Raw genomic sequence first — 112613 nt, 5'->3', positions numbered from 1 at the left:
TAAAGTTATAAAAGTTATAGTCTTAGATATTATACTTTATATATATATTAAGAACTAGCTAAAATCACGCCTTTATCTAATTAGAATCTTTACAAAGGGCTCTCTGAAAGTCGTACACACATGAAAAACGTGTCTTGAGCTTAGGGCGGCATTATACAAAGTTGTATAGCCACTACTTGCCAACAAGCTCTGCGTGACACGTCTTGCGAAGGAGGTCAGCCATATCTCGTATGTCATTAATCCAGAGTGGGAATCCTCACGAATTTAGGTTAAGGATATATTATATAAGCATTTCTTCTTTAGTCAGGGTCAAAATATGTCGAGTATTACGCTCTTTAGCCTTTAAGGTGCAGCCCTTTATATAATTGCAAAAGATAGTTTAAGGGACGTTATATATCTTTGTAGCACGTCAGATTAATATTTCTTAGTTAGTATAGATAGCCTAGATAGTAAGGAGAATTCTAACTTCCTAAGATTAAGAATTTATTATATTATTATGTTGTAGTAATATATAATAGTTTAAAGGTTATGATTTAGAAGAAAAGTACGTAAGATAATTATATATGCAGGATAATTATGAACTACATTATATATATATTTATTATTTTTAATAAAGTCTTAAGCTTCTTTATATATATAAATTACTTCTTAAGCTATCCTTAGCATTATTATTTCTTTCTTTTATAAAAAGAAGAAGGTTTTAGTTTCTAAAGAGTAAATTTTTAGTCTTTATAATTTATAAAGGAAAGGGACTAAAAAAAAGCACCTTCTTTTAACTCTTTCTTCTTTTCTTCTTTAGAAAACTCTTTCTTTTTTTTTCTTTTTCTTTCCTTTTTTCTTATTCTTAAATAATAAACTAATTCCTTAGGACATAAAATAAAATCGCTAAATTTATTATTAAGTCAAATATACCTTCTTTAATTTTTTCAGAATTAAACTTACCCTTCTTAGATTTCGCAGCTTATTAAGACTCTTACACTATTAAGTATAACCGGATTATAACCATATACAAAATTAAAGATACAGAATAATATACTTATTACAAAGGAGAGGATAAGAAGTATAGTACTATTCTTATTAATAAAAGACATAAGGACGAGTTAGTGAAGATGAAACGTGAAGCTAAGGACAATCTACTAAGGGATATTAAAAAAATAATTAAAGATAAAGAACTTGTAAGTGACCACAAAATTTTGTGCAGTATATAGAACTAACGAATAAGGTTAGATACTATGTTGGCGTTTTGAAAAATAAAGACGGGTTCTACTACACAGTAGAACGAATAGATTAACGAATATGTTCTAAGACTTATTAAAAGATAATCAGCCCTATTCTCTTATAACAAGCTTATTAAATCGTTCTAATATAAGAAGCATTAGCTTACCAGATAAAGAGAGCTCAGAGTAAGAGAAGTCAGATTATAACTCTATCCTACTAGAACTAATCGAAGCGCTTTTCTGATACAGTTTTTGTGACAGATACTTCAAAAGTAGATATAGTTACAACAAGCATAAGCGTGAGAACTAGTATAGTTCTGATCTTCCTAAGATCTTTCGTTGTAGTTTTTATGACAGACATTTCAAGAGCAGTCTTTACCGTAATAATCATGAAAAGCGACACAAACCTAGGCTTCTTAAGCATATTTATACTGAGATAAGTTGTAATAGAAGATTCGAAAATAAAGATAGACTAAAGAGACACGTTCAATCTATAAGCTAAGCTTTGACACAAACTCAGAAGATATTCTAACAAATTCTTTATACTTATTTAAGGCAGAAACGATCTCTCTGTAACAGATGTAAGAAAATATTTTGTAAGACAGACTATCTTTAATAATAAGCTCTTTTTGATACCCTTTATATTTAATGCTTACTCTTAGGCATTTACGTTCCAAATGTTTATATATTAATCTGTAGTAAGAGAATTAACACATTAATAATCTTATATAGCTTGCTTTTTTATATATAATAGAAAGTTACTATACTACTTCTATATTCCTTAGAAACGCTTTAGATTCCTTTATAAAGGAGATATAATTACAAGTATACTCTAGTTGATTTGGATTATTCCTAGGATATCTGTCTCCTAAGGATATATAGGATTATGTGAGATTTAAATTGTCCCTAGGGTATATCTCCTTAGGGTATATATAGTCACGTACGATTTGGATTATCCCTAGAGTATATCTCCCTAGGATATATATATTTATGTGTAATTTAGATTTACCCTAGGGTGTCTGTTTCCCTAAGGTATATATAATTATGTGTGTACTCTAGCTGATTTAGATTTACCTTAGGGTATCTGTCTCCCTAAGGTATATATAATTATGTGTATACTCTAGCTGATTTGAATTGTCCCTAGGGTGTCCGTCTCCCTAGAGTATATATAGTCACATGCGTATTCTAGCTGATTTGGATTTATCCTGTTCGTCTCTCTAGGGTATATATAATTACATGTGTACTCTAGCTGATTTAGATTATCCTAAAGATATATATCTTTTAGACGATACTTTTTTAGCCGCTTTCTTTAATACTTAACTTACTATATATTAAAAAGTGATAGACTATTATTATCTTGCAGAATAAAGTATGTTACCTATTATAACATTTATGTAAGCAAGATAAAACGCTAGTTACAATAGAATTTGTTAAAGAAAGAGAAAGTATATTAATGTCTAGGATAGATTAATAGAAACAAATATACAAAACTATAAATCTGTAACTCCTAACGCTATTTAATAAGAGATGCCTAATTTCAGATTAATCTTATATATAAAGGCAAAATCTGATCCCTAACTCGCTTGTCTCTATATTTCTTAACTAATATAAAGTTCTTTATTCTATATAGATATTACTCAGAAGTATTAAAGATAATTCTAGGCAATATATTAACAGGTTCAGTTTCTGTCACCTTTTACAGAGATTCTGTTATTATCTAGCCCTATATTATATAGTTATTAAGTAAAAGAGTAATTACAAGTTTATTAAAGAAATATCTCTGTATAATTAGTAATTCGCTCTTATATTACTAATATTATATACTTAAACATTTTAGATATAATTCTTTTCTTAAACTGATTTAAATTATAACGGGGTTAAGTAAATTCATTATAAGAAAACGAATTAAATAAGACATAGTTAGGGTATATAAGATATTAAAAGTAAATCCTGAAGCTGTCAAACTTTTTAATATTATTAATATCTAGAATAAGTCTCTTTTTCTATTTATTAATTTAAAATTATAATTTAAGAGTTTTTAAGATATTATTAAGCGAAAAGGACCTAAATAGATATTAATGCTAAATACTAGGGCTGTTATACTGCCTATTTATATCTTCTTTTTCATTAAAAAAGACGTATATTAATCAGGTTTGCAAAGGCTACAAGATCAAATTAATAAACTAAAGGAAATAGGTATTCCAGATGACCTCACCTGTAATCGTGTCTTTGTAAGTAAAATCTTTATTTTATAACCAATCTTTGATATCAGTTGTCTATGCCGTCTCAAGAATCTGTATCGCATTACTAATACAGATGACGGCAGCCCTTCTGAGTTTGAAAGTTGCTTAAAATGTCAGAAGCAGATAGAGAAGAGAGCTAGTCAAGTACGTCAGCTCTAGCTTTAGGTTATAAAGAGCAGCAAATCGCTTTAGATTATTTATAAGATCGCGGTCTCGGAATGCTGCGTAAGAGAGGGGCGACGTATTCGTGCGAGATATCACAATAGAGATGACATAGCCTTTAAGCGATATATTAGTAATATAAACTAGGATAATTATTTGCATATCCATTATATCTATATGTTTTGTTAGCTTTGTATCAAAAAAAAAGTATTAAAAAATTAATATATTTGATTCTATACTAAAGATTTATCGTCCTACTTATATCTGTTAGAGCCAGATATATAATTATACTTGTCCTTTTGACTACTTATAGCCGCCGTCTTTGCATAAAACTTGCGAAGTAAAGCTAATGCCTTATAATCCTAGTCTAATTTGAAAAACATTACGCTACTTTAAGCTCTGAGCAGGAAATTAACTTAGTCATAACCTAAACACCTCTTTTACACAAATTAGAGCTATTTGTAATGTTAGAGACCTGATAAAGTTAGTACTAAGCTATTACTAACTGTTAAGCGCTTTGTCTACTAAGGGGCTAAGAGAGACAGAAGGTATAGAGATCTTATGCTACTAATTAATAATTTATCTAGACTCCTTAATCTCTTAATAGTAGTAGCAAACGTAAGATTATAGTAAAGTAAAGCATCTCTCGCCTAAAATCTGCCTTATTATGCTATAATTTAAGTATATAGTCCAGCTATATTACTATTTAAAAGTAGTAATAATAAGTCTCTTAATAAGGGCTACATCCTATATATAATACTGTCCGCTAAATAATATCGCTATTAGAATTATGTATAAAGCTATATATTACTAATATAAGTCTATGCTTACTTAATAATATTTAAGGTATAAATTATATTATAAGAATAGAAAGACAACGCTTATAAATTTAAATATAATAAAGAGCCTTTTATAGAATATAACAGAAATAGTAAGCTATTAATATATATTATATTAGGGTTAGCTAGTACTAGCTATATTTAATATATTAATCTATGCGCCTTAATGCCTACTTCTTTATATTCTTTATATATATAATACTTATATATTTAATTAAATTACTTTCTCTTTATACTTAACTAAGGCTATGCTATAGTACTAGGTCAAAAGTCTTTATATACACGAATTTTATTACCCCCTCTAACTGTTCCTTACTCTATATATTTTACTATTACATACTAAACTATAATCAGAATTTTATAAAAAATAGCTCAAAATAATTATTAATGTCTAGCAATTATAATTATACTAATTTCCTAATTAGGTCTCTTGATTTAGTATCTAGTATGCTATCCTTTTGCCTATAGTATAGTATTTACCTAGTTATCTATTAACTTGATTAGGGAGTTAATTTTATCCTGCGGAATAGCCTCCTATACTTCTATAATTACTTGAGCTAATTCATTATACGCTGCTTGCGAATCCCCTAAATCCTTAAGATGTGGATACTACTAATTAATTCACTGCTTTATCCAAGCCTAGATGTGTTTAATTAGGTTCAAATCTAGAGAATAGGGTGCCTAATTAAATACTGATATACCTTAATCTTTAAACTATTTCGTAACTTTTTTAGCTATATAAATTAGGGCATTATTTTGTATAAATATTATATTAGATTATTAGCATCTCTTAATAGTTTGGTTAAGTACATTAATATAGGAATTAGCTAAGTATCTATTACGTTACACTTGCTTATCATAAGTCATAATAATTAAATCAGAACGTCCTCTAATTCAAATAGCACCCTATATCATGATACTTATATTATAGCCCTTTTTGTAGGTTTATACGAATTAAGAATCTCATTTCTGTGCAGCTGTACGCCAGGCCTATTCATGTTGACCTCCTTTGCCTCATTTAACGCTTGATTCATCCGAGAATATTATTCTAGCCCACTCTTTAACGCTCTAGTCTTTACGATTTAATACTCATTGATATCGAAGATTAACCACTTCTGGTCTTAATTCTGGTCTTTTTTTGCATTGCCATTTGCGGAGATGATAAGGAAGTAGAATTCGCTTGATAATACTGTCGGAGAGTTGAATCTGTAGATCTTAACGCATTTGTGCATAAGTTGATTTGGGATAGGAACGAGCATATTGTATAATGGCTCTTTTATCTCTTTCGGACGTTATAGAGGGTCTGCCCGCACGCGAGATCGATTTGTGGAGGTTGCGTTGTTCAGATAGTTCGTAGGTATATTGGACGGTTGAGGGCGCGAAATTGAGTATGCGACCAATTTCAGCGAATCTCACTCCACATTTGGCTGCGCCTACTATCTCTGCGCGCTCAATAGGCGTTAACTCATGATGAAGAGGCCTATTACCACTGATTTCGCGTAGTGGCCTTCGTGGGGGCATAATTCGTTGATAGAATGGGTGGGTTGTGGGTGCAAAATGCGAAAAAACGCGAAAAACGCGAAATCAACGGAGACTTTTGACCGGGTACTGTATATTTATAAAGACGCAGAATAATTATAACTCGCTAATTATAAATATAAGATAATTAATAGTTCTTAAATTTATTTAAGAGTGATCTGCTATATTTTATAGACCTTAAGAAATATACTAAAGTCCCTTATTTTTTCTAAGAAACATTATATATATAAAGTTTTAAATCCTTAAATAGCGACTATATTACAAAGGCTAGTACTCAGACTCCTTTTACCTCTAAATCTAAATCTAACAACATAATAGATTTGTTAAAGAATTTGTCGTTAGAAGATTTAAAGATTAGCCTTAAATCTTTCTATAAAATCAGGATTAATACTAAATAGCTAAACTCCACATTTCGACTACTTTTATTAAGTGGTTTCGATTTCAGCAAAAGCGCACCACCTTACCTTCTGCTTAATGTCGTAGTGAAATGCTAAATAGCCTGAAGTAAAGAACAGAGCAAAGCAGGTGTTTGTCTATGTCTGGCGATCAAGAATTTGGGACAATTATAGTATCGCGAACTGATTTAAGAGCTTGAGAGACAGTCGCAAGTCATAGCAAGTCTGATTACAATCTATCTCTCTAGCTTTCTTTACAGGCTTTAACACGTCGATATTAGTGGTGATAAAGGCAGGAGTAGCCTAGCCATTTTTAGCGATTTCACTATTAACGAAATAATGAGAATAGTTGTTCTTCGTTTTCTGTTTCCACCTGATAAGATCAAGTATATATCCCTTGATTAGCAAGATGTTTAGAAGCTATCAGCACATAGAATCTAATTCTTACTATTACCTTTATCTAAAGACGACCTTTTTCCAAATCTAGATACGATTTTGAAAAATCTGAGCAAAACTAATATCTAAGTAACTTTCTGACTATATACTTTAATTTTTAGATTTAGGATCTAGATAAATAGTAATTTTATTAAGTAAGGATTTTTTTTGGTTAAGAGATTACTTGAATAAGAGACGGAATTTAAGTAGTTATAATTAATACTATATAGCTAAGGCGAGAAGACTAACTTAGGATAGACCTAGTAGAGGTTATATAAAACACTAGTACAATAAGGAAGATCTTAGCATAATAGTGCTCTAGTACGCTAGATCATTAGAAACCTAGCTAGATCTCTAGATACTCCTACATTATTCAACATTAATCTAACTAATACAAAGTCACTCTGCATATCTCTCAGAAAAGGACCCTAAAAAAGGACCTCTAAAAAGGACCCCTAAAAAGGACCCCTAAAAAGGACCTCTAAAAAGGACCCCTAGAAAGGACCCCTGAAAAGGACCCCTAGAAAGGACCCCTGAAAAGGATCCTAGAAAGGACCCCTAGAAAGGACCCCCCTAAAAACCACCCTCCTAGAAAACACCCCCTTCCTCCCCTTACCCCTGAAAAACACCTCCCCTCTTTCTAGTTAGGAGGATTAAATCTCACGAATTAAATGATGTCAAGATGTAAGCTACAACCCTAGTTTACAGTATACTTTTAATCAGTTATTTATAGCTAAGATTTTTGCTATTATATATATTAATTTGATTATTTATTAGGGCCTATTTATAGTCCCTCTTACTTAGAATTAAAATTATTATGTAGTTATCTTGTGTTGCTCAGAGGAAAAGAATTACCTGACTGTAACAGCTAATTAGATACATTAGTTCCTGCTAATAACAAAACAAAGCCTTTTGTTATATAATAGCTTATTATATAATAAATTATATTACTACAACTCGTTTTATAACAGTATATAGCATGATAACCAGCAGCATAATAACTTATTATATAATAATCTGTATTACTACAACTTGTTCTATAATAGTATATATTATTACAACTCATTCTATAATAGTATAAAGCATAATAACTAGCAACAAAATAGCTTATTGCATAATAATCTGTATTACTATAACTTGTTCTATAACAGTATACATTACTATAACTTATTTTATAACAGCATATATAATTTATAAAACTCTTAGGATGTCTGAGGTCCTTAGAGAGAATCTATTAGTAGCCTGTTTCTCCTAGTAGGTTTCTCCTAATAGCTTGTTTCTCATAGGACCAGCTTAAATCTTATATCAGCCTTAGTTTATAACATTATAAAGCAGTAACTTTATACCTGTATACTCCATAATTACTGTGTGGATGCCTGCAACGTTGTTGCCCAGTATACAATCGATATGTCTTCATTCCATGCCCGACTTTATAGTCTGCAGCAAACATGTGCACAATCCGACTTCGTTCTCAGTCGTATTTACGAGTTTAATCATAATGTCGCTCGTGTCCAGCACGTTACCGCGAGCAGGGACTCACACGTGATTGTGGTCTTACCCTTGATTCTAACCAGGTCGTCCACAACTTTGTTGTTGATCACGAGCGTAGTAACATCTTCATTCGTCCTCCACATCACGTTCTCACCCGTGCTCTGAGTCTTGTTTGCGTCCAACACTAGGACTAAGCACTCGCTTGCGCTGCCACTCACGATCTTGACCATAATGTTGTTCCGTGGTAAGTTTATGCGGATGTACATCCTCCTGTCTCGCCTTGTAACCTTGCTGTAGACTATGTATGAGACCGTGTACTAAGGCAGGACTTTGATTATGCAGTTGTGTATAGTGATAAGCGCGAACCCGTTATTATTCTTATTTATATTACTAATTATATTCACGTTTATCTAGGTATATTAGTACAACTATATAGTAATACTAATGTTTTTTTTATTTATAGTTTAGCTACAGAGGATGTTATAGATCTTAAAGTAGGTCAAGACTATGACTGTCTCCCTATATAGTAGGTTTGAGCTCCTTATAAACTTACGCCTTATATGTAATCCGACTTTTGATTAGTTATTAATAAAAAATAATTAACAGAAGTAGGTAATAGCGTTAACCCTAAAAGCGTTATAAGAAATGTAGGTCTTACAAAAATATTATATAGTTTTTTAATTAGATTTTATTAACTTTTATTATAAGGAAATAGCGCTCTTTATTATAGAAAGTTATACTAATCTTATTAACTATAAAATAAATAAGCTTTTACAAAAGGTCTTTCTTTACTTATAGAAAAGTCAAGGCAAATTTAAACCTAATACTAAGATATTATAAATATTAAAATATCTTATATTCTTACTTTATATTAATCTAACCCTGATCTAGCAAAGAGAAAGCAGTTATAAACAGTGACTATATAGTTCTTAAAGTGTATAATACCTTAAAGGACCTTCTTATATTACAGGTAAGGACAAAGTATAGGCTCGTTTAAAGGCAAAAATCAAAGATGTTAACGCTTAACATATTCTTGTGCTTTCTGAGGCTGGCTAAAGCAGAAAGTTCGTGATTTATAAGGTAACCTAGCGTTCCTAAGACAAAAAAGGCACTAGATACTTATACAGATCATCAGGAATTAACTTAAAGGTGGCTCTATATCTACCTGCTGCACTTTCTCTATTATCTCTTTTAAGATTCCCTAATTATAATAGGATTTTGATTTCTTTTGATGTAATACTTTTTATACTTAATAAAAAGTAACTATAGCTTTAATTATATAGATATAGTAGTTAAGACTAGCTTTCTTTATAAAATTAAAGAGTTTATTATATAATATTTAAGTAATATATCTTTGTTCTTCTAAATTATATTTTATTATCTTTAATATCTAGTTATTTTTGTCTAGATTAAGTAATAAAAGATTAAGCTATTTATTAATATCTTAAGTCTTAATTTTTTTAAAAAATTACTTTTAAGATTCTTAAAAAACTAATTTTTAGAGCTTAGTTTTTTAATAATATAAATTAGCTTTAGCTTTTTAATATATTTTATATAGCTTTATTTTCTTTAAATTCTAAATTATATCAAATTTAGTATAAATATTCTTTAAGAGACTATCTTATAGCTACTAAACTCTTATAATATCTAGATAAGTCTTAAGCGTATTAAAATTAGAGATACTAAACTTAATTAGGGTATATAAATTAACATAATAGCTTATATAACTTACAGCTTTAATAAATATATTAGTAGAAAAACGCTTAAGAAAAGCGGCTTAAACGTTATATTATACTTATTTATTTAGATAAGCCTAAAAAAATCTAGTATCTTTATAGTTTATAACTTGCTATAGTATAGCTAGAGTAGCTACCTCTAAAGAGAAACTTAGTACTTATTTATCTAAATTAGTCTTTTAAAGAAATAAGATAAAGGATATATTATTTACTTTATTACTAATATCTTATTAGATATTATATAAGCCTAAAATCTGTATAAATTCTATTACTAAACTTAATTACTAAAGATAATAAAGATATATATAATAATAAAGAGCCTTGCTTAAAGATATTTAAATACTATTAGTAATAAGAATAACTTAATAAATAAAAATATATATAATAATAAAGAGCCTTGCTTAAAGATATTTAAATACTATTAGTAATAAGAATAACTTAATAAAAAATAAGTATTTAAAGAATAAAGCTTTTTTATTATAATTATAAACTTTAGTAAAGAAGACAAACCCTAGCTTAAAAGATATCTTTAACTAATTTAATATTAGATTTAAAGACATTATTATTTAGTACTAAAATAATTATAAGTAGAATAGAGTCAAATATAAGATTATTAACTTCAAAGAAAACAAAGATTTTATTATATATTTACTTAATATTAATAGGTCTATAAAAGAGAAAGAGAGTCTAGCTTACTGTTTAAGCTTCCTCTAGTATCCTTTAGTATACTTAACATTAATTTCTATAGCCAAAAGATTCTGAATCTTATTAAGATTAAGAAGTAAGAACAGTATAACATTATTATAACAGAGTATCTTAGCTTATTTGCTATTCTAGTTACAATCTATAATATTATCTTCTTCTTCTTTTTTTTCCTTATCTTCTTCTTCTTTTTCTTCTTTATCTTTGTTGTCTTTATTAATATAATAATCTTTGTCCTTTTTTTTATTCTTTAATATATATACTAATGCGTCTAGCTAAGTTATAATATATATAAAGATAAGTATTAGGAAGGGTATTTATAGCCGCTAATAGCTATCTAAGAAAGTAGTAATATCTATAACCTAGTAGTAATAAAGAATCAAGAAAACGTTATTAATATTTATTACTAGTTTCTTCTGTATTATAAGATTAAGATTATATAATTATTAAAGGTCTTTATTAATATATTATAGCTTGTTAGCCTAGATTCTTTCCTTAAAATAGCAGAATACGTACGTTATTAATATCTGTAGCTATCTTTATATATAAGCTTTAGCTAATACATTACTAGTAAAGTATATACTAAACCCTCTAATATTTATAGAGTATACTTTTCTTCTGTACTTTATATTAGTTTAATATTTATTTTTAAAATATTATAATATTCTCTTTAAAGTAATGCTAAAGAAAGACTAAGGGATCTTTATTTATTAATTTATAAAACCTAGAACTAATTAGTTTACTAACAAAGGTAATATTATTAATTAAGAGAAACTTACTTTTTCTATTATTTTTTTATTCTTTTAATATTATTCTTAGTAGAGATGATATAATACTTTTTAATAATCCTTTTCTTAGCTAACTACTGCTAGTGCTAACAGTAGTACTTAGCTATTAGTAAAGAAGAATCTTAATCTTTCTGTACGCTTATTCTGTAGACTTATTAGTCTATATAATACCTTAGAGATTAAAGAGGGCAAGAACAGAGTAGAGGTATAATAAAGAGGTAAATAGATTAGATGAAGAGCCGTGCGTAAAGCTGTATAAAGCGGCTTTAAGCGGTGATCAAGGGAACCTGTGGTAGAGGGTGAATACAATAAGCAGAGGCCATCACGTCTTTATAGTTAAGAGGAACTCTATGACTACTAGCGACGCCGCTGACAAGGTGCGAACACAGCGTATCGAAGGGAGCGGTTTCTGGCGGTCAGAAAACGAGGAGCCCAGAAAAGGGAAAGGTGGGGAAGGGGGGTGTTTTTCAAGGTGCGAAGTTGGTAAAATTAGACTGGGTGACAAAAAATGTGGTAGCACGTCACATGACCCGCGGTGCAACAGACGCCGAAAGCAGCGTCAAAGACTGCCTAAAACAGCGCCCTATGTCCCGGAATCTAGAGTTGTGAGGTAGTACTGTAGCTCCTCCTTAGTAGATCCCTCTACCTTGAGTGTCCTTCTTTGCGAACCTTATGGGTTTATCATGGAAGGCGGTGCTCCAGCAATGTTTGCTCCCTCCGAACCGATCTTCTAGTTATTGTGATTAGAAGCGTGTATTTTGAATCGCCCTAATGATTTTAACCCTGAGTTTCTGTACCTCGTCGCTCCGCGTTGAAGGTAGACAGAGCTGCATGCCATGTACTGCTCAAGCTACATCTCTTAGCATAATAACATACTGTGAGCCCATTGTGATCTCCTTCAGGGTCGCAGCCAGCCTGGAGTAGAAAGAGGAGCTTTTCCAGTAGCGATTCCTCTACATCTGTGTTTGGCAACTGCTTAACACCACGAACCTCATCCTGGTTTCTGCTTGTCAAAACCAAATCATTGTCGCTGCCGTCCCAGCCATCATCATCGTCATCGCCGTCATCGTCATCGCCGTCATCGTCATCGGCCCAGTAACCACAAACAGCTAAATGGAGAGCGCCCCGTCCCCACTTATCTTTTGCCGTGGGATTGGCACCATGCTCCAAAAGGATTTGGAGAAACGTTAGACATATGCCACGACTTGAGGCTGCATTAAGGAAAGGCGTCTCGCCGTCGGAGTTCAAGGCTTCGATAGAAAAGCCGATCTTGACAAAGTATGCGACCAATTGCGGCAGTTCGGAGACGAAGGCATTGCGTCCGGGATATAGGGTATGCCAAACTAACCGGTGGAATATACCATCGTAAACGGGTGATAATGGATCAGGGTCATCGCAATCGTCAACAGAAGCGCCCGCTTCAAGCGCTATGTCTGAGATGCGGCGAAAAAAATCAAATTCGCCAGGGGGTCTCCCCACCCTTGAACCAGACAACCATTCCAAAGCGGTCCCCCAAATTGACCAAAGAATTCCGAGTATGCCTCTGCAGGAAAAGTCATTTCACGGGCTTGCATAGTCACGAATGAAAACTTGCCGAAAGCAGTCTCCGGTTGTTGCCCCTTCCCGTAATAAGAGTTGCGTCATCTCTACAGATTGATTTGCGAACTATCATGGGTAAGTAAAGATAGCTTTATAATAAGGGCTAACTCACAGGCAGTAATGAGGTCCCATTTGGAATTCGATCGTTTGGCGAAGCTTGCTTAGACGAAAATAGTTCCTGCACCTTTCGTATATCATTATGTTCAAGAGCTGTTACGATCGGATGATTCCGCGGTATGATGTTGAATGAAGTAATACTGCGAGCAATAGTTGGACTACCTAGACTGTCAAAGGCTCGTAGCAATGTTGCTGAGACACCCTTTTTGCAAATTGCATCATTAGGAGTGAAGGTAAATGATGCTGTAGTAGTGGTTGAAGTACCTTGCGAAGCAAAGACCATCAGCTTGATTAACAAGCGCCCTACAGGTATGTCCTGTAGTGAACAAGTTTTGCTCGAGATCTGCAGAGAACGCAGTTTTTGAGCAATGTTGGTTGAAAACGAGGTCGCCTTCTGTGTCATTATCGCTCCCAGAAACCTGTTTTGGGTAAGAGGTGTCCAACTTGGTTCGTCCGTCTTCGACTTCAACCGCTTCCGAGTACCTAGAGCTGAGGCTTCATAGCTTGCGGCAAGGGAATTTCTGAACTCGCTAGCGACCCATTCAGTGATATCTTCACTGATTCCTGAAGACTGATTGTTTGACATCTTAGAGAGTTCCGCAAAGAAGGACTCTTCAATGAGAACAAGAGGCTTAGTAAGATTCTCTGAACCAATGTCTTCGAAAGCTGATTCGGGCCTGGAAATTGCTTGAGCCGAGTCCTCACTTATAAATGGTTCTGCTAAGAGGCTTTTCCAGTTATAAAGGTCTCCTGAAAGGCTTCTTTGATCTAACTGCTTAGGTGTCAGGGTTGGAGCATCTCTCACTATGAAGTCGTTCAAGTTGTAGTCCGTAGGTGTTGAGTCATTGTGACTAAATCCCTCTGAAATAAAGCGAAGATCGAAACCAAAGTCGATTACATCGTTGAATTCGAAATCTAGATCCCCGCTCGCACAGTCAGGCTCGTGTAACGGCACATCTATATCTGGTAATGCAAATGAATCACCGGTTGCATGTTCTGAGGAAGATTTAGATAGAACACTTTGAGGTTTCTGATGCTGTGAAGTATATATCTTAATGTGCGTCGGAGTCACTGAGAATAGGGATTAGATTCAAATAGTCTTCGTGACTCAACAACTCACTTTCTGGAGAATTCAATGGTCCTTTTATTCTTTTCGAAGCACGTTCTATCCGCTCTTGCTCAACATCGTGACCTCTCCACTGGAATCGAGAATCCTCGCCATTCTCTTGTCGTTTTCTTTTTATATATATCATCGTCTTCAAATCATTTTCAGGAATGTATTTCTTGACACCCCATTTCTCAAAACGGCGCTTAAGCTGCACCTCACTATCTGCTGTCAGTCTCCTTCAGTAAAGTTTTCAGATTGTATTCCGATTGTAACATGGCCCTCATACGTGATATCGAAACCGTGGCTTTTTGTCATGATACCAACAATGTCTTTTCGCGATATACCGTCTTCTATGAACAGCTGCTCTAGCTTCGGACGCCAAATGTCCCATTCGTTGTCAGGTATTCGTCGTGCACGCTTAGAATGCGACGAAGTGCTTATGACGGCTGGTGAGATTTGGGAAGCCATTTAATCCAAGCATTTACCGTTAGATGGGATGAGTCGAATGTTGATACTTATGTATGGCTGAAGCAGAAGGCAATGAGGTAAACTGGCTGAATCGCCGAGTCTATGTTTTTGGGTGAAGAAGGCAAACGTAAGAAACGCAATCCGTGTAAGTAAAGACGAGATTTTTCAACGCCCATATCTGTTGCTAGCACCATGAATTCATTATATAGAAAATTTGCAGTGGTACAACTCAGCCGCCTTCTTCCAACCACGTTAAGACAATAATACGATTTAGTTTCCGCGACCACAAATGTTATTGGTTGATGGAGCATATTTTGGGCAGCGTTGCCTTCGGGAGGATACCAATATGGAATAGTGGTGTCCAAAGAGCACTTTCTAAACTATTTTGGTCAAAGCGTACCTATCCCAAACAGGACTAAGTACATCAAAATGTACAATTCAACTCAGGTCAATTGAGAAAACGAAAAGTACTTACCACGGTTCGCAACAGAAGAGCAGACATAATGGCCTGTCTACCATGCGACTATAAAAAGGCCCCTTTCAGACCGCTTCTTCGTTCTCTTCTATTCCTTCTCTAGGCCTTAATATTAGACAACCTTAACCATGTTGGTACATCCAGCACAGAGGGTCATACAGGGAATGAGCTAACATAAGATTAGAGACGTAGCACAAAATGGCAGAACAACAAGGCCATCAGCATCCTGAATCTAATAAGCAACACAGAAGAACATCTTATATGGACAAGAAGGTGACGAATGTGACAAGCACACAAGTCAGCCTCCCTCTCATGCAAATCCATTAGTCACATCATTAAAATAATATTTACTAGCCAAATCAAATGCAACTAACATCACTTACCGAAGAGAACCTCTCGGCTTTGAGAGGAGAGCAAAAGCAACAATCCTCTGCTCCTAGAGGCCCGCCAACATCAATCGAGCGTTGGCTTGGAGAGACGAAACGAGAGCAGCCGTGGCAAGGGCTTAGAGTTGGTCCTTCCAGGTTTCCTCCTGTTTCCAAAAATGACAAATATATGGCGAAAGGGGAGAAGACTGGCAGTAGCAACAATGACGTGGCGGGATCCAATGGATCAATCGGTTAGAGCTCAGAGAATTGGCCAACTAGATAGATGACAATAAAAGGGTGACTGGTGAAACTGAATCAGGATTACATAGGCATTTCCGGTATACCCTTGGCATAGATTATGCCTGAGCGCAAGGATAAAAGCTCGCCACTGGTTTGCGTTCGTAGGTTGAGATGTTGACAACTTGCTTTTGATGTTAACAAGTCTCCTGAACTCACCTTGCCTGCTTCTCCTTTTCATTGACATAATCTTCCACCGTCTTTCCCTGCTTCTCTCCCCCTCCTCAGCCCTTTCTTCTATTACCCCTTTTCCTTCCCCTCTCAGATCCTGTGTCATAACCTGACTGTAAGTACACCCAAAACGCTGCCCGAACATCCTTTGACATGGCTCCACTGCTGCTACATACGACGACGCTGTAGTTCGGTGGACGACCAGCTCATATAAGTCAGTGTGTGATGATCAAATGATGTCTTGGATATAGGTCTTCTAGGTATTATGTTGGGAGAAGGCAGAGAGGAACGTGAATTGTCGTTTTGATATAGGTGTCGAATTGAGGGAATGATCTTTTTTTTGCCGACTAGTAGCCCATTCAGTAACAAAAAGAAATCTGCCTTTGGGGAGCGGCAGCCGAATAAGAGTGTACTTGGTGGTGGTTGCTGTTATCTCTGTTTGTGGCATCTATATTCAGATTCTTTGACGAGAGATCTGCACGGTGCAATACCAGTCCGAAGGTCCCGCTTCGAGGAGAAGTTTGGGTCTTCACTTGAAAGGTAGGTTGGACGTATGGGGTATAAAAGAGGAGAGGAGGGAGGTCGCCTTGTTTTAGGGGGTTGGAAAGGTGGCTGGGAAGAAGATCCAGCGTAGAACCTCCCCCTCCATAATTGAACAGGGTGGCGCTGATCGGCCATGTCGGAGACCTTCGGCGAGAGGCCATCCAGAGGCAGGTTCGTGCAGTGGTAACCCACGAATCACCTGAGAAGAGTGAGTAGTGTTAGAAAAGGGAGGGTCAAGGTGAGTGCGGAGCAGATTTTACTTTTCTTCTCGCGCCAAGACGGGTTGTGGTAGAAGGTTCGAAAATAAAGATGGACTGAAGAGACATGTTCAATCTGTAAGCTAAGCTTTGACACAAACTCGGAAGATGTTCTAACAAATTCTCTATACCCATTTGAGGCAGAAACGATCTCCCTGTGACAGATGCGGGAAGATATTTTATAGGACGGACCATCTTCAGCAGTGAGCTCTCTTTGATAACCCAATATTCAAAGCTTACTCTTTAGGCATTTACGTTCTAAACGTCCGTGCGTTGACCTGCGGTAAGAGAATTGACGCGTTGACAATCTTGTATAGTTTTGTCAGAGCCGCCTGAGGTTAGGCAGGCTGCGGGGACTCGTCAGGATAAAAGGGTGCTTAAGGCATGCTTATAGCACGTGTATGAGATGGGTGCGAGTGAGCAATGGTAGCTACCAGTACATGGCACAATCAGACCGCTAGTGGCACAATCCCCAATCTCGTCTAAGATTTTGCTCAGTCGGAGTTCCAGGCGATAATGGGACCTACGAGATTTTCATCTATGGAGGTCACATAGCTTCGGCTAGTGGAGAAACCCAAGCCTCAGACACAACTGCACAGCAGCAGCGCAATATAGAGCTCGATGAGGTGTATGTTCTGTCACTACCGGCTTCGTGTGGATGAAGGCGGACTATCCTGCGGCAGACCCTCGAATCAGCCATGCTTGCAACGTTGCTCAGAGGCAGATGATTATCACGGGGGGCCTAAATCCAGCTTCTAGGAATATGACTGATCTTTATAGCTGTGAGGATGTCTGGAATCATGGCATTGGCGTTTTTGATTTGACCGCAATGCAATGGAAAGACAATTACGACGCAAATGCCGAACCCTACATCACGCCAAATGTTGTCAAGAGCTGGTATGCTACAAATGGACCATATTCCTCAACCTGGAGCGATTCTGCGGTAGAGGGATTCTTCACTCAATCATCTCCAAGCAGCCTAGAAACCGATGCCAACTCGGATCCTGGCTCACCAAAAGATGGCTCAGCCTCTCACAAGCCCGATGCTAGCGTTATAGCCGGGGGCGTTGTTGGGGGAATGGCCGGTCTCGCCTTGGTAGCGACTTTATTCTGGCTGTATAGGCGTTATCAATCACATCTTCGAAACGCGCACTCTACCTTAACGGAGGGCGAATATGTTAAATCAAAAGCAGAGTTGGGGGACAATCCTTTATCCACGAGGAATACACATATCGCTGAAAGACTTAACTGAGTTGGAGGAGCCCAGAGTGAGATCGTCGGATGCCCCGAGAATTGTTTCCAGACATGAGATGCCATAGTATTTTGATAGACGTATTGTTTACGAGCTCATCTACAATTCCATTTACAACACGTTCGACGAAGTTCTCAAGTGCGTTTCTCCAACACTTTCTCCATTATTCACCGCGACCACCACGATCAAGCTAGATGATATCCTAAAAACAAGACATCGAGCTAAGCTCCTCTCCAGCTGTTAACTACAAATTTTTCCCTACAGCCTTTGCCGTCCGATTCTCCTCCGCCGTCACCGTCGACCCCCGATACAGCCACGAATCGCCAACCCTACCTGCACCAGCTTCCCCGGGGCCCCTTGCCATCTAAATACTCATCCATCCGCTCCTGCGCCGTCCCTGCCCTGTTCTTCATTCCCGCCCCTCCATATTTGACAACGCTACCAACTGAATGGTGACTTTAAGTGTGACAACATCTCCTTTTGGGCGACCTGCCTCCCTGATCTATGCACTATCAATGGACTCTCCGGCCCGAGGCTATCCGAGCAAGACGGCAATTTCACTTCAACGTCAGATTCGTTATATCCATCTCCAAGACTTCACCCGCCTCTTCCAGAGCGTTGGAGCCAGCATAATTGTAATAGATTGGGCAATACGATTTCGTGATTTCTATCGGCATCGGTTATGGTTAGCCATATGGTAGCGTAGGGCCAGAGACAGAGCGAGTTGGCATACGGATTACTGTATGATCTTCCAGGGGTGAATGGCAAGTAAGAGGAGAACTCAGGGGCTTGCAGAAGGAGGAAAAGGAGGACGATTTGGTGAACGGTTCTTTATGAGTCAGCATGCCATTTGGCTGCCTAACAAGAGAGAATATGCACCTCCCACGGGAGTCGTCAGAGTCTCATTTCAGGTCTCGAAATTTAGCTGATGAAACTTTCAACTTCCCAATGAGTATGTCCACCAATTGCAAATTTCTAGAAGGAAGACGTCAGGGCAAGGCGAAGTGTTGGTAGGTTGTCATTACTACGAGACCATTATTTTTCTGTATTTGGAAAGTGAATGCTTGAGCCGGCAAAGTGTGAAACCTGCGACATATTGCGATACTCCTCTGTGACGGCGCCCTAGGCGTGACTTCACTGCCACTCTTCTGCCGGGGCATGACAGATACCTTGACGGTTATGTCAGCGCTAAATCATCTCGGGTTGCGGAGAGGGCACAATATACACTCTCAGCTTTCGCAAATCAACTTCTTCCGATAGCAGCCTTATCTGATGCGTTTTTGGAAGGGCGATATGATCGTTTATGTCTACTTACAGGGGACGACCTAGTGTTTGAGACTCCGAACTCGGTTGGTTCTGTCGAGCACTGAGATTTTCCCAGCCTCGGAGTTGAAAGTTCAAGGTCGTCACTAGGTCACGGGTCCGGGGAAGGTCTTCTCAAGTTGAGAAGGTGTCTTGCTCGAGTTGAATGAATGGAGTGAGAGCTAGCTGGAGAGAGCACAGAGGGGAAGAGTTGGTGTTTCATACTGGAGAGGAGAATAAACTGAACGGGAACTCCTTTCGTCGACCATGAAGTGATTCTTTTCTTTTTATGTGAATGTTCCAGAAGAGAAAGGCCGAAACCATGACGATTCCTGATACGATGCTGCGTTGATGACAATTTTGCTGGACGCTGAAGCATTCAAGTATGGACTCTAAGGGTAATATAACGAGGACGAAGCACCATGGCGAGAAGCAGATACATTTTACTCTGTGGACTTATATGACTCCAGCAGCTGCACCACTTTCTTACGCCCATACCTTGCTGCCCAGTCCTGCGGCGTCTGACCATTATTATCCTTCGAGAACGTATCAACGTCCTCCCGATCCACTAGTAGCTTGACCACCTCTAACTCCCCATACTCTGCTGCTAATGATAGCGGTGATCGACCATCCCTATCCCTAGAGTCCACCTCAACATCCTCTCGCTCTATTAATAGCTTGACTATAGCCGTATTACCCCATTTTGCTGCCCATGATAATGATGATTGACCACCCACATCCCTAGAGTCCACCTCAACATCCTCCCGTTCTATTAACAGCTTGACCACCGTCTCTTGCCCCGCTTGTGCTGTATAAGATAATGGTGATCGACCATCCTCATCCCTAGAGTCCACCTCAACATCCTCTCGTTCTATTGACAACTTGACCACCGCCTCATATCCCCCTTCTGCTGCATATGATAATGGTGATCGACCATACTTATTCCTAGAGTTCACCTCAACATTCTTATGTCTCATTAACAATTTAACTACTGCTTCTCGTCCCTCCTCTGCTGCCCACACCAAGGGTGTATCACCGTGTAAATCTTCTGAATTCACATCAATACCCTTCTGTTTGACTAACAATGTAACAATTGTTTCGTGTCCTTGTCCAGCCGCCCATGATAACGGCGTCCGGCCTTCTTTGTCCCTTGAATTTATGTCGAAGGTGCCTTCTGAAGCAATAATTGCTACTACCACACTGAAAAGACCATGTGCTGCTGCGATGTGCAGAAGAGTTGAATCTTCATAATGCCTAGGGCAGTAATACAACGAGATCAACTTCCGATCGTATCGGGTCCAGCAATCTAAGATCTCAGACGTCGGCCATTGGAACAACACTAGAAGGTCGTTTTGGCATATTCCTTCGGCCTCGACTTTCTCCGCGTGCAGCAGCCATTCCCTTGTAGCATATCTGATGAAAGGTAACTGGTGTTCAACGTTCTGCCTCTCCTCCTCCTTCCCGTATTCGTAGTCAATAACTTCTTCCATCTTGAGGTATCTGACGCAGGACCTCGATAGTCGAAAATGTGCACTACCAGTTACACTGTACTTCGAAGAGCTGTCAAGCTTTTGCAAGCCACTTTGCATTAGATAATCCTTGACTGATTGATGGATGAATTGCGGAACCCGCCGCTGTTGATGTTCCTTAACTTCGACAAGACCCCTAGAAAGATGTTTTACCTTCATTTCCATCTGCTCACTTGTCTCAGCGTAGTCTGTAGAACGTTCGTACAATTCGCGCAGTGAAGTGTAAGGAGAGTCTGCATCCACCGCCATCGCAAAGCGGAGCTCGTCGAGTGAAAGAGGTGTGAAGGCGAAGCAAATCCACTGCATTAGCTGCAACGACTGTGGTAGGTCTTTGTTATCTATACCCTTGAGAATCTCTTCATAGAGACTTTCTAGCTCTGGCGGAATTTCTTGAAGCTTCTTCCGAATGAATTTGAAATTTTTCCCCTGACTATGTGTTGTAAGAACGATGGAGACAACAAGAACGACCCATTGAAAAATGCCCGAGGCTTTCTGGACTATCTGCGTTTCGAGCTCCTCTGCTTGAACTGGGTCAGAAAATCCAGTCTTAATTTCGTGCCGGACATAACGACGTATATCTTGATTGTTTTCGTCTTCAACGCAAATCGTGAGACCGTAGTCCTTTATAGGGTAATGCCGGCAAGAAAAGCATAGCTTTAGACTTGTTTTCGCTTCAGCGGGAACCTTGGAAATCAGGTGCTGGAAGTGAAATATTAGGTCTCTGGCAACCTCTTGACCACATTCATCGAGCGCGTCAACATAGATCCGTATCGAGTAAGGCTTTGACAATCGCGGGATAGCATCTTCTAAGAATTCTCGAAGCTCGGTCTCATGCCATTCCCATCTTTCGCCTGGCCTGCCTTCCGTCTCGCATCTCTTCTTCCATATTGAAGTGAAGTCAAACAGTAACTCGGGCATCTGACCCAGGATTTGATGTAGAAGTGACCGGAATAGGCCAATAGCGGTCTTTTGTATGGGAGCGCCACGACCGTGGAAGAAGAAGGATGCAACTACAAGCTTTTCCCGAGATGCTTGCGACTTACCCTCTCGAAGCGCATATTTTAGCAGTGTTGATTTTCCGGCTCCTGGCTTACCCTTGATCCATAGCAATGCTTGGTCCTGGCGAAGCCAATCTGTGAAGTACTCATGCTTTAACAGCCACTCACATGTTTGGGAAGCTTCCTCTTTGATCTCATTTCCTCGAAGATTCATTTCTGGAAAGGCTAAAGACTGGAGGCAGTCTTGAATGTAAGTCAGCATCAGAGCATGAACCTATTAATGGACTCAAAGTTCTGACCTTGCTGCTCCTTCGTCATTTCTGTCCGTCCTGCTGTAGAAATTAAAAAGTCAGCTTCGTACCTCACAGTTCAAAGTAATTTGAGGCTTGCTGAGACTTATGGGGCTGATACGTACCTAGAACCTTCTCCTCGCTGTGCTCTACCCACTTTCGAATGTAGACAAGAATATCTTGGTAGTTCTCGTCTTGCCGAGAATCGAATCTTTGTAGTTCACGGTGTGGCTTTTCGAACCCAATTCTTTCTGACCCATCTATAGCCGCAGAACTCTCGTCTACTACCTGGCGCTCCAAGTATCACTTTCTGCTCACAGAGCTCAAATCCAAGGCGACGATACTCACATGCGTAATCGGGAAGCCGAAAAGGGACTCTTTCACAGTTTCGAAGACGCATACAGTGTTTTGAGCCACACATCCTTCAATTAGAAGTCGCATGAAGCTCTTGTGCAGCTCTTGGTTGATGCATGACTTACTATCAATGAGTTCCAGCAGGCTCGTGCTTGAACCTTTCCAATGACCGAAGAGGGACATGACCTTTCCAATAACAGTAAGCCGAGCACCTTTGTGTGGGGTACCTAGGAAAATGAAGCCTTGAGTATTTTTGGTAACGGTACGGTAGAAGCCGTCAGCGCGGCTTCCGCTTGCAGTGACTAGAGCCTGCTCCTGTCAGTAGTTTGCAGTCGCAAACATCAAATCCTATTCACCTGCTTGATCACAAGACCTCCAAAGCTGTGACCTATAAAAATGATAGGCCTGCTCTTCTCCTACATAGCGTAAGTGTTTCTTAAAGAAAGCGGTAATTACCTATCCGGGCTAATCATTCCCTACCTCATCCGTCTGACGGACCCTCTGAAGGGCCCGTAACAAGTCATCGCCATAATGTGACAACGACTTACTGAGCGCATTCGTCTCCCACCCAGTGTTGTGATTGAAAGCCATGACACGAGCGTTGGGAATGTCTTCTGGCAAAAAATCGCGAAGCCACGCAAACCTAGCTGAAGGATCCGGCGAGTTGCCATCTTGGGCAAGTTTGCGTGACATCCAGGTCGTTTTTGGATTCGATGCGAGACCATGGACTGCAACAATACTAATTACCGGAACAGATTTAGCCTAACAAAGTTAAGATAACGCGGAGGGCACACACTCCACTACGATAGGTGCTTGTGAAGCTGCGTCACTGATGTCTTTCCCAGAGAAAATCTCTAGCGATCTATGGGTGCGATAGCCGGTTCTTGTTTGATGCAAGATTGCCTGCACAGGTGATAGAGCAAGACATACCACAAAGAACAGAATGGCAAACATTGAAAGCAAAATGTCGTATTGCGGAAGAGCTCGAAGGTACAATAAAGTCGTCCAGGATAAAAGGACAGAAAGTGTCACACTCCAGACACGATGGAAAAGGCTGTTCGATACAACTATCGCCCATCCCAAATAAGCGGCCGGGAGCAACAGGATGAGTACAACAGCGGCCATAACGAAGGCAATAATTCTGGAGCTAGAATGACAGGAACTGTTCCCAGCCGAGAGGGTTTGAAGGTGAAGGTACGAAGGCCGCACTTTTGCCTTCGGGAATCAGGCTGGGTCAACAAGGTCTGTCCAATGTTGGGCCTCTGCAACATTAATGCCGATTGCATAGCCCCCACTTTGAATAAGGCTGATAGGTGCTACACGCGGAATTCTCAAGGAGTGATCAATATTTCAAGCAAGTCATTCTTGCGTAGCATCGCTTTTCCGACCACAAACAAGCTGAAGGTAATGCCGTGTAGTCATGACCACCAACGCTAAACATTGCAATGGAGCAGATTCCCTTTGCTTTCAAAGACCAGCTTTGCGATAAGCTCTGCATCAGCTCCGATCAGCGCTCTCTCTACAGAACCCCAACATCTTCGCGAAACAGCTGCACAAAGAAGTTCCATCTTCCCGGCGAGCCACGAATTACCCTGGAAGACGCTTGCATTGAAAATTATCTGGAATCAGAGCTCGTAACAAGAGACCTGGACAAGCTGGCTCCGCACCTTTGGCTGGTCGCCAAACAAGACAGCTCTCATGTCTCTTCTCTGACCCATCAGATTGTCAGAGGCCGCGAAATCATCGTCACAGAGAAGCCAGAACTGCATCTTGTGTGGATCTATGATCGAGTTTTTATCAAACCTATTCCCAAATATCTTTTGTCGCATGCATTCTGGGCGTTCTACCTTATCAATGCGAACTCACCAATATCCAAACCATTAAGAGAAGATATTGCAAGAGCAGCTCTTGGCTTCTTGAGGTCGTACCTCCACCTTATACGGCACAAGTCAGATTTTACTCTTGCTAAAGACGATAGGCTTCGCCTGCTACCAAAGAACATCTCCTACTCCAATTTCGTCAGCTTCATTATGGCTTTCGACACGGTGGAGGATACCCGTGTCTCGCCACGCTACCAGTTTGGGGAATTACGGTTGACGCGGTTAAATTTCTGGTCGAAGATATTCCTTCATCGTTTCACATTCCAAAAAGTTCATGGGCAATACGGTGCTCATTTTGCTCAATTCTATGGTCCAATACTCTTCGTCTTCGGTGTTTGTAGTGTAGCACTCAGCGCTATACAGGTCATACTAACGGGTCAGTCGCTGACGCAATTTGAACAGTTCTCAATCACCTTTTCTCAGGCCTCGCGCGGGTTCTCCATATTCACCTTGATCTTTGTAGCCCTTGTGGCGCTGTTTCTTATCTCCATACTGTGTATCATGTGTCTTCGCGAAACCGTCTTCGCCATTAGAGATCTCCACCACAGGAGAATGTCTGGATCTGCAGGGCATGTCTTGAGACGAGGATCCTCAGCTAAATCGATGGCGTGACTACGACAGATGGCCTTCATATGGTGGCTTGCAGCAGAATGATCGATTGCAAGGGCTCACTCTGTAGGGTGTGTAAATACGTTGAATTTCAAGATGGAATAAATGCTGACTTCAGTATGGCGCCCTTTTCGAGCACATACGATGGCTTTTGAAGTGAAGTGACAAAAACAAGCCATAGACTTTCATGTCATACTATTGAAACAAACCTTGTATTCCGGCATAGGTATTAGTAGAGCTGATAAGTAGGCAGAGAATTTGACCTTGTAATTAGCATATGTACAGTACTCTCCAACATTGATGATAAATATGCCGAGTACAGTTCTTCTTTGAGAAGCTCAACCCATATTTAGTCCACAAGATCTACATTTGGTTACACCTCAATATGGATATACTGCCAAACAGAGGTTAGATCTGGCAATGCAGCCAAAAATAACACCAAGGGTTCATGATCTATCAACTCCTATCCGACAATAATGGCAATTGATGAGGACGACGTCCCCTCGGAAAGATTCATTGATCAACCACCGAGCTGCATCGAGTTCTGTCCAGCGGACGCTTCAATCTTCGTTGTTGGCACTTACAAATTAGAGGTCCGCGAGGAACGTAGTAGTCCTGAAGGGACAGCATCACAACCGAGATCAGGCCGAGTCGAGCTGTATCAGATCAGAGAAAGCGCACAGTCTACAGGCTTTGGCGTCACGCAATGCATCAAAAAATACGATTTTCCTGATTCTGCGGTACTGGATCTACATTTCCGTCCCCAAGATCCCACTTTCTTTGCAGTCTGTACAAGCACTTCTCTGATGGTATTCTTTCGCTTAGAGATCGTTGAGTCTGAAGAATCTCCTAGACCGTCGGTCCGGCACCTTGGTTCTTGCCAGATAGGTGAAGACGATACCGTCCTTGCTACTGCTTTTACATGGGAGCCACGCCCTGATACATGTCTGCTTTCATTCGCTGTCGCCTTCTCATCTGGTGATGTCAAACTATTCGGGCTCAGCGAGCGTGACTTTCAGATTTCATCTGAGGTCAGCATAGACCAGGCACACAGTCTAGAAGCATGGACGCTTGCATTTGCAGGTCCTTCGTCCCGTACGAAGAACGAGAAAATGCTTCTCACAGGAGGCGATGACAGCATCTTAGCTTTTCACTCTATCGAATCCGGAACAGACTCTGACTGCGTTACAGCTGTACAACTCTTCCAGGATCGCAAATCACATACTGCTGGCGTAACCGCTATACTTCCCATTTTTGAGACAAACTACGTGCATCTAGGTAGCGGAGTCTTCGTCACCGGCAGCTACGATGAGCGCATTCGAGTCTTCACCCTTGAAGAAAGTCCACCGTACAGAAGAAACATGATAGCAGAGCTTTCTCTGGGTGGCGGCGTTTGGCGACTTAGGACACTGTTACAGCTCCCCTGCGAGGAGGTTGGAGGAGATCATGTATGCTCTGTTCTGTTATTGGCATCCTGCATGCATGCTGGCGTTCGTATTGTCCGCATCACACGAAGACTATCAAGGAATCCAAACCAGGAGGCGTGTACCTGGGAGATTGATGTTGTTGGTGCATATACTGAAGGCCATGAAAGCATGGTTTATGGAGCCGACTCTGCCAGTGTACGGAGGCTGACTGACCATGAAGCTGAGTATCCTGGCGATACCGATCCATTGCTGCGATCGGGCAATCAAGATAACGATGACGATCCTCCCCGAGACTTTGTAATTGTAAGCACGAGTTTCTACGACAGGAAGATCTGCGTCTGGAGCTTCCATTACGAGGGCGCAGCAGTCGTGAAGGTGAACACTGGGCTTGATTCTGTCGATTCTCACTTGAACATCGACTGAGAGACCAGGTTCCGTATTAATAGTGGCAGCGACAACGATGATGCCAATTGAGAGAAGTACACATTTTGGACGATGTAACAAAGAAGAGAGTCGGATGAGACCATCCAATCTATTCAGAACTCTACATCGTGTTACTCATCCCACAAGCAAGAGTGGCTCCAAGTCCTAACATCCAGGCAGCAGGAGGACTATGAATGTCCTCCCGACAGGATTCAAGACCGAAAGCTCTATCAGATGCACAACGGGCCAGCCCGAGATCTCTGTCAACACGAAAGCGAGGACAATGAAACGGACCCATAGAGGTAGCACACCTTCAACATTTTAAGGATGCCACAGTACACCAACACCCAAACAGTGAAGGAAGCCTATCTTGCCTAAATGTTGGCGGCTCATTGCTGAACAGCGCCAGAAACCCAAACCCACTCGAAACCCGTTCCTGCCGCCTGATATCGAAAGTCTAGATCACGGAATCTAGGAACTGTTCCTCAAGGTGTTCAGCTTCTGCTCTCAACCATCTCTGATCTACTCAGGTCTCGAGCACGGTTGCGCATCCTCTTGGTCCGTTGCTGCTCAACCTCTTCTATTGCAGACCTGCGGCTCGCAAAAGCAGGGACAACAGCGTTTGATCATCATCATCATCACGGCCCAACCTCTTCTCATGAACACACAGTCTCGCCTTGCAAAGTGGTGGGATTGACGACTCTGCTGCGAGAGAAGTGTACATCGTGAGCCAGCACTCAAATCCTTAGCTCACTAATTCGAATCATATATGGATGAGCACGCTTACACATGGTTACCGTAGTCCGTATTTGGCTTACTGGACCGAAGGTAATGGAGAGGGGAAGGGTACGGATAGAAGAGCAAGGATGAACATGAAGTTCGGAGGTTACGTGATTGCAAAGAGAAGCCTGGAGGAACAGCATCAATGTTAGTATGAGTCTATCGCCGAGGAGAAACTTGAGATTAGTCTAGTTCTATTTTCTTGATTATGACTGGATCGTGCTGTGCCTTGCCATGCGAGAGGGTTGATTTGATGCCACTTATTCACACGATGATTTGGGTCAACCCAACCCCGGGCGGGCCTGAATGCTCATGGAATGGCTGGCAAAGGTCTAATGAAGCGCTTTCTGTCCATCTCGTTCCTCCATGATCGTGCTCACAGGAGCCACGCTTCCACCCTAGCAGCTGTTTGGAAATATCTCTTGCATTTTCTCTCCTCTTCGTTCTCCATACAATCCCACCCTCTTATCACCCTCCCCCCCTCAAAAAGAAAATTTAAACAATCATCTCCAACTCCCTAGCATACCCGACCATATTCTGGATCGTCTCCTTCTGCGCGCCCACATCGCCTCCGATCTCACCAACAACACCCTCCTCGCCACCAGCAACAGCAGCAGCACCCAGCTCATCCACCTTGGGGAAGTATATCCTCCCATCCTCGACGCTCCAGCCGTTCTCCCGCGCGAAATCGACGACGGCGCCTTCCGAGTCGAGGAAGAAGAGGTTCTTGGCCGAGGAGATGGGGAGGGAGGGGTAGGAGGACTGCGCGCACGAGCCGATCCCGCGGCGGATCGTGTGCAGGAAATCCTGTAATGTAGGAAAAGAGTTAGCATGACATGGGCGTAAGCAGGTGGGAATAGAAAAAATCAGTAGCGGGTATGGAAAGAGCCCATTAAGCAGCGGCGCGGGCATGTAGAAGAATCCCTTCCGTACCTGCGAGAACAGCGCAAACTCGTCGCCTGGCACCCCCTCCCCCATCGTGTCCTTCCACACCTGATCATAGCTCCCCTCCATCAGACTCCGCTCCAGCTCCACCGGATACCTGATGTACGGATCGTTCTCCACTATGCTCGCGTTCCCGCTCCCGGTGCCGCTCCCGCCCTCGCCCTCCGCCGCCACCAGGCCCTCGAGCACCGTATGGAACGCGGCGTAATCGCCCTGGCTCAGCAGCAACAGCAGATACAACCCCGTAATCTTACTCCGGTCCGGGCTCGGGCTGTAGTCCGGAGCCGAGTAGTCGTAGAAGGGTTGCAGTTGCGACCAGTAGCGCACGAAGGCGGAGGGGTCTTTGAGGTGGATGGATATCAGGGCGCCGGTTTCGAGTATGGAGCGCGCGGTTTGCAGGGTCGAGGTCGCGGTTTGCGCGCTGGGGATCAGGGCGTTGGAGTGCAGGAGGGCGATCTTGGCGGTTGAGAGCTCTCTTTGCGCGCTTGAGGGGTTGGTTTGCAGGGCGTGCTGGAGGGTGTGGAGGAGGGTGGGGAGGTCGGGAGTTGAGGAGGAGTGCGGCGGCATTGCGGAGGGCATGCTTTACAGGTCGTGGAGCGGTAGAGGTAGGAGGTTGTGGAGTCGTTGAGAGAGGTGGACCAAAGAAATGGACTGATCAATTTCCGTGGTAGAGCAGTCGCTGTTGGTGGGTATTCCGAGATATTGAGGCAATCGGAAAATGCTTTGCGGCGTCTCGAGGAGCTAACGCCAAAGAGCCGCGTCGATGGTCTTCGCCTTCGCCTTCGGGTAATTGTAACCGTGTTGGTTGTGTCAAAAGACGCCCATCAGAAAGCCATCCAAGACAAGATTCTACATGCCAGGGCGGGATTTCTCGGGTTCGGTCCGACCCTTCAGCCACAGCCACAGCAGAAAATCCAAGCAACATACAATACGGCGCCGTTGGAAGTATTAATTAATTTATGCTGCCACCGTCTTTGTTTCGACTAGACATACTGTGTCATACATGAATCTTTTCTCTAATCTAACTGCCTTGTACTGTACTAGTCTCAACTTGTTCCCTCCTCCTTGACTCAGCAAACAATGCTGTTATCGCATGGTGTTTGTGCGGCGCTTGCCTTGAATGGCCCATACGCTCCACCGGTCTCCATTTGAGTGGTGAAACTGCCAGCTGTACCCAAGCTTGGTATTCGTCCCAGCAGGAATTCCATCTGTCTGTATGCAGCGCCAGGAGCGTACTGTGGTACCATGTGACCCGCTATCGTGATACTTACAAACGTCAATTTCTTCTCGGTATGATACTTTCCCATGACACCAGATCCTGCCAAGCTTGACAGACTGAGTTCCGGATGCAGATTGGGCACAATGAAATCGTCTTCGGGAGGACTGCTGAAACCTTGAGACCCACCAAAAGTCATATTCTGAATGGCTAGGAGTGAGCCGTTGTAGATCAGGATGTAGTCCAGCACGCCGTGTCCGATTATTGTGCGCTCAGCCCTATCGATGACGCTGGGGAGTACATTCAGGGCAGGCGGGGGGGACTCGTCCCTGCCATCAACGAAGACATCAAGGCTTGTACATTCGGCCCACCCTTGGATAGGTGCATTGATTGCAGCCTGAACGTCTGACCGGTTGAAGTAGACTTCCGCCCCAGCAGGGACATAGCCAAAACTGCCTGGAAAACCCAACACATCCCATAGCAACGGGCATGTGGTTGCCACCTGGTAAAGGTCGAAGCAAGGATTGACTTCCGTCGCAGCATGGTAGACATCACTCCAGATGTCGCAGCCTTCCACGTTCCCATCAATGTTGGGGGGCGTTGGCAACGGTCCCTTGGGCGGAAACACCAAATTTTCCTCGAAGAAGGATGTGTAATTGCAGCTATCTGCACGTTGATGAATGTCGGCGTTGAATGTTTCGTTCAAGGAGAGAAGAGGCCCCCAATAGTCCACAAAAGGCACAGCAGGTATCTGCTCCTGTACGGCGTCACTGCTGAGACTAGGATTGTAGATCATGATGCTCGAGAGATTGTAGTACTCTTCATCATCAGCATTGAACATAGCATCAGCGATGTACGAGACATAGTATCCCGCATAAGACTCGCCAGTGATGTACACAGTGAAGCCTTGAAGAGCGAAGGTGTCCACCACGTTTCTCCAGAAACCCAGAAATTGCGCGGCGACATCAGCCTCGGACGTGGCTGTTGGTGAACCTTGGGAGAAGCCGGTCCCGACAGGCCTGACTCTCTAGTCAGCATCTCGCTTCCGGACAGGGTCAGGTGACGCATACTGCTCAACCCATATCATGTTTGTCAAATTGACCCAGCTGTAAGGATTGGGCACTGGCTTGAACGTCCCGTACTGCCAGATCACGGGCCCGTTCTCTTGAAAGAAACCCTCCAACGAGCTGCAGCCAGGGCCACCATTGAGCCAGATAGTGATCTCCTTGTCTGCGGCAGGGTTTTGCGAGGGAAAGAACCAGAAGTAGAGCTCAGGTGAATTGGTGGTGTTCGAGATTGGTAGAAGACCGGCATATGATTCCTGATCAGTTCAGTGATGACATGAGTATATTGAGAGGCGGTGCGCACTCCAATGTCGAAGTCGACTTCCGGAAGACCAGTGCCATTCACAGAATATCCTAACTCTCAATCAGTCCTTGCTCATTTGGTAGAAGGGCACTGGTGACACATACCGGAAGTCCGCTCTGTCATGAACCGTGACGATTGTCTCTTCTCCGCTTTGGACTCTGCGACTGGGATTTCCATTGGCGCAGATCGAATCCTCCTCTCTGGCAGCTTCTTGCCCACATGTTGGGGACTTCTTGCGATCACGACGATGCTAACAGCCAGCAACGGCAGTAAAGTCAAGATCCTCATTTCAGTGTCGAAGAGGAAGTCTACCGAGTATTAAACTAAGGAAATTCTGGATTTCTAGATTGTAGAACGAGCAACACGGGAAGCTGAAGGGAGATTGTTCAAAAAACACAAACGATCTCCAGATAGCTGTGCGGTCAGCGCCTACCTGACGTGCTGGGACTGATCGTCTCCGCATTCTGCGCAGCACACCCCCTGCCGTCACAAGTTTGATCTGTTTTTGGCCTTCATCCAGAAAGATGGCTGCAGACAGTGGCAAAAGTGGCACAGCATTCGAGAGAGGAGCAGTCAAAGCATCGTAGCTTGCTCGGGTTCTGGAGATCCTACCTTGGTACGAAGCGGGTTTTCGACAGAGGCTGTCAACTTGAAGGACAAGCTTCCTCCTAGCGAGGATGGCAGCATAATTGCACACAATGCCCCACACATGATGCGCGTACCGACAAACAAGCAGGGATTCTGATATGGAGGAAATTAGTTTGAGACGTGGGGGAGGTTGTGTAACATGGGATGGAAACTTTCAAAGACAAGGATTGCCGGCTCAAGCATTCTACCATGCTAGATAAGCTTCGCTAACGGGTCTTTGACCACATGTGGAAGGTCAAAGAAGATCGTCGCAATGACAATCAAGGGGATGGAAGGTCACTGCAGAGCTATTCTCGGATGTCACTCGGGATCTGGAAGGAGTCGAAAAACGCAGTACTGTGGCGGTAGAGACCACTTCGAAGACGAATGGCACAGAGTATGGTTTCGCAATTTCTCGAAAGTTGATCAGCACTGTGAGGCTTCGCCCAACCAGTGACTCAGCTGATATTAAGTGTATCCTTCGTGCCTTTATTATGGCCAGCGTGGTTTGGATTACTTTCAACGCCTGTAGGCTAGAACCTTCACACTGATGAGTAAGTATCATCGCTGCCGCCTCCGCTGTTGCCGCCAACATCAATCAACTGCACCAGCTTCGGAAATATGGGCGTGCCATAGCCTGTACCCATGTCAGCATCAAAGAGTATCACTCTCTTGACAAAAGCTTACCGGTGACTGGATCCCAACCTTCAACAGCCGCCCACGTCGCATTCGGCACTCGTGGTGCCGGTAGGCCAGAGTAAATGCTGAATCCTCTGCACCCTCTCGAGCCACCATCAACGATATCCGTCAGACCCTTGTATCCTTTCTGGTAGATCCACGGGTTCAGGAACCCAAGTTGTGGTTTGCCTTTGGAAAGGAGAATGCTGTTCAGGTCTGCCACAATAGCCGCAAAGGTAGGCGCAGAAGCCCTGCTTAACGTTAGTCTGCATTCGCAGTAACACCGAGGACTATCTTACGAGGTACCAAGAAATTTCTTCAAGACGCCCTTATCGTAGACACTGTAATTGACCGCTTGCGCGGCAACATCTGGGAAACCCCTGCCATCAGGGTTGTACAGGCCAGCCCAGGTATCTCCGAGTCTATCAAGGTAAGCGCCCACAGCATCTTCCTGATAGGCTGGTCGAGGGAAGCGGTCAGAAAATCCCCCCGAAGAAAATGAGACAGCCTCTTCTGGCTCGACGTGTTGAGTACCGCCAACCGAGGTGACAAAGGGACAGGCCGCAGGGAAAATGGGTAGAAACCGTGTTGTGTTCTTTCCATCGTTCGTTTGACAAGCGCTACCAACACCAGTATCACCAGAGGCGAATATGACCGATGTGCCCCGACTCCCGAGTTGAGCAAACAAGGAACACACCGAGCGCGAATATTCTTCAGGCACACTCTGCTCATCCTCACCATATGATGTTGTCAGTACCTTTGGGAGCTTGTCGTCGTCGAGGGAGAGAAGATATTGCAGCTGGTCAAGGTAGGGCTCGTTCTGGTTGGAGGCGGCGTCAGGCTGGTCGAGATCTGGCACCAGCAAACCCAGACCGCCAGTCGTATAGTAGGTCACTGGCGTGTTGTAAGACAATGCGATACCGTACTGCATATCCAAATTTGCTTCACCAGTGTCAATGCTATTTGGTACATTTTGCGTGTTGAGACCGCCATTGATTGAGACCACGTCAAAGGAAGCGTTTCTTGCGTAGGTCGCGTATTCATTGACAAATCTCTCCAGCTCCGCATACTGGGCATATTGGTCTAGAAAACCTGAAATGCCAAGTGAATTGCCAACGTTGGGATCCGCCAGAAAGCCATCGAGCTGATACAGTCCACGAAGACAATCCGGGGTAACTGTGTAATTACAGAAGGTCGCGTTGTAACCAGAAGGATGATATTCGGACTCTGCCTTAAATGAGTCCATTACCATGCTCACCTGAGGACGAAGTTGGCCAAAGCGCGTTGTTGGCTGGATCATCTGCACATAGCCATGGAGAGCCAGTGGGATAGAGTACTGTAGTGTTCGGATTCGTTGGATACCGGCATCCTTGTTCTGAAAGTAGTAGAAATGTGTATTGAGCATGCTTTCAGCTTTGCCGACTGCAACTTTAAAATTGATCCAGTCACCGTCGTCCTCAATGTCGGCCTCAGGAACGCCTTCTGAGCGAAGCCAGCCCAGAATAGCTTCAGAGACTTCTTTGCTGGGTCGAAGAAATGCCTTCATCTGATCGCGCTTCATATGCTGACCATAACTTGGGTGATCAGGGGTTGACATGTCAATGACCAGTTGCTCAAACTCGGCCTGTCTCGGTTGATGGACAGCGATGCGGAGTTTGAGAGGTGTAGAAGCTGCAGGAGCAGCTCCCTAGATTATGAATGAATCAATACTTTTATGGGAGAGCGCAAGCGAACGCCTACCTGGATCCAACCATCCGGAATTCCTCGAAGCTGTTCGAGAACCTCAGCTTCAGAGTGAGGAAGGGCGAACAGAGGCATCATGAGAGCTAAAAGGCCCACAGCAATCGCAAAGAAGTGCATGTTGGCTGAGCTGTTCTAAGCGCTGCTGGTGGTTAGGAATGAAAGGAAGAGAGCCCCAGAACGGCAACAACTGGGTAGAGAGTGAACGACCGCAGAGGTATGCAGTCTCCAGGTCTTTTGTGTCTATACCTGGGAAACGAGCAACAAAAGATAGAAGTGAATCCAAATTTGATTGTCGGTGTGTTCTGCCACTATTTCGTATTTTGTCACCGCGTAGTGCACAATGAATCAGACGGGGAGAGCAATTAAGATACCGAGGAATGTCAATCATTTTATTCAATACTCAGGAGCTGTAACGAAGGGGTTCCTGGCCGCATACCTCGTCCAATAGCATCTCATGCGCTCTACCTGTTCCTGGTCGTCCGCGGCATACTGGTCCACCTCAATGGTAGCACTGAAAGATTGTCCTTGCTTGCTGTCAAGCGAAAGTGGAGGTCGTGCATAAAGATTTGGTTTATGCACACCTGGCATCATGGCTCTTACCACACTCTATAAACCCCGGCAGTGCATGCGTAGTGATTTGCTCACCTCAGATCTAGGCTTCATCCTGTCTACCACGCTCGAAAGATATGACTGACTCGGACATCTTTGTCCTGTTGGCTCCATTCAAGTATGCGAGGAACGTCTATTTGGGACCCTACGTTTGCTTTTCAACAAGGACGCGGCTAGTCACATCTTGGTTGAACATGGCGAGTGCCTGCAGGACTAGCTTCGCAAACCTAGAATTATTACGTAGCCACAGGACATGGATCAGCAATAAGGATGGCCATGGGACGGGACAGAAGCAAGGATAAACCCGGAAAATAATTTTGAACCTCGGCAACAAATGCTTTTGAAACTCATTCAGTACCACTTCACGACCATGAGGTGTTTGGCGGCTAGCAGATAGATCGCCTGGAAATGTTGCGAACGTATCTTCGGTGATTGAGGGTGTCAAATTCGTAGTGTGGCTATACAATCAGCCTGCATGGTCATATCTAAAGTCAGCCTAATCTTCTCGGGAATTTAGGCATCACCCTTCCAAATGTCAAGAGGATGATATTTTCCAAATCCGTCAACTTGCTAGGAGAGGCGGTGCTGCCTGAGCTACGCCCCCTTCGAAATCTATCGCCGCATATAAACATCTGAACCTTGCTCTAGGGAGTCTTCCAAACTATCTCCTCGCGGGATTGCTTCTTGTGGTCTTGGATCTTCTGCGCCCCATTGCACCGCATTGTCTGGGATAGGCACATTGTTGTGCTGTCCTGGGGCACCTCCACCCGCTGCCATTCCGGATGGTTGCTGCTGTCGTACATGTGCTCGGAATCGAACGACTTCGTCAAGTATCATCTTCCTCATCTCCCCTACATCTTCGACCACTTCGAAATGGAAGTCGAAGGTGGTAGGACAGGCAGGCTCGTCCGAGGCATCATGCCAAATATGCAGGTAGCGATGCTCTAGTGCCTCCTCAACGGAGATACGGGATGAGGGATCGAATGCCAGCATTTTATCCAACAGATCCAGGGCATCAGGGTTGGCTTGCGGGAAGAGCTTTTGGAACTGGACTTTAGCCATGAAAGGTAGGTTCCGAACATACTCCTGGGCACGAGGTGAGCCGATGCGTGATAGGGTCTCCTCGTTGGGCGTGCCAAGGTAGTGAAGAATCTGGTTTAGCTGGTCGACGTAGTCTCGACCTTTGAAGAAAGGACGGCCGCCGAGAAGCTCCGCCAAAATACATCCCACGGACCAGACGTCAACTAGGAATACTAAGTCAACCAGCTCAGAAGGGGGGATGCACTATACTGACTAGCTTTCGTGTAACTCTGAAAGCTCAGCATGATCTCGGGGGCACGGTACCACCGCGTGGCAACATACTCCGTCATGTAGCCAGCGTTCTCCTCTGGGTCCATCGAAAACCCCCTTGCCAAGCCGAAATCGCATATTTTCAATTCACAATCGGCATTGACCAAAAGATTGCCGGGCTTCAAATCTCGATGAAGAACGTTGGCCGAATGTATATATTTGAGCCCACAGAGGATTTGATAGATGAACGATTGGAAATGCGCATCTGTAAGAGGTTGACCCGAGCGGATGATAGCAGCCAAATCACATTCCATGAGCTCTGTTCAAGGTTTAGAAATGGATCGAGTATTCTCGTCTTGGTCCAGACCTTCATAGAGATATGTCTCATTGAAACTCTCTGGACGAGGGATATCCATGTCATATAGGCAAGTGATCTGTTTTCCCTTAGCAATCACATAGTCACTAAAGTCACTATTGATCGTACATTGCGGTGTCCTCTGAAGTGCTGCAGAAGCTTGATCTCCCTGAGCGCCCGTTTTGCAAGAATCTTCTTGCTAAAAACATTGGTGACCTTTTTGATCGCCACACCCTCGCCGGTTTGATTGTTGGTTGCGGCACTATCCTCGATGTATCAGCTTTTCTGAAGGAACATTGGTCATAGCCAAACGTGGTTCCGCTGGGGACTAGCACCAAGGGCCATACCAAACGATACCATATGCACCCTGTCCAAGCTCCTTTGTAACCGTATAGCGCTCATCAACGATGAAGTCCTGGTTGAAGACCTTGAAGACCTTCCGACCAGCCATATCAGCCATGTTGAAAATAAATCAAACCCAATAGAATTCCTCCCAAAAATGTGCAGTGTGGCTGTTGAACGGGCAGATAGGCTGGCAGCGGTCACAATGCTGCGAGGCGGAGGAGGGATATTTTGATTGCCTAACACGGGTAGTCTCCAAATCAATTGCGGAAAGGGTTGAGGGTTGCAGCAATGAGCAACTGCGGAAGGAGAGACACTTTGAAGATGATGGAAGGATTCCTCAGTGAGAAATTAAGTATGAACTGATCTGCTATTGAAACATGAGATAGCAGCACCAAGGAGAAATCATTCGAAGTGCGAAGAAGGAGCCGTTTGCAGACTCAGCCAAAGTGCTCTTCTTTTCAGGTGAAGGAGGGGCTGAAAGTGGCATCGGATGTGATTCGGTCCTTGGGATGAATGGATCTTCACCCCGGGCTGCAGCTAACTCGGGCTGACCTGCCAAAAGCAAGCGACAAATTTTGTGAAATGCAATCTCGGCATTATACCTCTGTTCCTGGTCTCATTGTTTCTGTCAGCATATACCCGCGCGTACCCAACCAAACCCCACAGGCTAACAGGTCAGGCGGCAAGGAAAGCATTTGATTGGCAGTTTGAGGAGTCGAACAAGTTGCATTTGTAGCTTGCACGTGAGTTATGAGTTTTCTATATCAGTATTTGATCTCCTCAAGTCGGTCTTGAGTATTTAGTGAAAGACCTTGCCTGGATTAGTTTTGGAAGTCATTGCTCATGTGATGGCCGAACATCATATTCCTGTGAAGCTTTAATTCTTAAGGATTTCACGAGGGATTTTGCCGAGCTCTTTCTATCCCCTCCGTACCCGAACAGGGGTGTAGAATGCCTCAATTAGCGCTGTCGATCACTGCAGAGGGGGTCCAAATTGTCAACAAACACCCTATTTGAGCGAATTGAGGCCGTATTAATCTAGCAATTGACTCCAATTGAGTGGTGATACTGTACCCAGCAGTCTCCTTCGATACATATCCAAACTTGGCATTTTGAGCACTCATAATGGGTCTTTGAGCCTCCTAAAATAGCGCTAGAAATGCCATTATTGACTGACTTCGTGAGATCCGTTCCAAATGCGCGTTTGGGTGCCCTTTTACGTGTACAACCTGGCGGATGAAGCTTTCCCTATTGGCACCGTCCGTAGGACTTCTTTTGTATGTGTTTATAGTGTCTTTGAAGTACCATAGTTGGTAATGAGTATGAATCCTCCTCCTTAGTTTTATTATCTAAATGCAGTAATTGAGAACAGAGGGCCTCTACAAAATCTCTATAAGTGTTATGCGTTTGTTTAGCGCTTGCTATATGCGTTTTAGAGCTTTATAGCTATAGCAAATATATATTAATATACATAATATTAATAAGGAAGTAAATTAAGGGCTATTATATATAATAATTCTGCTTATAATAATACATAAATACTACACATAGTTAATTAGCTTAATCTACCCTTTTTATATAATAATTATAATCATTAATAGTCTTTAATATAAAGAGATCCTTAAAGGGTAAGCCCTTAAATACCAGATTAAGGATACATTAATTTCTAAAGGAGATTTTAAGGCATTTATACATTTATTAAATTTGATCTTCTATATAGTAAAGGCTATAAGCAGTTATAAGAGCACAAACAGCCTTATTATCTTGCTAAATAAAGACTAGAGTATTATTATTAATAACTTATGCTATTATAGAATCCTAGAGAAGCTTACTATTATTATTAAGATAGTGTTAAAGTTATAAAGGCATACTAGCAGCCTTTTTTTATGTAGTTCCTATACAGTAAATACTTATTACTAGGAGGCACTAAGCTACTAGTACATTCAGAAAGAGATTATATCTAGATAGATACAGAAATTCTGCTTTAGTAGCTATATAGTAAGGCGTAAAACAAGCACGTAAGTTAATATAAGAAGAGCGCTTTTTTTAGTATCTAAATTTGCTTCTGTACCTTGTTACTATAGCTATTATGTTTGTTAACTCTTTATAAACATTTTAACGCTATTTATTCTTGAATAAAATAACCAGCTCTAGATATAGCTATAGTTACTAATATATTATAGCTTGTAGCCGTCAGAAATTAGCTGATTCTTAAGCTTAACTATATAATTAGAACGCCCTTTAAAGGCTATTATTGCTTTATTAATTGTAATATAAAAAGACGATATATAGGCATCTTAATAGACTATTTGAATAAGGTTTGTAACACGCTTAATTTAATAGAACTAGAGGGTATTTAGCTGCGTAAGGGCAGCGTTTAAGCTAAAGAATTAATGAATTAATTAGAATCGATTTCAGCTTATGAATTAGCTGAGTTTATAAATCCTTTAGTAATTACTGTATATTACTAATTAGTACAAGCCAAAATAGAGATGTATGCCCAGATATATATAGATTTTAGCTAGTGTAGTAGGTACCTAACGGTAGTCTTTGCTAAGAGGATAAGGAAGCTCATGAAGATAGAGTTTAGTGTACGAATTAGTTTCTTTAGAGAGGATTTCCACTACAATTAGGCTAAAAAAGAGCTCAAAAAAGCCCAATTCTGATAGATCAGAATGTTGAGGAGCTCCCGGTCGATTTTGAACGTAATTAGCCTCAAATTGAAGCAGTTCTGTTAGTATTAATGTAGGCAGTTCATCTGTGCATTCTGACGCCAGAGCAATCACTGCCAAGGCCTGATCAACGTTATTTCGATCGATTACAGCAGGGTCAATTCTTCGTCGTTTTGGCTGTTTACTAGCTTGTTCAATCGCGGAGGAGAGCTTGACCTGTATCTAAGAGGGATCTGGATATTTCGCTATGGTCGTAGCATAATTGGTGGTTGAGAATTCGAAAGCAAAGCCAGCTGCGGAGAGCTGTGTAGATCAAATGCGGCTAAAAAAAGCTTAATTTGGGCATTATACGCTAATTGAGGCATCGGGTACGGAGGGGATAACACGATTAAGGACATTTTAGGCACAACAACTTTGCTCAGGAAACTCTTTCCGTATCGCTTAATGCTGGAGGACACGTGTGGAGTGTCTAAAGCGAGAGAAATACGTGGTTGGAGAATGAAAAGGGGTGTAAATCATGGAAGAACTACAGAATAAGCATCGCAAAGAGCAGAGAGATCTGCAAGGACGCATCACCCAGAAGAAGAAGAACGCTACCAAGAAGACCAGGAAAGGGGTCAACGATGAATGTGATAGGCTTCAGAGGGAACTCCAAGATCGTCAACAGGCTGAAATGGATGCTCTCTCTGTTCCACTAGACAATGACCAGCTCGATTCATTTCACAGCGAAGAGGAGACAAAGCAAGAAAAGATCGAGTCCTCTTGTAAGCCTACCGGCAATGCGAATGGGAAGCCTGCTGATCTTAGTTCATCCCATGAATGCTCTCCCACCTTACAGCAGGCATCTAAGAAGCCAAATCGACAGAAGGCACGGCTTGCTCGCAGGGCAGCAGAACAAGAAGCTCAAGCCGCACAGGCGGCTCAGGAAGCAGCAAAGCTGCCTGATTTAAGGAAACAAGAGATCGAAAATATGCAGAAGCATTTTGACAAGCTCGGGCTCAGCGAGACTTTCATTCGGCCCGATGGGCATTGCATGTATTCTGCGGTTGCCATGCTACTTCCAAACATTAGCTCAGATCTAGACAGAACCGAGTCCAACGGTGTGCTGCCATACCAGGCTGTGCGGGCTAAAACAGCCGAATTTATCTCTCAGCATCCGGACGACTTCGAGCCATTCCTGGAAGAACCGATCGACGAGTACACGAACAAGATCAAGCATACCGCCGAATGGGGTGGTCAGCTTGAACTGCAAGCAATTTCGAGAGCCTATGAAATTGACATTAATGTACTACAAGCTGATGGAAGGGTGGAGAAGATCGATTCTGGAAGGGAGTCGGAGACTGGTGCGATATGGCTTACGTATTACCGGCATTCCTTTGGTCTCGGTGAACACTACAACGCATTAAAGAAGGCTCCTTGATTCGGAACGATGCAGAGAAGCAGTGGCTGCGAACATTGATGCTGTGGTGTTGGATTATCATCTATGACGCCAGATTGCTACAAAATCTCGCACAATACCATTCTCGTCCTTGCCGACCACATGCGTCCTTTCCGGGTGCCAGTGTGCTACACGTACCAGAGCGTCCTCAGTGGCTTCGTCAGGGCCACCAGTCTGTACGTGCCCGTGCTCATCATACGGTATCTGCTGGCCGGGGTGGCTAAGATGCGCCATATATGCTTCAGGTGAGGAGCCGAAAGGAGGACCGCCGGTCGATAGTGGCTTGTATGTTGGGAACTCTAGGCAGAAGAGATTGCTATGTGGTGCCGGCCCGAGCAATTGACTCATACGTTTCGCCCAATTTGGTCGGAAACTAGGGTTCAGAGCGCAGAAGAACTAGACAGCTTCACATTAGATGTGTCGGTATCTCTTCTGGCAACGGTGGCTTACAGTATAGTCGTAGATAAGATCAAACCTTTTCTCCGAGCCTCCTATTCCTGCAAGCCAATCGTCCTGGAAGAAGTCACCAACAACAAATTGTGCGCTTCCTTCCCCCAGCATTTCATCATAAGTCTGATATTCACTTCCATGTTCTTCCTCGTATTTGCGACAAGCTTTGACAGCGGTCTCGCTGTACTCCAAGCCAATGGCGTCGTAACCAAAACTCTTTAGCAGCAGAACATCAACACCTCGGCCACAACCTGGCACTAATGCCCTCTTCCGCCGTAGCTTTCCATCTACCTCAACCATCGCGTTGCCAATGATGTTTTGCTGCTCCTGCAAAGTATCGATCAGTGCAGGGTTGGGAGCACCCTTGTCCCACGGCAAGAAATCTCCCTTTGCCCAGAGATTCTCCCATCCTTGTCCGTACTTGTCACCCGAGAACTCGGCGAAGTGGCCTTGTAGACGGGCACGTGCCTCTATGACACTTTCCTTAACTTGCGATGACATTTGATCTATTGGAGAATGTATGCCGTCCTTGGACGTCCTCTCTACAGCCTTTTTGATTATGTCCCTTTGAACAATTCCTTTACTTCAAGTTCAAGTTGAAGAAACAAATGTCGTGATTAGTAATTCGAACAAATGTACCTTGGCGCCCAGAAAATCTCTGACTTACAGAACTAACTAAACAGAGTATAGTACCTCCGCATTCAAAAAAGATTATGGAGCCTCGGTGGTGGGCACTAAGTTAGTTAGGGCCATTACTTACAAAAGCTCATTTCACTCTAAGAGAGACTTCTCGGCGGCACTGAGTACTTGTAATGCTCCTCAATGCATAGCCAATCCTGCAAACACTTTGAGTAGCTAAATCCCTGAGATCAGGAACGAATGCAGCTCAAGAGATAAACGGATGGGGTCCTCCTCGAGTTGGTGTAGATGTCATTCTCCTGGCGTCTCCCCACCAGACCCGCGAAGCCAAGCAGATCGTGGCATCGTTTGTTTCAACATCTCATCGATAGCCTCTCGCTTGCAAACCAGAGTCCACTTGAGGAAGTTCTTTACACTATCAGAAGAGTAAACTACGACTTCCTCGAGAATCCCTGATACTGCTGTGCAATTATCCCAGAGGGAATGCCGCTTGCTCCCACTTTGGCACAGGTTTTCATCCGGCGCCAACGAAAAGGGTTTCTGCTTTTCACTTTCAATCGCGTAATGATCAATCACTCGATGAGTCACGAAGATCATTCTTCGGTTTGTCTCGGCAGCTTTGAGTGAATCTACTACGGTCTAATCGCTCTCCTATCATTGGGCAACCTTGAAAATGCTTATCCGGGTCGAACCAAAGCAAGCACTGAGCTGTGCGGCTATCTCTACTGCGAAGGAGATGGCAATGAAGGTGGTCGCGAACTCATCTTCTCACCTCTTGCGGCAGTCTGATTGCAGCTTTCATGCGTCATTGTACTCGCCCGTTTGCTGTGCCTCTGTGAACCTTTTCTGATTGTCGCGATGCGGCCGTTTCTCACAGGCAGCATGGACATTCTAGTTCCCTCCTCCTCTTCGCCTTCTGACATTTCGACAACCCAAATTTTATCTTACTGCATGGAGGCGCAACCTCGAACGGATGCGAGATCTTCGCCAACAGTAGCTTCGTCATCTGAACTAACAGGAGACCATCTCCAAGAGGAAGATCTCAACTTAAGGCGACGTACCGCGGCCAGACTCAGCACAGATTCTGCCACTGATCCAACTTTACTCGAAAGTCCAGTCGAGCTCGTATCTCGAGCCCAGACCGCTGAAGAGATTGTTGAGGTGGTCCCTGCTGCCGTCAGAGTGCCTCGATCTCAGAGACGGGGACTCTTCGCCCGCGCTACCATCCTCGCCGAAATCGAAGACCCTTATCAGTACTCGTACAAAACAAAATGGTTTATCGTCTTCCTCGTGGCTTACGCTGCAGCTGCAGCTCCCATGGGAAGCGCAGTATTCTTCCGCATGTCAAAGTCTGCATCGTATAATGGTTGAATTTGGCTAACCAAGCAACAGCATCACTTTCTCAGGTCGCAACCGAACTTCATACCACACCCACGGTTGTCAACCTGACAATCGCATTGTATATGCTTGCTTTGGCCATCGCTCCTCTGTGGTGGTCGTCCCTCTCAGAGCAGTTTGGTCGGCGCAGTATTTACCTCATATCGTTTATACTTTTCATCGTTTTTGCCATCCTGTCTGCGGAGTCTACATCAATTGTTATGCTTACTGTCATGCGAGTGCTAAGCGGTGGTGCTGCAGCAGCTGTACAGGCAGTGGGCGCTGGTACTGTCTCCGATATCTGGAAGCCAATAGAAAAAGGTCAGGCGGTGGGTTTCTTCTACCTAGGTCCACTGTGTGGTCCACTCTTTGCTCCAGTTATAGGTGGTGCATTGTCGCAGAAATGGCGTTGGCGGGCACCTATGTGGTTTCTTGCTATATATGGGGGTAAGTCACATTCCCCAAGCCATTTGACAAATGGGCAGCATGCTCATTCCCGGAGTAGTTTAGCTAACTACGCTTTTGCAGGGACAACCTTCTTGCTTATTCTGTTAGCTCTTCCAGAGACATTGAAGAAGACGAAGACCACAGCTGGAGTAGTTGGGGAACAAGAAAGCGGTCCCCTACCATCAGACTCGCCTCCTTCGGCCTTGAGCCGGACTTCGACACGTGAAGTTGTGCATAGCCGAGCTACACAATGCATTAGAACCCTGCGCATCTGCTTCGTCGATCCACTGAAGAGTATCTTGTACCTGCGGTTTCCTGCCGTTTTTCTCACTGTATACTACGCAAGCATCACCTTTGCAGCGCTATATGTCCTCAACATTAGTATTCAAGCTACCTTTGAGAAACCACCATACAGCTTTTCAACATTGGTAATTGGATTTCTATACGTTCCAGCCTCCCTAGGCTACGTCATCGCAAGCATAGGGGGAGGCAAGTGGATGGATCGCATCATGGCTCGAGAAGCTAGAAAGGACGGGAGATACGACGAAGCAGGGCTCCCAATCTACCGTCCCGAAGATCGTATGCGAGAAAATGCATGGCTTGGAGCCATAGTCTATCCACTCTCTTTGATTGTTTACGGCTGGACTGCAGAAAAGGGAACCCACTGGATATTTCCCGTGTGTGATACGACCAGGGACTTGGATGGAGCGGCTAACCATTCTTTTTGGCCAGATGATCGCTTTATTTTTCTTTGGCCTTGGCTCCATGATTATCTTCTCTCTAGCAACCACTATGCTTACTGAATTTTTGCCCAGAAAGAGCTCTGCCGGGGTTGCCGTAAGTCCCTGACCTTCTGCAACGGGCATTTTTCGTGCTGCTGATGCTAGGATCTTGGTATTTAGATCAACGTCCTCTTGAGAAATTCATTCTCGGTCGTTGCAACCATTGTGGCGGCTCCTCTCATCACGGTGATAGGAAATGGGTGGCTCTTCACTATTCTAGGTTTATTGACACTGGTCAGCGCTTCTGTGGTGTGGTCGATGAAGCACTATGGACCACGATGGCGCGTCGCGATGGACAAAATGGCCAGCACCTGAAGGGAGGCTCCCAAAGGCGGGCCCGATACGAGAGTTTGTCATATGATTTGCCTAGAATGCGCTGAGAGTGGAGTTGGCTCCAGTAATGCCCAATTGGGCATCTGTATCTTCAGGCATAGATTGATGTTGCAGACGAAGAGCAAGCGTAGCTAGATTACTACTTAGTGTCTAGTACCTGTCTAGTATCTAAATCCTTCCCTTCCTTACTATAGTAGCACTATAGTAGTACCCGACAACGGTCGATGGTGACATGGTGAAGGTTGCAGCGGATTCGTCCGCATCGTGCAGTGAGGCAACCATTGACAGTCAAGAAATGCTCTGGCGCCCAATTGAGCCGGCCCGATCCGTGACCACTCACCACTGTTCCATTTTCCCACCAGCCTTCCTGCTTCCTCCTGCTTCCTCTGCAGCCACCAGCGAACTTCATCACCCCTTTGCTTGAACCAATTCGGCTGGAGGCATGAAGCCAACGCGACGCCAACGCATGCCTAATCAAACCATACGTAGTATGAGGCAATAAACACTGTTCTCATCATAAAAAATGGCTGACTATGCGGGGACAAGCTTTCAACGCTCTCTCACATTGGTCCCGCCCATTGGTCCCCGCCAAGTTGGGCATCAATCAACCACGTACCACCTCACTTCGTGCTGCCTTCGTCACAGTATCCAGTACCTCGTCCACTCGGGGATTAGCTACCTGCAGCCACCCAATCCACTGTACCGTTGCCATGCCCCGGAACCCTGTGTCGTCGTCAACGGCAATTTCGCCGCTTTTGCTCCTTTGCTTTCATCCCCGCGTGTCTCGGTGTCCTTTGATTCTCGGTGCAGAAAGATCTCGGTCTCGCGTTTCATTGACCAACGTGGCCCAATCAGCGTCAAGGAGCCCTCTATTGGAAGATGCAAACAACATGTCCAATCCTCAACTCACCGGGATCACTTATCAGGAGGATCAGTCACTCCTGGCTTCCGTGTACCCATACACAGTGCAGTGATGAGCATATTACTACTCTGTTTTCAGTTCTTCAGGCGTGTTGAGAGCCCAAAGTCTTTCCTCGACTCAACATCTGTTGGTTCCGCGGCCGTTCCCTCGTCTTTCCTTGTTGTTCCGATTTTCTCCTTGCAGTCTATTAGTTACACAGTTGCCGCCACCTGACCATCTGCAGTCAATCACACCCCTCCACTGATTGCCCGTGATGGCCAAGAAGAGAAAGAATAGAAATAATCGAGTTCCGTTCACTGTCGATACCACCAAGGAAGGACAAGCTACTGCTGTCATTGACTATGGCACACACCCCCACTCAAGTGTATGCACAGCTCCCGGTGTTCAAGTATCAAACCTTTGATCAGTCGTGCATTTGTTACTCTACTATTCCTACCTCACGTTCTTCCAAGAATGCGGTACGATACTACGGCCCAGTCACTGACCTTGCGCCCAAGCCCAATGAATTGCCTAAAGAGACCCCAGCGGAGCCCGCTACAGCAGAGACACCAGCTGATCCAAAGTTGGATTCAACTTCTAAAGCCGAAGGTCAGCATGAGTGACAAGCTCTCGTCCAATCTTTCAAGCTGATCCTTGATTAGAACCATCAGGTGACATTCCAGTAGAAGCTACTGCTGAGAAGAAGGAGGAGGACGCCGGAGGGGCTGACCCGGAGAAAGATTCAGCACCGGAAGCTGCTACCGATGCTGCTCCAGAATCAGGAGCACAAGTCTCCCCTAATGATTCTGCTGGCGAGAAGACTGAAGATGCCGGTGGACCAGAAGCTGCTGAAGGTTCGTAAGTGAACACAACTACCTTTGAGGATGCTGACACCTCACAGCGCCTGCGGATGCCACGGTTGGTGCTTCTGCCGACGCTGCCGACGATACCCCTGCTGATACTCCTGCCGACACTGCGGATGCTGCCCTTGCTGATACTCCTGACGCCTCTGCTGATGCTGCCCTTGCTGATTCTCTTACTGATACTCCTGGTGGCGGTGACTCTCCACCAATGGACTCGGCCGCTGACGCTGAACAAGACGAGGCTACCAAGGAGGATACTACTACCGAGGCTAGCTCTGCCTCTAAAGCAGATGTCGGAGACCCAGCTTCCGAGGAGATCAGCACTTCAGAACCTTCGACCGATGCAACTACCGTATCTGATGATGTAGCTACAGAGGACAGCGAGAAGACAAATGACGCTGACACTCCAGCCGATATTGCCGAAGAGACTGCTCCAATGGCGGAGACTCCGGCGGAAGCATCCGACGAAGATGCACCACCTGCTGCTGCCGAATCAGGTGCAGAAGAAGCCGAACAGAGTGCGTCGACTGACACTCCTGTCGAAGTTGATGTCGTCGTTGTGGAACAATCCACGGAAAATGGCCCAGGAGATGATCCTGCACCTGCAGAAGATGTAGCCGCAGCTGAAGGAGGTGCCCCAACTGCTAAGTTGGAAGCGGTGGAAGCTGCCCCAACAGAAGATCCAGTACCTGCAGAAGAGCCTGAGCTAGTGACAGAGGCTGCACCGGCCGAAGAATCAACACCCACAGAAGAGCCTGGACCAGGGACAGAAGGTACAGCTGCCGATGAAGCTAAAGGGCCAGGGGAGGCGGCACTACCTGGAGCTTTCCCTGCAGATGAGCCTGCACCAGTAGAAGGGGTGTCTGTGGCAGAAGAAGTCCCTCAAGTAGAGGAAGCCACTCCTGCAGCAGATGCGGCAGCAGCAGAAGACACCCCAACACAAGAGGAACCACCAGTATCAGGGGAAACTCCTGGTGCAGAACCTACAGCAGAAGAGACCCCAACAGCGGAAGGATTGGCACCTGCAGCGGACGAGTCAGCTCCTGGAGCGGAAGGATGGGCATCTGCAGCGGATGAAGGATGGGCACCTGCAGCGGACGAAGGATGGGCACCTGCAGCGGACGAAGGATGGGCACCTGCAGCGGACGAAGGATGGGCACCTGCAGCGGACGAAGGATGGGCACCTGCAGCGGACGAAGGATGGGCACCTGCAGCGGACGAAGGATGGGCACCTGCAGCGGACGAAGGATGGGCACCTGCAGCGGACGAAGGATGGGCACCTGCAGCGGACGAGCCAGCTCCTGGAGCGGAAGAATGGGCACCTGCAGCAGAAGAACCAGCGCCTGCGGAAGAACCAGCTCCAGCGGAAGAACCAGCGCCTGCGGAAGAACCAGCGCCTGCGGAAGAACCAGCTCCAGCGGAAGAACCAGCGCCTGCGGAAGAACCAGCTCCAGCGGAAGAACCAGCGCCTGCGGAAGAACCAGCTCCAGCGGAAGAACCAGCGCCTGCGGAAGAACCAGCTCCAGCGGAAGAACCAGCGCCTGCGGAAGAACCAGCTCCAGCGGAAGAACCAGCGCCTGCGGAAGAACCAGCTCCAGCGGAAGAACCAGCGCCTGCGGAAGAACCAGCTCCAGCGGAAGAACCAGCGCCTGCGGAAGAACCAGCTCCAGCGGAAGAACCAGCGCCTGCGGAAGAACCAGCTCCAGCGGAAGAACCAGCGCCTGCGGAAGAACCAGCTCCAGCGGAAGAACCAGCGCCTGCGGAAGAACCAGCTCCAGCGGAAGAACCAGCGCCTGCGGAAGAACCAGCTCCAGCGGAAGAACCAGCGCCTGCGGAAGAACCAGCTCCAGCAGAAGAACCAGCTCCAGCGGAAGAACCACCAGCACCTCCGGCAGAAGAACGAGCACCTACGGCAGAAGAACCAGCGCCTGCAGCAGAAGAACCAGCACCTACGGCAGAAGAACCAGCGCCTGCAGCAGAAGAACCAGCGCCTGCAGCAGAAGAACCAGTAGCGGAAGAGCCACCCCCTGTAACAGAAGATGTACCAGCAGCCGAAGAAGCGGCACCACCAGCAGAAGAGGTTCCAGCTGAAGCAGTAGCAGTGGTCGATGATCCGGCTCCACCTTCATCCCCCAACGCCGCCACAGAAAAGAAACACCATCGTCATCGCAGCGGAGAATATGTTCGTAAAAATCGGCAGTCCAAATCCAGCTCCGACCGCGATAATGGCCATCGAGTCCACCTCCAACGCAGCAAGAATGATAAAGGTCTCTTCAAGAACCAATTGGCCGTCGCAGTGGGCCAAGCCAAGGAGAAGCAGAGAGCTAAGCATTCGACTACTGAATACAAGGAAAGGAAACGAAAAGAGGCCGAGGCCGAGGCTCAACGAGAAGCAGAGCGAGAAGCCCGCCATGCTGCGCGGAGAGAGAAGAGAAAGGCCGAACGAGCGGCTGAAGCAGCAAAAGCCAAAGCCAAAGCCAAAGCAAAAGCCAAAGCCGAAGCGGCTGCCGCGGAAGAAGCCGCCAAAGCCAAAGCCAAGGCCAAGGCTAAGAAAGTAGAACTTGTCGAACGTATCACTCTACCTGTCAGCCCATCATATGAATATCGCCGGCACCGCCGCCGGACCTCCTTCGCCGAATCCAGCAGCAACAGCAATGGTACCGGTGGCGCCAGCAGTGCAGATGGGAGCACTGACCCACGACCAGGCCTCCTCAGACGAATGACCACCGGTGAAGGTGTCACAAGCGGTAAATTGCTTCGTCTCAATACCGCGAAAGCGGTTGAGAATGTAAGACCCGCGTTAGTGAGCCGGACGAGCTCGAGCCGATATCATACTACGGATAATTACTACGAGGAGGGGAACAGAGAGAGGAGGAAGAAGCACACCCGTCGTGATAGTAGTCCAGACTCGAGAGGTCCGGCTGGTGATGGTATGGAAGAAACTAGGCGCGCGATGATCCGGTCTTCGAGGCGGAGAAGCTCGAGGGGTCCGTATAGTGAAGGTAGGGAGGAATTGCCGATTGTCAAGGTGCTGGGAAGTCTTTTTGGAAGGCGCTGAGTACCATCTTCCTTTCTTTTCCTCTGTTTCAAGTCTTGCTTTGTCTTCTTGCGTTCTGAGCGGCTATCTGTATAGTACTTTTGTATTTTATCTCTTTTTTCATCCTCCACATTGCTATTCCAGTCAGATGTTGAATCTTGTCAGTGGGGGTTTTTGGGGTGGGGGGGGTTTCTATGTACCAAATGAGAGGGAAGCGAAGCCCGGAAAAAATTGCCATTCAGTTTATTGGTTTTGACATTTCCTCCTGATTTCTCCTTCATTTCTTGTATATGATCCTTACGGCCGGGGGACCATGGAGATGGGAAGTTCTCGGAAGATTGTATGCGGGAGAGGGTGGAGTCCTTTAATGGAGGAGGAAGAGGAGGAGGAGGATTGATAATGATTGCTGGCGACCATGTCATATCACTCAACGCACACCGCACACCGCACACCGTACGTTATCGTGTCACGATCAAAATGCAGAATGAAAATAATGATTACTTATGCAAGGAACACAAACCTCCCCCCCCCCCCCCCCCCCCCCCCCCCCCCCCCCCCCCATTTCTTGATCTTGATCTTGATCTCGATCTCGATCTCGATCTCCCAGATCCAGGGGTTCCTCCCTGCGAAAAGCAGGATCCACTTCTGCATGTGGCGGCTTAGTGTGCCCGTGTGCGCCGGATCACTTCTAACGTACTTCTCATTTTTTTCTTCTAGAATTTCCTTTTCGATCCGCCGCGTTTGTGTCTTACATCTCGCATTTTGCATTTTGCATTTGGGCTTTTCATGGCAAGGAATAGAGCTAGCCAGCCAGCTAGCCAGCGGTATATTAGTGTGTGGACGTGTTTTTTTAGGTCCTAATTGCAATTTTGTTTGGATTATGGAACATGCCCCAAGTAAGCAATGGCAGGTGAAATGAGTGGGAAAGAGGGAAGATGTGGGGGTTGGGTGTGCAAGGGCGGTGCTGGTGGTGGTGGTGATGTTCTGGGTTTAGGAGGCTACTGGGAGCTATTTATTTGTCCCTTGCTTCATGGCATGGTATGGTCTGCGTAGAGCTAGCCAGCTAGCTGGTTCCCAATGGAACCTTTTTTGGGTTGTTTTGTTCTATGCTGCTAGCTGCCTGGTAGGCACTGTTGTTGTTGCTGCTGCTTCTGCTTCAAGGGAGTCAGAGAGATCAGATGTAGGAACGGAATGGGACGGGATGTCACGGAGCTGGATGGAAGATGATGCTTGATGGGGAAAGGAAGTGAATCTTGGTTCACTGATTTGTTTTCGCGGCTGCGGTTTAGGGCTGGGATGTCTACTTCTTTGCATTGCATTGCGTTCTGTGTGAAGACTTTCAATTTTGGTTTCAGTTGTGGAATTATTATCTGCTCAAACTTGCCTGAACTTCATGTCTTTGGAGTAGTGTATCTCTACCCGAGCATTTCATTACTCCGTCATCTCATCTTGTGGAGAAGCACATCTAACCCAGCACTTTCTCAGCAGTGGAGACTAAACAGGCAGATCTTATTAGTACCGTTCATATGGCGCAATAGCGTAGAATGGAGGTAAGGAAGAGTAAGTGATCGCGGGGCTTACCAGAAACACCAGTATTGTCTGGCTCAATGTAGACATCTTTGACTCTGCCGCTCTCGATAGTGATGGCGTATCGCTTGCTGCGGTTCTGGCCGAAGACCTTGGCACTGTCGAATTCGGTGTCCAAAGCTCGGGTGAAGGCACCAGATGGGTCGGCAAGGAAACGGATACGGCTGGATTTGTTGGTGTCAAGGGATTCACTCCATGCTTTCATGCTGGAAGAATGGATGTCAGTATATCTCAGACTGCAGATGATTTGTTGAAGAGATGACATCTTCAGGGTTATGTAAGAACAGTCACAGATGAAGACATGACAGTAACTGGAGGTAGTAGTGATAAGGCACATCGTGCTAGCTGTGGCCAGACCTGCTTGGAGCTAGGGTACTTCTATTTGTTCATGGCGAACTGTCTAGGACAGCATTTGTAATAGAAATGATGATTAAAGATAGGTCAGAGTACAGCCGAAGCTGCATCCTGTCAAGGTATAACACTGCATATCAAGCTAAAGATGGGTAGACCTACACAAAGGGATCGTTGACTGAAACGACGAAGACCTTGCCAGCGTCTTTGAGCTTGGGGTGGTTGATGTAGCCAGGAACATGAGAGTTGGAGCAAGATGGACCTGATACCTCAGTCAGTTTCAGAGTCACGGTACTGATTGCTAGGAGGAGCATACTGAACGCCGCAGGGACACCAATGATTAGAGCATTTCCAGTACCGATCTCCTTGTGGAGTTCGACGATGTTACCAGGGGAGTCTTCGACTAGGGTGACTTCTGGAATAGTATCACCGGCTTTGACCATGACTGCGGAAGTCGAGGAGAATAGTCTGGCTTTGTTGGCGGTTGATGTGGAGAGGTAGAAGTTGTTGGTGTTGCGAAGCGGTTTGACAAGGTGTTGTAAGAACATGGTGGCAGACATATTTTTGAACGATCAATAACAACTTAGTGAATGGGCAGAGATGGCGCAGAGTAGCTAGCGTGATATCTTGAGGGAAGGCACAACTGGCGGAAGTAAAATGCAGTACAGTAAACACTCAAACAAGTCGTGAAAGCTGGAGGGAACGGAGATATCCAGACATTCAACACCTGACCCAGTATTCCGTATTTATGAAATACGAAGATACCCAAGTAGAGGGACCCTCTCTATGATTCTAGCTGCTGCTGTAGTGCTGTAGTGCTGTGACGATGTGACTACGTATCAAGACTGTAGAGAAGTGGTTGTCTTTAGATTGTTGAAACGTGACCCCTGGTCGAGGAGTTTAGACAGACTGCAAAGACCGACATGGTGCTGCATCTCCCCACCATTTCTCCGCGGTCACATATTCCATTCTCCTGCACTGCACAGGGGTTTCGCGCGGATAGTTGCAGACACTTGCAATGATTACTACGTAGTACAGTTGCTTGTCTACATAAGTAGCACGCTTGACTTGCTTCCAGGTTGCTGGCCCCTGGTTACTCTGCTGCGCCACACACGTTCGTGCTTAGGTCCGACTTCTACCAATCGCACTGGGGATGCCACCTACCCATTTTGGCGTTGGGACCTTGACCTCTCTGACATAAACGTCCCGCATGCCTATCGAGCATTGCTGTGGCGAAAGAGAATATTCTCAGACATGTGCGATAACTGAGGGTTGAACGTAAAAAGCCGTACCTCACTGTGATTATTGTTTACTGCTGTGCATCGGACCCCCTTCAGCGGAAGTGATCCGATACACTACCATCTATATACCACATTGTATAGCTGTCATGGACACCTGCACGGCCGGGGGCTCCGAGAACGATTCCTCTGATGCCACATCGAATCGAACGAGGGGATGAGGGGAGGGATCTTTTTGCAAAAGTGATAACGCTTACAAGCGAGGAGCATGGGTATATCTTAAAGATAACTCGCCATACGACAGCATGACCTGAGATTGGAAAGTATGTATTATCTTACAGCTGGGAAACCCCTTCCTGTAGGTGCGATGGTGTGAAAGAGCGGATTATGATTGCCAAATAGGAACATGGTTCAGCTCTCCGGGCACACCGCCACATGTGGATGTGGCGGTGTCAATCCCCCTTCCAACTCACCTTCCAACTTTCAAGTGCACGACGAATCATTGCCCCAGGGTGACCAACTCGTTCAGCTGACTATAGCGAAAACTGCAAAGAGAACCTTGTGCGAACAATACCCAGCTGCACAGGGAGATGGATTAAGGGAGATGAAGATACATGACACTTGATAGCATATCAGGCGTTGCAACCTCTCCAAGTCCAAAGCACTCTCTACGTTCGCTTCGGGGCTTAATCACATTTTTTGACTCTGGCACCATCGGCACACCATCGCTCGATTCTCTCCCAAGCTCGGCACCGGCCCCTTGTCACCTCGCTAAGCTTCAACGGGAGCACAATTGGACCATCACCGCGGATAGCGCAGCCACAACCCACTTGTGGTTCATTTTGTGCCCATCTTTGATCCCGGGCTGCATTTTAGACTCTGCCAGCCGATTCCATCCTCCCCCTAAATTGGAGCTAATTCCTGTCGGGACATGGCCATAGCGCTACATTTTCAGCCAGCATCAAGGGTGCCCCGTCCGTCACTCGTTGCATGGGTCAAGCACAAACCGGGAATAGTGAGATCTGATCGTTGCTTGCAATTCGAGCCACTTGACAGGCTTCTTGTACATACCGAACTGCTCAATCACCATTCTTCAGCATTCTCTCCCTCTCCTCTCCTCTCCTCTCCGCTCCACTCCCGACCTCCCGTGCCGACTTCCAGCCTACACACTTCTCGATCTGGTGTTGTTCTCTCGGAAGGTTTAAGCCACTGCCCCGTTGAGGTGCTTTGGCTGCTCATCGACCTTTCTGGGAGTCGGGCGCCACAACGACCTTTAACTGCGGCGCTATCGCATTTCCCTGCGGTGAGAGCCCCAGTTGCGCGTAGTCAAAAGAAACGACAAGAATATTCCTGGAGCAACTGGTAGTCAAACGTGTCATTTCTCCCTTCAGCATCGACCACCGATCACTGCCAATTGGCATATCGGGTGGCCTGGCGGCCTCACCCACAGTCCTCTTCCTGATCTTCCACTGGCAATCGTGCCGTACCCCCTAAAGTAGGCATCTACGCCGTGCGATCTCGAGCTTGCAAAGGTCATCCTACCATCATCCGGTTCCATAATGGATGGACCAGCCGGCACGGCTTCGGCCAATAACTCTAGCGACTTCGTGAGTCAAGAAATTGCGAAATTGCGAAATCACATGTGTAGAATATTGGCTGATAACCTTACAGGTGCGCAAGCTATACAAGTAAGCGGCTTATCCACGGGAATCAGCATGAACACCCTTATTGTACGCGAAGATACACAATGCTGACATACTGGCATAGAATGTTGGAGGATCCTTCATATGCGTCAGTCGTGCGATGGGGTGATGAAGGAGATAGTTTCGTGGTGCTCGAGGTGGGAAAGTTCTTGTCGGCATCGCACTGATGAGGCATCACGTTAACCTTCGACGATCGCAGAACGAGAAATTCACGAAATCCATTCTTCCAAAGCATTTCAAACACAGCAATTTTGCGAGCTTCGTGCGGCAATTGAACAAATACGACTTCCACAAAGTGCGGCAGAATAATGAAGAAGGAGGCACGTCGCCCTACGGCCCAAATGTTGGTGTATACTCGTTAGCACGGAAAGGTGACGCTGACACGATTAGGCATGGGAATTCAAACACCCGGAATTCAAGGCCAACAACAAAGACTCGCTGGATAACATTCGAAGAAAAGCTCCTGCCCCTCGGAAACCGTCCGCTATGAATGAGGGCGAGATTCCGATACAACAGATAGATCTGATGAATCAGCAGCTGGTTGCTCAATCGCAGCAACTCGAGCAATTATCGCAACGATACGCCGAGATGGCTATGAATCAGCAAATGGTGCTTCAAGAAGTATTACGTGTGCAAAAAACCGTCCTCAACCACGAGCACGTAATCCAAAATGTCATGACCTTCTTGCACTCTGTTGATGCGAAGCAGAGAAGGGACAGCAAAATCATGTTCAACACAGGTGACACAGGCCAAACCGCTCAGCTGACACCAACCAGCCAGAGTATCGCCGTTCCCGAGGATGAGCCCGCATCACCATTACAGCACGCGAGCAAGCTTTTGAACGAGAGCAACGCTGAAGGACAATTCAATCTTGCAAGCATGGAGCAGTTACATGATCTCTCCAATAAAACTCCAGGGGTGATGTCGACGCCGCCGGCCGATCAGCATATGCGTAATGCGAACAGAGCTCCTCAATCTGCCGATTCAAGCTCTACATTGGGATATGCCCGCCTCAACAATGGTGAATTAGATCAAGTGGTATATCCAATGGGAACCAACAATGGAATTGACCCAATGTACAGCGAACATGTTAACAATATTCCTTACTCATTGCCACCAAAAGAGCTCGATCCGTCGGATCCAAGGAGACATTACGCAGATGGTAGAAAGAAGAGCACATTCGCCGACCCTGGCTGGAGTAGGCAGCCACGTATACTACTTGTCGAGGACGATCCAACCTGTCGACAGATTGGTGGGAAGTTCTTGTATTCTTTCTGCTGCGTGATTGATTCTGCTGTGAGTACCTTGGAGATGCTATGTAAACTTGTGCTAATTGCCTCAGCTTGATGGCCTCGAAGCCGTGAATAAAATCCAGGAAGGTGTCAAGTACGACATGATTCTCATGGACATTATAATGCCTAATCTGGATGGTGTATCTGCTTGCCACCTTATCCGGCAATTTGACCGTACGCCAATCATTGCCATGACTTCCAACATCAGAAGCGATGATATCCAAATGTATTTCCAGCATGGTAAGCACCTTACCACAATGCCTGTCTTTCCATCGTTAACAACATCTAGGCATGGATGATGTTCTGCCTAAACCATTCACTCGGAAATCTCTTCTCGACATGCTCGAGAAGCATCTCTCACACCTCAAAAGGCTACCTCCAGGAATGGAGCCACCTCCTTCCGCCACCACTTCTTCGATCCCTCAGTCATCTACTGGTCAAAGTATCAAAGACGACGCCTCTTCACCTGCTCAATCACCAGCAGGCTCCATGGGCAATTGGCAATCTCCCGGACAATATCCAGGGGTATCACCTATCCATACCAACATCCCTACTCAGTATGCCCAGATGGCCAACCACAGCCCGTACGGTACGAGTCCGCACACACCGATAACAGCACACATACCGGGGCGTCAACAACAACCATACCAACAACCCCAGCAGCAGCAGCAGCCGCAGCATCGACGCCAGATCAGTGAAATGTCAGGTGGAGTAACAGACATGAATGGATTTAACAAGCGACAGCGTGTTTATGTTCAGCCCGGTCCAAGTATGGGCATGCCGGGTGGGCCACAATAACCTTGGTCATCGATGGGCTCATTCGATGAGCTGGTGAAACCAGTGGGAATCAGGGTGTCATATGCTTATGTTACCAAACAACGCAGATCCAATCGTGGTCTTGAAAGCAGGATGGCGAGAAAGCTAAAAAAAACGGGCAGCAACGTCTTCTGATACCCTCCATGCAACATGTACCATGGGGGTTGCACTCATCACCTGCTGACGCCGCGAGAAAGGTGGAACCACCCCTAGCTATGTCTTGGCATTACCAGCATAATTACAAAGTGGTCTGACTGGCTTTTGTGGGCCACACGCTGAATATCTCGACATACTACGTAGTATACTGGAGAGTCTGGTGCTGGGATCGACGATAAGCTTATACTATTTAGAGGACTTGAACGAGAGTCTTCTCTTCCTTTGCAAGATGCCATCTGTTGCATTGCCAGGGGTGGCCCCGGGTCTTGACAACGGCATGACATAGGTGTTTTGCTCGAGCCATTCTATTGGTTAGAAAAGTCCGGCCAGTCTTGTTTTCGTCGTATTGACGAGATATGGGTGGAGTTCCAGCTGGGTGGAAGCATGTCTACCGCTGATACAACGAATGTCCGATTATCTACATACGTGTGGGAAGGCCATTCTTTGCCTCTATCGTTTCTGGCCCATTCGCATTGGCTGGCATCAGATGTCTGTCTGTACACATGGAGGGCTGCTCCTATCTTCCTGGTCTTCCTCTGACTGGGAATGGGTATGATGAGAGACCCGTTTGCTGCAGGCTGAATAAACGCGACCGAACCAAGGCTCCTTCGCCGACACTTCGTCTACTGCTGTTCTGTTCCACTGTCTACTAGTAGCAGGGCAATGACGCCCAGATTTTGAACACCGGCCATTCTCAATTCCTGTTTTACGCTTTCCTCGAGCTTCCAATTTCCTCTCTATACTCTTCTTACACCTTTCAACAGGTCCACGATTGCGATTCGCTCTCACCGTCCTGCTCCTGGCCTGCTCAGTCTTCACACACCTCCTCTCTTTTCGTCTGTCCCTGTTCAATGCGATTCTCCTGACCAGCAAGGCTTGGCCTTTCCTCTATCATATTTCTACCTTTGCCCGATTCTGCCCTCATCCCCTTTACCAAAATACAGTCCACTTACAACTCAGATACCATAACCCTCCCTCATCATTTTCTTCTCCTCCCTGTCTCCTGCATATCAAACCAATTCCTCACGTTGCATCACCATCACTCAGCCACTCACTCCATTCCACTCCACTTGGCTTACACCCTCATCGGCATACCACTTACACCTCATAACCCGCACCCAGCCGCCCTTGAACCAACACCTCACCCCCTTCCCCCTCCTCATCACGACATATACTACCAACCAACCAACCAACCGTGAACACCCATCCATGCAGTTCCCCAACCAAAGCCAAAACCCACAAAATTCCACCTTGAACATCTCTACAAGAGACCAGCAACCGGTAAACCCAACGTTATCACCATGACCCCCCTAGCTCTACGTCCCAGGATACGACACCCACCTGACCTGCTTCAAGGCAATCAATCGACCAAATAAATCGCTCTCAGCCAAACTGACCAACGCTAACCAGTCAGTCAGCGAGAAAGCACCATGTCCAAATGCCCGCTTCCTATCTCCTCCCTCTGTATCTTCACTGGAGCAGTTCGATCGATCAGTCAACTAGTCAATCAATCCCGTGACCTGACTCCCTCGGTCGCGCATCGTGGTCATGCATGCTATGCGAGGATTGAGTGAAGCGGAGGAGGAGGAGGAGGAGGGGGAGGAGGAAATCGGCGGGAGAGAGCGAGATGATGTGTTATATTGGGAAAGGGTGAAGTTCAAACCGCTAGGGATAGGATATGACAGTAGCGTTGAAGTTGAAGCGTCTTTGGTTGTTTACTTGTGTCTTGCCTTGTCTTACGCTTCAAGTCGTAGTGGTCTTGCAGGCAGGGAGTGGAACAGCGATATTGTAGAACCTTGTTCTGTCCTTTTCCCAATTCAAAATCAGATAGGGTCGGGTTTCACCTCCTTCTCTTTCTCCTCTCCTTCCTCTCCTCCTTCTTCAACTTCTCCTTCCTCTACTTCTTCTTCGTCTTCTCCTTCCTCCATACATCGATTGAGGGGTATCTCTTAACTTGAAACCAGGAAGCCAAAAGCCAAGCAGAGACATATACAAAAGCGCAAGGATGGAGGGCAAAAGCAGAAAGAAAGAATGGGGATATTAAATCTTCATGCCCTCGACCTGACTCCCCTCCAACACCACAATCCCATATGGATCGCGATCGACCCTCGACACCTCGACATTGACACTCTCATCCGCGAGCGCGTCCTCTAATTCCTCATTCACGACCGCCCTGTCACCGTCACCATCACCATCCTCCCCCTCCTTATCCCCCCTCTCCAAATACTGCGCCCTAACCCTCGCCCATTCCTCCTTCAGCAACCCCTCCAACCTCCCCCGCATAACCGCATGCAGGAACCCGCGTTCACTGTTACTATGGAACAAGCCGACCACACACCCGCCGCGCTCCGTAACCGCGAGCGCATCATGATGTGCCAGTTCACCCGTGAAGATAAGATCCGCGCCACAGTCTTTTAGTACACCGGCCCCACTTCCCGGACAGACGCCAACGGTGCGGATCATGATGTCCTCGACTTGTTGGTCCTGAGGGATGGCGACGGGGAAGCCCTTGGGCGTGCCGACGCCGAAGGCGATGCGCTCGATTAGGTGGGTTAGGTGTTGGGGTTCGGTGTGGGGGAAGGTCAGGAGGCGGCCGAAGCCGGTGTTGTCTTGAGAGTAGGAGGAGGGGGAGGGGATACTGGAGATTGAGGACATAGGCGAGGGGTGGAGCACTGTGCGGGTGTGGGGGAGGTAGGTCGTTAGCGGGTTGTTTGAGTTTGAGTTTTGGTTTGAGGAGGATTGAGGGTAGACGGGTTTGGAGTAGGATCGCTTCATGTGAGGCCGTTTTGTGCTGGATTTGATTGCGGAGCGAGGCAGTGCGACATCGTCATTGAAGACGTCGTCTTCGGATTTTGGTTGCAGGTCGCTGTTCTGTTGTGGGTTCTTTGTCTGGGATTGACTGTTGCTTTCTCCATCTGGAGGTTGTGCTGTTTCCTGAGGTATGGACTCCGCCTTTGAGACACTGGTCGTCTTCTCTGGCGGCGTCCCTGTGACAATATCACAGAGCCAATCTGTCATACCGCCGGGAACCGCATCCACTGCTGTGTGCGGGCAATACACACTGATCCCCTCGAGTGCTAGCCGGAGTAGAGAAGACTGTTGAGAGTCGGCAAGGGTGAGGGACTTGAGGCCACGGAATATGATGGGGTGGTATGCGACGACGCAGCAATGTTTGTTCTCTATGGCTTCGCTTGCAACAGCCTGGGTGAGGTCAACGGTGAGCAGGACTGAGTTCATCTGCCGGCGAAGGGAATCGAAGGGTGCTTCGAGGAGGACTGAAGCCAAAAGATTAGCATAGAGATCCGAGCCCCGCAGGTCGAGACTCTCTTACGTCCAGTGTTGTCAAAGGACTTGTCTGCCAAAGCCTCTGGATATAGTCGCCGCATCGAGCTAACCACAGCTTCAGTGAAGGGCGAAGCCGCTGAACTGGTGGTGTAGGAGATCATGTTGCGGATGGAAGTGTGGCGAAGGGATCGCAAGGGCCGAAGTCTGTTCATCCAGAACAAGCAAGCTTGCCTGTTAATAATCTTGGAAAATAAAGCCAGTTGTTTATGCTGCACGACGTCCGCCTTGACATCTTCCTCCTCGATATCCTCCTCTCATAAATATCCTCCTCATGTCCTCATTGCGAACTTAACACCAGAGCCAGCCGTTAAGATAGGACAAGATATACAAAGGTCAGCCACGTCTATAAGCAATTTCTAGCTTTTTCTACCCAGTTTTAGTGCGTAAGGAGTAATTCTGCTCCACAGCGCCAACAATTCAAGGGTAGCGCCAAGAAATCCTCCACAATTTTGCAACGCACAGTACGGAGTACTCTCAATAACGTCTTTGACCGACAAAGGCCAGCATACGAGTACGATGCCTGATGCCAGCACTGAGAGGATAGTCCCCTCTAATACCTTTATAAATAGGTGAGCATAGAACACTCGATGTAAGGAGCGGGAGAACTCTCTATCTATGCCCATCGTAAAGCGCCAGAAGATAAGCCAACTAACGATGTCTATACTTTTTCTCTTATCCAACGAGCTTCATTGTGCGAATGGGAGATGCGTTTTCCAGTTGTATACCACAGGAAGGAGCCATCAAAGGGAGGCGGGAAATCTATCTGAAGCACATTGGCAAATAGGTCACGGTTGAGCCGGGCATCTATGTGCCGAATTTGAAGGGAAACTTTCGGGGCCTCTTTGAATGATGAGGGTGAAGGTTGAAGACAGTGTTTGTGTCTTAGACGGATTCGGCATGTTAGGGACTGAAGGAGGGTGGCACCATCGGTCGACAGCGGACGGCTTCAAGGAGGTAGAGAATATTGATCACTGGGTTGATGCCATCGCTTAGCTTGAGCATCCTCAAGGCAACGTATAACTCTTCTCCATTCCCCTGCTCCAGGCGGAGGATATGATGAAAAGTAGGGTTACCCAGGCATCGGGCTCGATGAAGCCCAGCCTGAAAAGAAGACCATGCTGGATGAAGCTGGGCCTAAGAAAAAAACATGGGCGACTGGATAATAATTCAACAAGTTGAAAGTGAAACGAAGAGAGCAGGAGCAACAATCTCCAGGGAGTTCAAGGTCAGGCAGTGCCCGTGTTGCAGCCACATACTGCGTACCTTCCTAAGAACATGTTTTAGGAAAAAACCCACACCTCGAATTCTCATCTTTTTTCATCTTTTTTCATCTTTTTTCATCTCCATTCCCTCCAACCTTCTCTGCAATCTCCCAGTCTTCTCTCCTCATCGACTCATAGTAGTTGCTACTCTCCTGTTTCAGTCTTGTTCATCTCCCTACGACATGACGACTTCCAATAATGACCAACAGGCCGGTCAGCCGCCCACGCCCCAGCGACGTGGCAGGTGATGGCAATGGCTCCCACGGAGGGTTGCAAGATCAGTCAAATAGCGTTTGGAAAGGTACGTCACATCCCTTTTCACAATATGGTGCATCACTCATACTAAACAGATGTTTTTCCTATGATACCGGCTGCTGCCAGGCTTGTTCGACCTCATGTCCAGCCATCCTACCCTACTCGTGCAGCTTGTGAGGAGGACGTGCTGGTCAAGCTCGTTGAACAGAATTACAGCTGGCCACCAGTCGAAAAGACAAGGCCAGAGAGGGTCCAACGCTTCCTCAAACGCTGCATTTTCAACTATCTTTTCACACAATCTACTTCTGATAACACTGTCACGATGAGTAAGCCATACTTACATGTCAGCCCTTTCCTCACGCTAACAGCCACATAGCCGAACAAACAACGGTCATAACGGGGAAGAAGTCTACATCCACCAACATTCACCAGAAGCATCCTTCATCCGCCCTGTCAACAGCCAAAACCCCAGCAACTCTGTCGTCTGCCCAAACCCCATCAACCCCAGCAACTGTCAGAGTCTTAGCAAGCCCGTCGACTGCCAAACCCCTAGCAACCTCAATGACCTCTCGCATGTCAAGACGTGAGATGCAGGTGCTGGGAGTTATGGATTCCCTCGATAATGAGCAGGAGATTGCCTTGGCCATGTGTGAGACCTGGACTGTATGGCCAGCCATACCATTAACGCGTTCCTCCGAGTGGTCTCCATCCCCAACTGGGCGCAGCATGATTGGTTCTATTGCCAAGTCCTGGCTCCACATCCTCTCCAAGAGCCCAGCGACCTCCTAGGAATAGTATCTTAAAAAGGCCGGGATTCGCTGACTTCTCTTTCGGAGCCTTCTTCTTTCTTCTAGAAATTTTCTCTTTAAGGGCGTTTAAAATTCTGCGGTTTGTTGAATCGCGCACTGGATCACTGCTCCCATTAACGCGATGTGCCTCCACTTCAGTCTTCCGCTGTGGCTGTGGCTTCGTCACAGGGCTCTTGAAAGAAGTGTCTTTATGGTGTTCGGGTTGGGAAGGGCGGGTCCTGATATGCCCGTCGACAAAATAACGTTGTGTATGTGCCATCACGACGCCAATTCTCGGCAGGAGTCAATTGGTATTTATGTGAGCAGGTGAAATGCAAATCACAAATATAGAAGGATACCCCTTAGGTGCCCATCTTGACAAGAAGTCTGAAGGTACAAAATAAAGATATTTGTAAATGAGGTTGCTGGTCGCAGCCTCTGAGGACAAGATTTATTAGTTAAGCAAGGAGTCATGTGCACCAATAAATGCCTCAGAACCTGCCAACTCCGGGCAGCTGACAAACTGCCTCCGCGATACGAAGATGAAGTAACAATGCTGATCCTCGCAACTGCGGCTGAACCTTCCATCTACCCAGGGCAATGCCGATATCACATCAATATCCGGATTGCTTCAAGTCAACTTTGAGTGAAGACTGTTCTCTCAGTCCCCAAGAAATGCTTTCTCGCTTCGTCCTCAGGCATAAGTATTGTTAGCTTCCAGCTAGAAATTTGGTACTTAACATAGCCTTAACAAATTTGCACTTTACTGAAACGACGTTAGTCTGTATGATTCTCAGCACAGAGCCAATCATCAGGATTATTAAGGGGCCAAGACTTTCAATAGCTCCGGAGGACGCCCGACCCTTGTATCAAAACCTAGCCATCAGTAGCTCGCGCTGACAATATTTATGCCTCCTACCGTAGTAATAACTATGGTAGCGGTGATTCGAAAGCTGCAGAAAGGATGCCAACATTCGTACACAAGTACTCGCCTCTTCATCCTTCTAGGCCAACCTCTTTGACTTCGGCTACTAACGCTACAACTCCTGACACTGTGTTATGCTTGGATGAATATACGCAACAGCCTTGCCTTGCTCCATCCGTGATTTATGATCACAAGTAACCACTGTCTGGAGCTCAATCCGTTAACCTTTCCACATCTTACATATCTTGTTCCCACCCAGTGGATGGTTCACTCTGCCTAGTCCTAGGTTTTGGCTACGTAGGTACTATTAGATCCATCGAAAGTCTTGCTTCGTGTATGGTCAAGCAATTCTATCATGGAACTACTCAATCGAACGTCTCTGCTAGCATGCTTCTGCTATTCCATCTATATACTCTTAGTGCTCAATACCAAGATCTGAGGGCAACTAAACGTGAGGGCGTAGGCCCGGCTTAAAGCGCTATCCAGCAATGTCGGAATCCGCCAATGTACGCACACTTGTAGCCTCCTGTCCTCACTGGTAATTGCATCGCTATGTAAGCAATGTGGTGCAAGGCATCGTACTTTTCCATAGCTGCTGCAACTATAGTCAGAGCTGCCCCCAGCTCACTTTTTTCCCTTCGTCTACTTTCAATTCTTCAGTCTTCATTCTCCACCCTCCATCCTCGTCTTGTCCCAGCATCGCCAACAGGACTTCGGTCACGAAGTTCACCATGACAAATGTTGCAAAGGAGTAGGTACCTTTCCTTCCTTGAGGTACCGGACCTCTTCGGCACGACATGAAAGCAGTCACTTGAACTTTCTTGTTTCCTTTATTGCTGCTAGTGATTCCATGTACAGATCAGACCCTGCGTTGGACGTCACTCATCTTGTTGGCTACCTTGACGCACAACTTTCATCACCAAAGCACGTCAATCAGGTTCTAGCTTCAAGAAGTGAGGCTTTCAAGGTTCTCAACCGTGGGGAAGATCCATCACTCTCCTTAACTGGAGATCAACATGTTTGAGCGCACATCCTCGCCTTTATCGTCGCTGCCAAACTCCCAATTACAATTACCGCCTCCTTCGGATGCTCGAACACGCAAAGCCTACCGCCCTGCACGCGCCCTCCCCTTCGAGCTCAATTCACACATCACCATTTACTTTGAGGAAGCTCTCTATACACAGGCATTCGCCCTTCTGCAATCCTTAGTCTCCTCCTCCGCTCATGCCAATGTCAACGAACCGACTTTCGTCCCGTCAGCTGCTCAACTCGCCTTAGCTTCGACACTCACCGTACACCCAGCCCTGACCACAAGAACATCGAGCAAGGAGAGGTGGAGCCAGGCTGATAGCGCCTTACGACTGTTGAGACTAGTCAGTCAAGTAGTGGGACCTGCCAATGCAGGCTTCAGGCATGCTTTCAAGTTCCTCAGATTCAAGTTTGGAAGTACAAGGAGCAGTGGTGGGCAGATACTGAGAAATAGTGAAAGGGGGGAAGCAGCAGAGGATGGATCTCGACTCGACGATGGCAAGATAGAGAACCAATATGCTCAAGGTGAGAGTTTGTACTCCCGTGCCGAAGACTTCTGGCATGCCGTCGGTTGGGCTTTCAATTGCAGCAAGCTGCATCCAAAGCGATGGGAGAGATGGGTCCTATGGCTTGATTGGATGGTCACTGTTCTTGAAGATGACTGGCGTGACCGGGAAGAAGTAGACTCAAAAGGTAGTCTGATCTGGTCGTACATCAGCCATGCATCCGGCGGCAGCGGTCGCAACCGAAGAATACTTAGATCAATTTTTGCGAATGGAACCACGAAAGCGGTCAACGAGTTCAGACAGGTCTTCAGGAACGAACTAAAGGAACCAAGGAAAGAAGACGCCGAAAGGGTCAAGAAAAGGGAGGTTGATGTAGATGTGGAAGCTGAGGTGTATGGAGACTATCTGGCAAAGGACGAAGATGAGGCATCCGAGGACGAAGCAGACAGTACATTCTTCGCGAAACGGACGAGAACCAGAGATCCCAGCTTAAGAAGGGTCACGTCTAAAGCAAGCGCCAGCAGCCTGAACAGTGCCTATGACGAAGGTGAGGAGTTGAGCGAAGACGGGCCAGCAGTTCTCGGAGGCAGTGACAGCCTGAGGCTACGCATGAGATTGCTGCAGCTGCTTTCTGATGTCTCTATCAAGCTGCCCGATGATTTCGAGACTGGGAACAAGCTATACACCATGTTTGTAGAGTTCATCCGCCCCCTTCCCCTTGCCACATTTCAACGCGTCATCTCACCTGCTGCGGTCCCAGAAACCTTTTCCATAGATGCGCAAACGACGCTCTGTGAATTTCTTCTGACACGATCGTTACTGGAAGCTGCAGCCCCCAATACGGCTGAACCATATCTGAGGCAGTCCAAGATGGAGGAGTGCTACCTGCCCTTTGCTGCAACCTCGCCCAGCGTTGCAGACAATGCCAAGGTCTCGCTGTGTCTCGAAACCCTGCTCCGGCATCTTTTCATGGCGGGGAAATTGACCATGCGGCCAGCGCTCGAATTCACCATACAGGAAGGTATTCAGAACAGGTGCGAGAAGGCAAGTGACGGAGTCAAGAAAAGTGCATCTGCTAGAAGAAGGGATGAGATTGCCTGGGCGTGGCTTTTGGAAAGTGGAGAACGCTTGACTGACATTCTGAGTCGTCTTCAGCCTTGAACAAGAAAGTAGCGGCGGAGAAGAGGATGGAGATTATAAAGACGCAAAACATCGGTTCCTAGCGTATGCATTCAAATAAGAATAACTATGTAGCATCAAGGGTCGTCCGGCCCTCCCGAGAACAATCCTACCCGCATGCGATGACTCTGAATAGAAGTTAGCGGCCTGCTTTCTGTCTGGTGACATAGGACCTACCCAAGGTAGTTTGGGGATCACCACCGCCATCAGCGCCAGGAAGTTGATCGTAAAGTACGTCAGGTCGTAATGCGTATAGTGTGTGCTGAGGAGGAAAAGGATTATTGGCACGCTCAGGAGGAATTTCTTTGCAGGGGTGTATTGGTCTCCGTTGTCGATCTGCTCCCACATATTCAGGTTGTCATAAGCTCCAGCGTTGAACTCGAACGGCACTCCTCGGACATAGTGGAACATCAAGTAAGAGCCAAACATGTAGCTGATGTTGGTGAGTGTCCACGAAACCTCCTGGGTGAAGCCTGGTATGATGTCGAACAGTATCTTGAGGGCGACTATGAGGACAAAGTGGATGGTCCAGGCGCCTGAGGATCACTTGTCAGCCTTCTCCCCTAGCCTTTCCTGTACTCGCCCTGAGGTGGTTTCTTACCCTTCGCATTAACCCATTGTGAATTGAGGTTTGGCAGAGCGGACTGGTCGCTGATATGCTCTAATGATTCTGGTGGTTCATGATAGATGATGCTGCTCGACCTTCGTCTCCTCCCACTCTTCCCCGAGCTCATCCTGAAGTCGGACCCGAAATTTTCCGAGGCAGGCTTGGTGTCTGCCTGGAAGGAAATGGTTCGTTGAAGGGTGAATGAAGACAGTTTGGCGGTGTTCAAGATATGGCAGGATAAGGAGTATCAGGGCAGAGAGACAAGGCTTGAGGAAATGTCTGTTGTCTGATTGGGTGTCAGTGATGTGTCTCTTTCAGGTATGGAGCAATACACGAGGGGACAGTGCAGGTTCTACCTTGAACAAACTATGCTTCCCTTCCACACACTTTCTATGCGAGGCAATCTGGTGAAGTACACCACTTCCAGAGAGTGTTGCAGGTAGACAGCATGTGTATAGAAGTCACCTCACTCCGCAGATAGGTGGATGGGGAGTTGTATAATGATGGTACAGGAAGAGCAAAGAATGGTTGAATCCTTGCTGACTTGACAATAATGACCGTACCAGTAACTCCGAGCAAGTGGATACAACGCCGAAGTTTGGTTTAATTTGGTTTAGTTTAGCCGGGTGGTCATAGCTCTGGCGATAGCTCGGCTATTACTCGGCTATTACTCGGAGGCTCGGTTATCGACATGATGATGCCAAGAAAAAAGCACAGCCGATGCACTGTGTGGAATTTGGAACTATGAGTCTTGGCAGGCGAACTCACCACTTTTGAAATGCGAAAACAACACAATCTTTGCGCCCTATTGCTAGTACTTGATGCTTAATGTTACGCCATGATTCCAGCGACGAGGACTCTCGCACTATCGCTATAGGCACAAAACGTGCGCGCGCAACTACTGGCCTGCATCGCATCTCTTGGAAGCGCACCAAATACAGGCATCGCGTCGGCTATCAAGATCTTCGAGATTTTGTGCCAAGAGGTGGCCATTTTGGCCTTGCACCTCTTGCAGAGTCTCGACTTCCTGAGGATCCTTTGGATGATCTCGGTCAGACTTCAGACTTCTCCGGATCATCGAGTGATTACCAGATACCGCAGAGTTCTTCAACAATAGCCATGAACTGGAACAGCAGTGCACAGAGCTCAATCAGAACCTCGCTTCGAGGTGGAGGCGGCGACCTTGGTCAAAACCGTCTTGCTACTGGCTTTCGCTCACGCGCTGGGCAATCCAGCGGTGCGCAAGGCCCTCACGATGTGGTCGAAATCTCAGATGATTCGGGGGTAGAGGATGGTTCAGAAGGAGGCATTTTGCTGAATGTTGATGCTTCTTCTAGGGTTGAATCATCTACTGATGCGGACAACCCTGTTGAAATTTCTGGAGACGAAGACGGCGAGGCTGATGGCAGCCCGTCAGAGAAGGCAATGGCCTCATCCGACCACGTCAAGGCTGAAAAGCAACGCCTTGCGCCAAGATCCAACCGGAATGTCACCCTGCAGGCACAGTCTTCAAAACAGTCCAACATGACCTCGCCAATGTTTCAGATAGATGCACGTCGCGGCTCTCGCATTCTGGCAGACTTAAATCCAGAAGATCTGGAAAAACAAATTAAGTATACTCTTTTTCATCTTCCTCGTGATCAGATTGACCTTTCCCGACCTGTCGTCTGCACTGCTTGTTTAACCGAAGGTCATACTGACGAGATCTGTCCTGGCCTACTCTGCTCAAGCTGTGGAGGTCCCACGAACCACTCTACCCGTCTATGCCCAAAATGTGCTAGATGCTCGAAGTGTAAAGACCGTGGCCACGACGTTACTACATGCAGATCCAAGCTCAAGAACACAAATCCAGAGCCTTGTGACTTTTGTGGAGGCGCAGATCATGATGAAGTGTCCTGCATTCAGAGATTCTTTCCTGCTCATACTGAACTGCCAGGAGGTGATCTTCAGCTCTGGATTTCTTGCGCTCAGTGCGGCAGCAAGGATCATCTGGCTGGTGATTGCCCGGTTCGTGGCAGTAGACCCGCGTCGGCATGGTCTTTACGTGCTTACAGTCGCTACAACATCGTGAACCTCAATCTCCAGACCGGTGCGCAAGCGCGAGAGAAAGAAGCTGAAAACAAGGGAATCAGACCGGAGGGTATGCAGATAAAAGGTCGCGGAGCTTTGAGTACTAACAAATATCCCAAAAGAGGGCAGGCTGCAGAAAATGCTGGCTTGCAATTTGGGGATGGCGATGACGAGGATTTCACTACACGTCTGGCCGACACTAGGTCTAGACGTCCTTCTCCACCTCGTAGTCATATTCACTTTCATGACAATGACAGAGGTCGTATGAACCGTGGCAACGATGATCATCACTACAGACCGCGACCAGATAGAAACGAACCACCGAATGATTACAATCGGAACAACTCGTCTTTGTCTCACGATTATCGGGATCGAAATGGGTACGGCGGAGGCAGAGGCTACCAAGACGATCGCGACTATCGCAGCCAACGTCCAAGATCGAGGTCGCCGCCACGATTTAACGGAGGCGATTCCTGGAGACCACCGCCACCGCTTCCCAGGGGTCCTCCACCGCAAGCATCACTACCTGCCAGACCCGCACCTCCTCGCAATCAACAACAGTCACAGAATCAGAATCAGAATCAGAAATTCTCGAAGAAGGGAAAGCGTGGTGGAAAGGGTGGAGGAAATCGTGGAGGTGGCGGTGGAGGAGGAACCGTTAGGCCCATGCCATCTGCTGCCAAAAATGCCTGGAACAGAGGACGACTCTGAAGGCTGTCAGTCCCACCAAAGTCTTTTGCCGCCTTTATCATTTCATACAATAGCAATGGCGATTGGGAGTTCGACGAGGGCTCGTCAGGGCCTGCTTGTCGTTCTACTCCTACTTGGTCTATCAAGCCCACGCATGAATATGAAAGGTTGGACACACACAGGCACCTAGTGATTGATGACCGTCGGCGTCGAAGATGACAGAACCTCTTCTATTGATTGGGCAGATCTCCCTTGCACGCACGAAATTACATCGCAACCGCAACGCCTGACTCGTTTATTGTGTGGTGAAGCAAACCAAGCAAAACACAAATCCAGACAACCAATGTACGATCGTTAGCTGAAAGTCCACTTCCTATCTCGCCAGATGATTGCTTCGCTTTTCTCTGAATGACTCCAAGATGGCATACGACCATGTCCATGGTTCTAATACTCCGCTGCTCCCCCTTCTATTCTACCAACGACCATCCGCTCAGCTCTCTCCGCCTCCTTCAATCCCCCTAAAAACAATATCTAATCCTCCTTCTCCCACCCCAAATCTTCTCCTCCGTCTCCCCCTTCACCCTCCGCCTTCCATCTTCTTGTCGCTGCCATCGATAGAATGCTCAATTCCATCAATTCCATCAATTCCATCATGATTGAAACCAGCGCTGGGTTTGTGCTAAGTACTTCGGATGGGATAGCCACTCCCCACCTAGCTTCCCGAGAGAAGACAAAGCCAAAAGCACTAGTTGGATTGCTGGCGGGTGAGATCAGGAGTTGGGGCGATGAGCACCGTGGGCGCGGTGTTCTGTACATCTTCTCGCTTCGCTTCGCTTCGCCATCGGAGGAGCAAGCAAGGAAGAGGACATACACACATGCTCAGGCTGGAACACTCGTTTAACTAACCAGCCTACTCACCGAGTTTAATCATATAAGGTTAGCTTCAGGGCTGAAAGTTAGAGTGGAAACAGAAATCAGAAGCGAGTGTAACCATTCAGCCTGTGAACTGAACGGGTGTGACACACTATTTCCACGATCTTAAACATAAGCATTCATTTATTGAGCCACTCGCCTTCTCCTCTCTCGCTACCAGCAAGCAACGAATTGCGACAAGAAGAACAAATGACAATCGCTAGCGATCAACGCTGGCGTCTTTTCTTTTCTATTGGGCCACGAAAAGGAGAACGGTCTTCGAAATCTTTCCATAATCCGCCCACCCCCCTTTTTTTTTCTCCCTCAATCATCCGCTCCCCATGTCACAGAAACACCTTGCGCTACCCTGCCGTTCCATCATGTCGCCGCTACATTAGGCTCGAAGACTGCTGGCTGCTTTCATCTGTACTCGTCTGAACTGGTACTCGTCTCCACCTGATTAGGGCTTCCTCTAAACCTCGTCCGCTTGATGTTGTTCAGATGGCCGGGGCTGTATTGACCTGAACTCCTCTGGGGCCTTGGGCCTGAAGGCTTCCTTGTCTGGCTCTGTGGGGAACGAAGTGCTGCTACAGGGCTCTGTGGCAGTTGTTGTTAGTTTAATCACTGACAAGGAAAGTAAGTCAAGGTCATACCTGATCGTAAGCTGGACTTCCAGCCCTAGCTGCACTGACATGATCAACATAGTTCGATTGTCGACTTCCTGCAGGGCTCATTGGAAGTTTGGGAGGCCGTTGCGGTACCAAAGGTTCCTCATCCCTTGGCTTTCTTTGACGACGATAACCAGAAGCACTCAGGACCGAATTGGCGGAAGCACCACTCTTCAAGCTTTGCTCATGCTCTTCTTGTCCTAAATCTAGTATGGCTGAAGATGACTCGGAATATCCCGTGTCGGAGATGGGGCTCAGCCTGTCATTCCCAGAGTAGCCGGAATATCGATTCTGGGCATTGGCATTACCCTGAACCAGCGGATTGCTCTGGACGATACCCTGCTGATGACCCCACATGGACGAGCTCTGAGACGTCGGAGAGAATTGCTCACCAGTATAGGTCTGAGCTTCATTCTCAAGATGGTTTTGGAAGCGGCCAGTTGGCCCCTGCCTGGGTTGAGGATGTTGTAGGTTCATGCTGTTTCGGTGAGCATGATATTTGGGGTTGTCAGATACCTGACTCGGAATCAGTGGTGATGGAGGACGATTATCTTGGCCAGCATACTCCTCATTCAAATATGAATGAGTAGTACGAAGAGCATCCTCTTGTGGGTCGTAGTCATATTCACCAACGTGCGGAGTGGATCCTGATTGAGAAACTTGCGAATAAGGCTGTGACTTGGGTGTCACCTGCGCATTGCCGCGGAAGTTATCAATAATGGATGACGCGGTTGTTTTCGACCAGCGAGAGATCATTTTGGGGTAGAAGGATGAGGATGAAGATTTCTGTTTGCGATGTTGGGATTTGCCGTCGGTAGACATCTGCGGTGTGTTTTCATTGCTAAAAGCACGATTCTCGGGCGGTTGGATTCGTGGGGTGGTCCTTAATGGGGGTGAAGCTCCTCGCGTGTCTTGAGCATCTGGTGTTTCCCGGTCTGGACTCAGCAATGTTCTGCCATTGGCGAATTGTTGATCCATGACATCTCTCTCGCCAGACTTCCGGCTCTCTAGGTCTTCATCTCCTTCCATGACGGTACTCACACGATTTATTGAGTCACGGTGGCCGGCTGCACCGCCACGATGATCAGCTTGACGTGATGAGTTGTTTGAGAAGAATCCAGACCGATCCCCGGTGGATGAGGTACCGGCTTGTCCCTCGGGTTCATATCCAGGATCTGTAGGTTCTCGAGCATTGTCAACGGAATTGACACTGTTACTTTGTGCCCTGCTGTTGACAGGTCGGCCTTCCTGGCCAGCACGCAGACCTTCGACTTCACCAAGCAGCCGCATCAGCATCGCTTCTATGTTCTGAAGCTCGGCCGTGTTTTTGGTGCCAAGACCTCGAAGGGCACGTTTGAATACGTTCCGCCTTTTGGCGGGAGCATCTTCATCCTCCTCGGAAGCAGCCCTGGTTGGAAGTAGTGGCATGACGGCCGGAGGTGGGCGCGGTCCGTTAATTACCTTTTGCACCGTCTTTTCATGTTGCTTGTCGGCAGTGTCCATGATGAAGTCGTCTTGCTCGGCAATGAATCGTTTCATATCCTCAAATGAGTTGCGCATTTCAGCAGCACTGCGAACCAACGTCACCAGAATCTCGGTGTCTCGTGCGTTTCGTCGCGCATCTCGAACAGTGAGCTATCGATGTCAGTATCATGGAAGAATCTTTTCATAGTTCTCGACCTACGTGGTCCATTAATGCCACTATATCTTTGGATTGAATACCCTCAATGCCCTTCTCTGTAGTGCTGAGATGTCCGCTGTGTTTGGCTATGAAAGGGTCGTCGCTAAATGCTGGGCTCACGGTTCCGCCAACTGGAGCACTGTATCCTCCGTGTTCCCGGACCTTCGGGTCGGGAGAGTAGGTGCCAGGATTTGCGGCAGATATGTAGCCTTCGTCTTTTGGCGGTGTTAGCGCTGCTGGGTTAGTCATGTAAGCGTCACGGATTTGATTTTCACCTTGAGCAGCGTTCGTGTCATAACGGAGATTCAGACCTGCGGGCATGTCTTTTGACTGTTCCTCGTGACCACGTGCGACAGCTCCCAGCTGAGCAGCACCAAGCGCACCACCTGCAAAAGTAGCATCAGTCATACCAAGGCCACGGTTTTCGCTTGCAGGTGAGACTAAGCCGTTCTTTGATGGAGGTGTGGCACTGTATGGCCAATGATCACGATTTCCATGTGTGGATCCACCAATTGGTCCATGGATAACAGAAGGATTTGTTGTGATTTCAGATTGTGGCGAGTCGAGATCGACCCCGATTTCTGGCATTGGATCAGAACTCACCGGCACTGCACTTGCTCCAAGCTGAGGCATATCTCGATCGTCCTCCGAGGATGCGACACTTTGAGGGGGAGAGGTAACTCCAACTCGCTGCTGGAAGGATTTCTCATCATGCGTATACTCCTGCTTCAATGGACTTCCACTGTCCCTGACATGCAAATTTGCACTTTTTAATTGCTGGTTTGCGCGCTTCTGTCGCTCGATCGAATCGGCCTGACTTATGGCTGAAGAACGCGTACTTCCAACGCTCTCCATGGAAGGATCGTATAATGATGCGACAGCAGACTCTACTCCAAGCGGTGCATGCACATATTCTGGGTTGGCTCCTTGACCACGTGTTACCGGCCGACGCACACTCATTTTCTCGAGGTACGACGCATCAAGGCTATCGTCCGTGAAGTTGGTGAGGTGGCGATAATCAACCTTTGGATCGCTCCTTGCATAAGATTCCCTGTATCTTTCATTCTCTGAGTGTTGTTCATCAAAGAAGGCATCTGCGTCGATATCCCTTGAGTCATCCTGTGATCCGCTGTCATGCTGGCCCAGGATCACGCTCCCAGTCTCAAGATTTATTCCTTCGGGTCGTTTGGTCCTGGCTAGATTGGTGTTGGGTGCAGAGGAAAGAGAAGCAACAGACCGTTCTTCTTTTAGTTGTTGCTCTTTGTTCAGTGAGGCTAACGAGTTGGAACTGCGTGCCAGCATGAAAGAGTTGCGGTTCGGCTCGCTCATGTTGTAGCTCGCAACGCTCTGTATTGGACTGAGTCCACGTCTGATAGGATGCTGATGGTGAAGATTGCTCTCATACCGTCTCTGGCGCTCTTCGTCGGCTAGAAGATGTTGGGTGTCTAGTGATCCGGTTGCAATGGTTGGGCTGGTAGGGGTTGCCTCTCCGAAGCTCATTTGTTGATCGTCATGAATACCATGTGCTCCTCTATTGTAAGAGGACAGATCACGATTGGAGAGATTACCGTGGTAGGTGCCAAGTCCCTTTCTCAGATCCACCGGCGTCCTTGTTGGCGTTCGAGATGCAGGAGATCCAGTCTCTCTGGACGCAGAAGAGACAACCTCTCTGGGAGAGCCCTGCGATACTGCGCGAAGTTCCCCTTGAAATGGCGCGGTAGCGGTCTGATCGGACAGTAGGGAGCTTCGCGTAAGCTCAGTTTCAATTTCGCTTCGCATGGGCATAGGGGGGACTCCATGCTTGTCAAAGATCTCCTCAGTTTCAGCAATACTGGCGCTTCTGCTGCGACTTTTGCTTTGTTTTCTGCGCTCGTGGCGATCTAAACTTGAGCGTGAATCATGATGTTGTAGAGCAGCAGCGGTCAGAGTGCCACCCACTAACGCACCGGCAGCCATGTTCCGCAACTGCTGATCTTTGCTTTTTCTTCGTTGGTTGCGTTCCTCTTCAAGGCTAAGACTGTCACCACTTTCTCGTCTCCGAAGACTACGCTCCGATGGAGAATCGAGGTCAGCTTCTTTCCGCTTACGCTCCCTCCGTCTAAATCCACTAGAACCTTTGCCAGCTGAATCCCTGAGTTTCAATTCTGGCGCACTGCCATGCTTGGACACCCGGCGTTGAATTTCTTCGCGGGAGACGCTGCTTCCGGAAACGTCAGATTGATCGATGATTTTCTCAAACTTGCTGCGGTTCGAGGCGACCTTTTTGTCCTTCTTCAGCTCCTTTAGCTCGGGCATTATAACACGTCGCAATACATCTTCGAACGCATCTAGAAGCTTTGGATTGTTGACTGAAGACCTGGACGTTCCGGATTTGAAGGACATTTGATCGCCAGACTTTCGATTGACTGATAGTGCTGAGTTTGTATGAATGCTTGACTCTGCACCGGTAATGACGGACGCATCCTCCCGTTGCCTGCTAGACAAACGACCATGAGAACGAGCATCTGCATCTGAATGATCCTTGCTCCCTCTCCGACTGCTGCTCTTCTCTCCGTGACGCTTTCGACTACTGCTGCTGACTTCTTGGGGTCTATTCGCTAACTTCTCGAGTACTTTCTGGGTCAATCTTTCTCGGCTCAGACTTCTACTCCGTCTCCTTGTTGGCGTCTTGAGATTGCTATGCTCGACCACCTCTTCTCTGCTCAAACTCCGACTTCGCTCAGGGTGCGTGGTGACTGGGGGTGGATTGCCTTCCAGCATACTATCTGCAGGCATAGAGGAAATATCAGAGGAAGGAACAATGAACCGCGGTGTTTTCGAGACGCTGGTACCAGAGCGCTCACTTCCCTCCTTTGGCAGGACTTCGACCTCGATGGGCGCACCACGATGGGCTAGACGTGATTCTTCGCTAAGTGATGACAAGGAACTGACGCTGCCAATGTCAACGGCCTGTTTTGGCGAGTCGGTTCCCAGTGAGATGCGCCGACGGTATGAAGGTTTTCTCGAGCCGTGAGCTTCGGTGACAACAATCTCACCGTCTCCTTTCTCACCAGACTTTCGGGAGGCCGAAGGGCGGACCTTGACACGGACACTTGGCCTAGAGGTAATGTCTTGGCCTTTCCCACCTTCAAAGTATTCAATCAGGAGTGAGGTTTGCGAATGATGTTGTGACTTGGACAGCTTGCCACTTGGTCGCCGCTTTTTGCCTGTAGCGATGGTGATTGGTCTGCCGTCGTCAGGTACGGTATGGGACGTTTTATCTGTTCTTCGAGAGAGGTCCGTAGCAAGATCGGTAGGTGTAATGCTACCTCCATTGGATTCGATCGCAGATGAATCTGTGGGTGCCGGTAATGCTGGCCTGCGGGTATCGACACCCATTGTGAGGCTTTTTCACACTTGCGTATGCATACGGGCAGGAATGCCGCGGAGGACAGACAGACATCAATTTGGCATATCGCAAACGCGGGCACGAATTGTGGGCGCTGCCGAACCGGTGAAGCTCCGAGTTTTGTGTCACAAGGACTGTCTTGTATTGTGGATTCGTGGTGAGTGAAGCAATCTGTAAAGATTGTATCAAGGTAGAGAATCGTAGATAACGTTCTATGAGTATTCAAACTAGGCGTGAACCATTGCGGAGCGTGAAAAAATTGGAGGTGAGGCTGCAGGGGATGCTGACGGGCCAGCTGCGGGAGGAAAAGAGGCTGGGGGTGATTTTCTGTCGACGTCGGTACTGCTGCAAAGCCGTTGACTATGCGCTTCCCTGACAGCTCCTTGAGAATTCCTGCTCAATTAGCTAGGTATCAGAGAATAACAGAGCCGGCGTCCCTGTCAACAGCTAACCATAAGCTGTAGAAGATGGTAGACCAGGCCCAAGACCTTGTTTGGCAGAAAGAGACGATAAGCTTGGGTGCGAGGACGATGGACTGACTACTCGTACGGCCCCACGGGAACAACTTGAACAAGGTTGCCAGTTCTCTTTTTAGCGTAGTCAACATCCCCGTCACTCCTGGAAACTCACCACTGGCTCCAAAAATCACTCTTACAATGGCTCCATCAGACTCACTACTGACTATCCGAATACTAAGTGTATTAAGTGTATTTCCCATCACTATCACACTCTAGCTAAGCCCTTAACTTCCTTGTTTGTCGGTTTGGCTCTCCAGAGCTCCCCAGAGCTCCAGATGCTCAGGTCAAGGAACATTGATGTTGTCTCAATGATGCCGACAAGTGTCACCACTCTGTGTAAACGTGGCTGCCTTTAGTCCGCAGCTCTGTTTGCACACCCTCCATTCAGTATTTGCGGGCCATGCCAACCATTTGCGTGGCCCCTTCAGCAAACCTATGGGCTTTCAGAACGGCCAGAAACCTCAGGAGCGCCTGCAGCTACTCTCCGGCCATACGCCGGAAGTGATTCGTTCCTCCCGGCATTCAGCAATTGATCCACTGCACCAACTCTTGTACCAGACACACTCTTCAAGCCGTGGTGAATGACACCACAAATCACAAAACCGTTGAAGGAGGTCGTTCTCATCCTTATGAACTCGAGATCTCACGCCGAGACCAGGTCGCAGATCGGACGCCACCTGAAGCTAAGAACTCATGCTGCCAGGGTCGACGACTTAGGCCAACTGTAAAGCGCCCAAACAGCTTTTGTTGCTGAGGTGATGTCCCTGGGCTGATTGCTTCGAATCGTTGACGCACTTGCCAACGCATCATCTGTCTGACGGCGAATCACTGCCCAGAGGTGCCTCCAACATCTCAAACCCCACACCACAAGGCGAGAACTAACTAATCAGGGGATTGATGCCATGTCGATCAAGCATCAACACTGACGGAGCTAGTGCGTCTGGCGCATCTATTTACGCAGCCGCGAGGCTCGATTCACCCAACAGCTGCGAACTTGATTGCTGACTCGCTCTTGGTCAAATATCTCGTGTCTTCCCTGGCATTCTCTGGATTCACGCAACTGGTCTTGTAAGCTGTCAAGCTTCGTACGATCGAGATCATACCTGCGAGATCCACCAGCCGTGTTTTGAGAAACGAAAAGCCACATGTCTGCCTTGAAGGCGAAGTCTCCAGTTAGAAGGCCTTGGTTGCGCTCCTGCTCGAAACTTGCTACTTCTGATCTGGTACACAATGTGCGTCAGTAGTAGCCAATAATTTTGCAAGATGAACTAGCCACAATGTTAGTCGCAGCTCTGTATACCAGTCTAAATTCCTCCATCACTATCGAGCATGCAAGTGTTCCACCTTCGTTTCGGAGGTTATGCTATGAGAAGGGAGCAAACAAAGAAATTTCTCGAATGTCTTACAAGTTCCGTTCCTCCTTGTGAAAAAACCTGACGACAGTGAATGCTTGTTGATGGAGGACTCAACTCGGACGCCATTATAGGCTGAGATGGCAATTTGTGTTCTACGTGAGATATGTGCAGAGAGAAAACGAGATGTTACAAAACACACTCTTGGATGAGCGCCAATAAGAACTTGACCCCCTTCAATCTTCATCTTTTCATCTCGATCTGCGTATTGAAGTACAATAGTGCCTTGTCTCCCAGCATCGCGCTCAAGCAATGAAGCACCAGAATGATGATATATAAGGAGAACTTTTTTGATTAGCTATCAAGCACGGCTTTCCTGTCTGTGGAAGCACCTCGTTTCATCTCAAGGAAGCTCTGAACCTTATCAATCCGGAGACAGAGTCATAGTTTCCACCAACCAATAAACTAGAGAAAATATCCACAAAAAAAAATTGAATTTCCGATTTGCCATTGCAAAGCACGATCCACCATTCCCTCGTTTGCTGTACCGATAATGCTGGGCCATGATGCATAGATCCATTTCGTCCACATAAAGGATTAAGTCTGATGTCGTGTTTCTTCAGGGAGAGAAAGTTCTGCCATCCCCTTAATGTGCTGGAGTACTGCTCCTCCCAATTTGCGAAGCTGCAAAAAACTTTCAAGCTGCTTGAATTAATGTCCTGAATCTCATCACACAACACCAATCGAGTTGCTTCGAGCTCTAGTACGCCTGCCGTGCAGCCAGCTGGCGGACTCTAAAGTCCCATATCATGGAAACCTCGGTAACTGGTATCGTTGTAGTCCTTGAGGTAGGAGGCGTTCGAGATCGTCGTTTGCGGCATGCCTTCCCATTCAGCCACGACAGCACTCCCCGGTGCTCGTCTCCATAGTTTGAAGATACGCTTGTGCCAGTAGCAATTCTCTTTATGTGCAGACCTCTTGTTGGCCTTCATGGTTCTGTAGTCGGCGCCACATCGCCAGCAGAACTCGAGCTGGCACATCGAGCCTGCAGCAGGAGAGTGGGTCAGCTTTCAGCGTTCATTTCAAAGGTATGCCAGACAGTGAGGTTTGATGAAGATTGCCAGGACTGATCTCGAATGGTCACACTTACACTTCATCTTGTCGCAACCACCATACATTGAATATTGCATGATGGGTACACCACATCCGGAACCTGGACATCTCCTCGTCTGCGCCTTCAGCGTTTCCTTGGACTTCTGCTCTTCTATGGCGATTTCGAAGTCACGTGGTGTGGGCTCGCTTTCCAGGCGCCCATTCTCTTGATATTCGAGGCATGTCTGGCCTTCGTGCCACTGTACATCACAGGTTATGCACGAGCGGACCTGGCAACCATGACAAGTGAATACCGCATCTGTCTCTTCCTGACCTCCACGGTGGTAGACTTGTCCGTATTCACAGCCTGGAGCAATACACCAAGTGAATCCAGGTATCTTGCTTACAGCGGTCCTGTATAGCAGTTTGTTGAACCTGAAATTCACGTGTTAGCCGAGTCAGGCGATGACGAGCAGGTTTGAGGAGTGAAACAGGATATAGACTCTTTTCGCTTCCTCATCTGAGCCCTGAATGTCACGTCGGAGCGCGCTTGCCTGAAGCTTACCTCGTAAGGATGTCTCTGTCCCATTTCTTCTTCGTGATCCATTCCACATAAGCATAGCCCATTGTTCCAAAAACATAGAGCGCAACACGGAATCCTCAATCCCTGAACCTGTATGCGAATCCATGCAATTATGCACATTCGACACATTTCGCGGCCATGGGTACAAGATGAAGAGGGTAAAGACTCGGGAAATTGGTTGATATTTTTTGTCTCCAAGCATGAAATGCACTTTACCACGGGCTTATCTTTCTTGGGTTTCTCATTTTCCGGTTCACCTCCCTCGAGTGCTGTCTTGTTGGAGTCCGCATCCTTTGGCTTTCTAGACCTTTCCTTCCTGGGCAGTGGCGTAACTTCAGCTTCTGATACTTCTTCGATAGGGCGTTTGAGGAGGTTGGGGAAAGCGGCAGCGATATCTTGTCCAAGGCCCATTTCGCGATAGATTCCATTGAGCTCATCTTTGAGATCTGGTTGCCACAGCGTAGCTTCAATCACATCGCACGGGTCTGAAGGGCCCTTTGACGCATCGTTGAGCTCAAGAGTCTGGGACGACGCCATGCTCTGGAGAAGCAAAGAGGATTCAAAAAGTGATTTTGGCGAATCCGGTGGGATGGAACCTGATGACGGCCTTCGAGTCTGAGCAAATATCAGTATTGGAACTCAACTAGATTAAAAGCGAATCAGAGGATGGGCAAAGATTGTCGATTAGAAGATATATGGTGAGAAGAAAGATGAGAAGACAGGTCAATGATGAAGAAGTACTCAGAAGTACGGTATTGGAACTGTAGCGAGGAGGGAAGGTGCCCGAGTTTACACTCCGCTAATTATAACTAGCGAAGGTGGGTGCGAGGTCAAGTAACAGTGCGGACCAGACGGCATGAACAGAAGGCCATAGGACGCGTTGGTCCAATCGAAAGGAACAGAAGCACGAGGTAGTAGACGACTTACTAGACTCAGTGTATGACGAGAATATAAGACCAATATATCTATGAGTTGCGCGCATGTGAGAGATAGAAGGGGTGAAGTGGGTTTGAAAGGTTATAGATAAGTATGTGAGTGGAGAAAAATGCTTTAGTATGGCATAAGAGTAAAGAGAACTGTATCGAGATGAAAGGGAATGGCATGTATGTAATTCGGAGCAGGAGCTTGGAGAGTAGTGTAAAGTGTATGGATGATGAGAAGGAAGAAGATAAAATCTTTGTTCGAAAGCAGTGTTGTGCTGATCACTGGCTCGATATCATGAGAAGAAAGCTGTTGATAAGATAGCGAGAAAATGATTATATCGCAACGGCCCAAGCGTACAGCTTTCCCGTGACGATCGTTGTCTCGGCGATCCTGAAGTGCAGAGTCGACTTTGAAACCAACGACAGTCGGATCACCTCTGGAAGGTGTCTTGACGCCATCTTCGACAATCAACGCTGACGGGAATTGGGATTCTGTTGCGCGAAAATACCAATACTTGCTAACGAAGTTTGGACATACGCGTGCTTGTGTCTCTTGGAGAATTTCATCAATAATATAACGAAAGACGTTCTCCAACTTTCGCGAGGATATTATCGATAGGTCCCAGTGCATTTCCTTGTACGGAAGCAAGAGACCTTCGAAAGTCCCACAACGTTGAGTTGATCGAGGCTTCAACTTCAAAACGGGCACTCGCCACCTTGTTCTCCTCCGAACAACTCACCAGAAAACAAGGACACTTAGAAAATTCATTTCCTCTTCAGAACCGGCAGCTCGCTCTCATCTTCAATCGTCACTTATCTGTTGATCCTTGTCGTTCATATGCTCTCTATGTTCCTGTGGAATGATCAAGTAGAAGTGGTATCGGTGGGGTTTGTCCCCTACGTCCAGATCTGCACACGATCTCCATAGAGAGCATAGAATATGACATAGAGGGAGCGAAACAGCGGCCACCTTGGAGACAATCGCATTTCGGATTGGTAAAGGTCTCAATGTCAGCTGCACGCGGCTCTCTTGAAATCGGAGAACGAAATTGAGATGCATTTCGGTCGTCCGCTTGAAAGCAGTGAAAAGCTCGACAGTCATTGACCTTTCACTGGCTGAGCCTATCTCATCTTCGAACGGAATGTCGGGCTTCGATGTTCGACGCTGCATGGTTTAGTCTCAGCGCTTGGGATGTGGGCAGGCCTTGCTGAAAGGGAAGAACAGAATTTTGTCGCTGGTTCAATGTAACAAAAAGTATAATATACTTAGCATCGCTCCATCACAAGCCAGGCTGAATAATGAAGACTTCATCAAATGCATAACCTTAGTCATCGACTCGTGGCAGGAGCATTCAATGCCCCTGTCGCTGAAATCAAACGAGATATGTCATAATGATACCAGGAACCCTCCGAACCCAGATGTTCAAGCATGTGCAAGTCATTTCAAATTTGAAAATTATTCGGCTATTAAGTTACTGTAAACGTTATGCCACCGGCCCTTTGATCCCGACCGCCGACTCGCGAGCAGGATTTCATCACAACTCAGGAATCTCGACCCAAACTCTAACAGACTGTTCGCCTTGTGGCCAACTGTACACGTACTATGTTAGACCTATTTCGAGCCTCTAGACGCCATGGACGATAGGAATGTGATCTTTGCTTCACTTAGAAGGCCGTCGAGTGGTTAAAGCACCGGACTTTCCCTTTGCTGGGTAGGTCACCGGAGCACCCCAGGGATGTTTGTGCTCCGTTACATCCTCAGGTTACTTTTTACGCCAGGTTTCCCATGGTCTTTCCGTGTCGATTGTGGCATGCTGAACCATGGACGATGCTTGCTAGAACTATAAACTCTTATACCTCTCTTGAGCTGTCGAGCGACCATGGAGTATGAAGCAGGTTGACCATCCTAGCTGTCGGTAGTGCATATGTGGTGTTTGATTTCCCAATTGAGGAATCCGCTCTGAGGATTGACCGCTATGTTTGGAGTGGGTTATCTCATACCGTTACTCGGTCCCATTCCTGAGATGATCACGGAAAAGTGAATACTGATTTACATGTGTTATTAGGGAGCTGAGGGCGTATGTGTCCCTCACTGCGAGGTTGACGGATGGTAGCCTCTTGACTTTAAGTGGTCTCTGCACGCATCTTGGAACTCAACGCTATACCTTTGGCCATTGTGTTATGGGTTTAGCCACTCTGACAGACTGCGGCATAACGAGAATGTTCGCAGTGCATTTCAGGAAATAGACATCTCATTGAGCATGTCCAAGCGCCGAAACATCTGTTCAATGGCCCAAGAAGTCCAACAGGGAGGACTTATGAAGAATCTTCCACGGTATGTGTATGAAATACGGAATAGTTCAGATAACTCCAGGGTGCTTTCTATGCAACTCGGTAATACTTATTCCTGTGTCTGATAGTTTGAGATACAGCTGCGGAACATCATCCTCCCCCAAGAAGTGAGGGGCTGAGCTGGTACCAGAATATCACACTCCTTTAACTCAACACAGCCCCACCTTCATTAATTTAAAGTAGTCAAAAGGGGTAATTTTCCTCCGTTGTAGGAAAGACTAAACCAAACAAGGAATAGGCTTGTAGAGAAACCACTTAGCTGATCGAAAGCCCGACTGGCACTATGAGTAGTTTGCAATGCATGAATCACACTTTACCGATTACGACGTACGTAGTATGCAATCGTGGTGCGATGGCCCTGCAGGGCGAAAGCGCAGGCTATGGCCGCCGGCTGCGATGTGCACTAGCAATGTGTACAGTCGACGTCGTACAGCTTAGACGCAAGAAGATACTACGTAGTTGCGATAAAGACAAGGCTGGAGACCAAGGCTCATCCTATCCCGTTTCAAAATGAACGGCAAAATGCTTCATGTTCGCATACACGAGGAACATAACGCACTAAGATACGAGAGCGGGGTTTCAAGCCTCTCGCTGGGCTTGGTAGTTTAGAACGAAGGAAGGCTGCTGGATCACTTGTTGCAGTAGGCATGCGAGTCAGAAATTGGGTGGGCAAGGACGCAGCTGCATGTTGATACATAGTAACGTCTCAATCCTTGCAAGGCACCAAAGAGAGGCGGTGATTTGCCGGGAGATCGTCAAGGGTCTGAAAGCATCCTGGAAATCATTTCTGCAGTCTAAGCACAGAAGGGGACATTTTCTACTAGAGGCGCAGGTATCTACTGATACGGATGAAGCAGAAGATTATGGAGTCAATAACAGCAATCTTATGGAAACCACCAAATTTTGCTTAAGCGACTGGATCTGACAGGAAAGCAAAAGCCGGCAATTGTTCAGTTCGACTGGGTAGGGCTGCTAGAGGATGATGGTTCAGTTATTCCGTAACGTCATTATGAATGCTCCATTACTTCTAACAAGAAGCGAGCAGGAAGTTAGCTGCAGTTGTGAAAGGGAAACTTTTTCTTAAAAGAACCCGCTCAAGCGATGCTGCATTTCGTGGCGCCCGCATCAAGTACCTGTCATTAAAGCGATAATTGCCAAGCTGTGAAGAACATGTTGAACCGGAACACCCTGCGCTAAATGTAGATGGTGTCGATTGAAGACGATAAACTGCCACCCAAAAGTTATCCGGCCATGGTAAGTTTCATACAATCAATACATCATAGCTGCTGTGAAGTACCTATGAAAATCGATGTCACGATTCCAGTCGCGCATTGACAGACAAGGTGCGATGGTCCCATTTGGTATTGCTGAAGTGTGAGACAGACTCGGCATAGCAGCGAAATCAATGGATGATCCAAATTGATTCACAGCATCCGTGGTATCAATGACCATATTCGACGAAGCCCATGCCTGGTGTTGCTGCAAGCCCTCATCGACAACTCTCTGCAGCGACGGAGAGTGATTCTCGTTGGGGCTGTCCACTGATAGAGTGGGAGATGCATGTTGAGAAAAAGGGCTGTAGGTTGGGGGGGTTGGAGGAAGCTTGCTGAACGAAAGTGGGTCTCTTGTTGGTGGTTTGCGGGATCCTTGGCTGAAGGTGGGTGAAAGACAGGCGTCAGAGCTGCTATCCGACGGTGTCCGCTGCAACAAACCTGCTCCATTCGCAAGCAGTCGTTGTTGTAACGAGTTGAAATCTTCCTCGAAATGCTCTGCGTCTACATTGTGTCTCCTAGACCTGAGAGCGCCCAGCCTTTCCAGTATGTCGTGTGTCAACGGGGTGCCGTTGCTCGACTCCTTCAATGGAGGTCCTTCCCAACCCTGTCCGTTTTGTGTTCGTCGATATAATTCCTGCAAGCCTGCCACTAATTGTGCTTGTTGTTGCTCGAGCATTTCGACATACCTAGAATTGTTAGTGCTTGTATCCAGTATACAGATGACAGGAAACTCACCCTTTTGGATACACCTTGTCGTGGGTCTTTTTGCGTTCCCCAAATACGCAAATAGCGTTATCTAGCCGGCATCTTGAACACACCGTGGACCCGTCGCATTTTGACTTTTTGAGACGACATCGATCACAGGCCTTGCAAACCCTTTTCCTCAAAGTACCATCGACTGGAGATTGTGGTTCCGTAGGCAGACTGCCCTGTTGTGTAATCATCTTGTCTATGTTGAAAAAGCTTGAAATTGCGTATAGAAGGAAATGAAGTAGTGCTGAGACGTGCTATGTGACAGGCGTGGACAGAAGATTGCAGATAAGAAAGAGACAGTAAGGCGCGAGTTTGTTCGAAGCGGGTAGTACTGTTTACATCGTTACAGCTCATATCAGCAGCCATAGGACGCTCAAGGATATATATGACCAGACTTAGTCACGGCGCAGTAGCGCTTGGGGTATGACAAGCTTAGCAAGAAGTAGAATCCTCCATCCTGGTCAAGACGCAATGTTCCAAAAACTCAAGTGCCCATTAGGCAGACTCGAAAGCTCGCATTCGTAGTGCAATCATGCCATAAGCCCCATGTCGTGACGTTGGCCTATCAAAGAGATCGGCTCGGTGTTATTTAACCGTCGTAGTCAGAGCGGAGACGGACTCAGCTTTCGTCCGAGTAAAGGGTTTAGTGAATATGAAGACCTGTATGTTTCAAACCCTCAAAGCAACTAAGTCAAAGGACGGCACTTCGGAAATCGCAAGACGTTGGATTGGGGGCTGGCACAATTGGGCTGAGGGATTTGATACCTGTCCGAATCCTCCAGGCTGACGGAGCTGCAGGAAGAAAATAGAAAAGTGCTCTGCTGCTAACGGATCAAGGTTAGCAAAGTGTGTCATTACAACAACATGACACACAGCAGACGGACATCTGATTTGTAAGATCTTATCGCGCAAATGGAAGCTACCTCGGATTACACAAACCCTGTTCAAGCGAATGCACTTGATCATGGCCACCCATAGAGGCATCATCGTTAGAAATCGAAAATGATGATGTGGAATCAGGGAATTCGGCACCTAGCCCAGATGGCTTACTTACTTAGATGAAAGTATTCCATATTCGTATTTTACGTTTCGTCTCGTACTCGAAATTGCTTGTAAGCTGCTGACTGCAGTGGTAGGACGAACAAACCTTGTAAGTAACACCAAGCCAGATATCGGAAATTTCAAGCCCTCAGCATGGGCGGTACGAGGCATTCTGTCCTGTAACCTCTCCACAGCGACGGACATGTGGCACGGGTCGCTTCAGCTCTCGCCGAACGTATCGTCTCTACAACAGGAATGGTCAATCTCATACTTGCTTGGTGGTCATTGACAAATGTTAGGCCAACGTGGCACCTGAATCCTTCCGACTCCATGTGATTGGCGGTGCTATCGTTGCATCTGCAATGGCTTGTGGAGTCAAGCTGACATTGTATGTGAGGTCTGCTTTCAGGAGACGAGGATTAGGTACGGCTTTACCAGCAAGGAAAAGTGACCTCAGCTTGGACCCCATGTATTACCGGGTCCACCCGATTCAGCTGCGAGAGTATATGTAGTCTCAACAGAAGCGTCTACAAAGGGTGCTGGTCATACTCCTGTCAGGAAAGATATATCAACTAAGTGTGGTTCGAAACCCATTAGCGCTGTCTGGTGCATCCTTTTTCTACTCCCTCACCCGCTTCCTGCCAACGGTACCAAAGCCCGTTATTGAGCTGCTATTGGCAAAGAAAGTCTCCTCTCTCCCTCCTTTGATATCCTGAACAACTGCAGCACAGGTTGAACTTATGACGGTGGAAACGCAGCTACTTTCGCGGGACAAATCCCCCAAACCTCCCATGAAATTTAACTGCGTCTATGTAGCAGCATGATCTGTACAAAGTGAAGGGCATCAAGTGCGCCTCATATGACATCCAGCTCCCAGGCCTTCATTGCGATGCAACAGCTAGGGTCCTGAGCATGCTCTGTAATTTTAACTACATTTCTTCAGACATGCCAACGCTCATGTGTCCCACTGTTGGCAACGCATTCTTCCACCCGCTCATGCCCATAGGACCTCGCACATCAACCAGGCATAGCGCATCCATCTCCTCTTGGATCACTCCCAGCACTATATACCCACCTCCCCAAATCCTCATCCTTCCTACACTTAATAATCTGGCCCCTCCCAAAAACAGCATTGAACCTGTTCAGCACCTTGACCTTATGCCCCAACTTCTCGAGGCCTGCCACCGTATCCTGCGTTATCCCTTCCTCTAGATACACTGTCCGGTCAAAGACATCTGCATCCTTTAGCATGCCCGCTCCAATGCACACTCTCGGCGCATCCAGCGCTTGCTGTGGATCCATCCCAAATACCTCCATGTTCATCAAGACTTGAACATGGCCCTGCGGTTGCATGAAGCCGCCCATCACGCCGTACACATAATGTAGCTGTCTGTTCTCGGCACCACCCTTCGTAACCAATGCGGGAATGATGGTATGGTACGGTCGCTTTCTTGGGGCGTAGATGTTCGGATGATCTGCTGGGCCCAGCTGGAAGTTGGCACCTCGGTTCTGCAACGTAAAACCGCATCCCTCTGGAATGATGCCGCTGCCGAATGAGGAATAGATGCTATTTATGAAGCTGATGCCGTTACCTTCGGCATCAGTGACGGAGAAGTAAACGGTGTCGCAGGAATTCTGGGCTGGACTGGGCTCACCGTGCACTGGGTCTGAGCACTTTGTGGGGGAGAAGAGTTTTGCTCGTTCCGCAAGGTAGTGTTCGGAGATAAGGTCAGTGGGCTTTTTGAGATTAGGGTTGTGTTCTGGATGTGGGTCTGTTACCCACCAGCCTGCATCTGCAAAGGCGATACGAAGGGCCTCGATGACGGCATGGAGGTAGGTGGTAGAGTTGTGATTAGAGGTCGAGAAAGAAGGAATGGCTCTGGATTTCTCGAGCTCCTGGAGGATACCGAGAGCCATAAGAGCAACGATACCTTGGCCATTAGGCGGGTGCTCCCAGAGTTCAAGCTCAGCATCCGCCCCGTCGTTCTTCGTTGTGGGCTTGCCGATACCATGGCCAGTAAGTTTGATAGACATCGGATCCGCGTGATGAGGTCCCACGTCCATATGATGTTTGAGATCGTCAACGTCCAAGTAGCCTCCACATAGCTGGACCACATCTGTGATTGCTTGAGCGATCCTACCAGTATAGAATCCTTTCTTGCCCTCGGCTGCCAACGTTCGAAATGTCTTTGCCAGTGTTGGATTACGCATTACTTCCCCGACCTTGGGGGCACGAGCGAAATGTTCGGCCTTGGGATCGCGTTTGAGAAGTTCTCGGAAATTAGGTGATGCATTTCGTAGAATGTCTTCAGATTCACTCCACTGTGATATCGTCGTAAGTCCCCTGACATTTCATGGAATCAACTGAACTTACTAATCTTGCGCAAAGCTCCGAGACGGGAAACCCGTCCTCTCCTAGCTCGATAGCTGGTGTCAAAATTTGTTCCAATGACACTTTTTTGCTGCCAAACTTCTGAACTGTGTCTACCCATCCAGCAGCCGCCCCTGGTACTGTCACAGTATGTGGACTCAGGTAGTGCATTGAGCCTTTTTGACCATGCTTTACACCCAATTCCTTGTGTAGAGTTGGGAGATCAATTTTGGCAGTAGACCGGCCTGAGCCATTCAAAGCATGAATTCTCTTGGTCTTCGCATCGTAGAACAAGCAGAATATATCACCTCCTATTCCGGTCGAGGCGGGTTCGGTAACGTTGAGAGCGGCCGCTGAAATATGTTATCAGCGACGCTGAAGGAGAAGTTTGAGGCATCTGACCGACTGCAACTGCAGCATCCTATTCAATTCTGTCAACCCTTTTGTTGTGTCTCCGAGCACAGATGATGGGGTCTTACAGCAGCATTGCCTCCTTGTCTAAGTATTCTGTGTCCGGCTTCTGCAGCCAAAGGTTGTGTACACGCAACCATGCCATTGATGCTGTGTACAACACTCCTTCTGCTCGGAAATGAAATTCCTTGACGGTAAATAGCTGCGTCCGTTGGTGGAGAAGTTTTCGACATCTGGCAGAGTGGTACAAGATGGCTGAACGTAAGGAATGAGGGAGAGCCAGGAGGAGTTCTCGAGTAGGTGCTACTGTATGCACAGTTATTTGAGCGGGGAAATACGCCGAACAAGTCTTTGCATATGAAGTTTCGTCAGGTGGTGCAGACAAAGTCCACAACGGAGGATTTGAATTGGGATGAGAGAATGAGAGGATGAGGGGCATTTCCGCCCCCACAATCTTGGCGCGCCCCAACTTCCCCAATGTCTTTTTACTTATTGCCTCCCATCCTCCATAAGCCACAGTGAAAAATACTTTGTACACAAGATACTAATTGTACTACATGTGTCATACATCAGTATGCTCCGGATGTATAGTATTGCTTTTGAATGCTGTCTCAATAGCGTCGTCTGGTTGATTGTACGAACATGTCAATATCGTCGTCTACAATGTCTGCCACTGAAGTCCGTTCTTCCGGAAAGGTGGGGGAGGATTCAAATATGAAAGCTGTCAACTATCAAGGGCCTTACAAGCTCAAGGTCGAGGAGGTACCAAATCCTACTATTGAGCATCCCGACGATGTGATTGTCAAGAAACCTATTGCTGGTGCGAGCTCACAAAACTGTTCCTCGATCATATATGTTAAGAAAGCGGACTAACATGGAAACACTTCCTTTTTAAGCCATTTGCGGCTCAGACTTGCATATGGTACTTGTATTCCCTCACGCTCAGTAGAAAAAAGCCAGTCGTCGTCTAGTACGGGGAAGAACAGCTGCAGAACCTGGCATCACGTTCGGTGAGACATATCCTGCTCAATATGCTGCGGATCTGGGAGATTATTTACCCTGCCAGAACTCGTCAGCTAGCTTAGTTTCTTCATTCCTAGGTCGTGAGAATATGGGGGTGGTGGACAAGCTTGGTTCAGGAGTCGTTCAGCTTAAGAAAGGGGACCGAGTTGTTATACCTTTCAATATAGGAGACGGCCGCTGTCATAATTGCGTGGAAGGAAACACCGGTTTCTGTCTTGGAGCTAATCCTGGGTTCGCTGGAGCCGCCTATGGATACGTTGCCTTGGGCCCATACCGAGGCGGCCAAGCTCAGTATCTGCAAGTACCCTTTGCCGACTTCAATGCCCTCAAGTTGCCTGCTGGCAAAGAGCATGATGCAGACTTCATTCTTCTTGCAGAAATTTTCCCGACTGGATGGCATGATGTCAAGATCAGCGGTTTCCAGGCAGGAGAAATCATCGCTGTATGCATCTAGTGATCCACCCTATTCCCTCTTGGTTGGTTAGAGTACTACTAACCATGCTTGTGCTCAGGTATTCGGTGCTAGGCCGGTGGGCCTGATGGCTTCTTATTCTACCTCAATACTAGGAGCCTCCAAGATCTATCTCGTCGATCGCGTTCCAGAGCGGCTCTCTGCGGCTAGAAAAATTCCTGAATGCATGCCAATCGACTTTACCCAATCAGATGCTCTATACCAGATCATCGAAGCGAATGATGAAATGGTGGATCGATCAGTCGATTGTGTAGGCTATCAGGCCGTTGACAGCAGCGGCGAGAAGGAGCAACCAAACATCATATTGGAGAACATGATCCGTGTGACTCGGGCCTGCGGCGGTATGGGCATACCTGGACTTTACCTCCCTCAAGATCCCGGGTCGTCGGATGAAAAAGGTCCAAAGAGACAGATGCTGATCTCCTTTAGGAAGTTGTTCGAAAAGATATGTCGACTGCTGATGTCGCCCCTTTATTTGCCTTGGCAAGAATTTGTCCGGCAAGAACCTTCAGAATAAACGAGTACCCAGCTACCACAGGAGACCACCACAGCTAAAGAATTATTTGGATATAGGGTCTTTTCTTAGCGACAGGCCAAGCCGACGTCAGGCGGTACAATCGCTACCTCCGTAATTTGATTATTGCTAGGAAAGCCAAGCCCAGCTTCATCGCCAGCCACGAGGTCAGCATCGAGGAGGCGCCTGATGCATACGAGAAATTCAACAAGAGACTTGATGGCTGTACGAAGGTGCTCATTCCTCCAAATGGCGAATTTTGAAAAGGGCATGGGGAAGAAAAGGAGAATAGAGCTTAGTGCGAGTAAAAGCATGACGAGGGAAGCACCCAGCTTCTTGGGTTTCTCTTGCAGGGCAATAAGGCAACATACCACAAGTATGACCTGGAAGAAGAGCAGAAAAACTTCATACTGAACCCCGAACTGAACATCTCTTTCTGGTCGAAGTCTCCAGCGCTTTTGAATTGAAGAGTTCACTTTATTATGATTGTGACCTTTCGACGCTCTTTGGCATCAGAGATCTGATTCACAGTCCAACAACGCCAATGCTAAGCACACATATAGAAAAAAAATATCCACACGAACCGTAGCACCCATCCTCATCCAGAAAAAAAAAACCTGATACCAAACTCCACTCCCAGTATCCTCAAATTCATACCCGGACAAATCCCCAGGGCTTCAAGCCTCTATACCACCCCTCATCCCCTCAACCGTCTTCCTTCCCACTCCCCTCAAACCACTCAGTTGCTCCAAGCTAGTCACTGCCTCCGCACCATCCTGTCCCTTTCCCAACTCAGCAAGGCATTCCACAATCCCCTCTGCGCGCTTAGGCCCCACGCCCTTGAGTTTCTTAATCTGGTTGATATCGCGGGTATTGATGACGGATAAAAGATGAATTGTTCGAGGGGTGGGGGGTGCTAAATCCGTGGCCAGTGGATCAGGCGAGGAAAGCCGTAACCTCTTCTGGCGCTGTGGTGGTGGTTTAATTTTCTTGGTTCTGAGGGGATGGAAGGCTTCCTCGTCGTCAGAATCCGCATCAGAATCCTCCGCACCGCGGCCCTCCGCATCCTCGTTGTCGTCGTGGTACGATTCATCCCCCTCTCCATCTTCTTCTTTCTGCTCTCCACCCACCCTGGCCCCACCACGCTCGGACCTTCCAACCTCACCTCTCCTTCTCCCCTCAACCTTCCCTTTCAACACCTCGATTTTTCTCTCCAGCTTCTCATTCCCCGGAAAATACGGCCGGGCCAACTGGTACATCTTCAGCGCACTATTCAGCTCGCCTCTAGCCTGATGCTGCTTCGCCATCAGCAAGAAAGATAGCCCTTCGGCACGTGCGCCTTCTTGGCCCTCGAGCCGCTGCTCGATGGAGGCGAGGCGCCGTTGGACTTCTTCGCTGATGGCCGGAGCTGCAGCTGCTGCATTGGAGGCCTGCTTGGGAAGGGGCGAGGAAGCATTGTTCGACAGTGATTGAGATGGCTTTGGTTGGCTGCTTCGGGCGGCGAGGATGGCGGAGACTTTTTGCTCGACTAGCTGTTCGATTGTGGCTTTGGAGAGGGTGGGTTCTGGAGGAGGAGCACGACGAAGGAAAGATGTTGGTGTGGGACGAGCTGCTATCTTTGTGGGACGAGTGGATGCGAGTGACTCAGCACCACGCTTCAGGGGCGAGCTTCGTGGAGGAGCTATTTGAGATGCTCGGGATCTAGCTCGGTCGGAGTACACGGAGAAGGCTTTGGATGGTTTGTCACCCGTCTTGGTATCTGTCTTTTGTGCAGCAAGGTTCATGTTGATGCCTGCCGTTAGAGGTCTCAATGGTTGGCGTTGAATGTTCGGTCCTGTAGTTCCTGGAGGCGGCCTAGGCGGGCCTTTGAAGATAGGTTCATTCTCTATCTCACGCACTTCGATTTTCTTGGTGCGATTCGCGAAATTGAGAGAACTGAGTGTGTCGAGATGATAGGACTTGACCGGTGCGAGATTCAATATCATGATGGTAAACCCATTATTTTGCCCTAGAGACAGAATGCGAGTCATCTTGGATTCTCTGTATGGTATTCGCTGTTGCTTCTTGCTGATGGCTTCAACGCATTGCGCCAGGACGAACAACGACTTGTTAATGCTGGCTGATTCGACCATCCGTTCTTTGTCGTTTCCAGTTCGCCGGTTGTCTTCCGAACCAGCAAGGTCGATGGCTGATGCTGTACTTACCCGGACTTCGGTAGGGGTTGTGACGGTCAGCTTGACACAGAGAATGGCATGCGAACGAGAGGAGTGTGCGTTAAGCTTCGTTGCGCTTGTGCTTCGGTTGGCGTTTGCCTTGTCGTATAGTAATTCAAATTCTTTGAGACTGCCGCAAGGCATTTCAGACAAACCGACTACCACCGTCTTACCGCCGCCTGATTCTCGTAGTGGCAAGCCGGTAGCGGTACGCTTCTCCGGTGACTCAAACAAATCGTATACTCTATCGTTGTATATCTCGTAATAGCTCATCGAGATGTCGACTTTTGTGTCCCCTCCACTATCCTTCTCCATTTTCCGACTACGGCGGTAGATGCTACTTAACAGCCTTGGAATCATGCCTCGATCGGCCAGTGACTTTCCTCCACGCATGGTATGTGTCTTTCCGGTGCCTGTTGAGCCGTATGCGAAGATGGTGACATCGAAACCGAGAAAGAGATGCTTCACTGTAGGCGTCACTAGATATGGCTGTCAATGCCAACTCGGGTAGGGAAGTCTGAAGGTAACGTGCCTTCTGCATCAAATAGCTCTTGCTGACTTGCCTGCTCATCATATACACCATTGAATTGAAAGGTGAAGTCTTCTGAGAGGTTCTTAGGGTTCGGAATCTTGACGATTGAGGGCCTCGCGGAGCTCGCTTCATCTGTGCCAATGGCCTCAACGATGGCATCCTTCTTGTTTTCGGATTGCAATAATGGGCGTATACGCGCGACGACCCTCACACTCATTCTCGCTGGTCGATTGGTGCCGTTTTGCAGTGATCGAGCTCTCAAGTCGGCTTTTGCAATCTCGAGCACAGTCTTTGTGTCCAGATTAGGATTGTTTTGGGACCCATAGCAACAACCGAAGTTGAGCCGCGTTTAGGCTTGGTGACATCAGGGGTGAGACAGAACAAGGGGCAGGATGACCAGCTCAGCGTCTCAGCCTTTTCGTTACTGAGTCTTGGACACGGCCTCTGAAACCTGAACTTTGAGAAAATGGGTGGTTCGACCTTGAACAACCTTCATGGATTGAGCCATACCATTCCTTATGGCCTTCTTAATAGACTGTATGTGCTCCATAGAGGTACCAATGAGAGCACATAACAGCTTTCTCTACTGTTCCATTTCTACCCCAGTCGTGCATTTGATGTAGCAGACTTGCTCTGGTTCTGTTTGCTTATACCCCGGATTGGGATTCTTAAAACAATGCAAGCATGAGCCCGGCCAAAGCAACTCTCGATCCAAGCATACAGAAATGTTTGTTACCATCTTCCTCATGCTCAGCCAGCGCGCTTTTGACCACTATTTACACATGTCAGCTCTGTTCTCACTCATACAAGATACTTAAATTGAACGGTATTCAGGTCCAATCTCTACTTGTGTGATGTGTTATCTACGTCTAGAAGGTTCTTCTGTCAAAGACGTAGACCCGTGCTATAAAATATTCTCCAGTGGCCGATTAAATCACATAACTGCTGACTTTCCCATAAGCACAGAGCTCGCAGCTTCTCCTCTTTGTCGACCGAATTACAGCCCGTACTCCCTTCTTCTGCTCTGAGACCAGAGACTCTCACACGCCATTCAAAGAGGTCAGCGAGCGGGAAGGGGCAGCGCAACCTCAAACTTGATACCAAGATATTGAAGAACCGCCGTCGCATATGGGGATCAGAGAGTGAGTGCGCGAATCAACTTCAAGGGCCGCATTGCGTAGATAACAATCTGGACCAATTCTGACAGAAAATTTGGATCTACCCCTAGCACTTCCCAACTAGGAGTCGTTCTGCATTTTTCTGAAGGATTTGAGACTTTCGACCAGAGCACCGCTAAACATACGCATAGCTTTAACAGTGATTTCCCATAACCCTTATCAACTGTTTCTGGCCCATTGTGCTGAAGAGCGACATTGTGCTTTTGCTGGTCGCCCTGATCACAATAGTGGTGACTCGTCATGTTGTCGCAGATTCGCCTTCGATATGACTCTCAGAGCTTTCTATCAATGCTGAGCTTCCCAACGAACGTACCTCCGGGTACATGCTGGAATATGTGTATCTGCACGGAGCTTCCGATGCAATGCTACGGTTGTAGGCTGAATAAGAAATATTTAACAGAAATGGCTCCTCTTCGGTTCCTGTACAAATGTCGCATGTTGAGGGTGTCCTTGCCTTGTAATGGCACTGAGGCTGCCAATGAAGTGTCAGATGTGCAAGCGTTGAATACATCCAGATATTCACTGCAAAATCTTTCCACCTTGGGATTGCTGCTTCATGGCAACGATGTGAACTCTCCTCGGTTCAAACATTTGAATATTCCCGGTGTGTCGAACGGCCAAGTCTAGCTCCGAGCCATTTTGATTGGCCAGATTTCTTTTGATCTCAAAGTGCGCAGCAGAGTCAGGTGAATGACACCTCTCTACTTTTTCCTTGTCGTTCGCATCTCTTCTCGTGTTCCCTTAACGACGGTACACGAGGCTTGTACTGATCTCTGCGTTCACAAATAAAGTCCCTTAACAGAATTTCTTCCAGTTCGTCCACATGCCCCTATCGAATACCTTCTGCAACAAGTGATTACCTTGTAAATCCTTTGTCGGCACTACCGGTCAGTTCATTTGGCCCGAGTTTGATAGTATGACGACACCACAAGGAGGATACCCTCCGCAGGATGCATATGCTCCGAATCCAGCAGAACCATACAACCAGGCGCAGTATGACGCTACATCTCCTCCTGGCACAGCAGCTGGCGTGGTACCTGCACCAGGCGCCGGTGCTGGACGGAAAAAACGAGCATATGCCGGTCAAGCTTATGATTTTGGAGCAGGAGCCAATGCAGCGCTGGGCGGGCAGCAGCAGGGTGGAGGAGCATACGAGGGAGGCTTTACTCAACAAGCACATGAGGCTGGTTATCCCCAAGGAGGATATCAGCAGAGCGCAGCTGCTCCAGCGCAGAGCCCTGGCATTGGCCAACCACCGATAGCAGGGGTTGGAGGCTATCAACCTCCAGTTCCAGTTTATCCAGGCCAGCAGCCAGGGATGAACAGTATGACTCAACAGTTTGGTCAGATGGACATGAGCCAAAAACCGGCCTCTGCTGCCCCTAGTTCTACAGCTCGTCCGCTAGCACTCAATCAGCTCTATCCGATTGATCTACTAAACACGCCTTTCAATGTTGCCGAGCTTGACTATCCCCCTCCGCCTGCTATATTACCACAGAATGTAAGTAGCACAGCTACCATAGAAGAACTCTTGCTGATATCAACAGACCAGCGTAACGCCATCACCTGATGCAAATTGTCCGCCCAAGTATGTTAGATCTACACTTAACGCAGTCCCCACCACGCACTCCTTACTCAAAAAGTCTCGTCTCCCTTTGGCCCTCGTCATTCAACCATATTCTTCCCTCCACGATGCCGAAGATCCCGTCCCTATTGTTCCGGACCAGGTTATATCACGATGTCGAAGATGTCGGTCTTACATCAACCCTTTCGTGACCTTCCTAGATCATGGTCACCGGTGGCGGTGTAACATGTGCAACCTTACCAACGATGTACCTCAGGCTTTTGATTGGGATGCTGCAAACCAGAAGGGACTTGATAGATGGCAGAGGCCTGACTTGAACCATGCTGTGGTCGAGTTTGTCGCCCCGCAAGAGTACATGGTCCGGCCACCACAGCCTCTAGTATATCTCTTTCTCGTTGACGTGAGCTATGCTTCTGTTACCAGTGGTCTTCTTGCAACAACTGCAAGGTGCATCAGAGAAAGCCTCGATCGAATACCAAATGCAGATCGCAGGACTCGGCTAGGCTTCATTGCTGTTGATTCCAGCTTGCACTATTTTTCGATACCAAGGGACGATACTGAGAATGTGGAGACAAGTATGTTGGTCGTTAGCGATCTTGATGAACCTTTTCTACCTACGCCCGGTGATCTACTGGTCACGATGACAGAGTGTCGTGAGAATATTGAGGCTTTCTTAGACAAGCTACAAGAAATGTTCCAGAATACGCAGAATGGCGGCTCATGTATGGGATCTGCTCTTCGAGCCGGTCACAAGCTTATAGGACCTGTGGGAGGTAAGATGACGGTCATCACAGCATCTTTGCCCAACCTCGGACACGGAAAGCTGGAAATGCGAGAAGACAAGAAAGCACTGGGCACTAGCAAAGAAAGTGCTCTGTTGCAGACTGGAAACAGTTTTTACAAGGCTTTCGCTGTGGAATGCTCCAAGCAACAGATCTCTATTGACATGTTTCTGTTCTCCTCGCAGTATCAAGACGTGGCTTCACTAAGCAACCTACCACGATACACTGGTGGACAAACATACTTCTACCCAGGATGGAATGCTGCACGAGAGGAGGACGCCATGAAGTTTGCAACGGAATTCTCCGACTATTTGTCTTCCGAGATTGGTCTTGAAGCTGTACTTCGAGTTCGAGCAACTACTGGTTTGAGGATGAGTACCTTTTACGGCAACTTCTTCAATCGTAGCTCCGACCTGTGCGCCTTTCCTGCGTTCCCGCGCGACCAGGCTTATGTTGTTGAAGTTGCGATTGATGAGAGCATCACCAAGCCTGTAGTCTGCATGCAAACCGCCGTACTTCACACTACCTGCAATGGAGAACGACGAATACGAGTGATGACACTGGCGCTTCCCACAACGCAAATCCTAGCTGACGTTTATGCCTCAGCCGATCAAGCAGCAATCGCAACATACTTTAGCCACAAAGCTGTGGAGCGAACACTGGGCAGCGGCCTCGAAGCGGCTCGAGATGCATTGCAAGCAAAATTGATAGAAATGCTTTCGACCTATCGAAAAGAACTAGCCGGTGGTAATATGGGCGGCGGTGGCCTGCAATTCCCAGCCAATCTCCGTGGGCTGCCGGTCCTCTTCTTGGGATTGATGAAGAATCTGGGTCTACGAAAGTCCTCGCAGATCCCAACCGATATGCGCTCGGCTGCACTTTGCCTCCTGTCGACCCTACCACTTCCGCTTCTCATTCAGTACGTATATCCAAAAATGTACTCATTACATGATATGCCAGACGATGCTGGGGTTTTTGACGAGCAATCTGGTGGGATTGCCCTCCCACCGCCATGCAATTTGTCTTCTGAGAGACTGGCACCCTATGGACTCTACCTGATTGATGACGGCCAGACACAGTTTCTCTGGGTCGGCAGAGACGCTGTGCCTCAGCTCGTCCAGGATGTCTTTGGAATCCCAGACAAAACTCAACTGAGAGTGGGAAAACAGACGCTGCCTGTTTTAGAAAACGATTTCAACGAGCGAGTCAGAGCGATCATTGCGAAAAGCAGAGACCACAGATCCAAAGGCGTGGGCAGCATCGTTGTACCACATATGTACGTCGTCAAGGAGGACGGAGAGCCTGGGTTAAGATTGTGGGCCCAGACGATGCTGGTGGAGGACCGTGCAGATCAAGGTGTAAGCTTACAGCAGTGGATGGGCATGCTGAGAGAAAAGGTATGACTGGTTGTCTCTGTCATTCTGCTGAGGAACTTGCTGACTCAAGCCCAGGTGATGCAATGATGTCGTGTGTGATGGAAGAATGTAACTACTACACAGAACCAACGACCAATCAACCTGCCGACAATTATGCTCAAGGAACTACTGAAGCAGATGATATCATCAAGCCTGGTCTGTCGCAGTGGCTCGTGGGACCTTGCAACAGCTCGGACGATGAGGTGCTGTCTGAAAATAGGCCGTGTGAGCCCCAGGGTTTCATCATTGGACACAAGCCGTTTCAAGTGGAGGGCGGCAAGCTGGCGGGTGGAAACAGGCGCTCTCGAACTTTAAATCCTTCCCTCCAGACTACGATCCACCAACTAGATGGACCGACAGGGTCAACTGCCCGAAATAGACCAAATCCATGTTTGAACTCCGCGTGTCAAAGAGTGTAAGATCACCGATGACCTTTGATAATCCAGTTGTTCGGCGGCTGCTGTAGTGGAGCAGCCCCCAAATCTCAGCCCCGCCAACCTGGCGAGAGGAACTTGGTCCCTAGCTTCCGAGGATAGTTTGTAGAATGAGGACGTTATTAAAGGCCAAAGAACTGCCAAAGACTGCCAAAGGCAGTGAGTGACTGTGATTCTGGCTTCCTGCAACCGAAATCCATCTCCAAGCGCGACTGTTGGTTCGCTTAAGTCGCGTGTATCACAGTGCCTGACGCAGCGTGTACGAGCTTCAAAAGTTCTCCCTCGCTCCACCAGCTCTAAGCCTCAAACACCCACAGCAACAGCCTGAATCAGTGGATTATCCGACTATTGATCACTACAATATCTTCTCTATCGAACAGACTCTCCCCATTCAGCAGGCTCCTGATCACAAGTCATTCACTTTCCAGAGAGGCTTCCTTACTCTTTGTTCATTGTCTTCCCTTGCAGCTCAATGTAAGCATCGCTCCCTTGCCAACTGAGACTCCAGCCCTGTTCATTTCGCTTTCTGCTCTGAGTTAACTTTCCTACACAGCGCTCATCTCTTGCTGTTCGTAAAAAAACCCTCTTCGATCAGCTATTCCTAAGGCCAGCTTCGATTTCCCTTCTGCTGCGCTGCCTAAGTCATTTCGAAACTTCAGAGATAAATCGCAAGCCTCGCAAGTCCCGCGGCCATCTAGCGAAACCTACAAGGACAATAGCATTCTCGTTGCATCTCGAGAAAGCCTCTTGTTAAAGGACTACGGGCACAGGAGATAACAAACATCAAAAAGAGCATTGAAATCTTGAGTGGTAGCTTTATTGCTTACGAGGTACGTTGTCTTCTTGTCCAACTCTCTTCCTTCTACTGTACAGCGAGCATGTAAGACATGTGCATTGTCAATGGATTGCTAGGCTGGAAGCAATGTTGTGCAAAGGAAGAGAATGAGCTTGAACAATGCACATGGGCTTCTCTGCGAGCTCTTATGGAAGACGGATTGTATCACCTAATTTGTCACGCCTATGATGGTTTCTTACCATCCAACAGCTGGCTGTTCCCAAGCACATGTGTGCTCTGCAACTTTCTGTCTTTCTGCCGGTGCCCCAAATCAGCCCTGCCGGCGCTTTTCCCCTCCACTTCCAACTCCTGTATACTTGGTCGTCCCCTTCCCACGATTTTTTCTTCGCCCACTGATAAACCTCCACATCTTATCATTTTTCAACACTGACTTGCTACAGTTCCCGACCTTTCATCACCATGGGCCAACCACAGCCTCCTTCAGGAGGGTCACGAAAAATCTCCTTTAATGTTTCAGACCAGTATGATATCCAGGATGTGATTGGTGAGGGTGCTTATGGTGTTGTCTGGTAAGTCTGTCGGAGCTGATTGGAAAGCGTAGTGACTAACCTGGTGCAGCTCGGCGCTGCACAAACCATCAGGTCAAAAGGTTGCCATCAAGAAGATTACGCCATTCGATCATTCAATGTTCTGTTTACGAACACTACGAGAGATGAAGCTACTAAGGTACTTCAATCATGAAAATATTATTTCTATCCTCGATATCCAGAAGCCTCGAAACTATGAGAGCTTCACGGAAGTATATCTAATCCAGGAACTTATGGAGACCGACATGCACCGCGTCATCCGAACACAGGAACTGTCAGACGATCACTGCCAATACTTCATCTATCAGACGCTCAGAGCCCTCAAGGCAATGCATTCCGCCAACGTCCTGCATAGAGATCTCAAACCGTCAAACCTGTTGCTAAACGCCAATTGCGATCTCAAGGTCTGTGATTTTGGCCTAGCTCGATCTGCGGCCTCTACAGATGATAATTCTGGCTTCATGACGGAATATGTGGCTACCAGATGGTATCGTGCCCCAGAGATCATGTTAACCTTCAAGGAGTATACCAAAGCCATCGATGTATGGAGTGTGGGCTGTATCCTGGCAGAAATGTTGAGCTCAAAACCCCTCTTTCCTGGAAAGGATTGTACGTGAAATTCCCGCGCTCGATCAGAAAGGCCACTAACTTCTTTCAGACCACCATCAATTGACCCTGATACTGGATGTCCTTGGCACGCCGACCATGGAGGACTACTATGGTATCAAATCTCGGCGTGCTCGAGAATATATCCGATCGCTTCCCTTCAAGAAGAAGATTCCGCTCAAGCATATGTTCCCAAAGACGTCTGATCTGGCCCTTGACCTGCTTGAGAAATTGCTTGCATTCAATCCTGTTAAGCGCATCACAGTGGAAGAAGCGTTGAGACATCCATATCTTGATTCGTACCATGATCCAGAAGATGAGCCGACAGCGAATCCGATTCCCGAAGAATTCTTCAACTTCGACAAGGATAAGGATTCTTTGAGCAAGGACCAGTTGAAAAGTAGGTTCACTTTTCGCGCAAGGCTAAGTTACTTTGCTGATAAGATGTCTAGCACTCATTTTCGACGAAATCATGAGATAGGCTGATTGATGCCATGTCATTTGGTTCGAGTACGAATAATCATGGATGTCCATGATCTTCGAAGCTGGACCTCCACCTTCATTTTATACGAACATTTCGTGGCGCAAACCGCTCCTGGAGAGAAGCCGTTGAACCACGTTTGGAGACGTGACCGGCTGACTCTTGTCGGACGATCGGGAATATCAGATTTTTGCTTTATTGTTATTGCTCTCTGCCGCTTGTCAGCTCGTTCAAGCTGGATGATATGTATGCATGGTTAGGTGTATCAGATTTTTCTCTTGGTGCTCTGGTTGACACGAGGATCATTTGCAATCGGATGGATGCATTCACACGGCGAGGAGCCGGGCAGGGCCGGGCAGATAGAGCTTCGCAGAAAAAACTCGCAACTTGTTTTCGTTCACGCGCTTTGCCATTGTTCGTTGATACTAGCCCCAGCCCCGGCCCTAAAGCACTTCTCTTTTGCCAATTTTGTCGTTGTTCTCACTCGCCTGAACTCTGACTTTCAGGACCGGTCCATCTTGGTACCCTGCTCCATCATATGCGCGCTGACTGCTGACGTCGTGCTCGAATGAAGCCCTCTAGCTCCTACATACAGGAACGAGAGTCCAAGCCCTCTACTCTTCATGACCTGTTGATTCTAAGATTCAATGGCTACGGTAAAGCAAGATCAGGAAGGAGTAGAAGTAGAAGTAGAAGTAGTAGAACCCCTTCCACTCATATTCGTCGCTACGTTTTCATCGTCCTGCCCCCTTCCCCTTCCCTTTCCTCCTGCTGCTCCTCCTGCTGCTCCAACTTTCTCCCATCAACCCGAAGGCCATCTCAGTACATTTTTATGGCTTAGCTGTGCTTTTTTGCTCGGTAGCTCTCATGCTGTTGATCCGGATCATGGTCTCATCGTCTTGAGATAGGGGTAGGAGCATGGACTGAGTGATATGGGCAGTCAATGGAGCGAGTAATCTATTTGTCCTCGGTCCTCGGTCAGCGAGAGGAGTTGGGATAGGTCTCTTCTCTTCTCTTCTCTTCTCTTCTACTCAAGGGAAAGAGACAGCACGGAGGAATGGGGGAGAGAAAGGGGGGGAAAGGATGTCGCTTAAATCACGATTCCGCTACCTTCAGATTCCTCATGATCAACGTGATATAGTTACACAATGCTTGTATTCATCCTCCGCTCCGACAAGCGAGACACAACACGTGGCGTGCCTTGTAGGCCCGTGACAATATTTCGTCTTCCGAGACCTGTCCGTCGCGTACATAGATATTTGGTTCCCCGCATCCACACGTTTCGCCACCGGACGCCGCGCTACGAGGCAACGTCCTTCCCAACCCTTCAGAGACCCCTTGGAGGACCCACCGAGAGGTGATATGCTTAAAGCAAACCCTCCTTTCTTAGAAATGCCTCAACCCCCTTCCCCACCCCCTCAGGACTAGGCGTCTCTGCACAGAGGTCCGCTTGGTAATTGAAGGAGGTTTGCAGGTAGGCGTAGGTTGTTGGGCCTATTGTGGCGATGATGTATCTTGGCCTCCCTGTTGTTGATAGGTCGATTGAGGAGGCCAATGCTGAGCCAGTCTGACCGCTTTGCTGGTGTTTGAGGAGTGTCAGATTTTGTAGTGGTGGTGCTGCTGCTGATGAAGAGGGATCGGGAGGGAGGGAAAGCGCAGTAGTAGGTGCGGAAGGTGGAGACCGTGCTTTATCGCCTTCATCTAGGAAACCAAGGCGCCGGAGTAGCTGTCTGCAGCCTGAGGGTGAAAATACCACGACTATCACGATTTTCGATTGCGAAGGGTCGGAGCGTTTGGTATTCCTGTCAATCGCGATATCAGTATCTGTATTTCCTGTGGAAGCACGGTTTCGGCACATCCGTATCGCTCTGTCTAGATCCGTGGGGAAGGACTCCATCACCCCCGTCCCATAGACGACCAATTCCTCAACCTGAGTCCGTTGTTCTGGCGAGAGGGATGGGGACATAAGCGTTTTGGGAATGATGTCGCGGCGTTGTTCGCCTACTAGAAAGAGTAGGGGCGGTAAGGAAGGGTGAGATTTGTTGTTGAAATCCTCGGCATCCCCATCGTTTGATGACGACTGTGATGTTTTGGAGGTGTTGAGTTGGGTTTGGGGCTGGAAGAGGGTCCTGTAATGCTCGAGAATGTACTTTGCCAGTGCTTCACCGTTTCCTGTTTCAGAGCCTAGAATTTCCGGGTGAAGGGGAGAAAGGATGGTTGGGGACGTTGAGAGGAGGGTTCTCAGGGTACGAGACGTCGCTGGACCGACTGTATAGATGGGAAAGATTGGAGTCGAGGTGGTGGGAGGTAGGGAGGGCAGGAGTTGAGTTTGGGCTGGGGTGAGGAGAAGGAAAGGTCAGCTGAGTTGCTGATTGGTACTAGACAAGGTGTCAAAAAAAAGATGCAGACGTGGAAATAGAAACAGCAGAATGGCAAGGTAATGAGACATCCGGAATTGAAAGGAAAATAATGATACAGCACACTGTTAGGCAATTCATACTTGATCCCACTTCGCTATGTTCATTTCCCACCAGTATACTCTCTTCCTCATTCTCCGCCAGATTTCGTACCCTTTCCAGCTCTTGTACGACCTGCGCAAATCCTTCGACGGCCCGTTGGCTCGTGAATATCATGCCTCCATATCTCCCTTTCAGCTCACCCTCTTGTAGCAGTTTTTTTACCTGTTCAAGGTTGGAAGCGTTGGGCTTGTGCTCGAGCACAGGAACAAACACCGGAGCAAAGAGTGAGCTTGGACTGGAGAAGTATTCTTCGTAGCTATCATTGGGGATCGATTTCGTTTTGAGGAGGAGAATTGGGATCTTGAGGGAAGTCATTGTGCTCGATACGGCGATTAGAGATGGAGACTCTACTCTGCGGAGTACTGCACTGGGGCACTCTTTAGGGATACATTTTCGATGGCAGCCTTCCCAAGGCCTGCTGTCACCTAGTTAGAATTTGGGCCTCTTCACCAATCAAAAAGGCACTGAATATCCAAGACTTCGATAAGAGGGAAGACGGGTTTTCCTCGGTAATTGTCGAAGTGTATGCAGTGAAACATGTCATATATTTACTCCGTATGCTGTCTACTATTTCCCCAACCAATCCTCATTGCTGTTTAAGACCTAGTTCCTACTGACACAACTCGCTCTCCCTGAACAGGTCCAGGATTTGTCATAGAAGCTCAACTTTCCAGGCTCAGTATACACCTTGATGGCATGAGCCAAGCCCTGAACGTCAGTAGTGCCCAGTGTTCGCGATAATGCGGCATCCTTATTCATCGCCGTCTCAGCAGCCTTGACCATCTGCACATATTCTGCCCGCTCCTTCCACCTCAGCCTTGCGTCAGCAGGTTTTGGCTGTCCATTCTGATCGTTATTGAAAGCCGCATCCATGGCCCGTGAGACGGTGCTCAGAAACAGTGGGAACTCCACTAGCTCCCACGGAACAATGCATGTGCCCTGCCAGTCAGTCAGGGCAAGATTTTTGAACTTGTCATCGACAATGACATTGCTATGGTAAAGATCCGGATGAGCCTGTGGTTCAGCACAAGGCTGTGGAATCCCTGTCGTGAGACCGAAGAGTCTATGCAGAGTGTGCAACATTTGGCTGCAGGACCTCTGGAATTGCAAGAGGTCAAGTGTGTCCAAACAGTGGAGCTGTTCGTCCTGCCAATGACAACTGATTCGACGGAAATGGCGCACGGCTTGCACACTAATCGAAGGACATGCCTACGGCAGATAGAATGGGGAATGTGGTAGTGCCCAAGGATGTTTTGGTAGTGATAAGTATCGGCACGGCATGGTATCCTGTCATGTTGCCGGGCTCATGTTGCCGGGCTCATGTTGCCGGGCTCAACAAACTTGACCACTCGTTGGCTATATTTCGATTGCCTCTCTGTTATCTTAGCATACAACATAGAGGCTTATTTCACACAGATTGCATGGAAGCAAAGTTATCATCCATACTTCTTGATAGATGTGATGTGTTTCCATCCTTGGTTATTGAAGGTTGTTCTCCTATATATGATGATATGGACTGCTCAGGACGATACGAAGCAGGGTTATGGATATCTCAAGCATTTCAATATAAGCTATAAGTAGAATATTTAAAGTATCTGGTTCCCGTTGTTGGGTTAGCAGTGGTATCGAGGATAGGGTGTCGAAAACTCTGTGGAAGCAATTAAAAGAGATCTGCAAGAAAAGCACAATCCATTTTGTAGCGACACAATTTAGGTCGTCAAGAATTTACGTCACGGCTCACTCAGCCGTTTGTCAAATGTCCTCACGGTTTCAAGCGCGCTCAGGGCTTGCCATGTCGCTTAATCCAACCACAGGGCTATCTTCCAAGCCGAATTCTGCTGCCCATAGGAGCAGAATTCTTCACGGTTTCCGAACCGTTGAAAGTCTAAGAATTATATCACTGCCCTTCTGGAAGAGATTGGCCTAGGAAGATGGAAAGCATGGGCGGGGCGGAGCGGATCATTGGCGGGTACTTAGCTAGGGAATCAACGGGTGGTGTGCGTTTGACGGAAATGTTATCCGAGGTGCTGGATTTTAACGGTACCGAAATAGACATATGACGTGTGAGGTGTGAGGTGATCAGCACTAAGTAAACAACTGAAGTCAATCTGATCCAGTTCAGCTCCACCAGTATTGATTCGATTGTGTTTTTACACAGTCAATCTTCAGTGCTTTTGTCTGTATCGGTGGTGTTAACACAACCCAGTCCATAAATGCATCCCTGGTCCCTCAACGCCTGTCCGCCGGCAAAAACTGGATATCAGGCCACCAAACCCTAATCCTTTTGCGAAGTCCCATCATACCACTGCAATCAAGTTGTCTTTACGACCCCGAGAGTGTTCTTGATACAATTGCACATGTCGAGCATGCATTTCGTTTAGTAGGCATCTAGGGCCAAAGCTCGAGTTCATCTTTGGCAGTAGCAAGGGTCGGAAGGCGCGTTGTGTGGAAGTTGAACCACGTAGGTTGCTCGGTTTGGTTTCCAGTTCACTTCTCCGAGTTTGCACCCGTCAAAGCTCAACAAACGATTGGTCTCTGCATAACATACATTTACACCATTTTTCTCACGATGCCGGCTGCCGAAGAGCCTGCCAAGCTCGATGCTCGGCTTCTCCTGGTTTCCAACCGTCTGCCAATCACGATCAAGAGGTCGGAAGATGGCAAATATGACTTCTCGATGTCCTCTGGCGGTTTGGTCAGCGGTCTAAGCGGGTTGACCAAGACAACCACCTTCCAATGGTATGGCTGGCCGGGCTTGCAGGTTCCCGATGATGAGGTCGAAGACATGAAGAAGAAGCTCAAGGACGACTATGGTGCTCATCCGGTCTTCGTCGATGACGATCTGGCAGAGAAGCATTATAATGGCTTTTCAAGTCCGTAGAATTCTCCCTGCCCCTTCACCCGGCCACTGACTTTGACAGACTCTATACTATGGCCGCTGTTCCATTACCATCCGGGAGAGATTACCTTCGATGAAGAAGCCTGGGAAGCTTACCGAGAGACTAACCGCTTGTTCGCCAAGGCTGTTGCAAAAGAAGTTCAAGATGGTGATCTGGTCTGGGTACATGATTATCATATGATGCTCCTGCCACAAATGCTTCGAGAAGAGATTGGAAAGTCCAAGTCGAATGTCAAGCTCGGCTTTTTCCTTCACACACCTTTTCCATCCAGCGAGATATATCGAATCTTACCGGTCCGGGAGGAGATCCTGGAAGGAGTGCTTCACTGCGATCTCATCGGCTTTCATACCTATGACTATGCCAGACATTTCCTGAGCAGCTGCTCGCGTATCCTTGGCCTCACGACAACGCCCAATGGAGTGGAGTATCAAGGCAAGATAGTGACAGTCGGAGCTTTTCCCATCGGCATTGACCCCGACAAGTTTACTGAAGGGTTGAAGAAAGAAAAGGTAAAGAAGCGAATCGCAGCTTTAGAGCAAAAGTTTCAAGGGGTCAAGCTCATTGTTGGTGTCGACCGACTGGACTACATCAAAGGTGTTCCACAAAAGATGCATGCCCTGGAAGTCTTTCTCACCGATCATCCTGAGTGGATTGGCAAGGTTGTGCTTGTGCAGGTTGCTGTTCCTAGCAGACAAGATGTTGAGGAGTATCAAAATCTACGCGCAGTGGTGAATGAGCTTGTCGGAAGGATAAATGGCAAATTTGGTGAGTGAGACCATGCAGGAGGACGGAATAAGTCTTAACATGCTCAGGCACCATCGAATTCATGCCCATTCACTGGATGCACCAGTCGGTCAACTTCGAAGAGCTGATAGCCCTCTACGCGGCGTCAGATGTGTGCTTGGTTTCTTCAACTAGAGACGGCATGAATCTTGTCTCATACGAGTACATCGCCTGTCAACGAAAGCGTCACGGCGTCCTGATCCTCTCGGAATTCACCGGTGCTGCCCAAAGTCTAAATGGAAGCATCATAGTAAACCCATGGAATACAGAAGAGCTTGCTGGTGCTCTGCAAGAAGCTGTCACAATGAGCGATGAACAGCGCCTTATCAATTTCAACAAGCTGGACAAATATGTTTCGAAGTACACTAGGTATAGTATTGAACTTTGTGACTGCGTATTATGCTGACTCTCTCTTGTCAGTGCTTTCTGGGGCAAGTCCTTCGTTGCAGAACTGAATCGGTTATCCGAACACGGGGAAAGGAAATTGAAGATGAGGAGAGAATCCTTGCTTGCCTCACCTAGTTCACCAATGGCTGCAACGGGACTTGAATCGCCTGATCCCACTGCTGTTACTAGAGGAGGGGTGGGTGATGGTGTGCTAGAAGAAGCGGATGGTCTACTAGATGGTGTGTCCAAAGGTGTCAATAGTGGCACGGACGGCAAAGCTTGAGGATGATGAGTTCAATTGGTTCCCGATTCGAGAATTATGGCCTATGATGGAAGGCATCGAGCAGCTGGCAAGCGTATGGCATTATAGCGAGCGGAGTACTGCTGTCTGGTCGGCATTGTTTCGATGTTAGTAACACCATATCTCCTCTCAAGCCATAGAATCGTCAATGCATGTTCTCATCACATTTCTCAAACGAACACCCTCTTTGTCCGAATTCTATATACGATACCGTTCCCCTAGGAACACTAATTGCTAGATGGCGCGGAGCTCATTCCATCGGATGACCAGCATCTTGCAAACTATCTGCGGCTTCTCTTCTCCAGGCTGTTCCCTAAGAACCAAGGCAGTCAATGACTCGCCATCTCAGCTCTCATCCGTCTCATGTAACTTCTCGAAATTCGCTCTCCGCTTGCTTGCTTACCTACCATCTCATACACCGTCCTTGGATGACTCCCTCAATTTCTGCGTGCTTGTTGCTGATTTCCCCTTACCGACTTGGTCTTATCTATCTACATATCCTACGAAGAGGTATTTTTTGTTTCTACAGAGTCAGCTCTGGTCTCTCTCTCTATGGCTGGGTTGCCGATGTTCGGCGTGACGTTCTCTGTGCTTCTTGGTCGTCAGTGTGGTCTTCCTACTGGGTCGAAGCACTATTAACGCGCGGCTTCGTCGGTCAGGTCGGGTCAGGTTAGGTCTGATTGCGGGTAGTAGTGGTAACTCTGCGGAACCCGGAGAGTCTGCGGAGGATGCCGAATGGGGACTGCTAGTAGTTCAGCTTTGTGCGAGAGTATCGTGCGGTAAACAGCCAAGGTTGGGGGGTCTCTTCTGCGCTTTGTCCGGGGCCTTGCGCTCTGATCGACTTCTTTGATCTTTATGAATCCAGGTTCTCAATGGGGGTGGTCCGGAACCTTGCTTACCTTGCTTCGGTCGTGGCCTTGGATTGCTGTGACGATTTCCATAAGAAAATCTATTCGCTCTGGCGCGAAGCCTGATCTACAAGGGTATACAGGGGTAGTGGCTTCTCCTACCCTGCCTTGCGTCGCGCTCTGCCGTCGTGATGAACTAGGCACTCTCACGCACTCGATAGTTCCTTGAACAGAATCGCATTTGAGAGTGGGATCGTGACTATGAACGTCTTTTGAAATCGTTCAAAAATGCCACGCAGCTCATGCGAAGGGGGCTTACTCGTTCGGTGTAGCGACAGGGGAGGATTCACAAGTTCCGTGGAAGCTCTGGCTTGCCATCTAATCATTCATCGCAGCAAGTCCCCTCGCTGCAGTAAAACATCATTCAAGCACATTCAACAAGCTCCGTCAAAATCTGGTCTGGCCGTGCATCTGAAGGAGGGGCTAAAATTTTCCACGAGGGACGGCGGAGCGCCTCAGGATCTTGAGACCTACATCCACCGCCACTTAGTCGGTTGTTTTCCGAGCAATGCCCTCGCAACCAGCACACGCTCTCATGCTGACGTTTATCGTGACCTGTGATCTCGGCGCCTGCGGTGGGTGACTCAAGGAGCAGCCCAGTCAGTCCACCCTTTACCTCTTTTTCAGGTTCGCGTGCAAACAGGGCTCCACCACTGGCAGGGTATAAAAGGTGATCATTCGCCTATTTTCTTCTGCTTCCTTCTTTCTCTTGTACCTTTCCTGCCCTTCCCAACTTCCTGAGTTCGCATTAAGTAGCTATTCCATCTTGCATCTTTTTCCTTACGTACCGTCCTTCCATATTTTCTTGCCTTGTTGCTTCCTGCCCAGTGCATTCTGAATTGTATTTCCTTTCGTCCTGTTCCTATTTGCTATGCATCTGTGTTTTTTTTGTGGTGCTGTTTTCCGCAAACACTGAAGTCCATACAAAACCTCGATTTTGTTGTTTAGTTTTAATTCAAGTAACCAATCAGTAACACGCTAAGCATCTTTATGCGTTGTTCCGGTATAAAAATCCAAAATGTAAGAAGAGCGTGAGCGACGTGAATGTTCAGATAAAGGTTACCGACAAAAAAGTAGAAAACTCGCCTAAAAGACAAGAGACTCGTCAGTTACCTCGGCAGAGGCCTCATAGACGGCGGAAGAGGCGGCCAAGACGATGGCCAGGCCTCCCTAACGGCTGTTTGGGCCTATGGGAGCCATGTAGATGTTACAGAAATAGAAAAGGAATGTAGGGAACCGCAAGCAAAGGGGGGTGGAAATGGACAGAGTGGAGGATAGATGTGCGGACGCTGAGGCAATCAAACAACCTTGAGCACCGAAAAATATTCCTACGTTATGTAGACCCATAAAAAGTTTGATGGAAGCTGTGCTTGAATCCTCGCAGCCCAGTGAGCTCTGGGTAGGGGTAATCTATGTAGCCCAGTGAGCTCCGGGTAGGGATAATCTATGTTAATGCACTCTCCGGTTTAACAGTTTAACTTCTCATCTCCAGACTCTCAATCTCTGGACTTTCAATAATCTAATGCCATCTTCGGACGGGCACATATCAGCCTGCGCTGTATCGTCGTAGACGGCCCGAATCAGAGACTTACCTAGTTCAGTTCGGAAATGGAACATCAGACTTGTGTGCAGTGGTGATGATTTCGGCCAACTTTTGGTAATCAAGGGTGATCGCCTTGGTCAAATCCGCACCGGGATACTTGGTTTCGAGATCGGTACCGAAGTCCTTGAGATGGAAGACCAGCGAGCCAGACTTTCGGTTGCTATTAGCGTCCTGGATCATATCTCTGTTGACGATAGTCTTTATCTGGACAGTATCTTGATCCCCAACTCGGATAACCTCTGATCGCCAAGCTGAGATTTTGTATGCTGTTTCAAGACCGATCACAAGCTGAATCTTGCCTTTAGACCTAACGATCAGGTTTTCAGCCTTTTTCTGAAGAGAACTGAAATCCTGAGAATGTGCGACCTCGAGAACAACTCCCGGAAAATAAGAACCTTGAACAATAAATTGCCCATCGGGTTGAAGTCGAGTATCGGCACCATAGAGCTGGCAATTTCTAGAACCACCCATAATGATATCCTGAGTAAGCCGTTTTACGGGTTCGTTTGAGGTTTCTTGCATGAGATCTAACTGAGTTTGGATCAAATAGAGGGCCTTGCTAACAGTGACCTCATGAGTAAGACTAACGGGCATCTTGACAATAAGGTATTTGTCATCGATAAGTTCGTGTCTAAAAGAATTACACTCAGTAGGTGATCTAATTTGAGCCTCGGGGTTTTTGAAACCTTACCTTAGACTTTCAGAGACAAATGCCCAGAGCTCACCGTCAGACTTCTCCAGAGACTCTAAGGTTTTTGCGTACACTCCTGGCTGAAGGACAAAGGTAGGGTAGCTGGTGGTAGCGGGGGTAGCGGAAATCTCTCGGGCGTTCAGACAAGCAAGAAAGCGGCGGAGAGGTGTCTGGTTATTGTCATTACTAAGACTGCCTGCCTGTTGCTCGGCGCCCGTTTCACTACCACCACTAAAGGTTGCGCTAGCTTGATTCTGATTCATTCTCTTGGTGCGTTTCGCGATGGCGGGATGAAGGTTTACAGAAGAAGAAGATGATGAAGATTGATGATGGTTTGCAGGTCAATACTATAGCCAGATGACTAATGGGGCGGGAGATGTGTGCGGCAACTAACGCGATGGGACCTAGCGTCCTGCAAGGAGTATGAGTGAGCTTCTCTATGAAGTGAGAATCAAAATGCTCGCTGGTTCACAAAACGTGCAAAAAAGGGCAATTAAGTTCACACAATAGATTGTTTCTCCACTACTAAACAGGTTATGGATGCTCTAGCTATAGAACTGTCAGTCGTCAACCACTATCTCCGACACCAGTCAAGACAACGACAGCAACCATAGACCCTGCTGCCTTAACCTATTTAAGCTATTTCGGGACTACCTCTATTTCTTTCATTCTGCCTATCTCAACGGAGGTCGGATAATGGATTGCTACGCTTCTAGTCCCTTAACGGCCCTGATAAAATAGGCAACAGCCTATGAAATACGTTCTCTGCTCTTCCTTCTGTTTCTGCAGTAACAAATTGTTAAACCAGAAAGGTTGCGACCAGAATGGCCGCACAATTAGTTAATTTATCCCCTCCGTACCTGATGTGCCAATTAG

At 47.1% G+C, this 112613-nt stretch overlaps 31 protein-coding genes across 31 annotated transcripts; 13 read left to right on the top strand and 18 right to left on the bottom strand.

The window, feature by feature from the left end:
- Window positions 1-8323: 8323 nt before the first annotated feature.
- Window positions 8324-8551, bottom strand: EPUS_05328 (uncharacterized protein; the record flags this gene model as incomplete). The annotated part of the gene is made up of 2 exons (XM_007804907.1): window positions 8324-8482; window positions 8540-8551. 2 exons carry the CDS (start codon window positions 8549-8551, stop codon window positions 8324-8326), a joined length of 171 nt encoding a protein of 56 aa, XP_007803098.1.
- A 3773-nt stretch (window positions 8552-12324) lies between these two features.
- On the bottom strand, window positions 12325-14839 carry EPUS_05327 (uncharacterized protein; the record flags this gene model as incomplete). Its single annotated transcript, XM_007804906.1, has 5 exons — window positions 12325-13027; window positions 13112-13212; window positions 13259-14334; window positions 14384-14589; window positions 14658-14839. 5 exons carry the CDS (start codon window positions 14837-14839, stop codon window positions 12325-12327), a joined length of 2268 nt encoding a protein of 755 aa, XP_007803097.1.
- Window positions 14840-19947: 5108 nt separating this feature from the next.
- Window positions 19948-23368, bottom strand: EPUS_05326 (uncharacterized protein; the record flags this gene model as incomplete). Its single annotated transcript, XM_007804905.1, has 6 exons — window positions 19948-22274; window positions 22331-22363; window positions 22447-22609; window positions 22670-22984; window positions 23032-23091; window positions 23156-23368. The coding sequence occupies 6 exons, from the start codon at window positions 23366-23368 to the stop codon at window positions 19948-19950; spliced, it is 3111 nt and encodes a 1036-aa protein (XP_007803096.1).
- A 351-nt stretch (window positions 23369-23719) lies between these two features.
- On the top strand, window positions 23720-25167 carry EPUS_05325 (uncharacterized protein; the record flags this gene model as incomplete). The annotated part of the gene is made up of 3 exons (XM_007804904.1): window positions 23720-23869; window positions 24130-24888; window positions 24937-25167. 3 exons carry the CDS (start codon window positions 23720-23722, stop codon window positions 25165-25167), a joined length of 1140 nt encoding a protein of 379 aa, XP_007803095.1.
- A 473-nt stretch (window positions 25168-25640) lies between these two features.
- Window positions 25641-27014, top strand: EPUS_05324 (uncharacterized protein; the record flags this gene model as incomplete). The annotated part of the gene is made up of 1 exon (XM_007804903.1): window positions 25641-27014. One exon carries the CDS (start codon window positions 25641-25643, stop codon window positions 27012-27014), a length of 1374 nt encoding a protein of 457 aa, XP_007803094.1.
- A 1275-nt stretch (window positions 27015-28289) lies between these two features.
- On the bottom strand, window positions 28290-29306 carry EPUS_05323 (uncharacterized protein; the record flags this gene model as incomplete). Its single annotated transcript, XM_007804902.1, has 2 exons — window positions 28290-28601; window positions 28728-29306. The coding sequence occupies 2 exons, from the start codon at window positions 29304-29306 to the stop codon at window positions 28290-28292; spliced, it is 891 nt and encodes a 296-aa protein (XP_007803093.1).
- Window positions 29307-29809: 503 nt separating this feature from the next.
- Window positions 29810-31611, bottom strand: EPUS_05322 (uncharacterized protein; the record flags this gene model as incomplete). The annotated part of the gene is made up of 4 exons (XM_007804901.1): window positions 29810-30974; window positions 31026-31276; window positions 31324-31373; window positions 31428-31611. 4 exons carry the CDS (start codon window positions 31609-31611, stop codon window positions 29810-29812), a joined length of 1650 nt encoding a protein of 549 aa, XP_007803092.1.
- Window positions 31612-32492: 881 nt separating this feature from the next.
- EPUS_05321 (uncharacterized protein) lies at window positions 32493-34488 on the bottom strand (the record flags this gene model as incomplete). The annotated part of the gene is made up of 4 exons (XM_007804900.1): window positions 32493-32587; window positions 32638-32879; window positions 32928-34315; window positions 34369-34488. 4 exons carry the CDS (start codon window positions 34486-34488, stop codon window positions 32493-32495), a joined length of 1845 nt encoding a protein of 614 aa, XP_007803091.1.
- Window positions 34489-35592: 1104 nt separating this feature from the next.
- Window positions 35593-37085, bottom strand: EPUS_05320 (Mitogen-activated protein kinase spm1; the record flags this gene model as incomplete). The annotated part of the gene is made up of 5 exons (XM_007804899.1): window positions 35593-36224; window positions 36275-36589; window positions 36638-36704; window positions 36755-36887; window positions 36973-37085. The coding sequence occupies 5 exons, from the start codon at window positions 37083-37085 to the stop codon at window positions 35593-35595; spliced, it is 1260 nt and encodes a 419-aa protein (XP_007803090.1).
- Window positions 37086-40159: 3074 nt separating this feature from the next.
- Window positions 40160-41062, top strand: EPUS_05319 (uncharacterized protein; the record flags this gene model as incomplete). Its single annotated transcript, XM_007804898.1, has 1 exon — window positions 40160-41062. The coding sequence occupies one exon, from the start codon at window positions 40160-40162 to the stop codon at window positions 41060-41062; it is 903 nt and encodes a 300-aa protein (XP_007803089.1).
- A 57-nt stretch (window positions 41063-41119) lies between these two features.
- On the bottom strand, window positions 41120-42031 carry EPUS_05318 (uncharacterized protein; the record flags this gene model as incomplete). Its single annotated transcript, XM_007804897.1, has 2 exons — window positions 41120-41476; window positions 41531-42031. 2 exons carry the CDS (start codon window positions 42029-42031, stop codon window positions 41120-41122), a joined length of 858 nt encoding a protein of 285 aa, XP_007803088.1.
- A 1020-nt stretch (window positions 42032-43051) lies between these two features.
- EPUS_05317 (uncharacterized protein) lies at window positions 43052-45155 on the top strand (the record flags this gene model as incomplete). Its single annotated transcript, XM_007804896.1, has 6 exons — window positions 43052-43498; window positions 43576-43993; window positions 44075-44670; window positions 44726-44830; window positions 44896-44961; window positions 45015-45155. 6 exons carry the CDS (start codon window positions 43052-43054, stop codon window positions 45153-45155), a joined length of 1773 nt encoding a protein of 590 aa, XP_007803087.1.
- A 1216-nt stretch (window positions 45156-46371) lies between these two features.
- EPUS_05316 (uncharacterized protein) lies at window positions 46372-49930 on the top strand (the record flags this gene model as incomplete). The annotated part of the gene is made up of 3 exons (XM_007804895.1): window positions 46372-46618; window positions 46672-46863; window positions 46911-49930. The coding sequence occupies 3 exons, from the start codon at window positions 46372-46374 to the stop codon at window positions 49928-49930; spliced, it is 3459 nt and encodes a 1152-aa protein (XP_007803086.1).
- A 1444-nt stretch (window positions 49931-51374) lies between these two features.
- On the bottom strand, window positions 51375-52395 carry EPUS_05315 (uncharacterized protein; the record flags this gene model as incomplete). The annotated part of the gene is made up of 4 exons (XM_007804894.1): window positions 51375-51403; window positions 51491-51702; window positions 52010-52109; window positions 52164-52395. 4 exons carry the CDS (start codon window positions 52393-52395, stop codon window positions 51375-51377), a joined length of 573 nt encoding a protein of 190 aa, XP_007803085.1.
- Window positions 52396-54644: 2249 nt separating this feature from the next.
- On the top strand, window positions 54645-56878 carry EPUS_05314 (uncharacterized protein; the record flags this gene model as incomplete). Its single annotated transcript, XM_007804893.1, has 7 exons — window positions 54645-54692; window positions 54757-54773; window positions 54853-54925; window positions 54988-55131; window positions 55179-56084; window positions 56131-56320; window positions 56370-56878. 7 exons carry the CDS (start codon window positions 54645-54647, stop codon window positions 56876-56878), a joined length of 1887 nt encoding a protein of 628 aa, XP_007803084.1.
- A 2214-nt stretch (window positions 56879-59092) lies between these two features.
- Window positions 59093-60498, bottom strand: EPUS_05313 (uncharacterized protein; the record flags this gene model as incomplete). Its single annotated transcript, XM_007804892.1, has 2 exons — window positions 59093-60327; window positions 60384-60498. The coding sequence occupies 2 exons, from the start codon at window positions 60496-60498 to the stop codon at window positions 59093-59095; spliced, it is 1350 nt and encodes a 449-aa protein (XP_007803083.1).
- A 1359-nt stretch (window positions 60499-61857) lies between these two features.
- EPUS_05312 (uncharacterized protein) lies at window positions 61858-62703 on the top strand (the record flags this gene model as incomplete). Its single annotated transcript, XM_007804891.1, has 3 exons — window positions 61858-61960; window positions 62010-62240; window positions 62291-62703. 3 exons carry the CDS (start codon window positions 61858-61860, stop codon window positions 62701-62703), a joined length of 747 nt encoding a protein of 248 aa, XP_007803082.1.
- Window positions 62704-64643: 1940 nt separating this feature from the next.
- EPUS_05311 (uncharacterized protein) lies at window positions 64644-66323 on the top strand (the record flags this gene model as incomplete). The annotated part of the gene is made up of 1 exon (XM_007804890.1): window positions 64644-66323. One exon carries the CDS (start codon window positions 64644-64646, stop codon window positions 66321-66323), a length of 1680 nt encoding a protein of 559 aa, XP_007803081.1.
- A 95-nt stretch (window positions 66324-66418) lies between these two features.
- On the bottom strand, window positions 66419-67075 carry EPUS_05310 (uncharacterized protein; the record flags this gene model as incomplete). Its single annotated transcript, XM_007804889.1, has 3 exons — window positions 66419-66469; window positions 66519-66877; window positions 66943-67075. 3 exons carry the CDS (start codon window positions 67073-67075, stop codon window positions 66419-66421), a joined length of 543 nt encoding a protein of 180 aa, XP_007803080.1.
- A 701-nt stretch (window positions 67076-67776) lies between these two features.
- Window positions 67777-69729, top strand: EPUS_05309 (uncharacterized protein; the record flags this gene model as incomplete). The annotated part of the gene is made up of 1 exon (XM_007804888.1): window positions 67777-69729. The coding sequence occupies one exon, from the start codon at window positions 67777-67779 to the stop codon at window positions 69727-69729; it is 1953 nt and encodes a 650-aa protein (XP_007803079.1).
- Window positions 69730-71040: 1311 nt separating this feature from the next.
- EPUS_05308 (uncharacterized protein) lies at window positions 71041-76347 on the bottom strand (the record flags this gene model as incomplete). The annotated part of the gene is made up of 3 exons (XM_007804887.1): window positions 71041-71217; window positions 71274-72923; window positions 72973-76347. The coding sequence occupies 3 exons, from the start codon at window positions 76345-76347 to the stop codon at window positions 71041-71043; spliced, it is 5202 nt and encodes a 1733-aa protein (XP_007803078.1).
- A 2674-nt stretch (window positions 76348-79021) lies between these two features.
- Window positions 79022-80439, bottom strand: EPUS_05307 (uncharacterized protein; the record flags this gene model as incomplete). Its single annotated transcript, XM_007804886.1, has 4 exons — window positions 79022-79272; window positions 79378-79579; window positions 79634-79754; window positions 80114-80439. The coding sequence occupies 4 exons, from the start codon at window positions 80437-80439 to the stop codon at window positions 79022-79024; spliced, it is 900 nt and encodes a 299-aa protein (XP_007803077.1).
- A 4007-nt stretch (window positions 80440-84446) lies between these two features.
- On the bottom strand, window positions 84447-89167 carry EPUS_05306 (uncharacterized protein; the record flags this gene model as incomplete). Its single annotated transcript, XM_007804885.1, has 5 exons — window positions 84447-85137; window positions 87321-88567; window positions 88620-88969; window positions 89019-89037; window positions 89096-89167. 5 exons carry the CDS (start codon window positions 89165-89167, stop codon window positions 84447-84449), a joined length of 2379 nt encoding a protein of 792 aa, XP_007803076.1.
- A 523-nt stretch (window positions 89168-89690) lies between these two features.
- EPUS_05305 (uncharacterized protein) lies at window positions 89691-91039 on the top strand (the record flags this gene model as incomplete). The annotated part of the gene is made up of 3 exons (XM_007804884.1): window positions 89691-89847; window positions 90128-90492; window positions 90563-91039. The coding sequence occupies 3 exons, from the start codon at window positions 89691-89693 to the stop codon at window positions 91037-91039; spliced, it is 999 nt and encodes a 332-aa protein (XP_007803075.1).
- A 674-nt stretch (window positions 91040-91713) lies between these two features.
- EPUS_05304 (uncharacterized protein) lies at window positions 91714-93998 on the bottom strand (the record flags this gene model as incomplete). The annotated part of the gene is made up of 2 exons (XM_007804883.1): window positions 91714-93728; window positions 93809-93998. 2 exons carry the CDS (start codon window positions 93996-93998, stop codon window positions 91714-91716), a joined length of 2205 nt encoding a protein of 734 aa, XP_007803074.1.
- A 1877-nt stretch (window positions 93999-95875) lies between these two features.
- On the top strand, window positions 95876-98789 carry EPUS_05303 (Protein transport protein sec24; the record flags this gene model as incomplete). Its single annotated transcript, XM_007804882.1, has 3 exons — window positions 95876-96460; window positions 96507-98723; window positions 98778-98789. 3 exons carry the CDS (start codon window positions 95876-95878, stop codon window positions 98787-98789), a joined length of 2814 nt encoding a protein of 937 aa, XP_007803073.1.
- A 1641-nt stretch (window positions 98790-100430) lies between these two features.
- Window positions 100431-101645, top strand: EPUS_05302 (Mitogen-activated protein kinase; the record flags this gene model as incomplete). The annotated part of the gene is made up of 4 exons (XM_007804881.1): window positions 100431-100540; window positions 100590-101167; window positions 101217-101564; window positions 101617-101645. 4 exons carry the CDS (start codon window positions 100431-100433, stop codon window positions 101643-101645), a joined length of 1065 nt encoding a protein of 354 aa, XP_007803072.1.
- Window positions 101646-103011: 1366 nt separating this feature from the next.
- On the bottom strand, window positions 103012-104479 carry EPUS_05301 (uncharacterized protein; the record flags this gene model as incomplete). The annotated part of the gene is made up of 2 exons (XM_007804880.1): window positions 103012-103979; window positions 104146-104479. 2 exons carry the CDS (start codon window positions 104477-104479, stop codon window positions 103012-103014), a joined length of 1302 nt encoding a protein of 433 aa, XP_007803071.1.
- Window positions 104480-104767: 288 nt separating this feature from the next.
- EPUS_05300 (uncharacterized protein) lies at window positions 104768-105247 on the bottom strand (the record flags this gene model as incomplete). Its single annotated transcript, XM_007804879.1, has 1 exon — window positions 104768-105247. The coding sequence occupies one exon, from the start codon at window positions 105245-105247 to the stop codon at window positions 104768-104770; it is 480 nt and encodes a 159-aa protein (XP_007803070.1).
- Window positions 105248-106733: 1486 nt separating this feature from the next.
- EPUS_05299 (alpha-trehalose-phosphate synthase) lies at window positions 106734-108517 on the top strand (the record flags this gene model as incomplete). The annotated part of the gene is made up of 4 exons (XM_007804878.1): window positions 106734-107037; window positions 107086-107829; window positions 107877-108216; window positions 108268-108517. 4 exons carry the CDS (start codon window positions 106734-106736, stop codon window positions 108515-108517), a joined length of 1638 nt encoding a protein of 545 aa, XP_007803069.1.
- Window positions 108518-111040: 2523 nt separating this feature from the next.
- On the bottom strand, window positions 111041-112000 carry EPUS_05298 (uncharacterized protein; the record flags this gene model as incomplete). The annotated part of the gene is made up of 2 exons (XM_007804877.1): window positions 111041-111677; window positions 111738-112000. The coding sequence occupies 2 exons, from the start codon at window positions 111998-112000 to the stop codon at window positions 111041-111043; spliced, it is 900 nt and encodes a 299-aa protein (XP_007803068.1).
- Between the last annotated feature and the right edge of the window lie 613 nt (window positions 112001-112613).

This window comes from Endocarpon pusillum, assembly GCF_000464535.1.
Source record: "Endocarpon pusillum Z07020 unplaced genomic scaffold scaffold3676, whole genome shotgun sequence".
NCBI classification, from domain to species: Eukaryota; Fungi; Ascomycota; class Eurotiomycetes; order Verrucariales; family Verrucariaceae; genus Endocarpon; species Endocarpon pusillum.
This window is presented reverse-complemented; position numbering and strand designations above follow the sequence as displayed.